General features: G+C 31.0%; 5 protein-coding genes and 2 pseudogenes across 13 annotated transcripts; 3 read left to right on the forward strand and 4 right to left on the reverse strand.

Annotated features, from left to right (window-relative positions):
* The first annotated feature begins 14,590 nt into the window (after positions 1 to 14,590).
* On the forward strand, positions 14,591 to 16,240 carry LOC114390112 (annotated as a pseudogene).
* Positions 16,241 to 30,409: 14,169 nt separating this feature from the next.
* LOC114389156 (BEL1-like homeodomain protein 4) lies at positions 30,410 to 38,879 on the forward strand. Of its 2 annotated transcripts, none has more exons than XM_028349772.1 (5): positions 30,410 to 30,879; positions 31,148 to 32,585; positions 33,644 to 34,029; positions 35,447 to 35,507; positions 37,891 to 38,879. In XM_028349772.1, exons 2-5 carry the CDS (start codon positions 31,242 to 31,244, stop codon positions 38,431 to 38,433), a joined length of 2,334 nt encoding a protein of 777 aa, XP_028205573.1. In that variant the 5' UTR covers positions 30,410 to 30,879; positions 31,148 to 31,241; the 3' UTR covers positions 38,434 to 38,879. The 2 variants fall into 2 exon arrangements, with proteins under 2 accessions (XP_028205573.1, XP_028205574.1); XM_028349773.1 differs by lacking the exon at positions 30,410 to 30,879 and adding an exon at positions 30,911 to 31,011.
* An 18,364-nt stretch (positions 38,880 to 57,243) lies between these two features.
* Positions 57,244 to 62,691, reverse strand: LOC114390641 (BTB/POZ domain-containing protein At3g50780-like). Of its 2 annotated transcripts, none has more exons than XM_028351453.1 (4): positions 62,676 to 62,691; positions 62,203 to 62,380; positions 60,907 to 61,918; positions 57,244 to 58,475 (listed from the first exon to the last, which is right to left on the reverse strand). In XM_028351453.1, the coding sequence occupies exons 3-4, from the start codon at positions 61,567 to 61,569 to the stop codon at positions 57,507 to 57,509; spliced, it is 1,632 nt and encodes a 543-aa protein (XP_028207254.1). In that variant the 5' UTR covers positions 61,570 to 61,918; positions 62,203 to 62,380; positions 62,676 to 62,691; the 3' UTR covers positions 57,244 to 57,506. The 2 variants fall into 2 exon arrangements, with proteins under 2 accessions (XP_028207254.1, XP_028207253.1); XM_028351452.1 differs by lacking the exon at positions 62,676 to 62,691 and adding an exon at positions 62,530 to 62,668.
* An 11,700-nt stretch (positions 62,692 to 74,391) lies between these two features.
* Positions 74,392 to 90,241, reverse strand: LOC114389329 (histone-lysine N-methyltransferase SUVR5-like). Of its 7 annotated transcripts, none has more exons than XM_028349972.1 (13): positions 90,061 to 90,241; positions 87,758 to 87,858; positions 84,183 to 84,707; positions 83,388 to 83,690; positions 83,178 to 83,288; positions 81,632 to 81,742; positions 77,095 to 79,890; positions 76,633 to 76,797; positions 76,285 to 76,401; positions 76,106 to 76,209; positions 75,886 to 76,023; positions 75,562 to 75,649; positions 74,392 to 74,932 (listed from the first exon to the last, which is right to left on the reverse strand). In XM_028349972.1, exons 3-13 carry the CDS (start codon positions 84,633 to 84,635, stop codon positions 74,825 to 74,827), a joined length of 4,494 nt encoding a protein of 1,497 aa, XP_028205773.1. In that variant the 5' UTR covers positions 84,636 to 84,707; positions 87,758 to 87,858; positions 90,061 to 90,241; the 3' UTR covers positions 74,392 to 74,824. The 7 variants fall into 7 exon arrangements, 6 of the variants coding, with proteins under 6 accessions (XP_028205773.1, XP_028205774.1, XP_028205775.1 ...); XM_028349973.1 differs by having other exon boundaries at positions 87,758 to 87,924; XM_028349974.1 differs by lacking the exon at positions 90,061 to 90,241 and adding an exon at positions 87,925 to 90,040.
* Positions 90,242 to 104,612: 14,371 nt separating this feature from the next.
* On the forward strand, positions 104,613 to 110,105 carry LOC114389063. The gene is made up of 12 exons (XM_028349656.1): positions 104,613 to 105,270; positions 105,371 to 105,416; positions 105,775 to 105,847; positions 106,253 to 106,336; positions 106,515 to 106,631; positions 106,993 to 107,460; positions 107,734 to 108,143; positions 108,261 to 108,360; positions 108,455 to 108,514; positions 108,623 to 108,709; positions 108,881 to 109,009; positions 109,461 to 110,105. Exons 1-12 carry the CDS (start codon positions 105,261 to 105,263, stop codon positions 109,761 to 109,763), a joined length of 1,887 nt encoding a protein of 628 aa, XP_028205457.1. The 5' UTR covers positions 104,613 to 105,260; the 3' UTR covers positions 109,764 to 110,105.
* A 1,418-nt stretch (positions 110,106 to 111,523) lies between these two features.
* Positions 111,524 to 112,466, reverse strand: LOC114389680 (STS14 protein-like). Its single transcript, XM_028350414.1, has one exon. The coding sequence runs from the start codon at positions 112,369 to 112,371 to the stop codon at positions 111,841 to 111,843; it is 531 nt and encodes a 176-aa protein (XP_028206215.1). The 5' UTR covers positions 112,372 to 112,466; the 3' UTR covers positions 111,524 to 111,840.
* Positions 112,467 to 126,278: 13,812 nt separating this feature from the next.
* LOC114390816 lies at positions 126,279 to 126,731 on the reverse strand (annotated as a pseudogene).
* Positions 126,732 to 144,179: the final 17,448 nt, after the last annotated feature.

Here is a 144,179-nt window from a genome sequence, read left to right on the forward strand (position 1 = left end):
CCAAGCCCATGCAGACAAGAATGAAAGTCAAAATCAACTCTGTTCAGACAAGAAAGAAGGTTAAGAAGGTCAAGAAGACAAAGTCTTTTGTCAAATAAGGAAAAAGAAAGTGATGGGTGAGAACTTTTTTATCCAACAATTCTCTAAGCATGTGATTCCATTTAGTAGTTACTACTACGGAACATCAGTCATCCTATGGTCCAAAATTCTTTTGCACGGTGCAGGACCTAGTTGGCTTGTGCATGCTATAAGCCATATGCTTCAAACTTCAAAGTGCGTTACTATATCTGATTTTCCACAAATCAGGGAAAATTGTGATTTTCACACCCATGTTTGCTAAATATTCCCCTTATCTACTCTTTATAATTTTAATTTCCAATTGTACCCTTTTAGTTGTTAGAACATAGTTTCAAAAATACTTACTAAAAAACATATACCAGTATTGGAAGGTAAATTCGGAAACTATTTTTAACAAAATACACATAGTTTCAAAAGTTACTTTCTAGAATTGATATATGACGTTCTGGAAACTAATTTCTGATAGTTATAAACAAAATCAAATACAAAATATCAAATGTACCATCCTCCATGAGTCATAATAATCGCTAATTGCTAGATGCATACTTATTTTGACATTAGATATTGAGAGACTGATAACCCTATCTGAAATTCCTAATGGACAAAATATAAGGAGATACATGATAGTGGGTCACAACTTTGATTTGTGACTATTATTACTCTTATTTTCATTGGGTAAAAAATGATAAGTATGATGTATGTTGTATAATAGATTAAGTCAATCATGAACGTGCCTTGAAATGCAGTGCTAGAGGAAAATGCACAGTGTTATGAATAACATTGATGAAAACTGTGGTATCACATAAATAAGTTTAAAGAATAATGAAGATGATTTAAAATTAAGATTTAAATAATAATAAAGATAGGTGAAAAATAGGATTTAAAAAGTAAAAATTCTAGGATGTAAAAATAGGGTTTAAAAGGTTATGATTGTTAAAATCAGTTTTGGAAATTACGATGTTATATGGAAAGTAGTTTTGAGAACTGTATGTATTTTGTTAAAACATAGTTTTAAAAAATAATTTCTTAAATTTATATATTTTTCTAGAAATCATTTTTTTGGAACTATGTTTTAACAAGTAAAGGGGTATAAAATGACAAAAAATATAAACAGAATAGAGAGAGTGTACTTAGCAGACATTGCATGTAAATAACAAGTCTCAAGATAGCAAGTAGTGGATTTCCACTGGGATGGGTTACATTACAAATTCGAATACCATTGTTATTGGCACCTTTTTTTTTCCTATAGGGACACCCTAGCTTTATTTGTAAGAAAAAACTTCATTGATCACAAAACATAATGGAAATGTGTTTGCATTTTGTATTTTGAACTTGCATTTCCAATACAAAACATAAACACATTTCTTGCATTATAAAGTAATAAACATGAAAAAACATTTTGTATTTCTGTTTTTGTATAAGTTACCTTTTATAAACTAATCAAATTAATAATTTATTTATTTTTAATTGAAATTATATCAATTATGATGCAATTAACCTTTAAGTGTGATATAAATTAATTTTAAATTAAAATTGAATAAATTATAAATTTTTTTATCATTTAATCAAATTAATTATGATGCAAATTCGAATCATAACTAATTAAAAAGGGTGATTTATGTTGTTATTAATTCAAATTTATTTAAAAATAATTTTTTGATCACAATTACAATATTAATTCATAACGAGTAATCAAATTGAATTCTAAAACATAACTTGTGATATAAATTTTCCTTTTCAACTTAAATTGAATTAATGACAACTCAATTTATAATACTATAAAAAAATAATACAAATAAATAATACAATATAAGGTAAAAAAAATAACACAAATACAATAATAGTACACATTATAATATTATAGAATAAAATTTATAATGTCACAAAAGAGTATCATAAAGACTTAGGTGAAAAAAAATCACAAAAATATAAAATATAATTTTTGAAATAAAATTTCAAATTTAAAATATCAATCAATCATTTTTCTTCTAAAAATTTCATTACAAAATATATTATTCTACTTATTTTGGATAAGCTTGACATTAATGCAACTACCCAACAACTTTGCTAATAACTTGGCTTTACAATGTAATCTAATTAGTCACCTTTAGCGGGGCCTTTCCTCCCACCACTTATACATAGTACTCAAATTCAGAACCTTATTTAAGTTGATCAAATCTAATTTCACTAAAACCAATGAGCAGTTATAATTTTAAAATTATTAATTATATAAAATATTAAAATTTAGTCCAAATCCTAAACGGAAACATTTGCTACACATGCAAAACAAAAACACATTTTTGTTTTGTATGCATGTCAAATGCAAAATGGAATGGTACATGAAACAAAAAACAAAATGAGGCTTACCTCCAATGATGGGTCTCCAACGAGTCACTATATGTGGTCGTGCTTGGCGTTCATGGTAGCAAATGAGAGGAAGAGAAGAAAGGTAGAGGACGAGAAAGAAATGTTGGTGGGGCTATTGAATCCACATCCCTAGTTGTTTTAATTATGACAAACCATTCATAATGCAAATTGAAAGGATGATGGGTTTAAGTGATGTTTAACATTCTGCTTAAGTGTTTCAATGTTTTATTCCTTTAAGAAGCAAATATGCTTAGAAAGGTTTAGAACAACCAAAGTTGAGAACTCAAAATAATTCTTCAAGCTCATCAAAATGATGAAGTTTGCTTCCTATTGAGTAATTAGTTCTTGGCAAGATACTGAACAACAAAGCCTTACATAGAAGATTCATCAAAGGCTACATGAAGAGCATCCTGAATCAAAATTAAGATATGGCAGAGTCTACATCAGAATGGTGAAGATTTGACTTTAAATTTCTAAACATCAAAATGACTTAGAAAGCATCACTTGGACAACATTAGAATCACTTTCCATATGTTGCCACATTCACTGAAGGCACATAAAAAATTGAGAGCTATCTGCATAAGAAGATGCAAGTTTGTTGAAAGTTGAAATTGATCATAAGAAACATTGATGTGAAGCATAAGAATGAAAGACTGAGGTATACCACTCAGTCTAACCTTGAACAGAATACTAACACACCAACAACTAAATTTATACTAAGTTCTTCTAAAGTAATCAACTTCATAATGCTTGAAGCTATGAAGAAGTGTTAAGAGTGATGAAGCTGCACCACATCACAATGGGATGTTAATCTAAACTTCATTGAAAGAATTGATTAAGTATGGATTCATTCTCAACAAACATCAAAATTACTATTTTGATGATTCTTTAGAATGCCCATCAAAAAGGTCCCTCCGAATAGGAACCTCAGAATGGTACTGCATGCTGTCACTTCATGATAGTTCTAAAGTGCACCTACTTTCTTTAGAAGCTTGTTAGTTGTGTGGAGCCAACCTCGATGATCTTCTTGGAAGCTATTTGAAGGATTTTCAAAAGGTATGAAGAACAAGTTGAAGCATTTCCAAAACAATACAACAAGAGCAAATCTCTGAGTGAGAAATCTACATTTTAGCTTTAAACCTCTCTGTGAGAGTGACCCACTTTTGTATTGAACTTGAAAAATCTATAATAATCTTAGATAGAAGAAGTGTGACATTAAAATCCTGAGTGGAATCCCTCATTGTGAGGTGTGATAAGTGTTATGCATACGTTATTTGTATATTGAAATCACATAACAATTATCTCATTTTCTTCTCTTTTATTGCTTCTTTTGTGTTAAAACAATAGGAACTTCTATCAATTCTTCTCATTATTAGAGTGCCAAAATAATCAATTGTCTATAAATTACGTACAATCAAATAAATTGGCTATGATAATTGATTTTTTTTTATAATGAATTGTATCACTTTTTCACTTTTTTCGATCATATATATAAGACATGTTAAACGTTGTATACAAGGATAAAATAATATTCTTATTTCTAATTTTTCTCTTTTATCCAAACCAAACAACTTCATAATAATATTTCTTTTCCATTTTTTTCAAACCAAATGACCAAAAATTCTATCCTATTTTTTATTCATTCATCTCTTCTCCATTTCTTTCTTTCCTATTTCTATATACTTTATTTATTTCCTCGTTGTCAAATACTGTTAATATTATAATTTTTTCACTAAAAAATAATTTCACTGTAGATTATGTAACATTTATTTAAAAAGCAATGGCTAGCAAATCCATTTTTAAAGGTGGACATGCTAATTTCAACCAGACTAACTAAGTTAATCTTAATTAAGTTCTAGTATTGAATATTGTGCAACTCAATTTGGGAAAAAGGTTTACCATAAATGAAAAAGGTTTACCATAAAAAGTCGAAACTAGGGCATCCATCTTGGGCCAAACTATAAGAAACATGCATCCTTCATGTGTGCCAGAATTTCTGTCTTGAATGCTTTCTCTTCATTCTGTTGTCATCCATGAATAATACAAATTTGTTTACCTTCATTAAAGACACTTTTACATCCATCAAGACACAATAATTCTATTTCCTAATTTATACAACCAAAATCAAGAAAGCTAATAATATACAATGAGTAGACAAATTTGCTAATTGCAGGAAACAACATAATAATAGAATCCCTTATTGACATCTCCCCTCAAATTGATGCGGTTGATCAAGAACCATCAATTTGTTGCTGAGAAACTGATGTTGAGGAAGAGGTATAACCTTGGTGAGGATATCTGCAAGCTAAAATTGCGATGTGACATGAGGAAGAGATATAACATGAGTGTCCAATGCTTCTTGAATAGAATGACAATCAACCTCAATATGCTTCGTGCGCTCATGAAAAATCGGATTAGTAACTATCTGAATGGCACTAGTATTGTCATCATAAAGAGGTGTGGTTGTAATTTGAGGGAAGCCTATCTCAACTAAGAGTCCACAAAGTCAAATGATTTCAGAACAAGCGCTCGATACCCTGATTCAATTAGGACTTCGATACACGTGATTGCTTTTTACTCTTCCAAGAGATTAGCGCAGGACCAAGAAACATGCGCCTACCTATGACAGATCTTCGTGTATAATGGAAAACGCCCCAATCTGTATCGTTGTAGCCAACTAAACTAAGAGGATTCCAAGTAGGAAAAAAATAAACCATGAGTTGAAGTTTCTTTTAAGTAATGAATGATGCAACGAACAAGTGGCTGAGACAAGACCAGTCAAAGAAGTTAAGTCGTTTGTAACTTATGCTAGTGAAGAAAGATACCTCTAGAATTAGTATAAACTTCAAGGCCCAATAAATGCTTAAGGAAACCAAGATCTTTCATATTAAAGGAGGCTTGGAGTTGCTGCTTAAGACGTTGAATGGTGGCATGATCAGAACCAGTAATTATCATATCATCGACATAAATAAGAAGAACAATACCAATATCTATGCGGTGAATGAATAAGGAGGAGTCATATTAGCTCTGAGTAAAAGAAAAACCAAGGAGAGTAGAGCGAAACTTTTCAAACCATGCTTGAGGAGCTAGTCGCAAGCCGTAGAGAGAATGATTGAGCTTGCACACACCAACATATGAGGAAAATAGGCCTGGAGGAGGAGTCATGTAAATATCCTCTACCAAATCACCATGAAGAAAGGCGTTCTTCACATCCATTTGAATCAGTGACCATCCCTAAGAGACAGTAATGGAAAGAATGGTTTGAATAGGCGTCATCTTTGCAACAAGTGCAAACGTCTCATCATAATCCAACCTATATTTTTGTTTGTTACCCAATACAACCAATCGAGCCTTGAAATGATTAACAGTGCCATCAAAATTCAGTTTCATTGAATATACCCATATGCAACCAATGGGCTTAACACCAGCAGGTTGAGGAACAATGTCCCATGTGAAATTTTCTTAGAGGGCAACGAGTTCTTCGTCCATTGCCTTGACCCATTGAGCATCTTTAACAACCTGTGAATAACATTTAGGAACAAATGTTCCAGATAGAGTAGCTATAAGAGAAATAGGCCTAAATTCATACCTATTTGGGGTACGAGACACCTGAGATGAGTGTCATAGTGGAGTAGGTGCAGGTGGCGGATCAGTAGTCGGAAGGGGCAAATAAGGTTGACATGTAACAAAAACATGACCTAGTTTGAAATGTTCAATAGAATGAGAAATATAAGAAAAATTAGGGAGCTTAACAAAATCATTAGATGAAGACTTAAAACATGGGAAATTTTTTTATGGTAAAAGATAATCACATTCCTAGATACACGAAAGTGACAAGAGGTGGCATCATAACACAAGAACCCTTTGTGAGTGGTACTATAAGCTAAGAACGCACACACGACTGATTGGGACCCAAGCTTATGACGTTTAGGAGATACAAGATGGACAAAACAAACAAAACCAAAGGGGGTGAAGATCAATATAATCCGGACTAACTTGAAAGAGGCGAAAGAAAGGAGAATCAAACCCGAAAACTTGGGAAGGAAGATGGTTTATAAAAATGACAGTTGTTGGTAGAGCCTCAACCCAAAATTTGGATGGGACAGAGGCTACAAGAAGTAGTGAATGTGTGATGTCAAGCAAATTTTGATTTTTTCATTCTCCAATGCCAATTTGCTGAGGTGTATAAGGACAAGAATGTTGAGAAAGGATGCCTTTTTGTTGTAGGTATTCTTAAAAGGCATGAGACATGTACTCCTTACGAGAGTTAGTGTGCAAAATCTTAATGCTTGTCTGAAACTAGTTCTCAATATAAGCCAAAAAAATTCTTAAACATAGGAAAAACTTCATCTTTAGAATGAAGGAAGCAAATCCAAGTAAAACAATTATAGTCACCAATAAACGTCACAAAGTATTTATACGTAGAATGCAACAAGACAAGAGACACACCCCACACATCAATGTGAGTAATTGTAAAACATTTGTTAGCACGAGTAGCATTATAGGGAAATGGGAGATTTTAGCTTTTGGCAAGTTTGCACACTCAACACTTAAAGGATGAATTAGAAACAACAGTTTTATAGCCCAACAAACCATTCTTTATTAAATGAGAAAAAACAATTGAATTTGGATGTCTATTATGCCAATCCTCAAATGAGAACGGGATAACAATACAAGTAAATGAGGAAAAAGTAGGAGATAGCAATACAAGAAAATGAGGAAAAAGTAGGAGAAGTAAACTAGAGTGGAAACAATCTCTGCCTACTTTAGATCCCTTCGCATTCACTTTCCCCAACACTTGATCTTACACAAAACAACCCGTCCGAGAGAAATTAACATTACAATTATTATCCACCAACTGCCCTACCGAAATTAAGTTAGAAGCAAGTTTTGGTGACACCAATACATCTCACAAGATAGAATTAATGTCACGAACAACAAAAATAGACGTAGTGTTACCATGGACAATATGAATGTTTTGGGTGCCATCATAAGCATGTGCATTGTATAAATGATCAAGGGATCCAGTCATATGATTAGAAGCACCAGAATCAACAAGCCATGTTGTAGAAGTACCAGTAGGCTTACCTTGAATACCTAAGGTAGAAAGAGCGGATAGAACAATTTGCTGCACCTTCTCCAGAGTCAAAATATGAGAACCAACAAGTCTAGTGGGCTGACTAGTAGAACCAGCAGAACCAACAGTAGCATGAAAGGCATGCATTAAGCATTGTGCAGGTCCTGAGGGGCACTTGGTGATGATGTGGCCACGTTGCTTGCAATAATTGCAATATTTCTTACTACAATTACGAGCAATATGACCAAATTGTTTACACAAATAACATTGAACTTGCCTCAAATCACGACTTTTGTTAGTACCTTGAGCCGAATATGCAGAAGAAAACGCATTAGAAGCACCACTTGAGTGAGTAAACACTGCTCCTGGCGAAGAAGTTCCCCAACACAAACATCCAAAGAAGGGACTGGGCTACGGTTCAGTAATGTAGGACAGGAAACTTCAAATTCTAGCCGAAGCTTCATAAGAAATTGATCGTGTTTGCTGACCTCGTAGATCTTGTGGATAGCAGGTAGCGATTCCTTAGGTACATTAGCGTGTAAAATGGCTGAATGTTCTGCCCACAAATTCAGAAAACCAGAGTAATAATCCTGAATGGACATAAGTCCTTGTTCATAATTTGCAATATCTAGCTCGAGTTGAGAACGCTTAGCCGCATTGTTCTGGTTGTAAATACGCTTCAAGTAAGCCCACATGTCTTTAGCTGTCAAAAAAGAGCGCAAATTATTGACCATTTGAGGCTCAATAGAGACAAGAATCCACGAAATAATCTACGCATCCTTGGTTTCCCATGCAACCAATGCAGCTTCGGCCTTCGGGGCTGCAGATAGAAGACCCATCAAGATGATCCAACAATCTTTTCCCTTTCACAAACATCATAAACTAAAACGACCAGGAAGGGTAATTTTTTCCGGTAAAGTGTACACAGAAGCTTTCCGTAGCCATGATACTGAAACTGAGAAAAAAAGTGACCCACGAACCAGAAACAACAACCACGAAACCCACTAGCACAAACCAGAACAAGAGACCCCCAAACACAGGAACCAAAAGCAATGAAAAGACCAAGCCAAGAGCGACCTTGGAGGGTGTCGCTAAAGAAATCATAGGTCCGATCGACAACCTGCTCATACCATGTCAGAATTTTTGTCTTGAATGCTCTCTCTTCATTCTGTTGTTCATCCATAAATAATACAAATTCGTTTACCGTCATTGAAGACACATTTACAGCCATTAAGACAATAATTCTATTTCCTAATTTATAAAACCTAAATCAGGAAAGCTAATAATATACAATGAATAAACAAATTTGCTGATTACAGGAAACAACATAATAACCGAATCCCTTATTGACAATGTGTAGTTAAGGAAATGCTACATGAATACCATTTTGTTATCAGAAATTTTTGCAGGAGGAAGAGTTGTCATTGTTATTTAGTTAAGGATATACAAGTGATTCCCATTACTTTGAATCATCCAACAACTATATACCCTTAAAATTTTCACAAATTTTAGCAAATTAAAGCGTATCAAGTATTTTCATTTTTTTCCTGGCAGTGCATGAGTAGTTAAAGGTGCAAAGCATGAGTTTTAAAGAAGAGTTTTCTAACAACACGCGGAGTAGTAACAAGCTGCAGCGACATTTTGGCCCGTCCTCATTTCTCAAGTCACAACACATTACTCCATCCCAAACATAAACACCAAAGCATAGGATTTTTTTATATATATTATTAGTATGAAGTATTCATAGGGAGAAATAAAGTGAATTATTATTTTTTGTTGGAAGACTTGACTAATCATTTATAATAAGGTTTTTTTTTTATCACATTTTTCTTTTGCATTTAAAAAAAACATTCTTGAGATTCTTTAACTAGAGTCTGAGAGTACTTTAACTTAATTGATTGAATAAAGTGTCTGAATTATTGAGATTCTTTAACTAGAGTCCCAGAGGAATCTAACTCAATTGATTGAATAAAGTGTCCGAATTATTGAGATTCTTTAACTAAAGTCTCAGGGAAATCTAACTCAATTGATTGAATAAAGTGTCTGAATTATTGAGATTCTTTAACTAGAGTCCCAGAGGAATCTAACTCAATTGATTGAATAAAGTGTCTGAATTATTGAGATTCTTTAACTAAAGTCTCAAAGGAATTTAACTCAATTGATTGAATAAAGTGTCTGAATTATTATAAACTGCTGACATTGTGTTTGATTTCTAAGGATAAAAAAATTCAAATCCCTAGGAACAACCACATTTTCATGCAATAATATGTGTTTAATTCACTTTTTCATTTCAAAATTCAAATATTGATAGGAGATCCACCTTGCTAAGATGCCCTATACAATCACACAGAGACACACAAATATATTTCAAACTTTTCACACAATTACACTCTCTAGAAACTCGTCTCATTCTCATGCATATCCATGACCATGCTCTTCTTGCACAACACAGGCTGTCACCTCCTTTCTCACGACAAATGGCGAACACCACTGATCCCCTTTGGACCACAAATCCCACGTGGCTGTGGCCACCCTTGCCGGCCGACCTGGACCCCTTTACTCGACCGAGTTGAGGACCACCTTTGAGGCACAACACTACCCCTTTCATGTCGTAGTCTAGCACTCCCATTTTGTTCTCACGAGTGCTATGCTTTCAATTATTTCATGTCGTTTTCCTAATGGGCCCTTGCCCAAAAGGCTTCCCCCCAAGCTCAACACTCACCACACCCATAATTTTAAATGCTTTTCTCCCTTTCACTTTCCCTTTTTCTTTATTAATTCATTTAATTTTCTCGCTTTTGCTAACCAACTTAACATCCCCACATCGACACATTAGAGGTTTATCATAATGTACAAGATAAGCAAATTAAAAGGGTAAAAAAAAATAGGGGAGAAAAAGTGGTAAGTGGAATTGAATTGAAGAATGGTATGAAATGAAATTAATAAAATTATACAATATCTAAGGGTGGAGCCATACGATGAGAGCATATTGGACCCTTGGTGCAATCATCTAAGAGAAAGTGACCTCTAGAGAAGGACATGCATGTTTGCTTCTCTTGTCCCAAGGACAACAACCCGTCAGATCGATTATGATACAGGGCATGGTATCTATATGGTGGCTCTAACCGCCTAATTTTATATATATATATATATATATATATATATATATATATATATATATATATATATATATATATATATATATATATGGTATAATATTAGAGACTAGAGTGCCCTACATCGCTGTAAGAGAAATTATATACATAGTCAAAAGCTTCAAAATGAACTTTTGGCATTTTTTGCTCGACTTATCTTTCTCACACAAAGATTGCTACATGTACAGCATCGTATATTTGTAATTATTAATACCTACCTAGCACGGAGGGATTCGGAGTATTCTTTTTCTAAGACAAAGCTTGATTGATTAGTTAGTAATTAATTAATTAATTATATAAACAAAAAGCCCTTAATTTTTCCAAGTCGGTTGGTTTGTCTCAACATGGACACAAAATCAAATGACGATACATGTGAATAGGAACGAGCAAAAGAGACGTCCTTGATCGGTTGTTGTTCTCGTATACGCTATTGCATGGTTTTTAGTCAAACTATATTTTATATTTTCAATTATATGTGTTAATGTGAAATTAAATATATAGTTAGTTACCTAATTGTATAAAATTAATACGAATATAATTTCATAATTGGCTACAAAAATCAACTATGATCTCTTAAGCCAGTAGCTATGGAGAAGCATCTCTAGTATTGGTTTCTCCAATTACAACTTGTTTCTTTCCATCTAAAATGAACACAAGTTTTGAACGACTCTGTTTGGGACATGAATAATACCTATATTATATATAAATTGACAACGTGTTAACATTATTTTATGCTTTTCTCATAATATACGTCACACACCTAAATAGGGTTCAACATTTTGCACAAATGAGGAGTGAGAACCAAGCATATATATTTTAATTTAAGAAGAAACTGGGGTTTGGTAGTGCGAGAGAGCCACGGATCTTAATTTTAAAGCAAAAAGGCCAGGTCTTGGTTGCTTAGCACCATAGAGTATCAAGAGATACCTCATTTGAGGAAAAATTGTCGGTTAGGCCTTAACATCAGTAGGTGTGTATATTTTCGCCTATTATTTAAAGACTAATTGTATCCTACCAAGTAGATGGTTATCTTATTTTCAAATGTAAACAAACACACACATAAATATCAATCTTAATTATTGCAGTTATTTATATACCTATGACTTCACTTTTTATGAAGTGCTAGCACCTATTTTGACTAATCTCCATAAACTTTAATTGATATAAATTTGTTTTTAGTACCTATAAATATGATTTTATAATGTTTTTGGCACTTTAAATTTTTTTCATAGATATTTAATAGTAGCACTAATACATTTAAATTTTTTTAAAAATAATTCTCATTAATTGTTAATTATAACATGATTTTTATGTCATTTAATTTTATACATATTACAATATTATTAGAGCGATAAAATTATTTTAAAAAATTACAAATATCAAATCAACAAAAAGTAGTTTTTGAAGAACCAAAAAAATATAATATTAACTCTTCTTTATAAAGTATAAAATTGCATTTTTACCCAAATTTAATTAGTTTCTAGCTTGCTTAATTAGGAAAAACAAAGTTGTTCTAACTAGCTAGCTTAGTGAGCGTATTCAAATTGCAAAAAAATATCCAATCCTAACACCCTAATTAACATGGTTTGTTTGAGAAAATTTTCAAATTAAACAAGAGTAAAAGCATAAAAGGAAAAAAGAAAAGAAAAAGGCGAAGGGAAAATAGATCATAACCTATTTCTAGGTCGTTGGAAGAACCTCTTTTGCACTCGGTTCTAATTATTAGCCAGCAAAAATAAGAGGGGAGCGGGTGGAGTAAAAACAGTCACAATATCATGTTCCCCAAACATTCTATTTTGGAACTAGGGCAGAATTGGATGTACTGAAAGCAAAGTCTACCTACAACCAGAGAAAAAAAAACTGTGTGATATTTAATAGAGCGAGTTAATATCTATTGGTCTCTCCCAAGTCTCATCATACTATATTATATAGTACAGAAAGAAGAATAAATAAAAGCACTATATATGGGGCACCTCTTTAACGAACTATGATTATATCCACGGTATAAATTTAAGTAAACCACCATTTGTCGTAAGTTTGGCTATCTATCCGTGGGTCTTAATTTCCTTATCTCATGAGCCAGTGCCGAAGAAATTGTAATTAATTCTAGGACCACATCCATCAACAAAATTGAATTAGACTGTCTTTTGTCTTGGACTTTATGCATATTCAATCACCGTAACAATGGAACCCTAGCTTCCAAATGTACATATATACTTATCTGATAGTGGACAATACTAGTTTAATTAATTTGTTTCTTCTTAATTATACTCGCTAATCGAATGATTAGCTTCAAGACCCAAAATGAATGAAAAAGGGGATCCTAGACAAGAGAAAAAGAGTACGTATATATATGGGCAGGCCAGGTGCAAAAGTTGGCATTAGTAGTACAAATGATTAGGTCAAAACTCGAAAAACTAGTAAACAAAAGCAGCGAGTGAAGTGAGGTTGTGGTCACGCCTCCAAACAAACAGGCTCGTGTAAATGTAAGTGTGCTCTAAAGTAAGAAGAAAAAGCATCTAGAAAAGGAAAGGAGGGAAGAGAGTGAGGGACCATATATATATACATCCATTTTTCAAATATTATAGCGTGAGTGGCATTTTGTTTATCATTCATTTTTATTATTAATTTATATATATGTCAGATATTAGATTAGATATATAAAGGGACTAGAGATATAGAGAGAAAGGGCTATGATTTGTGAGGCTGTGAAGTGTGAAGTAATAGATGATCGCGGTGACTAGTGATGAGTTTCCTTTTGTCGTGCTCTACCTTTTGCTTTGCATAATTAATTTCCTTTTCCATCTCCATTAGGGGAAAAAAAAAAAGAGACAGTTACAATTTGGCGTTGACGCTTCCTCGTACATCAGTTTGTTTTAATTTGTACTTTTCTCATCACTCTTTTTCTCTTTTGATTTTATTTTCCTTTCCTAATTATTACTCTCCTCCTACCTTTCTCTTTTTCTTATCTTCTCTCAGCCTTTTTCACTTTTAATTCTTTTGCGTTTACTTTCCATTTCAAGCAACATAAACGGACAAAAAAATAGACAGAAATTAACTATAATTTGTAGTCTCGGATTTTGATTTGTTGCTTTTACATGTAGTTATGTATAAAATAAAATATCTTAGTTTAAGCTTATTATATATATATATATATATATATATATATATGTGTGTGTGTGTGTGTTTTCTCTCTTATACATTCAAGTTTTCTTATTTTTAATAAAAGTTAAATTAAATAAGAAAATACCCCATCCAATACAGGACATTAGATATTTCTTAGATAGTTGCATAGCCATTGATGGATTTTCATCCTAACAAATATAATAATTAGATTTAAAAAATACCGCATACAATGCAGGACATCAGATATTTCTTAGATAGTTGCATAACCATTGATGGATTTTCATCCTAACAAATATAATAATTAGATTTAAAAAATACCCCATACAATACAGGACATTAATTAGATATTTCTTAGATAGTTGCTGAACCATTTATGGATTATCCTAACAAATATAACAATTAAATTGATATAGAAGTTATAAGCAATCGTTTAATTCCCCAAAACATTGTTATATTTGCTTGTTTCCTTCAGTTAACTATTGCACAAATTTACCTCATTGTTACACTTACATTGCCAATTTGAGGTAAGCTAAACCTCTCCCTTTCGATCTATTATTTGTTTCTCATCATGAGAGTCCCTTGGCCAAAGCTTGATGCAACAAACAAACTTCCAAGTCCCAAATAATAACTAACCACTTCAACCTCTATAACAACCTAGTCATGCCACTACTTCTCCATTAAAACTTGACATATCTCCTTCCTTTCTTGCAATCATTTTCTTCTCAATAACTCAATTAGTTATATTACAAATTAGAATTAATGAAAGAAAAAAGCATTGCAAATCATGACTTATTGAGTCATTAATTCCATCTTTTGGTGCTTTGTTGTAGTTGTCGTAAGCATTACCATTTTCACTCCAAAAGTTAGTTATGTCTGCAAATAATCCAAGATGGAAAGCTTGGTAATGAATGAGATTGATTGATGATGAAGATTTAATCTTGAATGGAGGAAACATCATTCACAGCTTGCCATATGCTCGATGGGCTATTCAGGAAAGATGACAAACAACATTGGTATGGACCTCATCCATTACAAAGTATTGATCCTAGTGATAACTCAATAAAGCCCAAATTTGACCCCTTAAGTTATGGATTTTCTAGGATTCAAGGCAAAGTTTGGATCACCTTCCAAAGAGATATGCACATTGTGCTTGAGAAATCCCTTCTCATTAGCAGTTTCACCACCATCGATGGTCGAGAAATCCCTTCTCATTAGCATGCTTGATGATATTTAAGGTAATCACTAGCTCCGATTAATTTATATGTTCCACAAGAATTATTTCTTAGGAAAAAATAAAATTTTATTTACAATTAATTAAAAATAATTGAAATTATATTTTTTTCTTAAAAGAAATTTTGTCTTAGAAAAATTAACTTACCAAATTTTTTTCTCTATTTTTGTTTGTAATGCATATACTGCATGCTTGTTTGTTATTAGGCAACCGATGTAATCATCCATGGACTTAGGGTTCATCATTGTCAATCTCAAGCTCCTTGAATGGTAATGGATCCTAACAGAAAGGTGATGCCTTTGGGTCAAGTTTTTGGAGATGCAATAAGATTGATTATGGCTTCAAAGGTTTGGATTGATCACAATACCCTTTATGATTGTCAAGATGGTCTTCTTGACGTCACATGAGGTTCCACTAATGTGATTGTCTCCAACAACTTGTTTAGGGGACAAAATAAGGTTATGTTTCTAGGGCATGATGATGGGTATGCAAGAGATAAGGACATTAAGGTTACTGTTGTGCATAACTATTTTGGACCTAATTGTCACCAATGCATGCCAAGATAATTAATTTCTCAACTAACGCTAAATTGCATAATTAAGTCATTAAAAATACACATGTCAAAGGTTTTAATTATCTCATTAATCAAAACATTGCAAAATTCGTCATGGGTATGCACATATTGCGAACAATCTTTACATGGGATGGGTGCAACATGCCATTGGTGGAAGCATGAAACCTAGCCTTAAAAGCGAATTGAACCTCTTCATAGCACCAATGTAAGGGGGTAGGGAGGTAATTTGTTCAAACAATTAAACTAGCTCATTAATAAAGTTTTAACTATTTTTTTAATCTTATCTTTAACATTAATAATTGGATAGAATATTAACAAAAAAAATATATTATGTATTTTAGTAAACCCAATTTTATTGACACTAAAAGTTAAGGTTGTTACTTAAATTAGGTGCATGCAATATACTAATTATATAACTTCTACATGTAACATGGAGAAATACTAGTATTGGAATTGGAGACACATGAGAATTTCATTCAATGGAAGCCCCCTTCATGGAAAAACAAAGCAGACAAGTACCAAAGTCAAATTATAGCCCTGAATAAAGTTTTAAAGTTGTTGATGCCGAATTTGTGAGATCATTGATAATCTTATCTGGAGTGTTATGATGCAGTAAAAACTATATATGTTAATTGTGTAAAGGCTAAAGGGAAGTTGAATTGTGATTTTAGAAATTTTGTAAAGTCTTTTTGTAATCAAACAAATATTTTGCCTAAAAGAAAAAATTTGTAAAAAAAATAACAAATTTTTGAAAACACAATCATACAATGAAAAACGACTTTGCCAAGCAAAAGATATTTTCAAATGTCTAAAAGAAAATTTAAACCCTAGGTAAGTTAAAGCAAAAAGAAAGCAAATAAAGATCAAATGTAATGATTGAGACTACGTCTAGTTCTTAATAAATCATCAAGTTCCATTACCTTCTCAAGTTACAAGTATTATGTCATGATCACTTCTGACTCTACAAAACAAGCTCTATCCTAAGTTTGATCAACACCTAATATTTTTTTTCCTACATTTGTATTTTTAACTCCTTTCTTTGAAATATTTATTTTTGATAACTAGGTGTTTAATATAATGTTTCGATTAAGAGTTGTAAATTCTTCAAGTGTTAGCAACAATGAAATAAAAGTCAAATATTAAAGAAAAAATTGTTATTATCTTAAGAAATATTCATTCACAAGGTCAATTATTAATTTGTTATTGAGTATTTAACAAAAATGTTTGGACAATTTCGTATACTCACATATTTCATTTGATGTTAATTAACCTATTAACAGAAGGAAGGTAAAAGTAATATAAAAAAAGGGAGGGGTACTGGATATAATTTTTTTTTTAAAAAAAAAAACAGGAAATGCAAGTGTAACAAAGATGTTAGGGCTATTTTATCTGCTCACATATTTTAATTGACTTTAGTTAACGACCTTAACAGAAGGAAATAAAAGTAATATAAAAAAATATTAAATGCAATTTGAGAAAAATACAAGAGATACAAATATAATTTACTCTAAAAACTAATAAAATTCATAAGACTAAAACTAACAAAAAAAAGTTTGATTTATATGGTAGACTAAAACTAAAATTCACCGTATTTTACTCTACTAATAAACATATTAAACCTTAACAAAAAATAGTTGTGATTCCTGATCTGAGAAACAAGTTCGTTGGTCCTACGGTCACCATCTATCTCTGCAATTTACTATTATAAAACAGCGACAGACAAATTTTATCCAAAAATAGTGACACTGCATGGAAAGAACAATTCGTATAAAATGACAGAGAGATTCACAATCCAATCTTGCTATGAGGTTTATTAAGGGAATAAAAAAGGTAAGACAAATTGAAGAGAATGAATATGTAACAATAATAATTAAAAAAAAATGTGGGCATGTCGTATTTGGCCTTATCTAGTGATCACGCTTGATTAATTGATCTTGGTTAATTTGTATTGCCTAAAATAACATATGCACTACTATTTACAATCACGCTTATGGCCTTAACTTGTAGGACAAAATTAATCTTGGTGGCCCAAAAAGGCGGCAGAATATGTGTGTACTGTTACTAAAGAATAATCAGCCATCGTTATGTTGCTTTATGCATAATTTAGTCAACCACGTGACTCATAAACTATAGAAAAGAAAATTATTAATATTACATTCTAAAATAAAACTTTTTGGACAAGTTTAAGTGTAATTTTTTTTTATTGAAAAATAATAATTTATTAGTTTTATTAGAAGTATCAATTAATTAGATTTAAATTTGCGATGTCTTCTTCTTTCTTCTCCCTTCAATATCTTTCATTAATCTTTACATCAACCTTATTTCTTATAGTGTAAACTATTATTGTCATTCGTACAATATATCACCAAACAGCTACCATCAATATCGCAAACAACTACAACATATACACACCAACTTTTATAGATTAGTGGCACGACACTAGTAAGCTCTTAAGTCCTAACCAAGTCACTATCACTGTTAATTAAATCCATGCACAATGTCAATGTGTATCTTGCTTCTCAATATTGATTATTCTTCTGTCCCTACCCACATTTTCTCTGCTTCCAAAACCAACAAGAAAGCCAACTTCACATGGTAGGAAATCGCAGGTGGTGTTGATTTCTAGTCTCGAGTGGATAGTGCACTAAGAAAAGGCTAAGCTAAGCTGTAAATTAACTTAACACGGGGTGGAAAAGTATGTAGCATCATTATTTGTTATGACATGCCATAAAATTAAGGTAAAATGTGTATGTATAGGCAGTGATATATGATAGACTCTGCATCTACTCTATGGTGTTACATTCTAGAAAGATACTTCAGTTGCTACGATCATTAATTAGTTGCAACTAGAATATCCTCCAAGCACATGCATAAATATGATTGAATGCTGAGTGTTTGATCGTCAGGTTCAGGTTCAGGTTCATCAGGTTCCGTGGACCTGTCTAAGGCGTTTCTATGCCTAATAGCTAAGTCTTGCCACTAAATTAGTGACATGATTCTATCGTGCGATGACGGTACAACTCCCTACACGTGCAAGGTGACTTACTATGATAAACGAAAGGATGATGGTACTTACATAATTAAGGAAAGAAATATGAAGAGAAAAAAGAAAAATAAATGACTAGTGCGACAAAAAAGAATAAAGAGAAAAATGATTTATAAAATATTAAAAAAAATTATTCTAAGAGTATCACTATTTAAAAGAAAGGTTTAATTATTTTGCAGTTGAATTCAATTCTAGTATTCTTTCATAAGAAGCACCCATCCACTATCTGCACTTTTAATTAAGTGTTTGCGGTTCATTTTTTATAACAATAATTAGATAGGAGAATTCAATTGAAAAAAGAATAAAATTTCAGGACCAAATTAAAAAGAAATCCAAAGACCTAACTGAGACCTTCATAAAAATATGAGAACTCACAAATCAATTTAACCTAAATACAACAAGAAGAAAAAAAAAAATTTACCTTTTCCTGTATTACTTGATAATTATAAGAACAAATAACCATTTGACAATTGAAGATTTTTTTTATTAAATTGATCCTATATCGTTGGATATCTCACATTTGACAAGTGATATACTGAATAGTGCTTTCTCTAACCTCAAATACAAAAGAAAAAAAAAATTTAAGAATTGTGAACAAAAATATAAACAAATTTAATTACTTTCACATTATTTAATGATACCATTTTCAAAATATCATTTATTTAATTGAGATTCTATTTTCAATTACATTTTTTACTCCTTATATCAAATTCCAATAAAAAGAATTTAGAAAGAAAAAATATAATTAATATAAATAAATGATATTAATTAATAATTAGCACATAAATGAGTTAAGTTTGCTTGAGTCAGAAATGAATATATATATATATATATATATATATATATATATATATATATATATATATATATATATATATAAACTAAAGATAATTCTCATCTTATGATTTGAGTCAGGGATTGATATTCGCATTTGCACACCTCTTTTTGTTTTTCATAATTTATATTATTCTTAAACTATTATCACCCCCCCCCCCCCCTTTCTTAGATCTCCCCCTCACCCTGAATCCCTTAACTCTACCTCCTTATCTTCTTCAAACATATTTAAACCTACTTTCATCTTATCACTTTTTCTTCTATAATCATTGTTCTTCCATTGTCTTCTCCATGTGAGTTTTTGCACTTCTATTTCTTCTTATCTATACCTCTATTTTGTGTCCTTTTTTTGTATGGGTGGGGTGCGGGTGAGAGAGAGGGATCGAGGAGTGGGGAGCAAAGGGGTGTAAGAGTAAGAGTAGTTCTAGCATAATCATACATTTCAAAAATAAAAAAATGGGTTGTGATGAGTAAATAAGGGTGATGCAAAGAACAACCTGGTTTAGTTCTTATGGTAAGCACAAACTCAAATTTTAAGATATTATCAAAGTTTATCTCAGTTGTTGTCATTGAATTTATAGTATTACTCATTATCATAACACCTACAAATAGTTAGTCCTTCATATTTCCAGCCCTTTAGATGTCTAATACTTGATGTGAGGGGTGTATATTAAAATTCTCACATTAACTTGTAATATGACCAAAATAACATATAAGTGAAAGACAATCTTCACCTGATGAATTAACTTTTAGGTTGAGTTAAACTCAAACAAAAATTCCAATATGTATACCAAATAAGTTCTTATTTGTTTTAATTAGTCCTAATTAGAGAGAGAGGAGAGAGAGAGAGAGAAATTAAGTATCAAAATGTTATACTGATTTATTTTACTGTTTTGGTTGTTGCTGAAACTAAGGTATCATGGATACCGAAATGTATGAGACTAACCATCAAGATATAAAGATCATCAAAGTGAGTTTAACTTCTTTCAATAAAATCATCTCCATACGCATGGCTAGATAATTGAAACTATGTTAACATCTTTAAAGAACCTAGTCATATATCAACTCTGTTGGATCTTATTGTATTTATTTTACTATATTAATTACATGACTCTACTCTACAACTAAAAATAATTTTGTTAACTAACCATAAAGGCAATGATTTTATGGAAAATTATGATACTGATATATTTATACTATTAAATGTAATAATTTTAAAAAAATTATTTCATATTACTAGTGTTCTAAGGAAATTTACTATACAGTAAAAAAAGAGTTGTCATAAAAATCGTTTATAGTAGCCAAAAATCATTGACAAGGAATTAATAAAAATTGTTTGTAGTAGCCAAAAATCATTGACAAGGAATTAATTTTTTTATGGTTAACCGACACTTATAAATTTTCAATAGGAATAAGTATATGAAGTCATCGGTAGGTTGAAGTATATCAAGGCAACCAAGTAAACCACTAGCATCGGTCTAGTGGCGAGGGATTTAGAGTAATATACATTAGGTCCAAATTCAAATCTCATGGACCGTTATACACAAAAAAAAAAAAATCATGACAACCAAGTAATTGTATTTAATAATAGCAAGTAGTCCTGCATTGATATTCATCAACTGTCGAAAAATAAATAAAAAATTACAATGGAATTTATTAAATGTCTAATTGTTGGTAATAGTAAAAAATTTCTAACAAATTTTATTGATAGCCAACTCATATTGGTAATTTTTAATTTTAATTATATATTTTTATTAATTTACGTTATATTTTTTTTATATTAAAACAAATAAAATAAATATATTTTAATAAATAAAAACCATAAGTAACAATAAAAATTAATGGAGATCAATATATATATATATATATATATATATATATATGAAAATTAAATGTCATTATTAAAATATAAAAATTTATAATAGACAATCAAATCATCTTCATTATTCTCATCAAAGCGATCACAGTCGTAATTGTGAGTGTGAAGATTGATGATGGTAATGATGGTATTGGTTTGTTCTTACTATTTCCTATACTTTTGTTATTATATTTTTTATAACATCTACAACAGCTGTAACCTCTTTTACTTAGTAATTTAAGTTGTGCCCTAATTTTAACAATATTTGAACTTTGAAGGTTGATATAAACAAGCCCTAGAGCTACAGGTAGCATGAGACTCTTGTGATAAACGAGAGACTTCAAGATGATAATTATTTTTTTATGGATAAATATTTTTAGTTATTCGTTTGTTAATTATTGTTAACAGAGAATTCAAATTCACAATTTTTCTCTCCCTTTCTTCTTCACCAACAAACTGACCTTTTATATCTTTTCAAGATGATAATTTACCCTAATGTTATCAACTAGTACCACAAATACATGTTATATGCCTATAAATAATACATACTTCTCAAGCATGTATTATTTATTTATTTATTTTATCGTCAGAAATGCAAATCATACCAAAATTATATGTATGTGTATAAGAAATTTTCACTTGACATAATGAAATTGTAACTAAAAGTACCATTTTATTTTTAAATGGGTCGATCTGGTGAAAGAGAGATTGGTTGAGTGTTAAATAAAAAGTGTCAAATACCTCTTAATTCCACCAAAAACTAATTTTCATATAATGATTATTAACATAACCAAACAAAACTAAATATAATGGTACGCCTAATACATGCTTTAAATGAATTATCCTCATTTTCCTGTATGCAGTTCCCTTTTCTTGTCAGCCTTAATTATCTTGGGCTCGCAATTTTCATATCCTTGGAAAGTATAATCAATTACTTAATACTAATAAAATAAATTTCGGGGCAAAGAAGAAAATAGGAAATAAACAAGCGGCAAAATTAGGTACTACGTGTAACAACTATAACCAGCGAATTTGTCAAGAAAATAAGTTTATAATATATATGAATACAAAGAGGATTTCTGGGAAGGCAAATTAGTTAATGTGATGCACGTCATTCAGTATTAATGAAAAATTTGGGGTTGGAAAGATGTACCTCACTGGCTATTCGACACATCATATATAAATATAAGCAGCTATTTTATCACATTCACTACTATATAGTTATTGTTTTACTAAAATGATTCTAAGATGATTTTTGTCTTAGAATATAATGCTATAATATTTTTATAATTAAGAGAATAAAAATAATTTTTATGATTGATATTTTAAGACAGTTATATGAAATCATCTTAAAACATGTCTTGATGACAATGTCATAATTAGATGGATTAAAAATAAAGATGATTTTACATATAGAATCGTGTTGTTTTTGTCTTGATATTTTTCCCCCTCCCGTGCGCCCTCGTACACCCTAGCTTCAAGCTATTGAACCACTGTTTTCCTGCCTCCCTCGTGGTCTCACTCAGTCTCCTGCCTCCCTCGTGGCACGGCTCCGTGCGTTGTCTGCATAATCGTGGTGTGCATATCGTTATAGAGGTAATCTATTATATTTTCATCTTCATCCAATTAAGGCTTTTGTTGTTGGTGGTGACTTTAGCTGGGTTTGCTTCCTGAAACAGTCTCATTTGTAGATTGATACATGTATTATATGTTATATTAAGTTTGTAAAAAACCCTTTTAATGCAACAATCTTGCATAATCCTTTGAAAAACCCTGCTTACTATGATTTGGTACTGAAATTCGTGAAGAAATGCAGCGTCTATTTGAACTGCAACAAGCATTAATTGAAGTTTGTAGATAAACTTTTTGGTCCTCTTATTTTTAAGCCCCTTTTTACCTTTTTTTATAGTTATATTGATGTGTGCTTGATGCTTGCTCATTGGAAAGGTATGTTTCTATTTTTATTTATTTTTTTCTATCATTCACAGCAATCCCATCAGCCCCTCTGTCTAAAACATTCCACATTTTAATTCTTACACTATAGCGAGCTATAGTTTTTAAGAAATTAATGAATTTCGATGGGAATGTGTTATTTTCGTTGGAGGCAAGCACACGTACATATATAAACCCACGCGATCATGCTGGTGCAGTGAAATTGAAAGATAGCGCTTTAAGAATGTTGATGAAATTGAGCAAAGAGCAGCTTTTGGTCCCAAATCTAAGTAGATGAATATTTTAAATAAGTAGGACAAGAAAATGGTACCAGCGCTGTACCCATTGCATTATAAATTAATTTATGCTGTCAATTAATTGATTGATGCGGGTTTATCTATACAAATAATTAAAAAAAATTAAAAAAATAATAAAACAAAGCAAAACAACTTAGGTGGATGATGTTATGCCTTCAATATACTTTAGGAGTATGCGTGTGTTTGAGATGCATAAAAAGGTATGGAGATGGTGAGATTTGGTTGTTGCTTGAAACAAAATCACATAGTGCTGCCAAAAGGGCAAAGGGTACAGCCGATGCAATGTGGCCTTTTAGACTTTAAAAAGTTTTAACCCCCAAAGACAAAGGGGTGGCTCCTGTTCCTTCAAACTTTCCCAAAGCAGTGCGGCACTTGCAGCTAGAACGTGAACTTTAAAAATAATGGCTACTTATAAAAAAAAATAATCAAAAACCCAATTAAAAAGAAAAAGAAGTAAGGACAAAAATTAAAAACAAGTGTTTAATTGGGGCATAAACTAAAGACACGTGCGTAGCCGATTTTGGCACGTGAGTAGAGGATATATAGTACTAGGGGATAATATATAATTAGGTTTAAAGCAATGATGAAATGGGACCCTTTTGTACGTGTGAGGGGAGAGGGTGGGATTCGCGTGACGTCACCAGAAAAGAGGACAGTTGAGAGCAACGGAGAAGAAGGTTGGGATGTCAATTTGTTCATCAGATTTGCAGTTGAAAAAGAAAAACAAAGTGTTTTGTTTCCCTCTCTCAATTGAGTGTTTGAGTAATGAGTAGTAATTTGGAGTCTTAAGGCTTGAGAGCTAGGTGTAGCTAGCTTGTTGCATTTCAAACAAGACAATTCCTTCTTATTCCCATTTCCGTATTCAATAATCCTACTTGCAATCCAAGGAACCACACAAATGTAACTTATTTAATGCTATTTATTTATTGTTGAACCCTTTTAGCCTTGAAATCATTTTTCTAATTATAAAACTAGGTTTGCTTGTAGCTAACCATAGTTAACACTAGAGGGTCCAGAATTGAATATTCTTATATATTTATACTATCCATGGTATAAAAAAGGCGAGCTCGCTGTGGATTCTTGTGGATTTCTACACTTACATTCAAGGTTGCTTGTAAACGTCAATGACTTTAATTAATTGATATGAACACAAACACACACATATGTAAATACATACTAAGATAGATATTCAAATTATGCAGTTCCTCTTTCTTATAGTAACTTAAATATTATTTATTGTTTGTCTCATATGAATTTCCTACCAAATATGTTTACATAAACTAATAAGTCATTGGTTCGATTGATATTAAATTCGATACACTTAAATAAAGATTTGAATTTAAATTTTGTAGATAAAAAAAATATAATTAATAAAAAATATCTCATCAAAAGTGATCGGTGTCAGATTTTCCGATAAAGATTAATTATCAATAATGATTGACTCTTCATTCTAATAACATGATGATAAACAAAAATGTTTACACAAACTTAACAAAGTATTGGATAAGAGCTTGTTTTCATGAGAAACATCAATCATCTTGATCATACAAACATGAATGGTCAATTATTCATAATTAAGTAAAATTAATCAGTCTTGATTAAGGTCATATCAAAGTATGTTAAAACTTAAAGCAGATTCAACTTTTTTAATTAATAAAATTAATAATTTGAAAAAATGACAATTTTGTTATTAAAACTGAAAATAGAAAATGAATATAGAATCACTTTCTCAAAGTAAACAAACCCTAAAATTTGCTTTACTTTTAATGAACTAATTTTATTTTGGATAGTGGAGAGAAAGGAAAATATTATATTGAGGACGTAGCCTCCTCCCATAAATTGGAAACAATTCATAAGAGAATGAAGGGAAATCCTTTTGGAAAAATCTCATATTTAGTTATTTATAATAGAATAATACTGTTTAATTATGACATAAATGTTTTTTCTAAAGACATGTAACAATATTTTCTGGGTGAAAGGGTTTTGCTTTTATCCTTTTCATGTTAGGACTCCTCATCTTTACCATTGATTTATTACTGTATAATTAAATTTAATTATTTTCCTTTTGACATTCTTACAAATGCTTGCGTTTGAGTACCACATAAATAATTTATTTTCATAAGAAAATAAGTTTAGTGTAAGTCGTTTGATTGAAACTTTACTAACGAGAAAAATACTTCTTTCATAGTATCATTATAAATTGTTTCACAAACCAAAAAATTTAATATAAAAATGGAAGAAAATAATAATTTTATAAAACTAATTAACTTTATTAAATAGATGAAAGAGATTAATATTAACATTAGATTTAAAAATTAAAGTAACATTTATTGAAGATATTGATAAAAAAAATAATTAATATTATATTAAAAATAAAATACAACACTTTTTTAAAAATATTTTTTTCTTAAAAAAAAATACTTATTTTAGGACAATTTTTTATTATTATATTATTTATTTACAGATTTATTCTTGTTTTTAATATTCCAACGTGAATTCATGTCTTGTTTTTCTTTTTATTAGTGTACTTAAAATAAGTACACTAACACTTTAATTATCTGAGTGTACTTTCTTAAGTCCATGCTTATATGCTTGATTAAACTCCTTTATGTCTTTTTAAGACTATAACTTCAACTTTTTTTAAAGAAAGATGTTCAGTACGAACGGTGTTATACCAGTTATGGGAAAACGGGAAAATGGAGATATCTGATTGGCAACCAATGGGCGAAATTGTATGATAGCTTATACTAATTTTAGGATCAATGGCAACATCAATCAATTGATTACACCATATTCCACATAGGGAAATAGCACATGCATATGACAACCGAACTACTTACTATCAAGGGAAAATTGAATTAATTGATAGAGTACTAAGTTATTTCCTTTGGCACCTATATGGAAACATGTGTTTCAATAAAATATCAAATAATTACGCATCATTGAAAAGATATTTTCAACCAGTTACTCGTTAATTAATATTTTGCTTGTCATCCAATTAATTAATTTAGTAGGGAGGGAAATAGGGGTATTTAACTTATAAAAGTAATAAAATAAATTATATAAATACAAAGTTCTGACTAGCTCTTGTTTGGTTCTTTTATAAGTAAAAGAAAATATTGTTAATACAATATAAGAAATACCGAATCCATATACAAATAGATGCTAAATCCCAAAACTTCTTACATGACAACTTTAATCACTACAAAGGGTATATATATATATATATATATAAGCTAGATCTGAAAAGGATAATCAAGAACCCACTATTTTTGGGAAAAAAAACACAGACATCTTATCTTAATAAAATCTCTAATTTGAAGCAAATCAAATCTCTCATTCTTGTAAACTTTTTTAAGCCTTCTTTCTTTCACTAATAACGCCCGATAATGGAGGAAATAAGCTCCACCATCCGAAGGAAGAGCAATATCAAAACTCCATCATCCATTTATACATTCACCCAAACCTGTAAAGAGCACGTAAAAGTGAAGAAAAGATTGGTATAGAAATAGAAGATACAACAGGGTCATTACAAAACACACAAACCAGCTGATCTTGAATGGATAACACATTTCTTTTTACTAGATCAGCCAAAAATAGTTTAATTTTTGGGTTGAAATTCATTAATAGGCGAGCCAAAATTAGTTTATTATCGAGTTGAAAAGCATGAAAAGATTTGAATACTACGTTTTGTGTTTGCAAAGTGAAACTTTTAACTTTTTACACACTCCAATACATGCTTAGCAAATAAAAGAACAGCTGAGACTAGCTAATTTGGGAAAATACATGTCTATTGGGGCATATGATGCCTACGAATATGAAATATTGCTAGCAATGAAAATTTATAGGCCTTTATTTGTTGATTGGTACAATTTATTAGTATTTATGATTTTGTAGAAAATTAAACCATACCACAGATGTTGATATAGAAATATATAATCAAATAATTAATTTTGCTTAAAAAAATATAATTAATTGATTGCATATGTTACCTTTCCTCATCCTACAAAAATATTTTGGAACAAACTACCCTTCTACATTAGTGGAGATATAGCCTTCCACCTTAATTTAGGGGTCGCCACGTATTATTCGATCCGATTAATTTTATTCAGTTTCGGACCAGTTTTTGCTTAGCTAGTCACGATTCGAACCAATTGTATTGTATATAATCGGATTGTATCGGATCATTAAATTTATTTTTTTACTATTATTCTAATATATTTTTTGGTTGATCAGTATGAAATATTTATATCTAAAAATAGTGATTAATCTTTATTGAAAATTATGAACATACATAAGGTGATATTTTCCTTTCAACATAGTTAATTCCACACAATACTAAAATTTAAACCTTGAATTGCTTAATTAAGAAATATATAATGTTATCACATATGCGATACTGATAATTAGTAGTCTAATGTATCAAATATGTTTCATTCCAAGTTAAAAATTAAACAATATTTTATATTATAATTGTAGTAATAATTGATCAATAACTTTAAAGTGAAAAAAAAAATAGAATTAGGTTGGACTGAAAGACCCAAACTCTAAAGGTTAAAAAAATATAAAATTAAAATATACAAATAATCAGAAAAATATAATAAAATTGAATTTTCAAAAACAAAATTCAAAATCTGATTTAAAGTCATCAAATTTATAATTTTCAATTTGATTTAAACCATTAAAATCAATTTTTTAATTTGAATCGATTGGAATTCACTTTATTATCAAATTGATTGGGATATGTGGTCATTCCTACATTTATTACTGCAAACTTTTTTAGGAAAAGTATTCATAGACATCCAATTTGTCATTATATAATATACCCTTAGTGAAAGAGATAAAAGAAAAATTATGGGTGTTGATAAAATAATTAAAAAGTGTGAATATTTGTGTATTATTACTCACTTTTTTATGGTATATACTAATGCAAACTTTTTTATGTATAGGCCCAAAATGTAAACATGCGCAATTGTAAATATACTATATTTTAATTCAGTTCAAATGTTTATTTTATGTAACTATAATTTATAATAAATAAATACTTTGAATATATAATATGCCTAAATATGAAATTATTCTTTATAAATTTCTGCTTTTTTAATTTTGGTTTTTATATTTTTTTATTTATTTTTAGTTCTTTGTAAGTTTTTATTTTTCACATTTTAGTCCCTAAAATACAAATCTACAGAGACTTAAAATGAAATAATTAAATCTTAAAAAAAATAAAATTAAAAGAGAGAAAACTTAAAGGGACAAAAAAAATAAGCAAAAACAAATTAAAGGAATCAAAATTGAAAAAAAATAATAGAAACTTACACCAACTAAATTTATATTTAAATCTAATTATATTATAATTAAAATTTATAATAAATAATATTTTTAAATACATGAGTTATATTTTAGATTGATAGAAAAATCTATATTGTAATAGAAGATTGTTTTTTTAAACTATCAATTAACAACTTCTTTTAAAAATATTAGAATTTAGTTTAAAAATAAAAATGGAAAGGATAGTTAAAGAAATAAGAAGTTAAAAAAATATAAATACATTCTCGTTAAAAACAAATCTTTAAAACGTTTTTTTTAAAATATAATTACTCTGATTTATACCTACAAAATATATATCCCATTAAAACTAAGATTGTGCCTTTCTTCATCCAATCAACAACTAGCATATATCATTCATTTTCCGTAGTGATGAAAGACGATTAGAAGTTAAAATTAACACTTAACACCATATTCTAAGATTTCAATTAAATGCAAGTAAGAGAAGGCGAAACATAAAAAACATCTGTAAAAATCAAAGGCTTCATCAAAAGGGAAAATAATGAACATGGCTCTCATTGACAGCGCCAAACCTTAAAGCGGTTATGGGTGCTTTTCAGAAACTATGTCTCTCACACAATTAAACCTAACTTGTCCGTTTTGCCCATCCAATGGCACGTGCCATCCATCCACTTTCTTTAGCCTTCCCTATTTATCAATATCTCTCTCCCACCCCTTCTCTTCCTTATGTTACATGACTTAGGGCCATTAAATTAATGAATTAGTAGCATGTGAAATACCCTCAATGCCCTTACATGTTATGGGCTCATTAGCCCCATCCACAATCATTATCTAGGGCATTATGGCCATTCAACTGCATCCAAAAGATGGGGGTAGTTTGGATCATTGAGATGACTTTGTACTGACCTTATCTTTATTTTATTCCGTAGTTTGCGTTGGTTTCCAAAGGACGTATTCAAATGAATAAAATCCAACACTTGGTGATGGCATTATAGACATTTCACACTACCAAAACCACTTGTAAAATAAAATCTTCAGAAAATATTTTAGTTAAGAAGTAAAATTTTCCAATATTCTCTATCTCCGTCTCTATATACTCTCCCAGTCCCAGCTAGTAGTATTTTTCCTCTGCAACCTGAGTTTTTATATGAAGGAAAATAATACTGTATCAAAATAAGACAATAAGAGTTTTTTATGTATAATTTTAGAATATATTTTTGAGATGTGTGTATATAGAAAAATAAAATAGAATAAGTGAAAGATGGAGATAATTATATATATAAGATAAAATACCGTTAAATATCAGAACTTAGCAGTTTAAATCCGTTGGCTGTGATCTTGTAATTCCAACAACTGTGTTCCTTTCGCTCCTTCAATATCTATTTAGTAGTTATGCTCAACATTCGGTCATTCTCGTAATTTCACACATGAATATTTTTCTTTAGCTTGCTATTTACTACCACATATATGTTAATATTTTGTGATTTTGTGACATCAAATGAAAGAAAGAAAATATAAAAAGACATTATTGGTGGGGGAAAAATACTAAAGGAGGAGGTGAAAGTTCGAAGAAGTGGAAGAACAGCGACCGCTTCTCTTTCCTCTCTCTATCTCTCTCTTCTCTCTCACACAACAACACTGCGTTTATTTCAGACAGATATCTGAGCCTCCATTTTCAATTTTTACATATTGTGTGCAACTTCCATCTTTCATTTTCCACAAGGTGATTGCAAAAACACTCTCTAGCTGCAAAGAGCAACAACAAAGAGAAAGTAAAGGAGCGAAAGAGAAAGAAAGAGACCACAGACGACAGAGCGACAACACAGAGAGAGAAGGAGAGAGAGAGTGTGTGTGTTTTTCTGTGTGTATGTATATGTATGAGAGTGTGCCTCAGATATAAAGAGAGAGAGAAGAATTGAAGAAGCTTTCAATACCACAGAATGGAAAACGATGTCTGAGAGCTTCACATCCTTTCATACCCTTCAGCTCTAAGAGGTACACATAACACACACACACATATGTGTATATATATATATATATATATATATACATACATACATCTAATATGTACATGAGATGATGAACAAAGGTGAAAATGATGATGATAAAATGAAAATTACCATTTAGGTGAGAAGAACTTTAGAGGGGCCTATAATACTAACCCTTTTTTCTTCTCTTTCTATTTTATCTTCATGGCTCCTATATAATTAATTGACTTCATTTACATGATGTGGTTGCTGTTTGTTCTTGTTCTTGTTCTCAGATTCGCTTATTCTGGCGCGATCCTTGATCAATTCGATTAGTCACAAGCTGAGGGAGAGGATGGTGAATATTTTGTTGATGATGATGATCTTAACATGGGAATAGCAACACCTTCTTCATCGCTTCCTTCTATTCTCTCTCACTCGAAGACACACCAACAACAAATACATCATTCGAATTCTATGTCCCAAGATTACCACCACCACCACCACCAAGGAATCTTCAGCTTCCCTAATGGGTTCGAAAGATCGGCGGCTACTACGATGACTCACCAAGACCCTCACCACCACCACCACCATCACCACCAGCAACAGCAGATTCGGAGGGACAAAGTGAGGGTGCAAGGCTTCGAGCCGCCACCGCAACAAACTTTGCTACCTATAGAGGAAGACGAATCGGGGAGCCTCCCGGTGTACGAAACCGCCGGAATGTTATCGGAGATGTTCAATTTCCCTCCCGGCGCCGCTGAATTATTGGAACAGCAACAGCAGCAGCAACAACAACAACCAATGGCGATGACGACGACATTTCGGGCATCGCCGTCGGCCAGGGCAGTGGGCAGTGGTGGCAGTGAGTGGTACGGAAACAGACAAGGGATGCTAAGCGGGTTGGGACCGTTGGGAGATTCCAAGAATCATCATCATCATCATGGCAGTGTGAATAGCCGTGACAGTAGCAGCAGCAGCATAGTTCAGAATCAGCATCATCATCATCACAACCACCAGCATCATCAGATGTCGAGCATTAATGCAGACTCTGCAGCTGCCATGCAGCTTTTTCTCATGAACCCTCAAACCACCAGATCCCCTTCTCCCCCTCCACCTCCACCTCCTCCTCCTTCTTCTACTCTCCACATGCTGCTTCCTACTTTCCCTCCAGGCTCAGGAGGGTCTTTCAGTCAATTCACGTGGCTTCCCGACACCACTCAAGAAGGAGGAGGACCGAGCACAGAAGGCCCTGGTCATGGCCAGGGCCTTTCCCTGTCCTTGTCCTCCTCCTTAGAAGCCGCAAAGGCTGAGGAACTAAGGATGGGGAACAGTGGGTTTTTGTATTACAATCAAGCAAGTGGAGGACCCTCTTCTTATAAGAGTACTCTTGGGGGTCATCACCACCAAGCATTGTTGGCACAGACCCACCAGGGACATGTTGGGTTTGGGGCAGCATCATCGTCTACATCATCCTTAGGTGTTGTGAATGCGTTGAGGAATTCAAAATATGCCAAAGCTGCTCAGGAATTGCTTGAAGAGTTTTGCAGTGTTGGGAGAGGCCAGTTCAAGAAGAACAAGTTCAATAGGCAACTCTCAAACCCTAGTTCCAATCTTCGAGGTAGCGGCGGCGGTGCTTCTTCGTCTTCCTCAAAGGATGTTCCTCCTTTGTCAGCAGCTGATAGAATTGAGCATCAAAGGAGGAAGGTCAAACTCCTAACCATGCTTGACGAGGCATGTAATCTTTCTCTTTCTCTCTCTATACTCTTCTTACCCTCTCTCATTCTTCTAGAGTCAAGGTCTTCCAATTTAATTATTTTTCTTAGTCCAATAATAAAACACAGTTCTCCAGCTAGTATCTAAAATTCAACAAAACAAAAAGCCGGTCGGTATAGTAGGGTTCCACTCCAATCCTTAGGATCAGTTTGGTGAGGATTTGATTATTGTTATTTTAATCGTGGCACAATTTTTTAATCTCCGGATTCGATTGGTGGGAAGATCTTAGATTCTTTTCAGTTTTTAGTTTTTTAAAACAAAAGAAAAAAAATACTATATAGTTTGGTGAAAGTGCGAAACCAGGACACTACCATTATAGGAGAAAACGTCCATCAAGAAGCGACGTTTCTTCTGATTATTAAGACTCACCAAACAGATGGAAGGCAATCACCAATCATATATATTATAGCATAGCAAGTTGTTACGAATGCCATTGCCCCCCAGATTCATATACCCATCATTGTAACATTGCAGTGAAAGCCTGTATTCATATCTCATATATAAAGAGAACAGTCTTTTCTCTTTTTCTTTATTTTTTTCAATTGAATTTTTCCATAACTGTACATTTTTCTACATGTAAAGAAACACACATTCTTCATTTGCGTTCACCGTACTGTGCACAACAACAAGTAGTCCTCCCTAACATTTTTTTTTATTTGCATATTCTACAGCACACACGTGTGTTTTTTTTTTTTCTTTTGTTTCTCCATTTGCATGAGTGAATTAACTCCCATGTATCGTATTCTTAATTTAACCATACCCAGTTTCTTTCCTTAATTTAATGCTGGTTAGTTCTCCCCAGCTTTTCACAAACCAAACCATGAATTCGAGTAATTATAGTGATACTAACATGCATGTACTGTTACAGGTGGTTCTTTCAACAATTAATAGCCTTAACATGATTCATTCATTAATTACTCGCTCGTCCCATTATAAATTATCGTATAACAAAAAGATTTATTTTAAAATAATTATCATTTTAGTTTTTTTAATGTAATATTTATATTTTTTTTCAGGTGGATCGGAGATACAGCCACTACTGCGAGCAAATGCACATGGTGGTGAACGCATTCGACATGGTGATGGGGTTTGGCGCCGCGGTGCCATACACGGCGCTGGCACAGAAAGCAATGTCTCGTCACTTTAGGTGCCTAAAGGATGCGATAACAGCACAATTGAAGCATAGTTGTGAGGTATTGGGAGAGAAAGATGGTGCAGGGAATTCGGGGTTGACAAAAGGAGAGACCCCAAGGCTGAAGATGCTGGAACAAAGCTTGAGGCAGCAAAGAGCGTTTCATCAAATGGGGATGATGGAACAGGAGGCTTGGAGGCCCCAGAGAGGGTTGCCAGAACGATCTGTCAACATTTTGAGAGCCTGGCTTTTCGAGCATTTCCTTCATCCGTACGTTCTTTCCTTTTCTCTCTCTCTCTCTCTCTCTCTCTCTCTCTCTCATCATTACTTGTGCATATAAAAAAACAAGCCATTCCTAGAATTGACATGAGTATCTTCATGTTTTGTTGGCTTGTCTTTTTAACTCATGGTGTGAATCTTGGAGGAGGAAGATGTGGTTTAAAACATCTCTTGGATAATATGAGTGAATGTGAATCCTCTCACGGTGTTAAACATGTAGATTTAGGGTAAGATAAAAACCTGCATTGTGTGTATAAAAAGAAGGGTTTTATTAGAAGAAATAAGGCTCATTTCTGTGAGTCTTGCTAACTAATGTGTTATACTGATTATTATGTAATCAAAAAGAAAAAATATTTATTATAAAAACATAAATAACATAATTTTACGTAATTATACTTCAAGTTTCTTAACTTAATATAATGGTTAATATTTGTTATTTATGTAATTCAAAAGATTTATTTTATGAGTGGGAGTTGGAAAATATCTCAAGAGGGAAAATTACTATATGGGTAGTAGGGTGATGTGGTATAATTTAACTTTGGATAATTAGGGGGAAAATGTGGTATGTTAGACTTATGAGAGTGGGAAAAGACAGTTAATGATTGCGAGACTGTGGAAGGAGAGGGACAGCGAGACACAATGACATTATTTGATTTTAAAAAAAATGTGGGAAAAGCATAACAACACACAATACGATAGATACCGCGATATCCATAACTGGAAAAAGTAGCAGGGCTTCCGTTAATTAACAAAGAGGGAAAAAAGAGTCGCAGAAGGAAAGACCGAAAGAGGGAATCTAAAAGCCATTATGCATAGGATCGCTTACAACAGTCATTAATACTGCAGAGAGTCTTGGGATGCATGTAAGCTCGACAGCCAAAAGCTGTAAAAATAGATAGATACATATATGCATGTATGTAGCCATCTGCTGTTTTAACTGCAAATTCATTTTCTTGGTAGGATCTCTTTCTCTCTCAATCTTCTATATAAACAACATGTATAAATTTTGAGTCTATTTTCTCTTATGTAACAAGTATATTTGTACAACTGCAACAATATAACCATGTCGTTGATACTTTTTTTCTTCCAATTTTTATTCTTTTATCAGATTATATAATCTATTGTATCTATATTTATCTTTTTTTTTTTAAAAAAAAGGAAAAATTCTATCAGGGTGTATAATAATAAAGAGGGATAAAGAAATTAGAGAGTAGTGGTCAGTGTGTACAGCAGCGATGATCTACTTTACTTCTGCAATGGCAGCTAGGACGTAGATCTTTCTTTGTTTCTCTTAGATTCTCACGCCCACGAAGGGACAGAAAGAAAGGTTTCATACTCAGAAAGCTGGGTGTCTCTTTATACAGTTTAAGGCAAGGACTCTGATGTCATTTTCTGGTCTCTTTCTCAGGTACCCAAGCGATGCAGATAAGCATCTGTTGGCACGACAGACTGGGCTATCGAGAAATCAGGTTCGTCCCCTCCACTCTTAGCTTTCCACAATTTAGAAAGAGAAGAAAGAGACAATTTTTTTTGTGTTGTGTTGTTGCATTTCAGCATTTGCATACTACTACCACAGTAATAATAATAATAATAATAATAATAATAATAATAATAATAATAAATTAATTAATTACTAGTACATGCAAGGACCACATATACATATGTAAGAAAAAATGCAAGAGAAGGGACCAGCAGTAAGTTCAGATGTAACTTACATGGTTTTGGGTTTCTTTTCTCTCTTCCCTTTAGAGAAAGACAAGCACCAGTGGATTGAAATGTTTTTATCCTATATATTAAAAGAGAAAACTTATATGATTTCATAAGAAATTCAAGGTTTGGTATGGTTATTTTTAATGACCAATATTTTATGAAATTTTACTCAAAAAATATAACTGTATAATATTTTTTTAAAATTTATTTAGGATTCTTTTCCTTGGTGGCATAAATTCTAAAATTAATTAAGATGTTCCTTGGTGACATAAATTCTGAAATTGAAACAGCAGGCATAAGTACAGAGACAATGAGACATGAAAGTTTTGCTGTTTTTCTCAATTCAAAAAAATCAAGTATATGGTGTTTTAGAATCTCGCCTCCTCACCCTGCCACTTATTTTCTCTCTCATATCAATTGGCTTCACTTCTCCCAACTACACAATGGGGGACCATAAATAAGGATAATAAATCATCTTTCTGGAGATATCATAATCTGGTCGTGGTAAATTCCTTACAAGTTTAATTATGCCTTCTATGCTCAGATAATTAATGCCATCTTACCTATTCATGCACCTTTGTATGCCAAATCACTATGTTAGTTTACTTTTCTTCACTTACATAATCACATTCACACCTTCATAAGATAAGGCCTATTCTTGATTTTGGCACGTTCTATCTGAATCATTAATGTCTTTTAATTTGTACACACAACAGTCAGAAATGAGAAATAACAAAACTGTGCCTCGAGGCCCTCCACAATGATATATATTTACAAATATGGTATCCATAATTTTCATTAAACAGTACTTTCTCGTGCATAGTATTTTCTTAACTAGATTTTGTACATCTTCGATTCTGCATTAACAGTGTACCTTGTATTTTCCCTGAACAACCAAAATCCAAAAGCTACTGCTACATTTTAGCTTACATCTAATTAGAGGGGAAAGGAAAAGGAAAATATAACGTTGTAACTTCCTACCTATTATTACATGCATGCCTATACCCTATAAGAGTCAGTGAAATGAGGAAGTAGTACACATTCTGGAGTCTGTTATTTTTTGTGAAAATAGCTTTGTCTGTTAAAGTCTATGCTATATATAATTGCATTATCATTCAAATATGTCATTTCTCTGTCCTATGTGTCATACCAAAGAGAAGATATTTCCTGGCCTAATCACAATTTATCATGGAGTGACAAACAGCCATGAGTCAGAAAGCAATCTTTTCTGTTTTCTTTTTCCTAGAACCGATAATATTGTTGAATGATTAATAAAATGGATATTATATATTTAACTTTTATTTTTCATGCTCTAACTTTTATTATTTCTCTCCCTTTCTCCTTTCTCTATATTTCTTTCTTCTCCCAAAACTTGCTTAATTTTGGAAAACAAAGACTCCAGTGTATATATATATACATTTGTCGAAATGATCAAGGTCAATATCATATGCATATTTCGGGTTGAGCATACTATATAATACCGTACCCTTATCCAAATCAATACCAAGTGTGACAAGCATTTCGGGTAATTAATGTTTGCCTATATATGTGTGCTGTAACTTTCCTTTCAATTTTTCTATATTGTTTTGTTATTTATACACTAAAATTTCTACATTATCTTTGTATATTGATAGATAATAATTTCATTATCAATTAAAAAAAGTAAATAAATCAGTTACCAAAAATAATCTGTTATCATTTTATCGGTTTTTGTTAAATATATAAAAATAATGAAAAAAATAGTATAAATACTTCTCTTTCCATCTAGATCACAACATCACAATTTGGCTGATAAAAATTATTTTTTAGACACTCAAAATGTTATGTAACACCTAGTAAAAAAGATAAAAGAGAGAGGAATATAGGTGTAACTTGTATAGGAAGAGAGATAAAAAAAAAATAATACTAACTAACTATAAATGTTGTCGAACTAGGTGTTTAGAAAAACAAGGTGTTAAAAGATCATTGCTATTTGGCTAAGGAATGTGAGATGACAATACACATATACATAATATTATTCGATCACATCTATAAAATGTTATAGCACAGTTATTAACACAACATGACACAGTAAATTACAAGTAGCTGCTAGTGTGAGTGAACATTGAAGCTATGGATAGATTAAACGTGTTACATTTGCAGGTATCAAACTGGTTCATTAATGCGAGGGTTCGTTTGTGGAAACCCATGGTGGAAGACATGTACCAACAAGAACTCAAAGAGGCCGAAGGGGCAGAAGAAGAGAGGGAGGGGAACCAAAGCAGTAGCAACAACAGTGGCCACCAATTGGCACAAACTCCAACACCCTCAACCACCGCATCGACGGCAACAGCGCCACCACCACCAACAACGACACCACCAACCGGAAAAAGATCCGATTCTGAAAGCGACCCTTCACTTGCACCAATAAATAACACCACCAGCACTGCTGCCATGACCGTCACCGCCTCTGAGGTGACGCAACTGTCGGAGCTGCCCCGAACAATGGTGGCCGATGAATCTTGTAGGCATGGTAGCCTTGTTGCAACGGAGTTTGGGACCGCTTCTGCTGCTTCTGAAATTGGTTCCACTCTGATCAGGTTTGGGACCACCGCCGGTGACGTGTCACTCACGCTAGGGCTTCGCCACGCCGGGAACATGCCGGAGAAAACTCCGTTCTCCGTTAGGGACTTTGGAGGCATTTAAAACTTAATCAATTCCCCCTATATTACTTCACATGATCATAAAAGATAAGAATGATACGTATAGGAGGTTGCTTTATTATTACTATTATTATAATTATAATAATATGATTATTATGATATGATATATCAAAAGAAACCATTTTTCCACCCTTGTAACTTCTCTTTGATGTTAGTTCCTTCTCTCAGATTAAGTTGCATTTTATGGAAGGAAAGGAAGAAGGGAATACGAAATGAGAAAGGTAGGCTTATATGTGATTATCAGCTGGCGATAGGTAGGCTCTGTGGTGATCTGTGCAACTGTATAGTAGGTTGTTTTCTACGTTTTTTTATTTATTTATCACGTGTATGTACTTAAGGTTTCATATCTTAATTTGATAGGACTTTATCTAATTAATAGAATAACATGTGCTCACTCTCATCCCGTATATGCACTTGATGTTTTGTAACTTATAATTTGACAAGACTTGTTCAAATTAATTTTTTAGGGGTATATTTCAATTAGTAGTGTGTTTTTATTTAAAAAGTGATACTAATGATAATTTTTTCTGATATATATATATATATATATATATATATATATATATATATATATATATATATATATATATTATACACTTCAGTGTGCATAGCCAAAAAATTTAGAAAGTAAATATATATCAAATGACCACGGGAAAAAAATAATAAACCTGATTGCAGGAGAAATTTTTAGAAGAAAAAAAAATTGCATAAGAAAAAAGTGTACGTAAATTACCTTTGCTTGAGAGAATATAATTTAAATGAAATTAAATGTGAGATAAGGCAAAGCCTTCACAAGTTAGGTGACTATTATGATATACAAGTAATAACTAATCTCAACCATTAAATAAAATAAAAATTTTAGATTAATTTAACAGACAAAAAATAAATTTCTCAATGATCCAAATTATTATATACTAAAATATTCCAAATATCATGTCACTCTTCTCAAAATTGTCATTAAGTCATAATCATTATCATCTCCTGCCATGCATAATGATTATTATCACCATAGTCACCATACATAATTATCATCAATATCTTTATTTTTATCAATGTCATTGTTATTACCATCATGAGTCTGCATTCATATATAACAATGATGATGATATTAATAATAATAACAACAATTATGACAATACTTTAAATTAAGAAGAGTGAGGTGATATTGAGACCTTTCATAGATTTGATGATCAATTGGGGTTTAATTAATTCATAATCTTTTATTATTTCACAATTGATATGAGTCATTTTTTTCTAATAGGGATCAAAAACAAAATTTAGAAATTTATCTCCGATCAACAAAAAAATATTTAAGCCTAAAATAAAATTCAAAATTTATAAGAATCCCATTTATTTTGACTTGATATATTTACGGAAGGTTAACGCTACAGTCTCTAACATCTGGTAATTTTCATAGAATTTTTTAAAAACAGTTTGTTACCACTACTAGAAAATCATCAATTTTCTGCAGAATTTTTTGCAAGAAAAAAAAATCCGCAGGAGTTTTGTGCAGATTTTTATGCGAGAAATAATTTGCAGTTAATTCTTGCGCCTTATGCATAAACAAATCCACACAGCAGTTTCTTGCGGATTTTTATGCGAATTCCTGCAGATTTTAATTTCTATCACTAAACAAAGTCCTTGCACGTCATAATTTTTGTTTTCTTATATTTTTCTCTATACAGTTGCTACATTCAATTCGGTGATTTTGTTCTTTCTCAATCTGAAAACTTGATTTCTGAGACAGTTATGTTTCTACGAATTTGAATCCGCAGGAAAATACAGGAAACTTGTTTCTTGCTGATTATTTTGCAAAATTTACAGAAATTTTCCATGTAATGAACACTTTTCTAGTAGTATACACTTATCCTCTAAAAATTAAAGTACCATTTTACCCTTAGTCAAAACAAACAATATCTTGAATTCAACGAGCCTAACAAATTAACAAAACAATGAATTTAAGTAGAAATTAACACTAAAAGGAGGGATTAGGTCACACATCAATTTTTCATGCCCTGTAGTCCCTTAGCCTTAACTTGGGACTGTTTCATTGCTCCAAAAATGTAACATTGAATAAGAATTAATATAAAGAAAAGCTTGTAAATATTGTTTTCCCTTAATCCATCAAGATATCTTTTGAAAGATAAAATAACGAAGGTCCAAGAGAGCTCAAATACACAATATACCCCAGATGTGGTTAATCTATCACTACAATAGACTTAATTAAGCAGAACATTGACATTATTGAAGGCAAGTTTAGGTCACATATGAGGTTGTTTGGTCCTCTTGCCCGTTAGTCTCAACTAAGAATTTATGCTCTATGCCACCAAAGGTATCATATTAAATAGAATTTGAGTCAAGGGCAGTAAACATTTTCTTATCTTATCCAACCAAGATACTTTTTAAAGGACAAAATGGTAAAGGTCAAATAAGAGTTGAAACAGACAATACTTCAAACGTGACAAGTCTAATAATGCAATGAACTTAAGCAAAAAAATTGTCATTATTATTGCTTAAATAAATTATATTGCAAATAAAATGTATTATTCAAAATCTCATTTGAAAAAAATAATTTAATTAGAAACAAAATATTTCTTTTACGAAACCCCATCTTTTGACCTTTTTAATCTTTGTTTTGATCATTTCCGTAATACTACAGCACTTCGAAAATTGGATAATTGGCGTGTGAGAAAAAATTCATTACACCATGCCAAATATGTGCTAGTTTGCAATTAGAATTGCACAACTTGTATATATTGTTAATACAATATGGGCAAGTACAACTCGCATAATTTTTCAACTAAATATTGTATCTAGAATATTTTTAACATTTTTGTATGGTTTAATTGACTTATTTTTTTAATCCATCAATATTAGTTATTAATTTTTTGTTAAAATATTAATAAGAGACAGAAGATGAACTCACAAACCTCTTTGCCTTCTTCCTTTAAGACTTTAACTTCTTTCTTTATCACCAAATCAACTGCACAAATCCAATGGTTTCACGAAGTTGATGGTTGATAATTTGATCAGAGTTCAAATTTCATATTGATAGTAATTTTTGGAGGATAAAAATATAAGAATATTTCTATATTTTCATACAATATTTTTAATATTTTTCTTTTTCGTTAAATGGAAAATAATAAATATATTTTTATGTTTATAGATATTGAATATATATTTTATTTTTGTACTTATTTTATAAAATATTAAGAGAATTATTAAGATTTTATAGAAAAATATAGTACTTATACAATAAAAAATGATAAGGTTGAAAGGCTCAATTCTTGTCGTATTTTTACTCCCTCGTAATATTTGTTGTTTTAGATATTTTTATAAAGACCAAGAAAAAATAATACTATTTATCATTAATAATGATAATAATAATTATTATTACTATTTTGTATATAAAAGAGCTGTAAAATATTATTATATTTATATAGACTCAATTATACCCTAATTATTTAATACTATTTTATTACTTATGATAAATTAGTATTTGTTAAATATAGTTATAGGTAGAAATTAAAATCATTGGCAGATGGAGCACCTGGTAACTGGTAAGAGTAGATATGATTAAAATCTACACAACCTAAGAATTGCATTGGGTGCTTATGCATATAAAGAATAACCAAATCTGCAGTGAATTAAACCATGCTACATCTCTTGATTAGGACGGTTCATATATTGGACAATTTTTCTATACCTGCAACAGCACTTACAACTTGTCATGCAGTTCCGTTTCCATTGAAGATATAATAATTCTTTAAAGTTAAGAGAAGATATAATTTTTTAAAAAGCTATTTTAAGATACTAATAGAAAGGTCAGAGGTTCTGTAATGTCACTGTCTTTAATATTTAGTTTCAGAAAATATCCCTCAACATGACCCTGAGGTATTTAATTTAATGGATTACCGGAATACTTGACTTGGCAGACATACCTCTATAAAGGTTTCTGATATATGGACCATCCCGGTTCTATTTATTAGGAAGGCTTTGACAGGGCATAGTTACGTAGGTGAGGACAACAGTATCAATAATACATATTATTTTAAAAGAAGATAGTTGCAAATTTGAAACAGTCGTGATCATCATGGACTAATGCATATGCAATAAGCTGCTGTGAGCCTCTTAAATCGAATGGTCTTATCTGTGAGCTAGCGAATATTGCTCGATGTCATAGGCTATCTACCTTAGTTTAATTTTTATTCTTTTCTCTTTATAGTTATATTAAATTTCAACGGTAATTTTGATTCTCATAGTGACATGAGACGTTGATGTGTTGGAAGAAACTGATGCATGTGTCAATTAAACAATAACTGAGCTATAGTATTATTAATATTTATGATCAAGAGGTGAAATATATATGTATGGTAGGGTCTTGGATTGATTAACATTTAACACCAAGATAGAGAAAAGGTAGGGTCCTTTTGCAGAAGCACACAGCATTGTAGATTGATATGAACATTAAAACACTGCGAGATGAAGGAGATTGGACCTCCATTCCGTAAGGCCACACCCAAATCGATTGTGAAGAAGGGATTCCCCACTCCAGAATGGTTTATTTGTCTTATTTGGCCGTGCTAACATATGCTAACCTTGCACATTTAATAGGGGAATGAAGAGGACAAAAATTTGATATGAACTTCCAAAACCCCACTCTTCTGAGCACCAATGAGCATGTCGCACGGACGATATGACAGCAAATTCGACTGGGCCCCACATTTGGCGTATGCCAGAAACAAGACTAGGTACTCATCACAAACCTAGAATAGTGGATCCCGATGAAAATTCTTAATTAAAAATGGGATTAGATGGAACAAAACTTCAAAGAAATTTCATCTCATAAAATACTCAATTCTAAATAAAAAATTATTAAAGAAAAAAATAATTAAAGTATAAAATGGTTTTATACTATTATAAATTATATTGTAAAACCATTTTATAGTGTTAACTCAAATAACTATTCTTAACTTCAAAAGTATATCACGGTTGTTTTACGGTGGATTATGTAGTAAGAATTGGTCAATTTAAGGAAATATAAGATTGGTGGTATAGTTAAAAAGAAAAAGGAAAAAAATTATAAATTTAATCTCTTTTGTTAAAAAAAACTAACAAATGAACATAGTTGTTGATAAAAAAAAAAAAAGGAATTGTTCAATCTCCCATTAACAAGCAAAGCCACAACTTACATTCCATTTGATAAATTCATGAATTTTATTATTTTAAAGCATGTTCTAATATTAAACATTTAGTCAAAACTAATTTAAACATATATATCATAATCATATTTAAATTTAATGTCATCAAATTCTGAAATAAAGTCAGTGTTAGACTGAGTCCCGTCTATATTACTAAATGTGTAGATTATCTAACATAAAATACTTTTATTAATTATTCTTCTTCTATATATATATATATAGCGAGATACTATTATATATCATTATTATTGTGAATTAAATCAATTGAGTTTTGGGACAGGACCAACCTATCTCGAATGGAAAAATTAGGTAAAAGAATAAATGGGGAACGTGGCTTAGATACGTCACCTTTTGGATAGCCCACGTGGTGGTACCAATCCTCTTCCATACAAAGGTTGAGAATTCTGATAAGGGGGTACGGTCTGCTCCATTGCTAGCTAGCTGCATATATAATCTTGTAATCATTGTACTGAGTTAATAAACACTGCTTTTCCTTTGCTACCACATCTCATCTTGAGTACTAGCTTTCTTTATTTCTTCCCTCCATGATAACTCATGTGGTCCATCTCAATTGGGATAAATACAATCTAACATATATATGCATACTAGGTTGCTAACTACTACTCACCCACATACATCCCAAAAGATCTTGTTCATTATTGTTATGATTTTGTTTTGGAATTTTAATTATTTTCATGAGGAGGTTGATGGTCTTGTGAAAAAATAATACATGCATGCAAATTCTTTTCATTTTTATGTGTAAGTTGAATAAGGAGGGATAATTCAATGTTTCTCTTGATTAAATAGGTTCACTCGGTAGAAACTACAAAGCAACCTACAATACAAACTTTAAATTCAAATGAAAAACTTTACTACAAACTTTGTTTTTCGGTAAAAGTAAAGGTTAATCAGAAAAACCAAAGGTTTAGATGAATGAGCATGATTCAATTTTTGAAAAACCAAAGGCCGAGGCCGGATAAGGTTTGGTTAGAAGGGCCTACAAAGAGCACATTCATCTAGAGTCAGGCCAGGACCACTGAACATTTATTCAAGTCCTCGGCTGAAGAAAGAAAGGCCTTTAGTTGCATTATATATTATAGTATTATGATTTTACACTATAACTATTATTCTTAAGTAGTAGTAATAGTTAATAAATTTAGAAAGTAATTATAAACTGTAATGTTTAACAATGTTGATACACTATCTTGATTTTTAATCAAAGGTTTATTTTTATGAATTTCTTAGCCATTTTGTATATAGAAAATGGTTAACAAAAACCGAATATGTTATTTCAGTTTCATATAGAGGTGTCCCTATTGTAAAACCTGGCTTTTAGTATTAATTTTTCTCTTTCTAGTTTGGTGGTGCTGTCTGTACAAATATGCATGCAGAAGGAATCTAGGTTTAACCCGTACAAATAAACATTGAAAAGGCAAAGACAAAGTTTTGACGGGGTTAAGTGGGAACATGCCCAAAGGGAGAAATTAAGCTAGCAGAAATGGTGGTAGATATTCGTAAGGAAAAAAAAGTGTGCTATAGTTCCTTTCTTATGCAACTGATGTTATATATTCCTTAGTATCTAATGCACATTAGTTGATGTTTTTGAATTTTTCCCTTCTCAGCTCAGGTTCCTTCTGAAACTGTCGGGGGGTTTTGTACTACAAAGATAAAATTAGAAGTTTCAATTTCAATTGCAACATTAAAAAAAAATATAGTGCAAGAAATGAAGAAATTATATAATGTGTTAGGCTAGAGAGGGCCATGGTGTGTTAAATTTTCTTGACGCGTGAAAAACCCGCAAATGGATTCCCTTACAAATTTGTTCCTATACCAAAATTAATGTCTACCTAAAAGCTTTTAAGGTGGGGTACACTACATAGCTTTTGGAATTCCCATGAGATAGTGCAAATTTCACATAAGAGAGTAAAACTAAAAGCAGTTTTCATGTCTGCTAGCTGCATGTGTGATGTGGACTTGAAATCAATGAAAATGACTGAAGGAATGTCTCACGCTTTTTTGTGTACACTTTTGGGGGTTTAGGGACAGATACAGCTCCGAGTAGGACACATGAAATTAAAACCAAGCACCTATATATATCTCTGAAAATTTTATATAATATGTGATTAGCTAGCTAGCTAGCTAGGGACACATAATAAAATTACCACAGCACCAGGGTTTGCATGGGACAATGTTAATGTTGTACCTCAGATTCAGATCCTTAACCTAGCAAAAGCTGAGGCATATACATCTCAATTAGCTAGGAGCATCTTTGCCAGAAATTCTATCTCCATTTTTTTTCACTATGGACTGCAGGTAGCAAGTAGATACCATATCGCACGGTGGACAATGTCACATTCACATGAGGAGGACACAAATCATAATCACAGATACGGTGGTGATGTTCTAACCCATGCATGCTTTGATATGTAGCCATGTGTGTGTGTGTGGTAATGAAATTTCCCGGACGACAATGTTTGATTCTCATTCCCCAACCTCTTATATATATTGAACTAACCATAATACCCAAGCCACCTTAAAAAGTATTTATATATGGTGTTCAAAATTTCATTTGTATGTGAAGACATGTCACAGGTATATTTGTGAGATCAAAATTTACAACTTTGAGAATAAATTTTATATATATATATATATATATATATATATATATAAACCTTTTGAAAAAGGAGTAGTAAAAAAAGGCAAACAAAATAAAAACAAAAAGTGAAAATAAAAAATATTTTCTTAAACTAAACGACCTTTAAAACTACTTTGAAATCTTAACTCAACTCCCCCATTAGGTCAGGATAATCTTGTGCCTTGGAATTTGTTTTTACAATCATACATATTATTCATGCGTCATTTTCTTCATATCATTTTTATCACTTTTTTTCTTTAAAAAAAAAGAAAACAATACGGCTTGGTTTTCCCAACTTTTTTTTTCTTATAAGTTAAAACTAAAAATAAAAGCTTAAAATACTTGTTTTTAGATTAAAAGATCCTTAAATACTAAAAGTTGTTTGATTAAAAAAATGAAAAGTTTTAGTTTTATTTTTTCATTTGAATTGGAGATAAATAATAACAATTCACACACTCAACTCAACTAATTGAGTTAGACTTTTTTAATGTTTTATTTTTATTTGAAATTGGTTATCTTGTGTAATAAAAAATATATATTTAAAATAAAATAATATTATAAAAATATTACTTATTTTTGTTTGTATTAAATTATTTTAATGATAATAAAATAAGAACCACTATTAGATCCAAGATTGAAAATGAAACAACCATTAGATCTGAAAACAAACTCGACACATGTTGTTCAGATTCGATACCAAGGACATCAGGAACAAATGTTTCTTCTTCAATGACAACGACGACAGTCCTTTAGGCAGCGACAATGGAGGGTTTTACGATGGTGACAGCGAGGATGGTGCCAGAGAGAGGAGTGGTTGGAGACTGTAAAGGGAGAAGGGCTATCGAGAAAGAAGGAAAAAAAATAATATATGATCTAATGTGGACACTTTCATGGTATGTCAACCACTAACTTTAATTGAACGGTGGAGATGACTTTCGCATCGTGAGAAAAATCTTGTACTTTTGCACTCAGTAGAATTTGTCATGAAAGTAGCCATTGGCTAGCATGCGTCATCCCCTTAGGGTATGCATGGTGGGACAAAGTAGTTTTGGAAGGGTTACAATGTGGGAAATATATATGGTCTGTTAGATATGGAGTATTTAAAATTAGTGGCTAAAACAAGTGATCGACTATCATGGGGATATTACACTAGAATAAAGTTGGTAAAAAAAAGAAATTAAATAAATAACCTAGATTTTCAATTTACTTTCTTGTTTTTTTTCTCTCTTTCCTAGAATACCCTTCTTCCTCATTCGTCCCCTCTTCCCCCTCCTTTCATCAATCCATCTTCATTCTTCTACACACCCAAACCAAAAATCACCATCCATAAACAAAAATTGAAAATTTTAAACCCCAACTATGAATCCCAGATCAACAAGATCATGCAATAGATTTGATAACTCTAGTGAAGAATGACATCATGAAAAAGGTTGTGCAGGTGTTTGAGGATCGTCGAGAGAAGAACGACATCGTGAGCATTGTTGACCACAACACTAGATTTTTTGCTAATGGCACCGAAACTAATGCGAGGGCACTGCGATTGTGCATTTCGAGTCATGAAAATATAGTAACTTAGATTCATTTTTAGATCTAGATGTGTTACCTCTTTTATGTAAAATTTCTCCGGTTATGAAACTTATATATAGTTTCCAAGAACTTGTCTTGAGAGAAACAAAAGACTGCATTCGAAAGTGATCGATATATGAAACAAAATTTGAAAAGTTGAATGCGTCATCGAAAGAATTTATTTCGATGGAGATTGGCATTTTCGATAGAGATTGCACATGTGGAGTTTAAAAGTGCTCAAAAGCAAGACCATTTTGAAATTTGAAAGATTAGTTGAAGCAATTATAAAAGAATTTATATCAAGACATCAAATAACATTAGATTTGTGTATTTAGGAATATTGTTGTACACATATCAAAATCATAGAATTCGAAAATTAGAATTAAAAGTCTATAAATAAGACCTCTGACTACCAATTTTTTGTGGATTGAATCATATCACTTAACTCCTCAAGTACTGACAACCGTCTCATATCGAAATTGACTACTGGTTCAGAAGGTCATCGTGTATGTATTCATTCCCAACTTTTATAAATTCATGTCTCTTTACTTTATTGTATCTCTCTTAAACCTTTACTTTTTCCAATCTTCCTTTCTTCTTGAAACCTTTACTTTTTCAATTTCTATTTCCGATTACTATAGAAATTACAATCAAAGTATAATACTTATCGAAATTAACCTTTTTAATTGAAAACAATATTATAAAGTTACTTACAAATCATCTTATAGGTCATTATATGATATTACTATAATTAAAAATGGATATCTTTACCAAAATTACTATTATTATATGTATTAAGCATTAGACAATTCTCTGATAAGTTGAAAACTATGAACTTGTTTGTTTGATTAAAAAGAACTTACAATCGAGAATGGATTACATGTATCACTTTAAACATTTATTTGTTAATAGAATCATTTGGTAAAAATCACTCAGTTTGTTATAAAAATATATTCCTTTCGAGGAATAAGTATAATTTTCACGATTAAGCACAAGTAGCTACTGCGTCCGCTAAAAACAAAGAAGCGGCTATTGCGGCTGTTGAAATGAAGGAAAAGATGGATAATGAATCCATCGAAGTAAAGAAGAAAAGATGGATACTGATGTCATCAAAGAAAAAAAAAGGAAGTATTGGACTATAGAAAACGTTAGAATTAAAAAAGATGGAATCTCAAAATCCTATGGAAGAAGTTAACCCGGGGAATGAAGAAAATTGAAAGCCTACATATGTTAGTAAATTGTTAGATGTTAGGCTTCGAGAAAACATAATTTCTTTGTTACATGAGTTCAAGGATTGTTTTGCATGAAATTATGAAGATATGCCTAGACTCAATAGATAATTGGTGGAGCACAAATTGTTTGTCTATGAAGGGAAAAAAACAATGAAGCAGGTACCAAGAAGATTTGCTCCTAATGTAATGGAGGCCGACAAATCAGAGATAGAGAGGTTACTGCAGACCAATTTCATTTGAACTACAAGGTATGTTAACTGGATTTCTAATATAGTTCCTTTAATTAACAAAGAATAGGAAAATATGTGTGTATAGATTTTACATATTTAAATGCAGCAACACCTAAAGATGAATATCTTATGCCACTTGCTAATATGCTAGTTGATTCGACAATATGCAATGGTATTTTAAGTTTATTAGATGATTATTCAGGATATAATCAAATATATATTGCTAAAAATGATGTATCTAAAACTACTTTTCAATGTCCAGGGGCATTAGGGACACATGAATGGATAATAATGTCATTTGGTTTAAAAAATGTTGGTACAACATATCAAAGAACAATGATTATTATTTTTCATGATTTGTTTGGGAAATTTATGCAAGTCTATATAGATGATGTTATTCTGAAATCTGAATTGAAAGAATCATTTAGAACATTTAAGATTATCATTCAAAAGAATTAGAAAACATGGATTGAAAATGAATCCATTGAAATGTTCTTTTGGTGTCTCTAAGGGTGAATTCTTAGGATTTTTTATCCATCAAAACGGAATTGAAGTAGATAAAAATAAGGCAAAAACCATTTTGGAGACTTTCCCTCCAAAGAATAAGAAATAACTTTAGTCATTATTAGGTAAAGTGAATTTTCCAAAAGATTTATTTCTAATCTATCAGGAAAAACTAAAGTGTTTTCACCTTTACTCAGATTAAAAGATGAAGTTGAATTCCGATGGGAAAAGGAACACCAAGAACCTTTCGATGACATGAAGAGATATCTTGCTAATCCACTAATTCTAGTACCTCGTGTGAAAGAAAGAGACTTAAAATTGTATATTTCAACATTAGATTTGATTATTGCAAGCATGTTAGTGCAAAAAAATGATAATGGCATAGAATGTGCTATCTATTATCTTAGTCGAATTCTTAATGATGTTGAAATTAAATATAGTGCTATAGAAAAATTGTGTTTGTGTTTATATTACTCTTATACTAAACTTAAATATTATACTAAACATTTCACCTTTAATAGAATTATCACTTACCTTTGTACCATAGAAAGTTATTAAAAGCCAAATTGTAATAGATTTTCTGGTTGATCATTCAAAAATAGAAATATTGAAATGTTATATAGGAATTAAACCTTGGGTACTGTATTTTGATGGATCAAAACATGTAAATGGTGTTGGGATTGGTGTCGTTTTAATTTCTCCAAATAATGCACCTGTGAAGATTCTTTTTGAAATCCAACCTTTATGTTCCAATAATGAAGTAGAATATGAGACTTTAATAATGGGTTTAGAAACATTATTGAATCTAGGTGCAAAACACATATTGATTTGAGGAGATTCTAAATTAGTTATCAGTCAGTTAACTAATAAATTAAGTGCATCAAAAGTAATTTATTGAAATACTTTTCATACACATCCAAGCTGTTAACTAGTTTTGACAAAGTTGAATTTGAACATGTGTTTCAAGAGCAAAATAAAGAATCTAATGATTTGGCTCAAAATGCATTTGGTTATAAGTTGAGTAAACAAAATTTCAAAACTTTGATAACTATCAAAGAAAAATTACAGGAAGAAGTAGAAATTTTTAATATACATGTGTTGACAACTCATGACTGGAGAAAGTCTTTAGTCGATTATCTTTAAAATCCTAATTTATCTGTGGGTCGAAAGATAAAGTATAAAGCTATAAATTATGTTATTATTAGAGATGATTTATATAAAAAGGGTATAGATGAAGTCTTGCTAAAATGTTTCGGAGAATCAAAAGCTTATATAGCTTTGACTGAAACTCATGAAGGAATTTGTGGTTCTCACCAAGTTGGTGAAAAAATGAAGTGGATGTTATTTCGACAAGGCAATTATTGGCCAACTATTTTGAAGGATTGCATTAGTTGTGCAAAATCTTGTGAAGAATGCCATAAACATAGTCTCATACAACAAGTTCCAACAAGTGAGTTACATTCAGTAACAAGATCTTAGCCTTTTCGAGGATGAACTTTAGATTTGATAGATCAAATTCATCCACCTTCCTCAAAAAGACGTAGGTATATGTTTGTTGCAGTAGATTATTTTACCAAATAGGTAGAAGCAATTCCTTTGAGAAATTTTCATCAAGGGAACATAATAAACTTCATAGAACAAAATATCATTTTTTAATTTGATATCCCTGAAACACTTACAACAGATCAAGACACCATTTTTACTGGTAGAAAAGTGGTTCAATATGCCAATTTTTGAAATATCAAGTTATTAACTTCTACTCCTTATTATGCACAAGCAAATGGCCAAGCTGAAGCCATAAATAAGATTTTGATAAGCTTTATTAAGAAACACATTGGCCAAAAATCTAGAAACTGACATGAAAGTTTAGATCAAGTTCTTGGACTTATTGAAATTCACCAAAAGGGGCTAATGGTGTTACTCCCTTTAAGTTAGCTTATGGGCATGATAACTACAAAATCTGAGTTAATTTGATAGTCAATTTTGGCTAATAATGATTGTAATTTCTTTATTTTACTATTATTTTTAATGAAATAATGAAGAAATTAACATATTTGCAGTTTTTTATTAGCAGAAGTCAAAGAAGAAAATTTCAAGTGCTTTAGAGGAAAAATTGATGCAAAAATTGAAGAAAAAGTCTTGAAGAAAAGTTGGAAGAATTGGACAGCTCGCTAAGTGCATAATTCAGGCTTAGCATGAAGAAAGCCCACAATGAAACCCAAAGGCGCGCTTAGCGTGAAAGTCCATGCTAAGCGCGAAGTCAGCATGAAAAGTAAGTTACCTGGAGCCTATATAAGGAGGAGGAAACTTAAGGGAAAGACACATTGAGTCTCAAAGCTATCCAAAGCCTGAGCCTATCCCTTAGGGGAAACCTTCCTTCTTTAGCCATTCCTTCCTTTCTTTCTTTTAGTCATCCAGCCCCTTCTTCCATCCATATTAGTCCCTAAAGTGTAAATCTTCTCATAATAATGAGAGGCTAAACCCCCATTGTTGGGAGTCTGACAAGTCAACACCCTTGTAATGTAACTGTTCTTATTATCTATTAAATGCAATTTCCGTTTCTATTGTTTCTTTTCTGTTCTTTATCTTTATTGTATGGTTTGATCATCCATGCATCAGTTTTAGGGGTTATACATTGGGAAAAGGTAATTTCTAAAAAACTGGGAAATAGCATCTAAATAATTCATTGATAGGGATAAAGTGACTTTATTTTACCTCTGTATACATCTACATGCTTCATGCAATTTACTATTCAATCTTTGCAAAGGGATTTGGGAGAGAAAATAGATTAAATTAGGCTCTTCATCGTGAAGGATCAGGGTTGAGTGTTTAGTAGATGTGGATGAAAATTGGAAAAACATTTAATAGAGAAAAACATTAATATTGCCTCAAGGATAGTTAGACACGTTAGGCCCCAACATATTTTAATTCTGAAGTTACCTTTTGCATTAAATTTTGTTTATTTTATTGTTCTTGACTTTTTAATTTCAAATTCTTTCATTCTTCTAATCCATTGCAATTCTTTATCTCTTACTTACAAATTGGGTATTCAACACAAGTACAAACAAAGTTCATGTGAATTTGACACTCAGACTTTTATTTTAAATTTTACTACTTGTGACAAATTGATACACTTGTCAATGAGTTAACATGGCATGAAACAATTTTTCCTATCGAAATAAATATAAATTCAATTCAAATTCAAAGACAGAATGAAATCTTTGTCCAAGACTATTCGTATATGATGTATGACAAGTTGAATGCCTTAGACGAAGAACATTTAATTGTTCTAGAAAACATTATTCGTCAAAAAGAAAAAGTTGCTAAACATTATAATAAAAAGGTCAGGAAGAAATATTTTCAAATTGGAGACTTAATATGGAAATTTATATTACTAATGGATAAGAAATCCAAAGTTCTTGGTAAATGGTCACCTAACTGGGATGGACCATATGTTATCGAAAAGGTTTTTCGTAAAATGCCTATGCGATTTGAAAAGTAGAATCAGACAATTATATTGGTTCGATAAATGGAAAGTACTTAAAAACACAGAGACCAACAATAACTGAAACAAACATTCCCACCACGTATAAAGTTAAAGTGAAATTTGATGTGCAAGATAAGATATTATAGTAACATCCAAATAATTGCTACAAAAATACCATGTTCTCAAAACAAGTAATATTTGAACACATTATTTTTAGGGGCATTTTTTTTACCTCTATTATGTAAAATTTCTCTAAGTTGTGAAACTTATATATAGTTTCGATTAACTTGTCTCGAGAGAAACAAAAGAGGGCATTTTACAATGATCGATATATGAAACAAAATTCGAAAAGTTGAATGTGTCATCAAAAGAATTTATTTCGATAGAGATCATGAAGTTTTCAATGACTTTATTCAAGTACGTGTGGAGTTTAAAAGCACTCAAAAGCAAGTCCATTTAATTTTGAAATATTAGTTGTAGTGGTTCGGTAGATTGAATCGTATCACTCAACTCCTCAAGCACCGACAACGCCTCACAGTGAAATTATTGGTTGCTGATTTAGAAAGTCGTCATGTATGTATTCATTTCCAACTTTTATGAATTCATATTTCTTTATTTTATTGTATTTCTCTAAAATCTTTATTTTTCAATCTTCATTTCTTCTCAAATCTTTATTTTTCTACTTTCTATTTCATGTTACTACAAAAATTACTATCAAAGTATAATAATTATCGAAATTAACTTTTTAATTGAAAATATATTATAAAAGTTACTTATAAATTATCTTATAGATCATTACTATAATTAAAAATAGATATATTTATTGAAATTTCTATTATTATATGTATTAAGTATTAAATAATTCTTTAATAAATTAAATATTATGAACGTACTTACTTATAATTAAGAATGAATTATATGTTTCATCTTTAAACATTCATTTGTTAATAAAAATATTTTCACACAATTAACAATACGTTACATCAACAAATCTAAAAGCCGTGTGAGGGTGTTAGATCCGTCAATGGATGGTAGGGGACGTTGTAGATCCTAAATTAACAAGAACAAGAGGTTTTTAAAAACCTAAGCTTTGTAATTATGTCTGTTTTTTTCTTTGTTACTTTGGTCTTTTCATTTGTTGAATTCTTCCCACTCAAATCGGTACTGTTGTGGATTGGTTGTACCTGTAAATCTGGAGAAGAAAAATGAAAAAGAAAAGGGGAGAAGAGACAAAGAAAGGAGAGGCAGAATGTTGCCGGAGAGAATGAACGTTGTCGCCCGAAATCGTCACTGGCGGCTATGTACGGTGATCAGAATGAGTAAGGTACCAACGAGGAGGAGCATGACAACGAAGAGATAGTCAAGGTCGTTGGAAGAAGTAGAAGGAAGGGAGAGAGAAAGGACGGTGACCACAAACCAAGAAGTGAGGGAATCAGTTTTTACTTTAAAAAAAAAGTTAAATTAATAATTTGATATCTATAATTTTATGATTTTAATTTTTTTTATAATTTACATTTTAATTCTCTTTTAATCTTTATATATTAAATTTTTTTATTTTTTATTATTTTAATTTTAATTTTTTTTGTTCTTATAATTTAAAATTAATTTTTTTAGTCTTTATAATTTATATTTTAATAATTTTTTAATTTTTAATAAAAAATATATAAAAATAATTAATTACAAATTAATTATAAATTATTAACTATTTTTTATTACAAATTATAAATTAGTTATGAATTATTTGTTAATATTTTTTTAGTTAATTATAATTAATAATATTATTCATATTTTAATAGTAATGACTAAAAAAAATTAAAATATAAAATATAAGAACTAAAAAAATTAATTTCAAACAACATAAACTAAGAGAGAATTAAAATATAAACGATAGCAACTAAAAAATCACTTTAAATCTGTAAGGACTAAAAAAAATAAAACTATAAGTAATTAAACTTAAAAAAAAAATCTTCTTTTTTAAAGTAATCTAGTGTACGCAGTTCTAGTGTAACCTCACATCTATCTCAAGATCCTACGGCTAAGAAAAGGAGTTGTTCAAAACTCATGCTATGCACCGTGCATACCATGTAGGGGTATCACACCCAAGAAGCCGTCCTTGAAAGTAACCATCTTTTAAGTTATTATTATTTTTTTTATTTTATTTTTTTATCAATATACCTTTATGGCCATAATATTCATACCATTATTCTATAATGTATTTTCTGGCAAAATGTTTTATTTTTAACATTTTAGAAAGCATTTTTTAAAATATTGTTATGTCTTCTAGAAAGTACTTTCTAAAATATTAAGAATAATATACAGGGAAATTCAAGCAAAATATTAGGACCATTAAAAATCTATGAAAAAGAAATTATACAATAGAAAAACAATTAAAATGGAAAAAACATATAATTAATATTTTTTCTTTAATCTGAACAACTCTAGGAGGTGCTCTGTTGTAACAACTCAAAGTTTGAAGGATGAAAAAACCTTAACCCTAAGCAAGAGATCAAGGGGATGAAAGAAGTAAAAGAGAGGAGGAAATGTGATGAAAGAAAAGGAAATGCATTATTACTTTGGAAAAAGTGAGTGGAAAGAACTGGTCCAAAAAAAAAACTAAACTAAAATAGAAGAAAAGTTAAATTTGGAATCTATCCTTTTTAGTCTCTCAAAGTAAAATTTTTATGTTTTTTAATCCCTCAAATTCACAAAATACTTATTTTAATCCCCCTAACTTATTTATTTATTTTGGACAGGTTAGTTGCATAATTCGTAACGGATTTTTTTCCCCGACTAAAGAGACTAAAAAAGCACTTCAGTAATTTGAGTACAAAAGACTAATTTTAATTAAAGAAACAAAGAATCAAATCCCAAATTTAAAAGACTGAAATAAATTAAACTCAATATCAATTTTTTACATTCAAATTGCGTAACTCAATGTTCGAATTACTGGAATCTGTCTAATTGAGAGAATTGGAATAATATATATAAAATCATAATTCTAACATCAGTAAAATCATTGTAAAAAAAAAAAAGAATACAAACAAACGTAAGTCGATATTGTAATACTACTTGTAGCGTTAGGATCTAGGGAAAAAATAAAGCAAAAACTACTCATTATGTATTTGATAGGACGAGTGGTGTAATACTAAAATAGCCTATAAAAAGAGAAGGCATTTAGTTTGCTTTTTTTTTTTTTGCTTGGAAGACCTTTGTTTCACAAATTATTTATTTGTGTCTTTCTGGGAATGAGGTTGAAAAAATTTATTTCCAAGTTCGTTTTGAGATAATAAAATAATTATTGTTGGATATGTAATAGATTTTTAAAAATACTCGAGCGATTATTCAACAAGCTTTGGAAGGAATTCCTGCCCGACCATATCAAAATTTAGAAATCCGATGCTTTGATGGAGAAAGAGTCAGAATAAAAAATAGTTTCCAACTTTTGAATTGCCAAAACAAAAACTTTATGTAAGAATTGAAGGCCCCAAGTAAAAATTGGAAATTTTTCTAACAATATTCTTGTATTATATTTCTAAGATTAAAGAAAATCTATGAAATAATATTTCTTTAAGAGTTTATAATATTTTATAACTATGCTAATTACTTTCTTTATTTTTAATTATAAGATCATTTTCAGAATTTATTTGTTCTCTTTTTCCCAGACTTTTTTATAATTTTTAAATATATTAATTATTTTTTCTTCTGCGTACCTTTACTTAATTATTTTCTTTTTAAACATTAATAAAAAACAATTAAATGAAAAAATGAAAAAAATGATAATTTTAGAATAATAGTATAAATAATTATCAAATTTAATGTAATTAAATAAATTAACCACTTTTCTTAATGACGTGAATTAATCAAAAGAATATTATAATTAGAAACAAAGGAATATTATACAGTAAAAAATAGGAGAAATTAAAATTTAAAAAAAAAACTAAAAGCTAAACACCAATCCATTTCTTTCTTTGAAGACATAATACAAAAACCAATTACTGAAGTTTATTAATTCAATGAGGTCTTCCTCAAAGAATTAATCCAGAGTAAAAGCCATGCAAATCACATGACACTTCTCAGTACTTGTTAGCTGCTGGAGATTAATCCACATTCTGCAATCAACACATATCTTTACATTTCCTCAAACTCGTTAATATAAAACTAAAACTCCACTACCAATGAAACATATTCATGAACCCTTTATTCACTCACGCTGCTTTGGCAACATTGAACTACTATCTGACACAGCAACATTACCTTGGTTCTCCACATATGGCCTAATGAAGGTTCTCCTCCACCACACCTCAAATGCCCTTTGAAGATTGGGACAGCTATCACCAGTTTTCAAGAAACTCCCCAACCATGAAAGCAAAATGCTTTGTTGATCCTCAAGAGGCAAGGTGAGAATAGTCCTCCCAATTCCTTCCTCCACAAGTTTCCTATCAAATGACCTGCATCCATGCTGCAGCCAGTTGTAGTCATTCATCAGAGGCTGCAGCCATGTCTGTAACAACAACCGGCGCACATCCTTTGATGGCAACAACTCCCCTCTTCCAATGCCAACATACAGTCTCCCCGAAAGGCAGCTAACATAGTAGCGTGACACGGTCGGCAGCTTTGCATGTAGCACAGCCAGTTCCTGTTGGTTTGCCCACATCAGTGCAAACTCATCAGCAGCTTGTTTGTCAATTAAAATCTCAAGCAACCATGATAAGTTATCAGCTTCGAGAGCAATGCACTTTGCTGTAGGATTGTGGTCCTCACTCAGTTTGTCTGGTTCTGCAGCCTGCTTGAATAGAGACAGCAATGAATCCAAGCAGCTTCTGCATGATCTGTAAATCATGTCATTGCATATGTCGGTTGATCGCGCATAGCTTGGAAGACTGTTGTTCTCCCTGAAGAGCTTTAGAACAATGGATTTCATCTCTCGACGGCCACTTTCCTCATTGCTCTTGAGAACAAGGTCGATGATGTGGGAAAGAGTGTCTTTTGGGACATTAGAAATGTCGGATGAAATTCGTTTCAGCACAGGGTTGACTCCAATTCCTTCTGCTTGGAGTTGTAGTACAGTTGAGACCACCTTTTCTTCCTCTTCTTCTCCAACCCAAGGGACTGCCTCCAAGTACTCCAAACATGATTGGATACACGAGCTGAAGCCAAGGAATTCTGCTACCTGAGGGAATATGACATATTTTAAGTTTTGCAATAAAACTTTATATTTCTTTCTTCAACTTTCAACTACCAAGTGATTCTAGGAAGGATTTAAGCATATGCTGATCATAAAGTATCCACTGAACTTCAATTTTTTTAACAAATCCTAGTGTAAAGCAGAATATTATATGCTAAAAGCATTGATCAAGGTGCCCTACTGTTGAGCAAAATGTACACATTTTGTTTAGCATTTCGTGGAAATTCAAACCAAATCAATTCGAAAAATGTAGAAACTCTAGACTAAGGCTTCAGTTAACTTAGACACTGAAAATTACCACTTATAGTTGCATAATCTAATGAAGTTAAAAAGTCATGAATGCATCTAGTCATAGTAATCCACATTCCAATGTGTAGTGGCAGAATATTACCAAAATATATATATATATATATTAACAAATGAGGTAAAATTCCAAGCAGATTCAGCAGGATGACATTAACTTCAGACAGATGCTATCTTCTTTTGTTCTGACCTCAATTCTAGCTCATCTTCAAAAACTAGCTCTCCACTAAGAGCTGTTTAAGTGCATGATAGAGTACTAGTTATCTCATAACTTGTAACAGCCCATTTTTCTACAAGAAACAATTTTTCAAAGAAAGATGTTAACAAAACCAAGTTCTAGGGATTACCTGTGTCTAATGCCCCCCCCCCCCCCCCCCCCAAATTGTTTTGCTCTGTTGGAATTATAAGTAAAATAGAGAGGGAAAATAAGAAAGGGGAGTAAAGAAGAAATAGGTTAGAAAAAAATGTATTGTTTGGATTGATAGAAATGAGGAAAGAAAAGGACAAACAAAATCTACTTGTTTAGATGAGAAGAATCAAGAGTATACAAATTAAAAAATTAATTTGGCCCAACATATTTAAACCTTTTTTACTCCATTATTTTATCTTGACATAAAATTATTTACTATAGTATTTCAATGTTTTAGTTTATAAGAAATTTATTTATGAAACTAAAAAAATACTTAAAAAGAGAGAGCTCTCCCCTCCCCCTTTTCAATTTCAGGGGGTTGGATCCCACAAAAAACTCTCCTTCCCATTTCTCCTCTCAAATAAACAGTGAAATTTTGGTATTTTTATCCTATCTCCCTCTCTATTTCCTTTCTCTTTATTTACACTCAAAACAATGTGTTAGGGAAATATATAACACAAATGGGTTCAAAATAATGTTGAATATATAAACAGGAAAAATAATAATATATTAAAGGAAGGATCCTTTGAAGTTTGAACTTATTTAAGTTATTGGTGTAAGCTATCTAAATAGTAGGGAACTGGAATTCACACAATGAAGAATGGTAAACAGTTAAATCCTCATGCAGTGGTTTGAAATAACAAGGAGAAATATTTTAAATGAAGGGGCATTACGCTGCAAAAGTAGCTACTGTAGTTTTAGGCTAATAGCCACAACCTTTCATAATCATACCTTGTTGATACAGGACCAAAATGTTTTGACCAACATAAATAATATGATGATCTTGTGGCAATAAAAAGTAATTAACTCAGAAATCATAAAAATAAACCGCCCCCATGTGACACTATTGTTATATCATGATCATTACTACAGTTCTCGATCATGGAACCCTTCATTCTGCAATAGAACTGTTGACCTTCTGGGTCAAATATATTTACATACAAGTATGCATTACAAGATAGCTATGTAAATACTTTTGAGGAGCACATAAGTATATACTTGTTAATATCTATCATCAGGGCCAGCCCAAGGGTAAGGCTACTAAAGCTCAAGCTTTAGGCCCTCCAATAAAATATTATTGCTATTAGTTTTTATAAAGCAAAAAAGCTACATATGTTGACAAAAAAGCCCAGCATATAACTCCTCAAAATCTGTTTTGTTTTTGGTCTCAATCAAAGTTTGACCAACCTGTGTAATGGAAGCACCTCCTCTTTTAAGACCAGAGTTGAAAAGAAGTAATGAAGTCAAAACAATCAAGACCTACCAAGAAAAGTAAACCTACAAATAGCCCTATAAAGAAATTATTCTTGAAACAGCTGTAATGCACCAGTTTCCGTTTCACTACGGCAGTTTCCAATTCATAATCAATACTCGTTTACAGCATCACAAATGAACATTAATAGTAGTAGTTTGATTTCTTAACTCGAGTAGTATAATTAATGAGGGGAGTATTAATTCTCTTTATCAGAGACATGAACATTAAGCACTCAAGCCAAAATTGTATTTCAAAAGAACAAATGAACAGATGCTGAGACACCATAAAGATAATCTAAAAATTATGATACCTATTAAAACAAAAGATTGATAGCAAAACAACACATTCAACCCCAGAAACACATTATAGAAAGCGGAGTTGAGTAAGCTTAACAGAAGTCAAGGTTGATTAAAAAAAAACACCAAAGCAAGACAAAGATTGCAAATTACCTTAAGTATTCGAAGAATGCGAGAAACACTTTGCTTCATAAGCCGTTGCTTCATCTCCTTACAGTACATAAGACCAACAGTTTCAACATATATCTCCACATCCTCGCAGTCAGCGATTTGGAGGCACGACATACCCGATTGTTCGGAGAGTTTTTCAGAAAAGAAACCACTCTTCTGGGTCAAAACATCCCTGTGAACACTCAACTTGACACAAAACCCCTGCTTTCCTAACAAAACCACTTTCATATCACAAGTTCCAGGCTCACCAAACTCAATAGCAACCTTCTTTGGCAAAGATTCAATTTTTTGCCTGGGTGCCCTCTCTGCAGCAGCCACAGATGTGGTGGTAGGTGGAGGCCTTTCTGGAGCAGTTGAACATGGTTTTTCATCAGAAAGCACCAATCTTGAAGGGGCAGATGATGCAGTTCTTCTCTCACTCACTGACACAGACACAGGCACGGCCACTGGCTTTTTCTGAACACCGGTTTTTGGTGGGGGTGGTGAAGAGGGTTTGTGTTTATTGAGAGGATTTTGAGTTTTGAGGCTTTTCTGAAACACCACAGGGGAAGGGCAGCACCAAAACCCTTCTGGTGTGACAGCTATAGGAACATTCTTAATCTTGGTTTGGCCTTGCTCAACCCTGGTGAGCCTAATTTCTGCCATGTCTCTACCAAGGGTTTCACACACACACAAAGCTAATGAGGCAGAACAAGGTATGAGAATGAGAGCATTACAAGTAGTGAAAAACTGAAAATGATGCAGTGGAAGAAAAAACCAAACAAGCCCCTCGTTTTCCTATGTAGCAAACAACCAAATTGGTTGTATTGTACTTGCAAGTCAAGTCAAAGGAAAGAAAATCTCTCGGCAAATTTTGTTCCACTCTTTCCGCAAGTTCAGCTCTTCCCTTGAAAATAGTGTTTTTCCCTCATAACTAAGTAAACATCAAAACAAGCCACATAAGCATATCTGCAATCTTTTAACTTGATCTACTTCTTCTTCCCTCAAAGAAATACTGCAGTGACATAGAAATTGCATGGAAAATGAGAAATGCTCTTTGATTTTATTTTTTTCTCAAAAGACTTGCTTGAATCCCAAATCACTATAATTTTACTTCAGAGAGAGAGAGAGAGAGAGAGAGATTAAAGCATTTTTAATTTTAAAAGTATAACCGAAGAGTTCTCAAGCCAAAAGAGAAAAACTAGAGAGAGAGAGAGGAAAAGGCCAAAAGCACACAGAAAAACGGGTTCTTTCTCTTGACACTAGTAACCGCAGCACCGCCAAAAGCATTGAACTTACCAAGACAATTTTTGTCAAATGAGAAACCTCTGAGAATCCATGTCTTTATCTTGAGCTAACTCAAACTGAACCCCCAGAGAGTGAAAATTGACAGAACAGGAGCCAGCCACAGTGCAAAGCATGAAGGGAACCACAGAACATGTAGTTCTAGCCACAGTGTAGCACACAGTTGCAACCTCTTTAATTTGTAAAGTAGAAGGAATTAGAATTAGAATCAGAAAAAAAGAAAGAAAGAAAAGCAAAAAAGGGAAGAAACTAATGGATGATGATGATGATGATGGCTCATGGGGTGTGTTTCCATGCTTTTGATGATGATTGTCTTTGTACCTCAGTGGGTCTCAGAATTTGCATCACTTGGTCTTGTTGGACCCCAGAATAATTTTACACCATTTTGGTGGCATTGTGTAAAAGTGACTGTTTTTGTTTTGGGAAGAAGAGAAAAAAGAAAAAGTAAATGGCTTGCTTTTCCTTACCTCTATGATTTTTAGGTTCAAGAGTGAGTTTGAATCTTGTTATGGATTGATAACAGAAGCATGCCAGCAATTTAAAAAAGTACTTGTAGTATTCAATTAGTATTTGAGGAGGGAAGTGAAGGCATAACACTTTTTTTTCTAATATATTTTTAATTATTGATTAATATTTACGTCTATTATAAATCTTAATCTTTATGAATTTTAAGAAATTATTGTTTTAACAGAAACATTTTTAGAAACTACTCTTACATAAAAAAATTCATTTTTAAAGAATTATTACCATTCTTGTTGAGTCACATTTTATATCTTAATATCATATATATATATATATATATATATATATATATATATATATATATATATATATATATATATATATGAAGTATTTTATTTTATTTTGTAATCTTTTATTCCTTTTAAATATACTTCTTAATTTAACTTCGAATGATTGGTGAAGCAGGACAAAGCAAGTTGTTGCATCTGATGGAAAGAATATGCTTCTTGATTTTTTAAATTAATTTAATTTAACAATTAGTTTATTAGAAACTATAAATTCATTGAATAAGAAATAGACCCACAATTTTTATTAAATTTTAATTAATAACAAAAGAATATCAAAAAATATATATTACACAGATTGCTGCTGACATTTTCCTCTTGGTATTTTGCTAAATCAAAACTGCACACTTCTCCTTATTCTTTTGTTTTTGTTTTTGAGTTTATAATGATGAAAGTTGCAGTTAAATATTATGGTATTTTGGGGGACCGAAAACGATGGTTGGTGTGTGTAGTCCAAACCAAAAGCAGAATATGCTCTGTTGCCTTCTTCGTTCTGCAGAGAATTGGATGGCGGTGCTTGTTCTTTTGTTGACCCTGTTATGTTCGGTTGCACAACTTTTTCTAGTGCAATATTGAGCCAGTCCATTAGGTTCACACCGTGTGGGGCATCTAAATTTGGAAGCTTGGTATGATATCCAATCGCTAGTTAAACGTTTATGGCATATGTATGTGATGCCATTTTAAATTTTAATGGTATAATGAGAAATAGTATCATATGTAAAATCGAGATATGGAATTTTGTATTTTAGATATGTGGTCAAAAGTTTAATTTTTAAATAAGACTATGTTGAGATTATGAGACTTTTATTCTATTTTTTATTGTACATAAGACTATTATAAGTAGTAATTCTCAGATGCTTAGTTGCATGTTTGTATGTCACACACCTAACGAGCACTATTAAATCACTATGCGTTTACTGTCATAAAACCTAACCTAACCCTTTTTCCTTCTTTAATTTCTTGCATGGAAAACGAATCCTCCCAACCTAAAGTTTGGCATGCATTGATTAATTTCCGGTCAAGCAAAATTTAACTGTTCAAAGTATACGAAGAATACTAATTACTGAAAACTGCCAACGAATCTAAACATGATAGATTTAGTAGTACTAGTCTACTGCAGTACTATTAGAGCATGGACGCCAATGACAATCCAACACTTGATTGAATGATTCAGAAGATAATGAGCGTTGAATGTTGATTCACAATTGCCTATTTTGGGCTGAACAACTTGCCATTTGACTTGGTTTTAGTAGCCGCGCCTAACTTTATCCAAAAACAAAGTCACAAATATCAAATATGGAAATTTATCAAGAAACAATGCAGCAGCTTGCCACAAAAGTCAGCAAGAGCATCATCATAGATTTTACCAGTGGGCTATGATAGTCATAAGAACAAACTGTTCAGTCATATTTATAGCAGTTTTATACTCATGCAGCAAGCTTGGTGAATTCTTGTTCATGAAGGCATCCAAGATAAGATATAAATTAAAAAAAAACATGAGCTTGCTATCACCATGTATACTATATCTTAGTATGCAACAAATATGTATATACCAAGAGCAACATTCTTCAAAGCATGTCCAAGTCCAAGTTTGAGGGATTGAAACACAACTAATTTTTCAAGAGGAATCTAATAATTTAATCAAACACATCATAAATACTTTTTCATCAGCTTTGATTTCAATCAATTGAAATTAAGTTACAACGAAGTAATTGAACAAATTTAACATAGCACTAAATTGCACAGATCAAATGTTGGGTTGCTTATGCGTTTCTGAACATTTTCAACATTACTAGGAATGTCAAAACGGAAAAGATTAAGCAAAGCCATAGTAGGTATTAGAAAGAAGCATGCTGGAAATTGTTATGAAATGACATCATCAATTAAATCTAGCCTCACCATCAACATATGACGTAAAGTTTATAATAAGGGATACATTGATAAAGAATCGATATGGAGACATGTCTAACATCAAAAGAATAATTCCAAAAACAAAGTCACGAATATGAAAATTTATCAAGAAATGTTGCAGCAACTTGCCACAAAAGTCAGCAAGAGCATTATCACAAATTTTATCAGGGTTCTGGGCTATGGCAGCCAAAGCAACAAACTACTACTCAGTCATATTTCTAGCAGTTTTATACTCATGAAACACAAGCTTGGTGAATTCTTGTTCATGAAGGCATCCAAGATAATATACAAATTAAAAAAAAATATGAGCTTGCTACCACCATGTATAATATATCTTAGTATGTCACAAAGATATATATACTAAAAACAACATTCTTTAGAGCATGTCCAAGTCCAAGTTTGAGTGATTGAACACACACTATTCTAGAAGTCATATCTCACAAGGAAGATATTTGAATACACATAGTTTTGTCACTTTTTTAGATATTTGAACACACATTTTTCAGCCATATTTCATTCGTGCATTCTTCATAAGTTTCAATGTTTTGAATTAACTCTCCGATCTCTCCTCCTTTTGCTTTTTCCTTTCAAAATCATGCATTGGTATTAGATAGGCAAGTTGTAAAACAATAGTGTTATCAGAAAATTAAAAATTCCTCTTTTTCTATGTTACCCATAAAAAAACCAAAGATTTGTTTGCACTATAGATTATAATGTCCACGTATACAAGCATAAGTAGAGTAGAGACTCAAAAGCTAAAGAAGCAAGCTCACCACATAAACTGGTTTGACTAAATTATGGATCATCCTTCCTCGTCTTCTAAGTGAGCTACATTTTGTGAAAATGTCAGAACCTTCCCTTTAACAGTCTCATTCGTCTCGTCTGGGCTGTTTTCGAAAGAAAATTCATTTTGCACATCATTTATATTGTGTTATTTTTAAATTGGTATAAACAACTATCAACAACCAAAGCATAGAACATAGGCACTTAAAATTAGTTAACCTAACCTTCTTGTCAACTAAAATTAGCTCAAAAATAGATTAAGGCGATCTAGGTATTGTCCACATGTTTATCACTCAAACATCAATCTTCTAGGTTTCCTTTTGGTCATCTATTTTGGTTATGGAGTTCAATCTACGAAACAATGCTACACAAATACACAAACTACAGTTATTGCAAACAGAACCACTACAAATCACACATTATTAACAGAAGCACTGCAAATGAAACAAATTGTGTTAAATCCATACCAGCAGTCATTAAACTTTCAACACCAATTGCAAAAATTTTAAAAATCCAAAACATGATTGTTAAAAACTCATTAAAAATTCATTAGTCTAAATGAGTCCATATATAGATAGAAACACACTTACAAAGTAGGGTGAGGTTGTTAAGGTGACAACTGCAAAAGCTTCCTACATCATAAAATGAAAATGCGGAATAGAACTAAGGTTACTACAAATTGAATTGCGATAATATTAAAAAATCAAAAACTCAAAAATAAGGCTCTTTATAATACATAAAACGACATTAATCTATCTATAAAACAGACCATGACCCTTACCAATTTACGTGAACTTGTTGAATAAACACAGTTAAACAACCTTTATACAATGGAGAATGAAAATGCAGATCTCATTTAGGTTGCTGAACATCCAATTGGAATCGAGATATGAGGTTGAAAGAAAACTAATGGGAAGCTAGGCACAATTGATACCTAGTTGGGATTTTTGGTATGAAGTGCAGAATCAACATAGTTGGCTCAAGTCACCTTGTAGGTCTGGAAGCTAGTGAGAAGAAAACTATGATTTTTGAAATTGAAATTTGAAATAAGTCGTGAAATGAAGGAACGAAGAAGATGAGGAAGCTCAACGCGGGTAGATGCAGTTGAGGCTCGACAACGTGACATCCCAGGCCTGCAAGCTAGCATCGTCGTAGCCTAGCCTATTGATTTCAAAATGAATTTTGAACAAAAAGCACGAAAGTGTGGAACGAAGATGCAGAGGAATGAAGTCAAGGCAAGGTGCAAGTGATAGAAATAAAATAATTCCAAAAACAGAGGAGACGACGCGTGGCTCAGCTGATTGTTCTTTTATTACTAAAGATAGACAAGCGACGAACAAGAACAAATAAAGTTATAACATACAATACATGTGATCTTGAATCCGATGTTCCAAACTATTGTAAGGGTCACTATTAAACTTTGGGTCTTCCTAACATTGAAAACAATTAGTGTGAAAATAATAGAAGATTAATAAAAATATCATATACAGTATAATTTTTTATCTTCTAATAAAAATATAATAAATATTAATTAGTATTTTTAAGAAATTGGTTAAATTATAAGAAAAAATATTTTTACTAAGATACATAAAATTATAATGTTTATAATTTTTTATGCTTTCCTATGATTTTCACAATAAATATTTTTTAAAAATTTTTATTTAATGTTCCAAGGATACTGATTAGCAAGAGCTTAAAATATTTCTAAATTTTTAACTAATATCCTAAAAATATTAGTTAACATTTATCATTTAACTTTCTGATAAAATTTAAGAATATTAATTTGAAGTGTTTTGTTTGTTACCATTAATTGGATTCTTCTAGGGGAAAAGAGATGCTTTGTCATCACTCTCTTTCTCTCAATTTTTTGTTTTATCCTAAGATATAGTCCTACAATTTGATAAAACAAATAATGGAGAATAATTACTTTTGTCTCCTAACATGAAAAATTAATTTATTCAAATTTGTTTAATACTTGCTGAAGATGATTTACATCTTTAAGTCACTAAGTCTAAATGTTTACAGTAGTAATTATTTTTATATTTTTTCATTAACAGTTTTTAATAGTTATCAATAATCATATTTAAAACATTCATTTTATGTACTATTAATCCCATAATTTATTGAGTAGTGCAATTTATTCTCATAAAAATTTGATTTAGTACAAGAAAACTCTTAATTAAAGATGTTATCATATTAGATTCATCCCATAAATTTCTCAATTTAAATAAAACAAATTATAATTAGTGTGATTTTTGGGTTTAGCTTTTTGCAATTCAAACCAACCCGAAGATTCAATAAATTATTTCTTAACTTTTAATAATTTTTAAATTTTAGTACTTATTTTTTCTTTATTTATTTATTTTGATATCCATTAATCTTATTTGTTTGTTATAAAGTGTTTTAATTTAATTCACCTAATTTTTTTTAATTTAATCATGTTTATTGTATAACTTTTTCTTATCATGTTTTAAGTAATAAAATTAATGAGATATGTAAAGTGATAACTAAATATTAATTAAAATAAATAATTAGTCATTAAAAAATAAAAATTAAGTTTACCCTTGATCAATGTAAATTAGAAAATATAAAATAAACATTTAGCGGAGATAAAAACTTAAATTAAAATTGAAAAAAAAAAACTCATTTTTTAATCATAATCTGGTTACCTAAATCAAACCAACATGATATTACTTTTTTGACAAAAAAACCTACATGATATTGATCAAGTTAGTTAGGTTTGGATTCAACAAAATAAATTAGAACTGAATTAAAACAAATCAATTAAATATAGGATGAGTTTGTTTAACTTGAAAAAAATTCAAAATAATTATTTTTTATATAAGCAAATTTTTAAGAAAAATATTAGATTTGCTTCTTAAAATAAGAAAAAAACTTTTTTTAGCCGAAACCGTTTATATAAACACACTAAAAAAAAATACTTATTTTATTAAAATAAGCACTTATTTTAATAAATAAGTTTAAATAAACTTACCCATAATCAGATTCATATCTAACTTTATCTTAAACTCGAACTAATCGAACCCAAGATCACCGTTATGCTTCATGATCAAATTAACTATAGCATGATATCGCTTCATGTAACACATGTTGGTCACTTAAACTGAAATATTTTTTAAAAATATATTCAAACTGATTTTTATAATAAACTAAGTTGTTACTTTGATATAAATATGTAATACTATACATTTTTTATTTTTATCATCAAGCATATAAAACAACTAATACAAGATTTATCTATTTATTTAATCAATGGTGTCAAGATCAAATCTTATATATACAATTGTACGTGTTAAATACTTAAAAATAAAATTTTACAACCTATAATAATCTTCTCTAATTTAAAGACAATTATGTCCCCCATATATAAAGGATACATGTGACTTAGTTAGCAAAATACACAACCTTTTTTTGCAACACATCTTTAAGTATAACTCTGGTAGATGATTAGATGTTTACACATGCATGAAATGAAATAATTTATATATTTTATTCTTTATTGATTTACTTTTCTTTTAGTAATAATGTTATTGGTGTGAAATATTTATCAATTTTACTAATAATTAATCTTCATTATAAAACTTGACTAATTATTTTTAATGAGATTCTATTTTTAATGATATTTTTTCTCATTTACAAGATTTAAATCCGATATCTTGGTTAAGGGGATTCAAACCCAATTTTACCTTAGATCAACAATTTGTGTTGATCCATTGATACTCTTTTAATTGAGTAAAATTGTACAATATTTTCTCAAAAATAATGTTTAGCTTTGTAAATTTTTAAAATAAACCAAACATCAAACACCTCTAATTATTGAGAAAATAATTATTCCATACACATTTTATCTTGTTGGTTATTCAACATTATCTCAATTTAATTAAGAAATACAAGAATATTGAAACATATAGGTTGATTTCTTTTACACTATTTTTTTACTATATGACTCTAACATAAGCTAACATAAATGCATATTTCATCCATTTTGGGGGAAAATCATATCAAATAAATGAAAGTTTTTTTCTTTTATTATTTAAACTAACAAAAGTGTAATAAAAAAAAGTAGGGTTGAAAATTTGTAGGATGGAGTTGAATTTATTTTAGCTTAACTCAAAACAAAAAAAAAGAAGTAATTCAACTCAAACTTCGACTCTCAAGTTTAATTAATATAAACAATTTTTTTAACTCAAACTCAATTCAATTCAAGCCACCAAACAATTGAGTTCAAATTGTTCCTTAAAATCACATTAATATTATAAAATATTTTGACTTATTTTATACTTAATAATTATTATATTATATACGTTTACTTATTTATTTATTTCATATACAAACAGACCAATATAAATTAATTAGAAAATATTATATGAATTTAATATATATATATATATATATATATATATATATATATTAAAATCAGATAATTATTTTTCTAATTATTTTTGTGTTGTATGTGTATTCTGAAGAATCAAATGAGTCGTAATAAAGTTAAAAAAGAGAGTAAAAGAGTCCTATTGATATTTTCATTGAGGAGAAATTCTTTGCTTACTGGCAGTAGCAGAAGTAGCAGAGCTTTTATAAAATAATTCGATTCAGTTCAATTTTAGGATTGCTCATCTATCATAATAAGTTGGATATGAATGAATGCAATTTGCATCAAAGGTAAACGATTGATTATGCCACAACACCCTCCAAATTACAACGTCACCTTCTCCTAATTAATCAATTATTGATTTGCCACAGAATAGTCCATCTCACATCCAAAGCAACTTTAATTTATTATGGCCCCTTTGATGTAAGATGCCCAACAAAAGGGATTGATTGAAATTTTCCCTGCGAAACATTTCTTTGTGAAGCTGGTGTTTGCTTTTCCCAGTTTCTCTCATCTCAAAGACTCAAACAAATATCAATAGGCTCATATTTTAGACAATGTCATATATCCAATAATTTGTTTAACTTTTGACTCGTTTCCTTTTTAATTTCTTTCAAGCAATTACACATGCCTGTGGGGGTGGCTTTAATTAGTGCAATCATAGAGTTTGTAATGATTAGTTCTATCTAATTTCCAAACATGAAAGAGGACAAGAAAAGAGAAAAGAATGATAGAAACATGTTACTAATTTTTTTCATGAAGAAGGACAAATTACATCCACATGCTAAGGCTCCTGTTATATTTTTTGGGCTACCAATACACTGCATGTCCCACGTGTTACTCCAAAGGGTAACCCAACTATTACTAATAACCATTTTTTCTATAGATTGTAGTGAAGAACACGCACCTAACTAATTATTAATCTCAAAACTTGACTCATTTTGTGTCGTTCAAGACGGGCTCACCTGCTCATTAAGAGTTAACGTGAACCACAAAGAATGTAAATCACAACCCTGTTTAAATTAGTGTGTGTGTGTGTATATATATATATATATATATATATATATATATATATATATATAAGTAAAATAATTATTGTATAGAATTTATTTTAAAAATAATTGGGATAAATAATTGTATAATTGGATTTATTGATTGAAATTAATTTTAAATAATATATTTTCATTTAGGTTGTATAAAAAATCACTTTTTATGCAATAAGTTATCGGAATATGTATGAATTGATCATTTTATAATATTATTAATTTTTAGAGAATAGAAAAATATTTTTGTGATGAATTTGTTAATAATTATGAATAAAAAAGGTTCAGCTTGACCCTTTTAGAAGAAAAGATTATTATTTAACATTAAGATAGAGTTAATATAATCAATTCATAGCCTTATGTCTTTCTATCCAATCATGCACTACGTGAGTGAATAAAACATAGGCACAAAAGTATATTTATTGGACATTAACTAAATTTTTTGTTCATATACTGGTAGTTATCTTTTTTAATTATACAAAATAATGTAAAGGTTTTTTTATATTATATTAGTTAATTATAAATCATAATATTTTTTGTAACTATCAAACTTAAAGATCTTTGGTTTAAACTCCAAGATATTCTCATAAGCTTTAATTATTAAGATCTTTGGTTTAAACTCCAAAATATTCTCATAAACTTTAATTCTTTGAGTTGAGTAAAAGACTAATAATCATCGGTTCAAAACTTAATTACATTAATCATGTATTAATAAAATGTTGATGAAATAATATTGTTATAGGAAAGGGTAAACTAGGTATCAAAATAGCCAACTTATTTTTTTTAAACCCTAAATCCTAAATCTTAAAATGTGCATTTCCTCTTCCCAGCAAACCCAGTCGCCAACAACAGTGGTAAGAGACACGAAAGGTGCCAGCGAGATTACATATATCAGATTCATCGATTCTTTCCTTTTTCATATTTCGATTGTTTTAAATTTTTTTTGTGATCAAAATATTTCAATTATTATTAATTATTTAATATTTATGACATCGAGTTTTGATTGATGGGGAAAAGATCCTTTCTTTAACGCCATAGATTGAAAAATTAATTAAGTTGGATAAAAATTACACGGATAAGATTGAAAGTTATCTACCATGTCTGTCCATCTCAACAAATACTACAATGCGTCGATTAAATTAAAAAATTAAAATTTATATAATTAAAAAATATATAAAAGGTTACACATTAGTAAATATTTAATTTATATGATTAAAATTTATAATAAATATTATTTATATTTATAAATTATATTTTTAATTATTGAAAAATAATTTAAAAAAATTATTTAAATTTAATTTAAAACTAAATATGAAAGAAAATAAAATTTAAAAATAAAAATAAAAATTGATTTGAGATGATTGATATTTTTTTTTGAAATAGTCATTAAATCAAATTTAATGCTCTATAATTGTTAAATTTTAAATTAAAATTAAGAATGTATTTTGAAAAATTAAAATATAAATTAAAAATTAAATTCTCAATATTTTTATAGCAAATTCTCAATAGTTATTTATTATAATTTTGAATTATTATATATTATCATTCAAAAATAATTTTATATACAAATAAATAGTTATTTATTATTATTATTATTATTATTAGGGGTGTTTCTCTACATATTTAAAAAAAATAAAAAATAAAAAGAAAAAATATTTAGAAGTAAAAAAAAAATTAACTAACAAAATGAGAGTACTTAATAGTTATCAAAAGAGAGTAGTAGAAATTTAAAAACCGATAAAAGATAAAATTGTCTAAAATTTGTGGACATCCAAAAGGGATATTTCCTTTATTAATAATTGAGAAGGAATCAATTTATACGGTTTTACACCATTTGTATAACTTAATCTAGAATATGATTTTTTTATTGATTTAACCATTGAGTTATATTTACATATCATTAAGATTGTTTGTGTCAAAATTGAACAATAAGAAGATAATTAAATGATTTATATTTAATATATTTTAAAATATTTATATTATGTCAATTTTAAGCTATATGAATTTTCTAGCAAATGATCTTGATTATGAAATTTTACATGTAATTTATGTAAAAAAAAACTTTTATTCTAACGTTAAATTTTAAGAAAATATTATTCAATTAAAAGTTATAAAAATATGTAATAGTTGTAAAAATTAATTTAATTCCTCCTCTAACAGTATATATTATTATTAATATAATTAAAGTAGTCCAAGCACGTAGTAATATTTTTTTTTGGCATGGTCAGCTAATTTGCTTCTGACGGAGAGGAGACATCACGTATCCATTAACGGTTAATATTTTTTAAAATACAACTTTTTTACATTCAATCTCATCCACGTAATTACATCCAATCCACCTGATCCAAGGGTTCACAATCATGCTGGAAGGGGCTGGAGGCATATGCTGCGGGAGAGGATCCGCACCCGTCATTCTTCCAATTAGGTTTTCCATTTGTTTTTCCCCTTTTTCCTATTTTATTTCATCTTCAATTTGTTTTTCCAAGGAAATGTAGAGATAATCTTTCCAAGTAATTCCATTTTGGATGAAACAGACGCACTTGCCAAATTCTAGACAAATTCTAGCCACTTTTTTTTTTGCAATTGAACTCATTTGTGTGCACAATTTTAAAAAAACAAATTGGTTATGACAATGTTGTTGCTTTGCCTACTAGTGCCAGAGGAGATGAATAGGAATTTGCCAAGGATAACAACAAAAGTGCTTCATCTTCCAAGAACGGGATGAGTGAGATTTGATTTTGGTTTGGGATTCAATCAAACATGAAATGTGGCTTGATTTTGATCTTGAAACAATTTAATGTTGGAATAATTTATATTCCTGGATTTGGTTAATTTCTTGTGCAGGTTTGAATAATGTTTCTTTGATTAAGATATGAATTAGTTGAACGAGATTACTTTTAAAGATTCTTATAATTTGTAACGGTTATAAATTATTACAAATTATTAATCCTTACAAAATATGTTTATTCATGTTATTTCTGATGATTTTTCATCGTCAAAAACACATAATCAATAAAATAATAATAATAAAATCAATCCACGTTATCACTTAAAATACATGAAAATGATTAAAATCTATGACCCAAAAAAAGGTGGAAAACATTGACCAGTCAACAAAAGATTTAGGGACAAAAACTTGAAATCACAAAATGTTTACCGACAAAAAGACATATTTAACCCCTTAAAAATGAGTAATTTAGCTGACAAAACAAAGGGAGGTAAGTTTACATTCCTACAACACTATCAATGATATTGACACAAAGAATGTCTCTTCCTTTCTCTTGAACTTCATTAATTTGATGAGCAGTTAGGAACAAATGGCCATTCCCTAATTATTTCATGAATACATGCACTTGGATGGAGAAAATTAGAGAGTAAAGGAAGAGAAAAGAAAACAAAAGTGCAACTAGCTACAAAAACTTAGAGGGGGAGGGAAATTTTACACAGCAAAAAATCCTAATCATTTTAGCACGATCAAGTTTGGTATAGACAGCTAGCAATTTAATACCTGGCTTCATATAGATGCCTTAACTAGTGTCATCTGTTAAAAGAGATCAAGACTACTGTAACCCTTCAAAATTAGGCAGGCATGATTTCCTCATTGGAATGTTGAAATGTTGAGTGAATCATTTGCTACCCAAATTGAACTATCTGAAGATAACAGCATGGATGTTGAGGTTCTAGTACAGGCGTCCCCGACACTTAGTGGAACCACATAGGCAAGGAGATCCCTCTCCAGGCACAAGCTCATAATGATAATTATATGTCAATTCTTCACCCAAAGCAATCTGATAACAAGAGAAAAAGTGAAATATAATTCATGTAGTACAAGCTAGACAAAATAGCCATGTCCACTATTGGCAATCATGTAGGATTTTGTCACATGAGAGGAATTTTCATTCTTGTCAAGTGAAGTCCATTATCTAATCCATAAATTCATCCTTCAGATAAACGTCCTTAAAGCTGTGAAATATGGATACAGAAACCATATTTCTTATACAACTTTGCTAATGGGCAACAGTCCAATAGAAGTGTGGCCTTCAACGCTTAGGCATGTTTGGGATTTGGGTTTTGGAGGTGAAAGGAGGGGAGGGAAAATGTTTTATTTTAAAATTAAGAGAGTTATATAATGTGTATAAAAATAAATAAAAGATTAACACATTAAGTTTGTGCAAATCTATCATTATATTTCTTTTATTTTAAACAAAATTATCCAATTGGATAATATTTATTAGAAATGAAAAATTGTCCTCTCTTTCCTTTTCCTCTAAAACTGAACTCCCAAACATACCCTTAGGGAACTCCCTCCTCCCATGTCAACCAGATACCATATCAAGAAAAGTGTATGAGCATATTCCCAAGCAACATATATATTGGGTCACTCTCAAGGGAACGTCATATAGAGAAGGGTTCTTACATCTCGATTTGCGTAAAGACCAATATGTGCACGCTCACAATCCATGCTCTCTACAAGAACTTGGTAACTCACAAGATTGGGCGAGCAGCTGCAATAACAACAAATTGCAAGAGAAAACCAACAGGCATTAGGAAGTAAATATCACAATGAAATAAAAAGTTGCTAGTGATAAAATCTTATGCTTCACAAATCATCATTGCTCGAAGGAAAAAAATAGTAAAATCTTTATCATGTTGAAAAGAAAAGAAAATTAACAAATTGCATCATTTTTTGTTGTATCAAATAACAAATATTCCTAGTCTCCTACATTAAATATGTGCTCACCTGTTATTGATAAACCTAGAGACATTTCCAAATCTAGTTGTATCAATGACATAATGGGCCTGTCCTTCAATCAATCTGCTCATATCATTAACATGATCATCAACATCATAGAAATAACTGCAGTGTTCTTTGCCGTATCTGGTATTGACATAGGCCAAGTCAGTAAAAGAGAAGAAACATCAATTAACTAAAAGAAACTGCATTGTGAAGAAATGTAAACCTTTTGCGCCGGTTTTGTGCCTCCTGCGTATCTAAAACCTCTCCAATGTACTCACACACAAATGTTCCACGAAGGATAGCCTCACCAGCCCTTAATGCCCATCCCTGTGAATGAAAAAATAAAAGTCAATGTAATAGGCCTCAAAAGTTATTTGGAATTTATCAAAAGAAAAGTAGCACCTTCTTTTCTGTTTTAAAGACTTCCAATTTAACCCGTAATCCATTCTGCAATATTCTGTTTGGACAGGTTTTATAGCATTTGCACATCTGGTTGCATTCATACACAAGGTAACCTTCCTGTAGTTTCGCAGACCAATTCCCAGCATGAGACAAAAAATATAGATTAGTAATATAGAAATCGAAAAGGGAAATATCTTCTGTATATCTTATATACTTAATTCTAAAGTAGGGGATGGGGGGAGACATAACTTTAGGATACCCTAGATATGGTGTTGCCAAATAATGCCTAACATATTTAGAACATATTTTATATATAATGGCAGCAAATAATTAATACAAATATTTTACCTCCAATATTATTCGACCATTCTCATCATATGGGAACCTACTACGCATTGGTTTCCCAAATATGTCTTTTGCATCATCATAGTCATTATCAAAAAGGTAGACGTGATCACATGTTTCAGGACAGCAGGCAGAAAATGAGCAAGCACATCTTAGTTGCAGACTCTGCTAATAAAAAAATAGGTTAAATATTATTGAGAACCAATTAAAAGGATAGTGTACTCAACAAAAATTCTTTCTAGCTTCAGTTTGATAAAAGATATGTATTACATAAACGTCTGACACTTGTGAGTCCTTGAGCACAGAACTTGGTCCATTTTAGGTCCTTAAATGGACATGAGTATCAATCAATAAGGTATCTTATGACAAATAAGTATGTGACATAACATGCATTTAGTATAAAAGAAGTTTTCTCTTATCTGATTTGGATTTGATCAAAGGAAAAGCTGAGTCACAATTAACTACCTCAGAATCAAGACTAAGTGATTGATCAAGGATTGGCTTTGTAACATAAGTAAAGCTCTCCCAAGGCCTAGAGAGATTTATATCTTCCTCATCCGACCCATGTCTAAGAAGAGAGTTTAGAATATCTTGATCTACTACACAAATCACTGGAATTGATTCCTTCCCAAAGCTTATGTCATCACACAAGACAGTAACCTTTTGTAAGGACCCTACTTTTAAATGATGTGAATCAAGGATGTAATGAAACTCATCCACCTCCAACTCGTCACTTGCAGGATCTGATAAAATTACTGATTTTGGCTTTAGGAAACCATTAAAAAGAGATGCTAAGGGAGAGAGATGCCTTTGGTCCTTCAAAACCTTACAACCCCTAGGACAAATGAACCCATCCTGGTGCCAACTCACCTGAATGTTATGATCACTGCAAAGTTTTGCTGCCTTCAAATAGAGCCTTTCAGGCAAAATTCCATATTTCTCCTCCAGTGAGGCTTTAAGACTAACTTTACAGCATGCAGAACGACCAATTGACAAGATATCAAAATTGTTAGGCCGCAGTTTAGTCTTCTGAATCTCAGAAAATAAAATCTTTGCAACTGCCGAGCATTGATATTCTGCCAACTTACCAATATTTTCTGTCTCATTTACATGAGGTTTTATTGTTGTTTCCACCATGTCAAGTGACTTTGTTGCCTGAATCTGTCTCTTTAAATTAGCATTAGCCCTATTCCTGATTCTAGATGATGCTGCTGCCAAACCATTTTTAAATCTAGGACGACCAAGTCTGCCAGATTTTAATCTATGCGTATAATAACAAACACTCCTTTTTGTAGAGCGGCTGGTACCTAGATTGTGGCCCATATGAGCAGCTTGATGATGGCGACCCAGGTCAGGTAGTAAATCAAATTTTAACCCACAAAACCGGCAAACAAACCTCCGCAAACCACCTGGATTCTTGGAATTATTCTCCAAAAAAGCTGAATTTCCCTGCTCAAGTTTTTCCGAAGTGTCCTCACAAGGCAAAGGCTGCTCAGGAGCTTTCAATGGCTTGAATTCAACAGGGTGGACTGATAGAACATGCAGCCATAACTGCTCCATATTTCCAAAATGACTACCACAAGGAATGCATTGGAGAAGCAAGCACTGTTCAACAAACTGCACATGATGTCTCTCCTGAACATGGGTTTCCAATAGCTTCTTGTTTGTAAAAGAATCCAGACAAATGGCACAAGCATAACCTCTGAACAGCCACTGTGCTTCCTTTTTATGGTTGTCCATCCAATGATTACCAAGAGTTTGGTCATCAGGAAATTTTGCACAGCAAATCTTACACTTAATGACATTTTCATTATCAAAGCTGTCATTATCTGTGGAAGGAACGAGAGGTAGTCCATCCAAAAGTGAGGATACATCTATGTCATCATTGAATCCCCAAATCAATTTGATTCTCTCCTTTTCACTATGAACCAACTTTGTAAGGAATTCCCCGACACTAGTATCTTTTGAGGCTTCTGTTAAAGCCTGCTGGAACTGAACTTCCTTAGAAACTGGGCTTCTTTGTGACAAAATGCTTTTGACTAGCCTGTAAAAAAGCTCACATGCTTTATGCAGGTGCACCTTTTGCTTCCATGAGCAGCAGTCCCTTAAAATTTCTGTGAACACTTCTTTTGATATTATCCTACTCTTTCCATTTCTTGCACATTTTAGCCAGCTTGGAAGGTGCTTCTCACAATACAAGATATACCGCTTTGGTGCTTCCAAACAGGGGTCCTTGTCATCATAAGGAGGAGAGCCTATACAGTGAAGTGCCTCCATTGCAATCTGATCATTACCAGAAAGGGCGGGCCTCTCATCTAAGTTGCTTCTCTCAAGGAAGGAATTACCATCAATGGCAGGCACTGGTTCTACTTGCAATGAACTTTCAGCATTTATCAATACCATGCCTTTGCTGATCAAGCCCCCTGAACCAATGTGATTTTCTTTATGTTTTCTCTTCAGCGTATTATGGGTTAAATTTGAGATCTCATTTGTTTCAGCATGGGGACGATGTTTCTTACAGAATGAAGAGCCAGGAAGGGCATGATGCTTACATTTAGTACCAAGAACAGTTGTACCTCCACACATTGGAGTATCAACTGAAACAGGTTTTTCAGCTTTCCCTGAGTTTCCCAAAAATTGAGATGACAAATGCGCACAACAGTATACCTCACCATTATTTGCCAATCTCACACATTGTCTTCCCTTGGCTTCAACATAAGCTATGCATTGTCGATTCTTAGCACCAGGTTCTACAACTTTTTTACCAGCCATCTCATTCATAGGTGTTGATTGTGTTCCATTGCCATGCAAGATCTCAGAATCGGTAGCCTCAACTACAATTTCATTCCATTTATTGGTCAAATTGCTAGGTAAATCAGTTGCCACAGGTACCTCTTTAATATCTTTGAGTGTAGAGGTCTCAGATTCTAATGTATTCAATGTGTCCTGATTCCTATAGAAACCTGGGTCAGTTTTGAGAGTAATTGGCTGATCTGAACCATTTGTTTCCACCAGTGTAGCATGCGTATCTGCACGGCGAACTTCAAGTTTGGGCCTTTTTCTACCAACCTGAAGGCTTACTTGGAACAACCCATCAGAGGTCATGTGCTGCATATCCTTGCTGCTAGAAAAGGAAGGTGATGTGGAAAACCATTTCATCACATCATGCTTCCAGGTTTTCCACTCCGAACCTAATGTTGATTGCACCAGTGAATCCCAAAGAGCATTGACATCATTCCACAAAATAGAATCAAACAATTCCTGAACAAGAGGATAAGAAATAAATCAACCTAAGCAAAGCCTAAGTTTTTGTGATTATTGTTTAAAACAAAGTTATGTATTTATTTCATCAGCTTTTAGAAATTTGACATATGATTCCAGTCTGCGCATCAGAAAGGAAGCACCACATTACCCAAATTCTCTACTATACAAGTTTAAAATGCATTAACAAATATACCAAAAAAAATGCATAAAAAAATGGCATTAGAAGTGTTTAGTGTATACTGATATCCCCAGATGGCAGGAGATAACCTTAGTCAATCAAAAGAGGAAATTGAGTGAAAATCTGATTTTGGTTTTCACAAAAACCAATCAGATAAACTTGTAGAGACTACACATTTTCTTAAAATGATAGGAATTATGTAGGATCATAATGATTGTTCTTAATCTCTTGTACATTTTGGGCACTGGTGAGCATCAGTGTTCATAAACCAATCCAATCAAACCAAAAAAACCAAAATAAAATTTATTGAATTGGATTGGATTTCATATTTGATTTTGATAACCAATCCAATATGATCCAAACTGAACTTATATATACGTTTATATTTTTATTTATAAATTTATGATATCACTCATGTTTACATTTTTATTTCTCATATATTTGTAAAATTTTCACATAACTTATATTTATTTATGAAAAATATATTTAACTAAAGATAGTTTTTTAGTAACTATTTGAGTAAAGGTATTACATACAGTTATCAAGTTGTGTAAATTTATTATTAGTTATTAATAGTATATATTTGAAGAGTAATACTATTATTAGCTATATCATGACTTATAAATGAGATATTTGATATTTTTTATTATGTTTATGAAATATCTTACCATTTATTTCATACCTTTTTCAAAGAAAAATAAAAGTAAGACTAAAACCAAAAGTAGATTCAATCAAAGCCGCTTTAGATTGGATTGGATCATTGGATCGAATTTAAACTTTAAACCAAACCAATTGATGATGACTTAAGTAAACAAAAAGTGCTTTGATCGGATGCTTTTTCTTATTTGTGAACACCCCTACTAGTGAGGACTCTTGGCAGTGTGAGGGTGAGATATGAACGGATAAAAGCAAAAACTTGAAGGGGCCATTTCTTTTGTATCTTCAGCTCTTGGGTTTATTGTATTGAAGATTATAAAGAATTTTTTCCTACTATTTTGTTTGCGATTTTTTTGAGATAAAAACAATGTTGGTCATTCAGCTGATAGCTAAAACATTTAATTGAGTTGCTCTCAGACATAGTATCAAAGCCTCTATGAATAAGTCATCAGAAGTTCAATCCTTACCATCTTCCATTCTCTTAAATGAAGCTGAGTTTTCGGCACAGTGTATTTCACATTTCAACCTTAATGGATGCATGCATAACGAGAGGTGTTAAAGATATATATATATATATATATATATATATATATATAAAAATCAATCTTGAGCCTTCACTTAATAACTTAAGTCTTTATTTTCCTTGAATGCTCTTTCATCAAAATGCACTCAGGAAAAGAAATGGAGTCAAGGCGTACAAAATAATAACAATATGAGACAACCTTTAGCTGTGCTCATGAATTTTAAGCATTTTATTGTCCTATTTTTATGTTTATCATCCATTTATGAGTACTAAATAAAATTTAAAAAAAAAATAGTCATTTGCCATGAAGATCATGCAAACATGAGTAGACAGTCCTTTTTTTCTAGATACATGAATTGGTCAGCAAAATCATAAATTACCTCCTTCAGTAGCTCTACTGATTCAGCACTATTTGCATTCTGGCATCGTTCAGCCCAAGAGTAAGATGAATGTTGTATCCAGTCAGCATCTGTGTAGTGCTTCACTATGCTCTGTAAAGAAAAACGATTACACTACTTAAGTCACCAAAAAAGGTTACCAAGAATCATTAATTGAACCATGATGCTTGTATTTATCTAATGAAAACTGAATATACTAGGATTTATAATTTTAAAACTAATATAGCCCAAATGACATAAATAGCACATATTATGCAAGTAATTCACATTAGGTGTCAGCATTCAACTTTACAGAAGTGCCGGAAATTCAATTCAATCAAATATGATAATGCTTAACTTAACAAATTGCCATACTGGCAATATGTGCTCATCCAAGTGGAGGATGCCAAATCAATAGAATTGATGATATGCTATATTGAAATGATACCAAGGCAGTATCTTTTTTCTTCCCCAGATAAGAAATCAGGCCAACTATATTTAAATAAGATTAAGAATATGCAATTATGCATAGGTGAAAACTAAAATGGCTCTTATTATGCATAGGTGAAAACTAAAATGGCTCTTATTTCACAGTTGTTAGATTTCAACATAAAACCAATTAGCACTAAGTGAAGTTGTCCAACAAATATATAAGCTGCACCCTGAGAATTGAGGCAGTTGATGCAGGACTTCCTAACACCTCCCCTATAGGCTCTGATACCATGTTAGATTTCAACTTAAAACCAATTGGCACTAAGTGAAGTTGCCCAACAGTATTGCACCCAAAGAATTGACGCAGGCGACATGGAATTTCCTAAAAACAGTGACATTGCTATCTTGAAATACATAACATAGCATGCTAGGTAGAAATGAGAGGAGGAAAATGGAATAATATCCCTTGTCAGCAAGTTGAATACCAGAAGTTTATAACACGAATAAAAAAGATTAGTAGTGAGGGTTGAAGAAACAAGCATAGAAACAATATAATTTAAAAGTAGGAGGATATTAGTAACCAGAAAATAAAATGAGGACAGGTAACCTATAAAAACCATGTAGCATAAGAACTTCGGGGCCAATGAACTACAATAGTAAACAACGTATGTGCTAACCTTAAAAGTCACATGCAAGAGAGGAGCAAAAGAATGATCATCAAGGCGTAGTTTGCAATTTTTTCACATTCAAACATTATCAAAATCTAACCTGTGTAGCACCCTGCAAAGCATTGGAACCCTGTCCTTTTTAGCTTGTAGATTTTTTTTCAACACAAGGTTCCAAAGCTGGATTGTTATCAAGTACTTTTACAATTTTATTTGACTTGAAAATATATAATAAAATCAGAACTCAATGTAAATCAATCACACTACTTTGTTATGTTAGTAGAAGCTTCATATTCACAATGAATATTGTTTAGTATATTTCTAGTGTGTATTAACCCAATAGAGAAGCATAGACACAACAAGTTCAGACATTTTAAAATGCAACAATGTTAAAAGATCAAAACAATGTATGCTCTCTACTCCATAAACTATTATCAAAAGTTGTAATTTACATTTTGTAACTCTAGAAGCATTCTGCCAAAATCTGAATAACTGTTACAACGAGAAGTCTCCATAGCAAACTCCTTCCAAACCATCACATCACGAGCAGTTTCTAGCAAGGCCTATATGTATCAAAAACATCAAAAGTAAAAAATACAATAAAAAAAAGTAGAGATTACAAGAATAGGGAGTGAAGAAGAAATAGAACCAGCATCACATACATTAGGATGAAGCTGATCAACAATGCTCAGTACACCAATGGTTAGCTTTTGCATTATAAACCGCCGTGCAACAGTCAAATCTTTTACCATTTTCAATCCGGCTTGATGAGTTTTGTATGCAATAGGCTGGGGAAACTCATAAATAGATCGAACAAGCAGCATATCAGCCCAAGAATAATTCCTTGTGTGAGGAAAAAATATAACAAAATATTTCTTCCGGTCATGAGTTGGTTTTGCTTTTAAAGTTGATAATGGCCAGTCAACCTTTGCACATTTGATACCAGCCTGCCAGCTCCCTCTCCACTAAAAAAGACAAGTAAAAAACAACACCAAATTAGGCCACATTGCATTCTGACTTTCCTCCCCCCCAAGTTGGTCAATGAAATATGTAAGAGGTGTCTGCAATAAAGAAAATATTTTCTAATCATTGTAATCAAGCAATAGGCCTGTTTGCTTAGACTTAAAAAATGTTATTCTTAAAAAAGTGATTTTTTAAGAAGCAAATAGAAGTTGTTTCTTTAAAAAAGTAGAAAACAAAAAGAAAACAGTTTAGACAAACACTTCAAAAAAGAAGAAAACTGCTTATTTTATTAAAGAAGAATTAAAATAAAAGTTGAAACAAACAGGCATAATATTACTGAAGAGATATTAGGGATTTTAAAATAATAAACACAACATTGGCTACATCAGACTGTTGAATAATCAATACTCTAATTGTAGGGAGAATAGCAAACAACTATTAGAAAAGGCTCCCAGCAGATAGTAAATAACCAAATTTTGCACACACACACAAACCTTGACCCACAATGCCACAGGCTCATCTCCCTTCAGCCAAGTTGGTTCAGAAAATGACAGCTCTACTTCCCTACTACCATTTGGTGATTCACTTTCATTTGTATCTGCAATAGAGACTAAGTTTTCAAAGGCTAAGCAAGGCTCATTTATTCCATCATCTTCAACATCACGGAAACTAATGGATTCCTTCTGGCCTTCCACTTGGCAGTCACAACATGAAGCTCCACCACATTGGCAAGCTATATTAATCAAGGGTTCACAAATATTCTGTTGTGTTTGGCCTTGTCTTTCTATCTGAGGCCCTTCCGTTTGTAATGAGTCATTCAGTCGATCATCTTCCAACTTAGCCTGACCACCACTTTCTCCCTGGTTTACAAACATTGTTCCTGAACTTGACTGAGAGCAATCAGATCCCCCAGCATACTGAACACCAGAACAAGGAAGTACTTCCATGATACTATTTTAAAATCGGTAGTATGATATGATATGCTTCCTGTGACTTATGACTCCCATCTAACCACAGTTCTGTCAAGGGTCATTCCACAAAAAAGTATAATAATGTAGTGTTAAGCAAGGTATTGAAAGAAGGAGGCTGAAAATAAAACAGAAAGAAAATATATTGAAACTAAATGGCACAGGTATATCAAAATCAAATTAAAAGAAAAGGGAGCAAAACAATTAATATATCGTAGAACTAAGAAAAACACCATATATGCTCCTTGACTAGGAGCAAACACCACTATGAACTTATGAAAATCCATTTTAGGATTTCAGTGATTTACATAAAATTTGGGGGAACATGAACTTGATTAAACCAGCAATACAAATTACCATATTCAAGATCCCTTCTTAAATTATTGGCTTTATGACTTAACAGCATCAGAGCAAGGAACCATTTGGCAATATATCCCTTTCACTAAAGGTTTAAGAAGTGTGAAGAATGCAAGATCACATATTAAATGAAAAACGAAAATTGTATTGAATATTCAGTTCTCTAATTCTGTATTTCTTAGAATTCGGTCTTATGGCTTAACTCAACCTCACAAAACCGGTTTGTAACATGAGAACTGCCCTAGATTTATAGTTCTATTTAAGTCATATCTCTAGTCGGTTTGGGACTAAACACCACCCTTGAGGCTGCAATTAAGGCAGCACGAAAAAGGTCACAACTAAGGAGGGCCGGGGGTGACCACAGTTAAGGTGACTTTCCAACACTCCCTAACGCCCAAGGCTACCGGCTTGGAGCATGGCAATACAAGGGACCAAACAATCAATCCAAGATAGGCTCTAGTAGCATGTTGAAAGAGAGAAAAATAGATGAAAGAAATGTTGAAACCATGTGTCTTGAAGGTGGAAAACAAAAGAGGTTTGCCTTGAAGAATCTTTGGATGATGTAGAAACTAGTATACAAAAGAATGGAACTATGGCTGATGTATTAGGAATTCTTACCACCTTCAGCATCATCATGAATTTAAAAATAGTTCCCAACAATTGAGACTATAAAGGTAAAGTGAATGGTTTACCACCTACAAGTACATTAGCATAACCAATGTTATTGCTGGTGTTATATGCATGGCAAACAACGATCATGATCTAAATATAAGTTTGCATAATATTCTTTATTACTTTAATCCAAGAAAATTAGTGAAATACTCGTCTAGAGGTAGATTTAGATCAGGCAACAAGAATTAAGGTTCTTGGCCACAGATCTCTTGCTTGTTTAAGGGAGCACGTGTTGCACTAACAAGTGATTCGTCTTCAAATATCTTGTCTTACACTGTTTGTGTTGAGGCTAAGTTAGATGAATCACAATGAGTCTCCCACGGACTAAGGTGGGTCAAGTACAACTTGTCTTGTTTGGAAGGTCCCTGTGACATTAGATCAAGCGTTATTCTCTTTAAACTTTCATTTGAGGCTCTTTTTTTCTCAAATTGAGATTCATGGCTGCTAATTAACCTTTTAAATTCTTCCATTCATTTAGATTCAGTTTCTCCTCCCGTTGTAATTCAACTAGAGTCCTTTTCTTCTTTGACCTTCTAGCACCCCATGTCTAGGTGTTTAGTCTATCAGCAAGTTAAAATAGAACGCCAAAGGCCTTTAGGATTGTTACAACCCTTAGAGATCCTTGAGTGAAAATGGGGGAGTGTTTATGGACTTTGTCATGGGCTTACCTCAGACCCAAGCGGGTATAATGCCATTTGGACTATAGTTGATAGACTCACCAAGTTTGTCCACTTCTTACCCATTAGAGCTAACTTCTCACTAGAGAAGTTGGCCAAGCTTTACCTATAAGAGATAGTTAGGTTACATTGCGTGCTAAAAGGTCAAAGAAGAAAAGAATTTTAGTTGAATTACAATGGGAGGAGAAACTGAATCTAAAGGAAAGGAAATTATAAAGATGAACTGGCAGCAATCAATCTCAATTTGAGAAAGAGCCTCAAACAAAAGTTTAAAGAAAATAAAGCTTGATCTGATGACATGAGGTACCTTCCAAACGAGACAAGTTGTACTTGAACCACCTAAGTCTATGGAGGCTCAATGTGATATACCTAACTTAGCCTCAATGCAAACAGTCTAAGACAAGATTCTTGAGAGCGAATCACCTGTTAGTGCAGCAGCAAGTGCTGCCTCAAACAAGCAAGAGATTAGTAGCCAAGAACCTTCATTCTTGTTTCCTGATCTAAATCTGCTCCCAGAGGAGTATTTCATTGACTTTCTTGAATTAAACCAATAAATTATATAGTGCATACTTATATTTAGATCGTGATCATTGTTTGCCAAACACATAACATGTTAGTAATAACCTAGGTTATGCTAATGTACTTGTAGGTGATAAACCATTCACTTTCCTTTCACAATCACAGACTCACAATTGCTGGGAACTATTTTTTATTTCATACTGATACTAAGGGTAGTGTAGAAATTGTAAGGATTTTATACCGGTAGAAATTCTTCTATGGTCTTAGCACTAGGGACCAAAGCATAACTTTTACACATGTATAGGAATAACACTTAAAATTTTCTTACGTAGGGACTAAAACTTAAAATAAAGACAACTATAGGGATTAAGTAAATTAACGTACAATTTTAACTATTCTCAGTTACAAGACTAAATCAAAGGGATGTATAGTGAACCATGACAGGATATATATTTTGCCATGCATAAGAATGTTAATGGCAATAGTCAAACCTGAAAAAGAAAGATATCAAATTCATAAGATTTTGTAATTATTAAAATAAATGAGTTTAATTTCTATACATTATCAGTGTAAAAAAATACACTATCAACTAATCAGAAACCATCATTGGCATGACATTTTAGGCATTGTAAAAGTCAACAAACTTACTATACATGACAGTTTGTGATTTGATGATAGCGTAAAAATCTTTTACTCAGTCAAGTGCATACACTGTTTACTCAACAAATATTTTCAGAAACACATTGATTTTAATCTATGAAGTAGTCACTTTTTGGAAGGGTCAATAAGCACAAGCAATTTGGAAAAATAAATGAGTTGTGTATATTAGAAATGATCTGGGTAAAGCTCAAGGAAAGAGGAATATCCAAATCTTACAAGGAGTATTAGGCCATATTCCTAGCTGATATGAGATCTTGATGCATTCCCTTCATCCCAAAACTGAACTCTATAGCATGATGTTCTGCAGAACTTGTCATCTGTAGGTAGCTCAATATAAGGACAGAATAGGCTCCGACATCATATCAAAAACAGATTGAACCTACCTTAATCTCAAACGCGAGTTCAGTGTGAGAGGATTGCCCTAGTTGTATAAGGATTAGTTTGGCCATATTCCCAATCCCATGAGAAATCTTAACAGTGTCCATATCAGAACACCTTAAATTTTAATGACAGTATAAACTTAGGTGCATTTCTTGCTTTTTGGATGTAAACACAGCATTTTATATCAAACATTTAATGCTACCCCATGACATGTCAGATCATTTCAAATTTGTGTTTGAGCTACATAACTAGAAAGTTCAATGAAATTATTTCTTCAAATATGAAAACAGTTGTTCATAGACTGCATTAAGATAAAACAGTCAAATCAATTAGTTCATAAAATGAGAATGAACAAGTTCAAACCAATCATGACAAATAAATAAATAACAGAACAACAAGCAAGAAGGCAATACATAATAATATCACACTATTAGTTACACCATTGTATAAAAAAAGTGAAATTATTTAACAATGAATTGAAATGTATTAATTAAGTAATCTGTTTAAAAAGAATCTCCCCCCTTCCCATCAGTTTATAGTCTCAATTAAGTGGGGACTTGCACATGCAGAGAGCAGCAGATTGGACAGACCATTCAGTTCAAATTGGCATACCTAACCACTAGTTAAGTGTGAATGTGTGATCTAGCAGACCAATATATTTTCTTGTTTACTGCCCCAATAAGAGTAAACCATTTAGTGATGCATGGCAATAATAATTGAGGCATCATTAAAAATTTATAATTACTTTTATAGCTTCTGAAAAGACAATAATTCACATCTGACTACATAATTGAATGTCATTACCTTGGAATGTTGATCAACAGATGCATTCCCAAGTATACAACATGATTATAGAGGGGATTTTTAAATAATTACAAATTTACAATCGGGGTCTAGTACCTGGTTTATGGAGAAAAGGATAGGGCAAAATTCAAGCAAAGCAACCCGGGTGATATCTCAAGATCAAATAGTTCCCAAAATAGACTTAGTAGTACTAGAACTATGACCCTTGGGCAAGGCTTAAGAAAATTTTAACAGATGGAAATCACTTATCTTCATGCTAGTCCATCTAATTGAAAAATGACATATCATTAAAAAATTCTCTTCTATTAAATAAAAACATTCTCTCTTAGTTTTTTTTTTTTTTTTTGTTGAGGTGTTATCTTTAATCGCGAAGAAGATACGGGACAAGTGATTTGATTCCAATTTTAGTGTGTGTTTGGATTGGCGTTGGGAGAGGAGAAAACGGACGTTTAAACTATTCTAGGCACAAAAATAAACGTAGAAGAAAGTCTTCCTTTCAACGTCTTCAACTCTTTTACATACACACCGTTAAACTTTGAAGTCTAAAATGCAACATCATTTTTTTAGTGCAAAAGTTGAGTCTAAAACAAATTAAACCAGTGAGAAACATTAAAATTGGTGATTTTCTGTCAACTAACAATGGGCAACTGCATTAAAAAAAACCCAACCCTAACCCCAAAACCACTCCTTATTTAGGAATCAAATGATCCAAGTTCCCACGAGACGTAAAATCCACAACAGCAATAATTTCATCAAAAGCAGCACGAAAAAGCTTCAACCTTAAACCTTTTAGAAAACAACACAGACCCAGCCAAGTTGAAATCTAAACCTTAACATCCACTCACTGTGACCCAGAAACCCTCAATGACAAAAGACCCAATTAAAAATCGAATTAACGATGATAAACCCTAACCAAATTTAGATTATGTAAGATTGACTAAGGATCAGAATTCACTAACTCAGGTACATGTTCATCTGCACATCTGAAAAATTATTAAGCAAAAAAAATAAAGTTGCAGAATCATACAAGTATAAAATTGGGCATCAATTATATCCACGGCACTTAATAAATTCCTAATAAAAGGAAGTTCTTCCCGCTGCCATTATTAGCTCGTTTTATTTTTGGGCACAAAAATTAAAAAAATTATAATATGCATAAAGTACACGACATATATCATAGGGGTGAGATAGGTCATCAATCAGACACCATGGAATTGGAACCGAAATTGACAGCAAATAAATGTGACATGTAATAAAATAGACATTAGCTAAGGCAAATTTCAAAGAATATACTACGAAACTAGGAAAAAGGGGGGCAGTGGTAAATAAAGTACCTTAAAAAAATATGGGGAAGCTTGTGCAGAGCGAGATCAATAATCAGAGACTATAGGTTAGTGATAGTGGGTGGGGTGTGTGGAATTTGATGTTCCTTTTTATTATATGTGAAAAATGTCGTTTTGTGTCTCTATTCTCTATGTAGCTTTGAAATTGAATCGCTGCCTCACTCACTACTGTGGCTAGTGATTATGAATTATATGATAAATATAACAAGTGCGTTCTGTGTTTTGATGGAGAAGGGGGTCAAGTCCCCGTGCCCAAATTGAAGCGCGAAACAAAGGTTCTATTTTTTTATTATTATTTTGTCTGGATAAAATTATATTTTTGGTCCCCAATCCAAGATTGAACATTGACCGTTACAAAAGGTCGAATCATAAAAGATAAAATGTATTATTGTTGTCATTGGTCAAACAAAACATGACACGTGGTCGTCATCATTTAATAAGAACGTAACATGTGACCGTCATCATCCAAACGCGTCATCATCCAAACGTGACATGTGACAGTATATTTGTAATAGTCAATGTTAAATTCTAAATTGGGGATCAAGATTGCATGATGGGATAAAATAGGAGGATAAAATTTGTTAATAATTTCAAAGGGAAATCAAAATCGAATTTAAAGACAAATTGAAGGACCAAAAATATAATTTTACCTTTTATCTTTTTTAGGAGTATTATTATTATTTCATGTACCAAGGTCTAAGAGGGGTTTTGTGGTGTTCAAAAAAAAAAGATTTGACTAAGAGGGGGTTGGATTCCAAGTATGATCCACGTTTTATAACAAGTTCAAGTCCAAATTTGAAAATAACCCAAAATTTACTTCTTCCATTCCATTATATTTTTTGTGTTAGCAAAAACAATTGTTCAAAAATAATTATATTTTAGTTTTTCAATTGTGATTACTTTTTCTACTTATATCTTTTATAATATTAATAATTGATAACAAAATATATAGATAAATTAATGATAATATAAGATTAATTTTGTAAAAATATTACTCTTTTTTATTTATTTATTTTTTTCTTGATTTATATAAAACAATCTAAAATGATAATTATAATAAGATAAAAGAGAATAATATTTTTAGTTCTAGAGTTAATACATGTTAACGGGGAAACGCCCAATCAAACACGCTATAAAGGGATAGGTTTGGATCACACAAAATAAAGGTAGATTTGGATTTCGACAAAAGAATTGAAAGGTGCGATACAAGGTAAAAGAAACGGATGTGATTGAAATGGAAGGAGGAATAGATGGAAACTAGCATTGGAACCCGTCTAATGTACCGTTTTTTTAGTGAGAAAAAAAATAAAAGAATAAAATGTTTTGATTTTTAAAAAAATAAAAGTGAATAATTGTCCCGTCGATCACACGTAAAGATTGTGTGACAGTTTTAATATATATATATATATATATATATATATATATATATATATATATATATATATATATATATATATATATATATATATATATATACATATAGTTTTAAACACAATTGTCAAATAGTTACGGTTTTAATATGCTGATCTAATTTTGTCATATATATGTAAAAAAAGCTTTGTTAAATCTTATTTCATATAAGTAAGTTTTTAATAAATAAATTATTTTTAATGTATAAATTATATTATAATTGAAAAAATATGAAAAATACATATTTGAAATATATAAATTATATTTTAAATTTATGTTGTGATACAAGGTTACTTTTATATTAATAATTTCTTTTAAAATTATATTTTTTTCAATTACAAACGATAGAATCTTCTGATATATAAAAAAATAATTGATTTGAAAATGTCATAAAAAATAAAATTTCAGATTTTTTTTTCATACATATCAAAGTGATGGGAAAAAAAGAATATCATTAAAAATAAATTTTAAGAAATAGATAAAAAAAAAATAAAAGATACGAGATTGATAATCACTCCTAAAGGCACTTTATAATACTGTCCTTTATAAAGAATTGATTATTGTCCAAATATTTTTCATTTTAATGTCATTTAAAATTTGGATATGAATGTTGAGTAAATCAATTATTGTCTTAAATTAATATTGGTTTGATATTTTTTTGTTTACCTTGAAATATTTGCTCCTTCTTATTATGTTACCACTAACTTGGCAACTTACATAAGCATTTGCTAAATTTTGCGTCAAATAATTTACTTTGCCTACAATATTGTCAATAACTCTTACTTTATTAATGTTTACTTATTATTTTCATGTAGATACATGTAGTTAGTAGTATTTAAATTTACATGTCAAATAATTTATTTGATTAATAAGTAAATTTTGTAGTATTTAATTAAGACTTTTCAGATTTTTTAAGAAAGACAATCTGACAATATTCAATTATGATTGTTTTTTAAAAAAGAATTTCGATAATTGTTTATAACTAAAAAAAAGTTATCCTGCTTTGTTCCTAGCTAGTAAGGTTGAAACCTTTATGCAGGTTATTGTTTGGGTATTCAACTTGACCAAATCAATCCAATAGTATTTAGGTTCGAATCGTGTGATTAGGTTTATTATTAAAATAATAAATAAAAATTGAAAAAATAAAAATAAAATAGAAAAATGATGTTAAATTATCATTAATTATCAAATCATTAGTAAGACATGACAACCAAAAGTCCAAAATATAACTAAAATTGCAAGTCACTAATGCAAGTACTTAAATCTTAATAGAAATATATTAAAAAAAACATATCATTGAATCCTGTGAATTAGTTCAATTTGAGTTGTTAAAATCAAAATTGGAGACTCCAACTAAATTGTTCAGATTAAAAACTTTAAAGTTTTCAATCTGATCCAAATTAGTGAGGTGAACCAATCCAAAATTTTGTTTTGAATTCACTGAATTATCATATTAATTCGGACCTGTCCACCCGTAAAATGCAATCCTACCAAAAACTTGACAAAAAAACATAACAAAAATCATATATAAACACTTTCTTCCTTAAATCCATGTTACCAAATAGTATTTTTTAAAAAGAAAAAAAATGACAAACATGACCAACAAATGTAAAAACAAAAAGGAGGAAGATTTCTCACCTTAATTAATCGCTTCTGTTAACTTTTTGAAACCTCATTCCAAAAAACTGCAGAAATATGATTGAAGATGTCGTCAAACCCTAGTTTTAAAACAGACACAAAATGTTTGAAGGGGTTAGAAATAATATTGGATTGGGTTTATAGAGAAATTGAGTGTTTTTAGCTTGGAAACTTGACATTGAAAAGACAGAAATTGAGGGGGGGGGTTCTTTTAAAGAAAAATAATCAAAATGGATAACTAAAATGATAACCAAAATCGTGTTAAAAAAAATGTTTTCTCGCCTTTATCGTTCTTGGTAAGGTTGAAAGCTTTTTTTTTTTTTTTTTAAAGGTAAGGTTGAAAGCTTTCTCACCTTGTATATTATACATTTTAAAACATACTACTCCCTCTGCTATATATTTTCAATAAGACCCAAAATAAAAGTTAGGCTTTGTCATTTTTATAAGAACCAACAGTATCTCTTACATTTTTTTTAGTCACAATATCCTTAATATATTGTGAGTTATTTTCTAAGTGCAATAAATAAATTTAATACATTAATGTTTTAGTCTTTTTAGGAGTCTAACTTTATCTTGCACAAAGAACATTTTATGAACTTATTTTGACTATTCATACGCATAATCAATAAAATTAAAGCAATAAATATATTAATGTATAATCAAAGAGACCAAAAGATCAACACTAATATAAATATTTTAAATAAAAAGTATGTCTCATTAATATTACAGATAATTTTGAAAAAAAATATATAAATTCAAGACAAATTCAATGCTTCTAACTATATCAATTAATTTTTTTATTCTTGGTAACTTATTTAATTTGGCCTTATAACAAAAAGAGCAAACACATCAATACCATTAAATACAAATAGAAAGAGAGAGGTATTAAATTTGTACTAATTTCTTTGTGTTTCATTTTATTTTTAGTCATGTGATTGGGATATAATATCACCTTTTGTTAATAATTAATTTTCGTTCAAAAACCTATTAATAATCTTTGTTAGGATTCTTTTATTTCAATTATATTTTTTCTAACCATAAGACTCAAATTCAAGATTTTACATAAGAAAATTGAGTTTTTAACCCAATGACTTCCTGGTTCTTTATGTTTCATATATACATATTGGTATGAAAAATCATATATTTAATAAATCTAATAAATCTATTTCATTTAATAAATTTCATAGTTAATAATATCATTAATGATAATTAAATATCACATCTAATAAATTTTATAATTAATACTATATGAAAATATTTATTTTAAATATATTAAAACTATTTTTTTCAAAATATAATGAAATAGTGAATATTTTAATTTATATAAGTCTAGGTATTAATTTTTGTAACATTTTTATTTAATAACACTATTAAAATATATATTAATTATATAAAAATTCATACATTTGTTAAAATTAATAAATATAATATTAAAGATATTATTTTAGTTAGTTTTTTATATTCAATAAATACAATAATGAACACTACCAATGTTTATGTAAAAAAAACAAAATACTACCAATGTTAGAAGGAAGGTTTATATAATATATAAGCAATCCATTCTTTTAAAGGTTAATATTAGTTGTTTATTTGTTATTGGAGGAATTTAAACCTACTACTTTTTCCTTCCTCCTTTTTTAATTACTAAGTCAACCTTGTATAAGAAATCCATTTATTTATAAAATAATAAATTTGAGGAAAATAATTAATTATATTTTTAATTGAGGAAACATTGTCTTACAAAATATTAATCCTATTAAAATTTATTACGATTTGTTCTATCTTCTAGTAATAACAATGATGTACTAATACTTGTATGAATTGTATAAATGAAATAAATAAAAATATAATAAATTTAAATTTATAATTATTTAAATGTGAGTACTTATTTTTGTGACTACTATGTTTGCATATTTTGTATGTTTATAATTAATAATTTGTAAGTTTTTTTATTATGAAAATTAAAATTAAAGTGATATTTTAATCATGTGTAAGATTTTAGTTTTAATTGTGTGATATTATTTTGAACTTTTGAATTGGTTAACTCATCGCGGCTAAAATTGAATACTCTTATCAATGCAATAATATTTGTCAATCATCAACATGATTATTATCATTATTTAATTTTATTTTTATTTCTTGTTACATTTTAAAGTTATTAATCTATAATATCTTTAAAAAATAATTTTATCTGGAAATATTATTATATATTTTAAATTTAATATCTTATTGTTTAATTGCTATAAGTATTATTTATCTAAAAGAATTATTATTTATGTGTTATTATTTTTTTATATTATTACATGTTTTACAAAAGTATAACTTTGATATATTATATTATTCAAAGGTTTTTTACAAAATGTTTTAAAGTTTAGAAGCAACATCTATTTTGCACTAAACGGACAAAAATCAGAATCTGCTGAAAACATAATCTATGATCTTCAAAGTAGATTCTGAAGTAGTAATTTAAATTTGAACTTGGAGATTTTCTATTAGATTTCAATTAGATCCTTGAATTTTTTTTTCTTCTTTTAGTTGGGTCCTAAAACTTTTTTTTTCTTCAATTGAATCCTCCGTCTAATATCTGTTATGAAAATTAACCATAAACACCTACCTAATTAGAGATGCACACAATGTACTAATGTTTTTAGAGTATATTATAAATACAATTGAGTTAATTGTGAGAGATTTTTGTAGAATTTCCACCTCTATAGGTCAATTTAATCCAAATATTTTTTTCAAATCTTTCACAATTATTTAACTTTACATACTTGATATTTAAATTTAGTTCAAGAATAAATAAAATCAAACAATTTATGGGTGACCAAACCAGAAAAGCATTAAGCAAATAAATTAAACTCTATTATAGAAATATAAACATGGATTAATAAATTATCATAGCATGTAAATGGGAATTAGTTTAGCTACGTCTAATCCCAACAAAAGGAAAATTTAGCTACTAAAAGCCATTGAACAAGCCAAAAACAAAGCAAAGATAAAATACGAAGAAAACTCCATAAATACTCTATAATCGCCACAACACCACTCACAAATTAGATTTAAAGTGTGAATCCTATGTACTGATATTCCTTTTGTTCTAATTAAAAAGGGTACAACACATTGATTTGCTCTTAGTGCAACTGTGTTCTCGAGCTAGTGGTAAATGTTCAAGTAAATATTTGACTCTCAAGAGTGTCACAAAAAGTGTCATCCACAAATACGACACTAAGCACGAGTCACACAAAGGTGTCTCAAATTTTGCTTTGATAAACTGTTTTTGGAATCGATCATTAGGCCAAGTGCCAAGATGAGGGCTAAGCGCCAACTACAAAAAAGACTTTCACTTGAGCTTCAAAACAGGCATGCTTCAATGCATTAAATCCTAACAAAAACTCATTAAAAGTATTAAAAACCTATTTATAAACTAAGGATAACACGTTGAATCTATTCCAATCTCAAGTCTTATTTATTGCTAAGATTAAAGTATTTGATGATTTTTTTTTTACATTGATTTGAGTCTCACGATTTTATCCTTAAAAAGATATCTTAGTGAATTAAATGAGAAAGATATTTATAAACTACCTTAACCTCAATTTCTAAATCATATATAACTATTTTGGTGTACCAGAGCACAATTTTAATCAATCAATTACACACACCAAAATTAGACCAAACAAACATCTCTAAGTTATAAAAAGAGAGAAAATAAGTACTTAATATATAACAAAAGGAAAAGCATAAAAATAGCACTTATAAACTATATTGACACAAAATTTACTCTTTATACCAGTTCCACACTGACCAATTATAAACATAGATGAAGCTACTAAAAAAACATAGATGAAACTCACCGGTATAAATAGCAGCAAAACTTTATTACAATATTACAAGCTTCTACACATTTAATCAACTAGAAAAAAGAAGACTGTTTTAATAGTAAATGAGGAAACAAGTAACTAGTGTATTAATTATTTTTTTCTCCTATAGTTAACCGATTTATCCTTTCAAGTGATCATCAGTTTACACTAGGGATGAATCCAGAAGTATATTAAAGGAGGGTCAGATTTTGGTTTACCTTTTCAATTATTTAACTATTTAATTTCTAATAAGTAATTATTTAATAAATATTATCTATTAGAATTGTTGATGCTGCTTATTACGATTCTGAGTATGGTCTTTAGTTTATTTAATGGATAAACTTCGTTCTCTTACGTAAATGTAGTGCATTAATTAATGTCTAAGTAAAAAAAAAAAAGTCTATTAAAACTTCACATATTGAAAGCTTCGTGTGTAAACTCTTCACAGTCACAAATACATGAAATTCTTGAGGGAATTGAAGGGGATAGGACCCCTATCTGCCCCATCTAAATCCGTAACCGATTAGTCCAACCCAGTTTTGACAACAACCCATTTTGGATTAGTTTGATTAAACTGTTTTGTTACATTAATTAATTATCCTTTATAGCATTGAGTGGCCCAACAACTTCATCTGCTTAGATTCAGCTCATTTCAGGTTGCAATTTGCAAATGAAGCAAGTAACCATTAATGTTAGCGAATGTCTCATTTTGTACCCTTACCCTCTCCTCACCCACCCTCCCTATCATTAAAAATTTAATTACTAAGTGTTGGGATTGGAAGCTCTAACTAATAACTAATATTTAACGGTTATTTTAATGTATGTCACATTATAGTTGTTCGGTTTGGTTGCCACATGATCACTAACTACTTAAAGGAAAATCTCTTTGATGGGTTTTGTGTTTTGACTAAGTTGTGTCCATAGTATTATTCTATTCTTAATGAGTCTCTAGACAAGCATAACTTGTTGTGTTTTTTCTTGCAAAAAATTGATCTAACTCAAATGGAATCGGAGATGATAATTGCTTTTAATAGCTAACACAAATGGCTTTTCCTCCACATGAATGAACAATCTCCTATTTCTTTTAAGGACCACTTTATTCTATTTGCCTCTTTCCTTTTAAGAGTTACATTTACCAAAAGGGAAAATACACTATGCTTAAAAAGACTTGAAAGTTAAGGAGATTATATTTTCATCTACTTTGTTTATGAATCCTAAACCCAGTTCTTTTCCTTTTGCCACTTTTTTCTTCTAACCATATATTCTAATGTTCATTTATCTCTACAATGCTGATTATATCAAGTAGGACTAGGAGAATGGTTCAACAACATTTTTGTTGTTCCTTAATTTCAGTTTTTAGGTATATGTTGAGAACAGCTTGTGCAATGATTGAGGGTAGGATATAAGGAAGAATGAAGCATCATGCCACTTCCTGGTTTTAGTCAGACGACGTACTACTTCATAGTTCATAATTTTGATGCTGCAGTCAAGAATTGTCAAAAGTAATCATCATTATTATTTTATAGGGAAGGTGCATATGGATACACATGCCATAAATGTAAGAATTGCACTTACTCTTTTAAAAGTTTGACAAAATTAATTCTTACGAATTAGTAATTTTAAACCATTAAATATAATTAAGACGTGTATTTAAATTAATTTAAACCTACTTATTTATATTAGAAGTCGTATTTTTCTTATCATAAAGTTTCAGAACTAATTTTCTAACTTAAAAAATAAATTGGGACATTATTTCATGGGTAACCAAGGCAACCTGAGAATTTGGAGAAAAGACCTGTCATGTAATGAAATGAGGAGCATATAAAGGAGGAAAAAAGGAACATAAAAAGCGTTACGAGCCAACAAATGTTCTGCGAATCTCCTTCACTTCTATAGGCTGTGACTGAAGTTTCATTTTCTTTTTATCCATACTCACAATAGATAATTTTCTGGGGGCTTATATTAATTCACTCTCTTTCTTAGGATTATTTTTTTCTTCATAAAATTCGAATTAGAGTTCTCTCACCACTAAATAACATTCCATTTTGTGGACTAGGAACGTGTTTAAAAATTCGTTGCAAAATTATGTTTGAGGTAAAAATAATTTTATTAACGAATTAGAATTATTATTTTTGAGTTTATTTTATTTTTATCTATTAGATTTACATTGAAACACATACCATAATAGCAAACCAAACTTGCACTAGCTTGGTGACTACTAGACTACCCTTTAAGTTTTTCATGTGATCTAAATATGGCTGAAAATTTATTTTCGTAGTGTTTGATTTTGCATGTAGAACTCCAAACCCTTCAATTTGTTGGTGTATTTGCATTGAAGAGCTTATTTTGAAACAAAACCTTTCAAACATAAATCATTTTGTTCCTAACATAATTTTAATAGAAATTATTTTTATAAAATTCAAATTATCCTTTTTTTATCCGTTGTAACCGATATTAAGAAATTTGTAACAACTTACATATATTATTTAATCAATTGAATTAAACTCAAAAAATTCATATTATCTAAAATCAAGTTAGTTGTTATTTACCATGACACATTATAAGGCAAACAAAGCGTTGGTAGCTAAAAAAAGATTAATACTAGAATTGTTCTAATATGAGAATTAAATAAATTTGTACGGTAATGAAATCATGATGTTGGAGAGCGATGCTTTGGTAGAGCTTTAAAGTATTGCACAGTATTAAATTTTTTAGGTTTCGACCTTCAACCACTAGGTTATGACCCTTGGAGGAGGGTATATGCACCCTTTAAGAAAATGGATTTTGGACCATCTTTGGAGGGAGAAGTGGGGACAGTAGGAGTAGGAAAAGAGAGACTGAGAGAGATGCCTTTTGCTTGTAATATACGATTGGCATTGACTGGCTTGTCAAAATCTCTTTGGAAAGTTTGCCTTTTATGTCACGCAATTGGGATTCTTCTCAAAACCAAAACATGGAAAATAATGCCCAAAACATTTTTTTTTCCTTAAACCATGTTTTTCAATGATAAACATGGAACCCATAATTAATTGCTGAACAGAATCAATTATATGGAGAATAAAAATATTAATCAATTATCAAATTGATAATTCTTTACACAACATATTTGTTATACTAATCATGGACTAAAAATAATGAATGACTAATATAACATAGTATGATTCACAAATAATCATGTTCTTTCATGCACTATGCATGTGGAATAATAACATTTATTTAGGGTATAATTAGTCAATCCTATAGTTTGTATATATAAAAAAATTCATTAAAAAATATCAATCTTTTAAATAAATTTTTGTATATGAAAAAATTAGAGAGGAGTTTTAACATAGTGATAAAACTTTGGTCATGAGTTCGAATTTGAAGATAATCTCTTTGCATATGCATCATACCTTAACACAGCTATAAACCTTTGGATACTTGGGTACTTTAATCTTTTATATGAAAAATTAATTTAACTAGGGACTAAAGTATACTTACCACACACAAAAAAAGAAAAATATTGAATAAATAATGGGGTAACATATACGAGGCAGTGAGGCACACTATTCAGATCAGATTCCCTACTCGTAGCAGATGTATGTTGCTGCACCCGCCAATTTCTGATTTCACAGTTTGGAAACAACTTTGATTTTTGGCACTTCATCATGCTCTTATGATTTGAGCAACATATGTACTACTTTAGTCTGAAAGTCGTTTGAAAAGTCACTTTTAATTAGTTGTACTCATAAAGTGCCATGAAATAGACGGATACCCAGTGAGAATTTTACCAGCAAGGCAACAACAAAAGACTTAAAAGATACTGAATTTTCAAATTTTGCTTTACAGGATGTAAAAATAAAATGAACAAATGAACATAGATACAAAATAATCAACACCACATTTTTAATCACCACTCATAGACAGTGTATGCTGTAAAGCAGTGTAATGAACTAATAAAAAATTATTGTTACCTGAAAGTTTAAAATAATTCTTGTAAAAGTTAACAATTCAAACTTACTATACACACTGTTTTTTTTTAATCTAAAGAAGGCAGTTTTTTTTTCAAAATTACTAAATGGGGGTAGATTTTGAAAAAAAAATACCCATATAGAAATAAGTCATAAATGCAAAATCACGATTTACACAAACGGTAAATAATTCTATGACTTCTGAATTTTTTAATTTTTTTTAAGTTATCCTTGATCGGATATTTATTCAAAATGTACATCCATTTGGTAATTTCAAAAAAATTACTTTCTATAATAAAAAAATATACATGATAATTTATGATTAAATAATAATCTAAAATTACTTAGATTATCAATACATAATCTATTTTCTTTTCTTGTTATAATGTCTTTTCTTTTATCTTATTTCATCATATTTCACATTGTACTCTTTTTACTGTACAAATACAATTTTTCTATATTTTTTAATTGTTCCACCGGCTTGTGTGACTGTGTTGCATGGTATACAAGGCGGTCTCTTAACTCAAGTTGATAGAAAAAACAATTTTGATTTGCTTTACGATGCTATTCAAAATTATGTACATTTGTTTGCCATATGAAAACAAACAAATACTAGCTAATATAATATGACTAGGAACAACGACAAAAATCATAAATTACAAGTACCACTCTTGAGACAGGTATGGAAGCCCTCCAAGCTTCATTTGAATTTACATACATATGAAATACTTCTAATTTGTCTTTTTTATCAATTCATCCAAAATTGTTCATAATCTGTTAAACTAACTATCACTGCAAACGAATCAGCCAAAACACCCTTTCAAATCCTATTTGGGTAGTGTTTGCACTCTAGTTGAAGCCTTCAATCTATTTTATCATTTAAGAATGTCCTCTTAACTTGGTATTCTGTTTATAAACTGATTTTATCAAAATTTCTAAGGAGAATCTCGGCTATATATAGAACTGTGAATTTAGATTCTTAGGGATACTATATCTGTAATCCCCAATTAAAGAATCTAACTAGACAATTTCGACGATTACATGAATCTAGGAAGCATGTCTGTCAGATATTGATTTGAAAACTGATCCTCACACTTCGGAAACCATATATTACACATTATTTTTTCTTGTTATCTCGGTGTTTTGTGACATAGAAAATCGTCCTTGTGGCTTATATGAAATTTCCACAATAAGATAAAATAGAAGCTAGTTTCATTTGTTTATTTATTGGGACCAGAATTTTAGACTCTGCAGTGAAGCTTAAAATATCATATCTGTTCAAAGAAGAACCCTCCATTGAGAAAATAACCTAACATGGCTCTTATAAAATTTGTCTTTGTCTAATTTTTAAAAGGAAAACATAGCTCAGATGTTAGAATGCTTTGTCATTTTCCCTACAGCATAAGTAATTAATTATATATGTCACATATAATCTCCTTTATCAGGAAAAATAGATAATGTTGTTTGAGCAAATTAAATAAACTATTCAACACAGTTAAGCCTTCCAAAGATGTTTACTGTTCTCTGTCTGTAGCATCTCTTGGCTTTTTTGTCTATTGAGCCCTTTATTTTATGCTTTTAATGAATTAGTCACTCTTAATTTCAATCATCGTTCAAAATTATGGTTGCAATTTCTTCACAAATCTTCATATTACAAGAAATTGAAGTCGATGTGGTTGCAATTGTGGTGCAGCACATTTATTGGGAATAAAAAACCCTTTTATAATATGGCCGTAATTACGTGGCAGACCGCAGTTAAAAATCAAAGTTTCTTTTTTTTTTTTTACTTGTTATGACTTGTGATAATTATGTGAAGTGTACATTTTTTTTTTGAGTCAAAATTTGCATTATATAAGGTTGCATGTGAACAAGTTTTACCAACAATTTTCCTCCCTTTGTTATATTCTCTCACCTAGCTTCATCAATTCAGCTTTTCCTGTGCCTCTTCCCCTCCTTTTTCATATCTTTTTCTCTGTCTAAGCAAGTGTGCAGCAAAAAAAGAGAACATACTTACTCAGTAGGTTAATATGACGACAAAAAGGGAGAACTGGCCACCTTACCGCACTCCCATCCTTTTCTTTATGTATTGGTTTTGGTAAAGGTCAAGTAAGAAGCCCCTCTAATATATACTATATTGTATATATTCATTATATATTTGTGGATTCTGTGACAAACATTAGTCTCTTTGATACTGAAAGACAATATGGGGCATCTCTTAATTCCCTCAAAAGACATTTAGACAAAGAGAAACCCCACAAAACCTCTATTTCTTTCAAGCATCCAACGTCTATTATGCTTTAGCTTTCATCACTTTTGAGATAAACCCTTTATTTCTTTCTTTCTTTCTTTTCCTTCTTGCAGTTAAGCCACTAATTTTTGTTACCTAGTCACTTGTTTCCTCATTATTGGTTACAATATGTGAAAACCTAATTGGTCTAGTAGGAGTAGAGCAAACAAAATGCCTTTTTCATGAATGGACATGACAAGTACCACCGAATATGAAGGAATTCAAATCAATTTTCGAGCCTTCACCGATTAATGCAATGTACCTAAACAAATAAATGGTACTAATGTTGGCACAGTCAAAATGTATATCTCTTCCACCAAAAATAAACGACTATCTTATCTTTATTTCCATTTTCATTGCTTTTGTCTTTTTTTTTTTTCAGCAGCATCAAATCAAGTGGCTTAATAATTAAAGATGTGATGCAAAATGAGACAAAGGGTGGACGGACTATCACCAACTCTTACCAACGAGAGCAGAAAATATTGAAAATAAGATAGCCAATTACTATATACACATATATAGGGTCATATACACAGTCAATGAGAGAGAATAATTCTATCTCTAATCCAATTGTCATATATGTTCCAAAAATATGTCTTGATTTTTAGAAGGAGACTTTTGGTAACTCATCTTTAAATACTATTAACAACGGGCAAAGCTTCTGAGTGATAGAGGAGTCAAGTTATCAAAAATATTTTTTTTATTCAGATGAAAATAAAATTTTCTAAATCTAAAAGGAGAAAAATAGAATATATTAAAATATTGATATAAGCATATAAAGGCAAAAAGAAAGTAGGCGAAATTGTTAAATGAGTTGAACGAGGAAAGCTTAACATTCGATCAGCACTTATGCTAATTTAAGTAGAATTATAATAAGTCCGTTTTTGAATTAATTTTGAAAATAAAGCTTATTCCAATAATTGATTATTACACATAATCATTTTTTAAAATTGAGTATGAGAAAATCTACTTGATGTAATTAGTATGATTACTATAAAGTGATTACTAACGTAATTTATTTTATTTGGATAGTATAAAAAGAATAATTTTTATATAGTATGAGAAAATCAAACCGCTTTTTTAGAAAAATAAATTAGAAAGATAATGTATTGGAAAGTATATTTTTATGATATTATTTTAAAAATAATAATATAAAAATATTGTAAAAGTAAAATGCAAATAACATTGTTGTAAGGTATTATCACAATCTTCTCTTTGGAAAGTATATGCATGAGCATGATATCCATTATTAATGAACTTTTACAGTCCATTTATTTTATAAGTACTAAACTAAATATTTGAAAGTAATCTTCAGTTCTCTACTTCTGTGCCGTATTATTTTCATAGTGAAATTGTTGATGGCCATTTACTTTTATAGTTTTTGATATTTCTACCATTTGATGTTATAAACTGCATAAGGCCAAGCGTTCATTGAAGAATGAGACGTCGGCAACTTTATGACCCTTAAAACTACTAAGAAAAATATGTGACATGTAAGAGAGCCTTTTTAGTTTCACAGGGAGCTGAGATTTCTTTTGTTAACATTTTTGGTAAACGTTTTGACATTTCACACCGGTCTATCATTGCAAAAGGCCACCACCCTTTTACAAAAAGGCTATGAACATAGCATAACACAAAAACAATTAGCAGCACCAACCACACCATTGAGGTTGTCCAAAAGAGAAGACTCATTGGTCAAAAGGCTAATTAATCCTTTTTTTTTTGTGGGTTTGGTTTTGTGTGCACTGCCCTCATTATTATGGTTATATTTTATGTCTAAGAAGATTGTATTAGTAGTAGCAGCAGGCACTGCTGCAAATGATCCCTTTTGTGGGTACTATGCTAAAGAAGGAAGCTTTTTCTTCTATGCTGAAATGAAGCTAGTCAAGTCTTGGTTGGAATCTAGTTTATAGACTCTCTTAGGCTATTTTGGTATCTATCTGGGCTATATAGTGTTTTCTGTTCTGCCTTTTTGTCTCACTGCATTGCTCAATCAAGTGCAGTGTTGTTCATTGTTCTCTTCTTCAGTTCTTGGTGGTTGTTTTTGTTATGTTTCAAGGTAGGATGGTGACCCTGTGTTGCTTTGTTTTTCAACATTTTTTGGTGGTGTTGTATATTTGGTTCATTGGAAATGACTTTGGTTTTGGATGGCTTTTTAGGCAGGGGGTTTGAAGGGTTGGTGCCAAGGCACAAGCGTTCTAAGAGGTGCCCCTCTATTTCTTATGCTTGTTTTCTATTGTGCTATCTTGATTCTGGACTTCATGCATGAGGGGTAGCTTTTTTTTCATGGAAAATAAAGCTTCCACATTTATATTAATGTTTTTAGCAATTATTTGTTCATTCATTCTTTTTGGGTCTAGTTTTGCTTACTCTGTGTGCCACCCATTTGAGCACATACTTTGGGGAGAAGGGGGTTCCTGTTTAAAAGTGAAACTGAAGGCTCATGCCTCTTAGAATTTGATGACAATTGGGGGATTTCATGAATGTAACTTGTGCTCCTTAAAGGGCACCACAATGAACTTATCATATGTTAACTGTGTTTTACTGTTTTAATTTTTTGCAGCTTTCCTGATAAGAAAAGAGACGAGGATGATAATCCAGATAATCATCTTGAGGCCTCAGATCGAACAAAGCTGGTATAATCAATCACTGATTTATTTCATCAATATATTGCCTTCACTTTTTCTTTCTGATTTGGGAATTTGAATTGAAAGTGCTATTCTTTTAAATGAATTGTGCGCATTTATGATGCTTTTTTTTTGGGGTGGGGTGGGGGGTTGCAGTCGGTATCACAAACGACAAGGACAGCCAGAAACTTTAAGAAACACATATATTTTCAAATTTATGTAATGGGATGGATGAACAGAGAATTGATTTTATGGAAAGCATATATGTTTGACATAATTAATATTGTAATAATAATGGTCTAATTTAATATAATTGTATCTTTCTCTGTAGTCCACAGGCAAAATAAGTTACTTCTAGACAATTATTTAGAAGAAAGATTTTCACACCTATGTATGGTTTTGATCTGGTTCCAGGAAACAGGGTACCTCACGGAATGCGGTAAACCTAGGAAGAAACAAACCCCTACAAATGATGTTCAACATAGTCTGAAGCAAGAGGTACGACACCAGAAGTGTTCATCACAATTCTTTTATTGCAAATTCTACTGCAGCCGTATTCTGCATTATGGTTTAATCAGTCATTTTCTTTTAATCTTGCTTCAAATTTTTCTAGTGGCTCAACAAGCTTTTACCTGATAGCTATGTCTATTTTTGTGTTTAAATTATCTTGTGGCAGATTCTACAGTTAGAGAAAAGGCTACAAGACCAATTTGAGGTTAGATGCACGTTAGAAAAGGCACTTGGATACAGGCCTACATCTCTTGTTAATTCAAATGAAACGATACTGCCCAAGGTTTGGAACATTTTCAACAAATTTTGAGCCAATGAGTGTACATTTTCTTTTGATGTCATAATTTTCATTTATCAACATGTGTGACACATCAAGAATTAATGGACCGATTTATATGTGCTTTCTTAACTATTAAAAGAACATTGATGTTGCAAACATTCATACAGTTTTGCTTTATGCATGCTAGGCTGATGGTGAATATATTTGTGGTTCAATCCTTCCATTTATGTCTCTGCAATCATAAGATTATTTTGCAGCCCATAAATGATTATACATTGTTTAGGATTAAAGGCCTGGTATGATTTTCTTGTCATGTATAGCTTTCTGTTTGTCTTGACTTCTCTTTTTTCTTTTTTGACTCCAGCCAACGTCCAAATTAATTAAAGAAATTGCAGTGTTAGAGTTAGAAGTTATGTATTTGGAACAATATCTTCTCTCCTTGTATCGTAAAGCATTTGATCAACAATTACCCTCTGTAGCTCCATTCACCAAGGAGGAAAAAGTGAAGTCGCCTCCATCAACACCTAGAGCAAGATTCGTTGAAGTTTCTAAGCCTGAGGTGTTAACCAAAAGAGGAAGCTCTGCAGTACAATCTATTGACCATGAGCTTGATACTATGCAAAAGGAATATAATGGATATGAACCTGAGACACTAGGGAAAGAATACAATGTACATCAACCAGAAGGAAAGCATTTAGACGCAGGTGTATATCGTTGCCACTCCTCATTATCCCAGTGTACAACATTTACAACAAGAGCATCTGCTCCAGCGGCAGAAGTATTAACTGAATCTCTTCGTGCCTGTCATTCCCAACCATTGTCCATGATGGAGGTAAATCATGTTTCATGGAAATTTCCTTTTACCTGTGTTTTGTATTTAGTATGGCTCCTAGCACATTGAGTTGCTGCAATCATACTGATAGAAGTTGTCTTGGTTACTCAAACTTGTGTTTATCCTTTTGGAAGAATACACGACAGTATTCATTTTATTGTGAAGTTCTGTTTTGTACATTTCTCTTTGTAAACATATTAGTGCTAATTCCAGAGAATAATCTTTTTGGATGCCTTCTTTGGATTTTGACTCAGTTAAATCTATGCTATGCAGTATGCCCAAAATGTTGATGCTTCATCAAGAATAATCAGCCTGGCGGAACATCTTGGTACCCGAATATCTGATCATATTCCAGATACACCAAATAGGCTTTCTGAGGATATGGTCAAATGTATATCAGCTATATATTGCAAACTCGCGGATCCATCTATGACAAATCCAGGCCTTTCATCTCCCAGTTCATCCTTGTCTTCAACTAGTGCCTTTTCTATTGGAGATCAAGGAGACATGTGGAGTCCAGGTTTGAGGAATAATTCCTCATTCGATGTACGGTTAGACAATCCTTTCCATGTGGAAGGACTCAAGGAGTTTAGTGGACCATACAGCACCATGGTTGAGGTATCATGGATTTACAGAGAAAATCAGAAATTGGGTGATACTGAGCAGTTACTCAAGAATTTCAGGTGAGTTTATTAATATCTAATTGAGATCTTGAAGCTTCCATGTGAAAATTACATAGTTAAGTTGGATTCTTCAGTCTCTTGGAGTTATAATGGCCATCCACTTCTATGTTGTCTCAGATCACTTATTTCTCAATTAGAAGAAGTAGATCCTGGGAAGTTGAAACATGAGGAGAAGTTAGCTTTCTGGATCAACATACACAATGCTTTGGTGATGCATGTAATTATTATTACTCTCAAAACAAATTTCCCTTTATTAGTTTTCCATTTCTCTTGATTGAGGTTATAATATGCTCTTTTTTGGTTTCTAATAGGCATTTTTGGCTTATGGAATTCCACAAAACAATGTGAAAAGGGTCTTCCTTCTGTTAAAGGTGAAATCTAAGAGTAATAGCTTTAATAGTCTATTAGGATGAAAGTCATGAAACTATAGTTAAGCCTATCTGCTTTTGCTGAGTTGCTCAATGTGATGCCCTATGCAGGCTGCATATAACATTGGGGGTCATACAATCAGTGCAGACACAATACAGAACACTATACTTGGGTGCCGGTTGCCTCGCCCTGGGCAGGTGGTTCATGCAATCCCAACTTTTCCCTATAGAAAATTAAAAAAAGATAAAAGAATGGCCATTCCATTTATAATATCTTTGAAATATCTTTTCAATATGCAAAATATTTATTATGTAAATCCAATCGAGGGACTTATATGGAAGCTTCTTCTTACTTGCATCCTCTTGTAGTGGTTCCGCTTGTTCTTTTCTCCAAGGACAAAATTCAAAGCTGGAGATGGACATCGAGCATACCCGATCGAGCGTCCTGAGCCTCTTCTACTCTTTGCACTCTGTTCAGGAAACCATTCTGACCCTGCGGTACTTATTCTAACTCTTCTCAGACCTCAGGGTGTTTGCATGTGATTTTTCATTAGACTTGTAAGTTGTAACATCTCCATTTTTCAATGCTTAAGATTTTGTGGGCAATTACTTTCCGTGCTGCCAAATTAAATTGAGAAAACATAGCACAGATCATTTCAACATGGAATAATTTCCTTTAGACTTGTCTAGTTATATACACAACATTGTTTGGACTTCAAGGAATTAAATCCCTTATAATGGCGGTTCTCGTGCCTGCATTTGACACTATACTACTATCAAATCTAGTGATAGCTTCTTGTTCAAGGAATGTGCAAAAAACAAAAGCAAGTTCCCAGGGGACAAAACATGTGAATTTATTTAGACACAAACAGATACACATTACATAACCATTTTTTTTCATGCTTAATTAACTCTAGTGAGTTGCTTATCTTTTTATAAACTACGACAGGTACGTGTATATACACCCAAGAGAGTGCTTCAAGAACTAGAAGTTGCAAAGGAAGAGTACATTCGAGCTACCTTTGGGGTACGCAAGGACCAGAAAATACTTTTTCCCAAGCTTGTAGAGTCTTTCGCGAAGGACTCGGGTTTGTGCTCTGCTGGTACCATGGAGATGATTCAACATTCTCTACCTGAATCTCTAAGAAAGAGTGTTAAGAAATGTGACCTTGCAAAACCCAAGAAGAACATAGAATGGATTCCACATAACTTTACTTTTCGATACCTCATTCCTAAGGAGCTGATAAAATAATTGCTTGGTAGCCTTACTACTTCTTACTATGGGAGACAATTTACATCAAGTTTTAAAAACGGTTCACAACTGCAATTGTAGTCGCATTAGTCATATTTGTCTGCAATTTTCCAATCGCAATTGCAACTACGATTGCTCCAGCAATTTAAAACCTTGATCTGCATTGTTTGCTCTATATGTATTCTTTTGTACAAAGTTGACAGGGTAGCAGCAACAGCAAAATCTCATATTGCAATGTGTAGTATTTTGAGTCTGTATTGTGTTACAATTCCATTGTATTAACTGTGATTGATGTACTCTATTCATAGCGTTGAGCTTAGCAGTGTAAATGATTTGATGCTATAATCAGTTGTCATCTTTTTTTTGTCATTTATAACTAGCCTGTTATTATGCGTTGCTGTAACACCTTTGCATACATATATAAGTATATATATAAAACTAGCTATAGAGGACATGAATAATTAAGCAGGTGCATTGAGATCGCTACAATTAATATTATAATAATCACATGACTCGACTGGGGTGTCCAATCATAAATGGACAAAGGTTGCTTGTAGTCATGTGACTAGTTTTTCACCCAACTTTCAATCTCAACTGAAATATCTTATTGTAGAAAAATAATTTCTGATTGTAAACTGTTACCAATTCAACTAAAAAAAATAAATCCTCGCCTCACACTAATTTTGTAGGATTGAGTTAGATTTATAATTCACATTTTAAGATAGTATCATAACTTATTCTAACGATTTATTGTTGGGTCTATAACAGACCGCATCAGACCATTCGTAGATGTCCAATTTTACAAATTTCATTTTCAAAATGTTCGGTCCTTAATGTGAGGGAAGTGTATTGGAGATCTCACATTAACTAATAGTATATATAAATGGAAGACAACTCTCATCTTATATGCCAATTTTATAAGATTGAGTTAGGACTATAACTCTGAATATAATTTCTTATTTCTTAAACCAAAGGGAATGGTATTCGATGTTTCTGGGTCAAGTTTAAAAATTGAGAAATTTCACCATAAAAATGAGGCAGAGAAAACTTATTGACAGAATCAAGTGGACAATGAACACTCGCTCATACAGAGACACACAAAGGCAACATACATACCAAAGCGATTAGATATTTTGGATTCGCTTGAAACAAAAAGTTCCGTGTTCAATGGGGTGACCCACAGAGTGCCCCGCATGTGCACGTGAACCCCAGACATAATTCATCGATGCCATAAAGTTACTGACACCTAGTTGACGAAAACCCCACAATGCCTTAAACACCTCTCCACCAAACTAAAACAAAACTTTTTTATGACATTTTTTGGCAGCTAAGGAAAAATACACAAAGATTATGGATCCTGAGATTAATTTAACTGACTGTGGCCCACCTAATCAGTAGTATTAAAAGGTTACTGGATCAAGATACGAGTGAGAGATACAAAACAAGAATAAAATAACATATTAGTAAACTGGAAACTTGCATGAAAGATCCAAATCATGATCACACCCATCTTAACTAAGAACTATGATTTTAAATTACGATTTGCAATCACAAATGTGATCGGATAGTAAAAGTTTAAAGGTATTTTTGACTCACTACAACCGTAATACATTACAATTGCAATTGCGATCACACATCAGTTGCATTTTTCTGTAACATTAAGCATCGCAAAAAAAAATTAACCACAACTTCGACCGCGTCTGAAATGTAAAAAGAACTAATTAAGCATCAAAAGTAAAGTAATCCAATGCGACGTGCAATGGCAGGAGATTAAACCTTATATGACCCAATTCATAATTAGTCCCAATACATGGTCACATAATAATGATCTCAAGATACATACATAATAGATATCAGTTTCACTCATTAAATTAGCATAATTAACTTCACAAGACATGGTCTTTTGGAATAAAACTTTCAAAAACTCTTCTAGCATGTATCCATATAGTGAAGCTAAACATGATAAGCATGCAGGTCTGTTTGGATACAAGTCATTAATAAGCTTTGAAAAGCTCTCAAAAAGCACTTCTACCTCTACCTCTATCCAAACAAGCTCTAAGCATGAGATGATAAGTATTTAGTATGGGCTTTCTCCAACGTAGTTCCCAGGAGGGTTATAGAAACAAATGGTCAAGCTAGCCTGCTCCTTCACACACGTGGCCTGAGCGCAGCCGAGCTCCACCGACTTCCTCCACACGACCTGCGTGTAGACGCCGCAGCGGTGGTTGGGGGCGCAGGAGTTGTCGGCGTGGTTGTAGAATTGCTTCTGCTTCACCCACTCCTCCACCGCCATGCGCGGCGTCACCGCCGCGCTGCCACGCGCCAAGAGCTGGTTCGCGCCGTACTTGCCCGCGGTCAGGTTCGCGAACTGGCACCCCGTCTTGACCCGCTGGTACCGCGCCAGCTTGCTCGTCACGTTCGCCACCTGCTCGCTCCACCGCAGCGGCTCCACCCCCACCGCCGCCCTGGCCTGGTTGTGCGCCTCCAAGAACTCCCTCGCCGCCGCGGAGAGCGCCGTCGCCGGGGGCGGAGCTGCAGCTGCCTCCGATGACACGTGCAACGTGGCAACTGCTGCCAGCAAAAACAATGCACCATGAACCATTTTCATTTTGGTCTCAATTGTGACTATGAGGTCTACTTGTGTTTGTTGTTTGTTGTTGTGTGTGCAACTCTAATGTTTCTACACTCCACTGACTCTCTCTCTCAAGATATATATATACTACCAGCAATTCTTCCTGGTCCTATGACTTTTATTACTTGTTGATTTTTTTTTGTTTAATCATGTTTTTAGTTTATGAAATTTAAGATAAATATGTTTTTGTCTACTAAATTAAACAAAATAATACTAAAAATCATTTAGTAATATCTGAATTCATGAAAATAATTTTTTTATCAACTTTACTTATTTACTTTTTTCAGTGGAATTTTGAATTATTGAGAATCTATTCTTTTCTCCTGAATGAACATTAAACAAAGTCCCTCAAGTTTTAAAAAGTTTTTGTTTAGTCCTGGTAGTTACATCATGAGGTTAACAGCTCTAGTGGAAAACTGATAACGTGACTTTTAACAATTGTCTATTTTCAAGGGACAAGATAGTATTGTTGTCAACCCTAAGATTAAATTTGGAGGAATAAAATAAACTTTTTAAATTTGGGAAATTAAAATGATTTATTTCAAAATTCACTGATTTAAAACTTAATTAATTTTTTTTTGCAACTATATTTTAAAATTTATTTTTATTTATCCTTTTTTTATTGAATTATATATCATGTATCGCACTTCTTTTTTTCCTTGTCTATAATATAAAGAAAGTTGTGAAAATATGATTAGTTACTCTTTTATACATTATAGAAGGTTGAAAATTTAAGAAAATGTTAACACAATCTTAACACGAAAATAAAGTCGTTGACAAATTAATAAACAAAACAATTTTATTATAAATTATTTAATGTTGCATTGGAAATCATGATATATATATATATATATATATATATATATATATATATATATATATAAATAAAGAGGGAGAAAAAATTAAGTTACTCTTTATTTTCATTATTTATTTTCTTAAAATTTCAATGAATAATTAATCTTAACTATTGTATTTTAATAAAATAAATAGTAAAAATGAAGAATAACTTAAAAGAGTTAATCTTAAAATAATTTGATATCTCCCCTCATATATATATATAGTCAAGTATAATTATTGTGGATAAAAAGATTTTTCTTTCAACTATTTAATCCAATTACATATAACATACTTGAGCCTTTGAGCCCCTACTCGTTATGTTAGAACAACCTACACTTATTGATCTTTTATTAGTATTTTAAGGTCATATGTTAGCATTTATTATTATTATTTGAAGAGTCTTTTAATTATTATTTTATAATATTTCTAAAATATTACTTCTTCTGTCCTATTATAATTATCATCCTAAATTATTTTACACAAATTAAACCAAAAGAAGGTAATAAAAAAATGAAAGATAATAAGCTTTACAAAATTAACCTTGTATAATCATTAATTCATTTATAAATTTGTTGTCCACCATTAAAATTATAAGAGATATAAGTGAAAAAATAATTAATGTTATATTAAAAAACTAAAATAATAATTATTTTTGGATAAGGCTTTTTTTCCTCATATAGAAAAATTAAACGGGATCGAGGGAGTAATAAATAATTTTTTTTATCGCATATCATGTTAGAAATGCATTGGAAAAGGACCATGTTTAGCAATGATTAGGCCTAAGGCAAAATATACATTTAAATTTTAATTTATTATCATTATTTTATTTATTTTTCTATATTCATCAAAATTTAATATTTAAATATTTTTAATATATAAAAAAAAATTAAATCATCCTATTTTTTGACATAGGCAATGCTATATAAGATTTAAATAGTTTTAGTTTTAGTTTATTTGACAATAATTATAATTACAAGAGCTATTAATAATATTTTAGAAACAATGCATATTTTAGAAAAAAAATTATTTTGATTTAATGTAACACTTTAATTAGAGTATATTTTTTTTGGTATACACTTTTGCAATATCTTTATTTTAAAAAATAAATCAAGAGTAAGATACTATTTTTTTCAATTTTTAGAATTCAAATAAAAATTGATCATGATTTAATATTTGAAAATATATTCAAATTCACTTTCAATTAAAGATATACTTTTAAATACAAAATGGTTCATACAAATAAAATTTTAGTTAAATGTATATAATCTCGACATAAACATCAGCATCAAAATATTTTTTTCATATAAATTTAAACTCTATACTAATTTCAATAATTTTTAGGGAGGAAAGAGGTAAGGTCCAAAATAGATATAAAATAAATAATAAAATTACACTTAAATTATTTATAATAATACTGACATCTATATTTAATATTTATGATATTTTTTGAAGCAATAATATTTGTGGTCTTATTAATAAAAATAAAAATAAAAATATAAATATATAATATATCATGCTATAACATAATTTATCATTTAATAATTCAAATTAATAAAAAAATATTTTATTAAAAAATATATAAAATTATTGAGACCCTAAAAGAATTGGAGGCAATGGCCTAGTAACCTATACGACCCTGATTGGAAATTATAGTAAAAGTACTTAATAACATTTTTTAAGAAAAATTCACTTTTCATTTTCTACCTTGGGACACTAATAAATATTTACTTTTTTTGTTCTTCACACATATTCTCTTTGAGAAACAACTCTAGTTAAGGCACTATCACACATGAAATATGAGCTCTTTAAGCATAGCTTCAAACCTTATTTCAATATGAGCACCTCTTCAAGCATAGATTCAAATCATATTTTATTATGTTGTGAGAAACTAACCAACTCTATTATAGCTAACCCCTCATTGATAATTAGTAAATAAGTGTGAATCTCAAGTGATTTTTTGCATTGCTTCTCCGTCAAAATTAAAACTAGTTTATTAATTTTAATAACTTATGTGATAAAAGATCATATTAAATGTTGATATAAACTATACCAAAATAAAGCTTTACTTTTCATTGAATACACCCCATAAACAGCGCATGATTAAGTATTTTTTTTTTTGCATAAACAATGTTTATTGGTGGACTAATAAAATTTTCAAAATGAAACTCTCTTCAACGAAATATTACATTAAACAGAATTTGCGTGTAATTCACTCAATAATAGAAAATATTTAAAATTTCTAAAAAAAATTGAAAATATTTTAAAAAGTATTGTGAGCATTGTTAAAAAATTATAGGTTTGGTTATATTTTCATTCTCATACTTTATTTTATGTGTAATTTTAGTCGTTTTATTAATTTTAGTTGTTTGTATTTTGTTTTTATAGTTTCTCAATTATTCAAATTTAGTCTTTTATCCTAAAATTTCATTCAATAAAAATATAATGGAGGTGTGAGATATCATTGATTAGTATATATTTCTAACGGAAAAATATATAAAATATTTTGATAGAAACAAAAAAAACAAAACACATAAAATGTAATGAATTTTTTTTTATTTAAATATTTTATACTTTTTTCTTTGTAAATTGACAGAAATCAATGATATATCACATTTTCATTGCATTTTTATTTATTTGTTAACATAAGTATTATTCAATATGAATAGGAGGAATGTGCAACACATGAAATACACGAATGATGTACGTACGCGTTTCAATATAATTTTAAAAATAAATATTAAATAAAAATAAAAATAAAAATGCATTTTGATAGAAAACATTGTCGTGCATATATTAGACGAAAACACTTTCATGTTAATCAATAGTACTATTTTTTACTATTAATTACTAGTATTAGACAAATTTTTTGGGGTGCTGAACTTAATTTGAACAATTGAAAAACTATAAGAACTTAATGTAAAAATGAAAATTAGGAAATGAAAATCACCCATAAGATTTCTTATACAAAAAAATCATCCATAAAGTAAAATATGATACAATGTTTTTTATATTGTTGACATTTTTCATCGTAATTATACCTATGGGACCTCCTCTCTCTCTCTTTCTTTCAGAGAAAAAAAAAAGGTCCCATAGGGGACAAGTAGCTGAAGTGAACTTACTTATGATGTTCAAGTCGTTGAAGTACGTGTTGTGTTTGAGTAATTCTGGGTTATGTTGCCATTGCAATTGATGAATTTTATGCGTTCAAGTTAGGTGATGAGGTCCATGGCATTTAATTGGAAGCAGAGAAATGGGGGAAGAGCCATTAAAAAAAAAACAGGGAGAAGAGCCATGTAATTATTAAGAAAATAAGTTAATTTTATTAAATTGTGTTATTTTTAATTTAAAAATAAATATTTTTTAAAATTATTCTTTAATAAAATTTGATATTAATTATAGTTTTCTTATTTTATTAAATAAAGAATATTTTAAAGATGATATTATTAACTAAAATATAAATAATTTCATAATTAAAATTTAATTATATTTTAAAAAATAAGAAATTTTTATTATTTGTATTCGAGAACGAAATAACTACTACTAGTGACTCCTCTAAGGGTGAGTAAAATCAATGTTTCTCTAAGGGTGATTTTTTTTGTTATAGTTATTTAATCTCTTTGTTTTACTCCGTCTTCTGATTTTATTAATATTTTTATTTTCATTATCATCCATTTAAACAACTGACTTTTTTTTTTTACTTTATTTATCTTGTATTTCCTTCCCTTATTTATTTATTTTCTCTATACTTCTATCAACGTTGAAACACTAAAAATTAAGATTCAAGATTGAAGTGCATGCATTGCTATTAAAGTGGGGTGATAGTGATACTAACAAATGAGTGGCTGAAATGTCAGCGCATGGGTTTGCGAGCTAACTCATTGCATGTGTCATGTTTGTGGTGGCCAGGGGAGGAGCTAATAAGCACTTCATAATTCATTCAATACTACTCCCTCCTTTCATATTTTATAAGACATGATTCATTAAATTAAACTTTTTAAAAAAATATTTAATTTAAATGTTAGTATTAAATTTATTTTAAATTATAATAATTTTTAAAATTTATCTTTAGTATTAATCAGAGTCTATTTATCTTTGTATGAGAATAAAGTGATAAGTTAAAGTAGCATATAATTATAAATAAAATAAAATTTTAGTTTTTACAGTTTAGAAGTTATTTTTAAGTTAAATTCTTTTTATAGTTTGTTTTTTTATCTATGAATTTGAAATAAATAAGAAAAAAGAGAGCGAAGCCAAAACTAATAAGTCCTGAATTTAACTTCTTTAAAAGCTCTTCTTCTTTTTTTCTTTCAATATTTTCTTCATTAAAAAATCTATTTTTTAAACACATTATTTTTTATTAAGATTTCATATAATCTATTCTTTAAAAGAGAAAAGAGGTATTCAAAAAAATAAATATTAAATCAAATATTACTTTAGTATGAATATGAATATTTATTTGTGTATGTGCATGCATGTATTTTCTTTTTGCTCCATCTGATGTCCATTTGTGTATGCGTGTTTCAAAAATAATATTTCTTGGGCTCCAATACTTGTTGATTTTCTACCTAGGCAGTTGTTATTTACACCTCCTTTTTGCTAATTGCGCTCCAGTTTCAATTTTATTTTTATAATTTTATCCCTTACCCTTCCCTCCTCCACCCCTCCAGGAACCCATTTCTCCTACCATCTCCAATCCCCATAACTGTTCCTCTCTGCCACGCACCATGGTGCTCTGCTAGAGGCCAACCAAAGAGACCAAAAGTTATGTTTTGTGACATCTATGTAGAACTGAAACGCATTTTTTGTTTTGGATAGATGTAATAGAAATGCATTTCTATTTTACATATGGACCAGAAGCAAAACAAAAATACAATTTCATTTTGCATCAAGACAAAATGCATGCTTCTAGACAGATGCAAAACGAATATGCAATTCCCTTTTGCATTAGGCTTATTTTTTAATTTTTTAATATTATAAATAATTTTAGCTATGTTTTAAAATTGTGATATTGCAATTTTTAATATTATAATCATTAATGCAGTTTTAATAAAAAAAATTAATTTTAATTTTTATATTATATAGTGATAAAAATCATATATGTATATATTGTAAATATTGAAAACACACACCTTAATACAAAACAAAAACATGTTTAACAAAATTGAATTATTCAAATAATATCTGAAATTCAATCCTTGACATAAATAATTTTTGGTTAAGTTTTACTTATCTTTTGGATGAATTTCAGATTAGTAAGAGTTCTTTTTTCCTGTAAGAAGATTAAGACAAAAAAAATAGAAACATGTTTTAGTTTTGCATTGATGATCAACAAAAATGATTATTTTCGTAAAAAATAACTAAACAAAAGCAGGGGTGCATTTAACGAATAAGGATATCTAAATAATAATGAACTTTTACCAAACAAGACCTATCCACTTAATAATAATGGCTAGGGAGTTGCTACGTGCACCCAGCATTATTGCTGGGGCACCCAGCAAACAGTGAAGTGGCGAAACTGCCCTTCAGCAATTATTCTTCCGGAAGAAGGTTCTTCCGGAAGAATAATTTGTGTCTTCCGGAAATACTCATAGACAATTTCCGGAAGAACGTCATCCGGAATGTTTCCGGAAGAAGCTTCTTCCGGAAGAATTCCATTGTCTTCCGGAAGAAGCTTCTTCCGGAAGTTATTTTTTTTTTTAATGCGTATGTAATGACCATTTTGCCCTTGTGTAAATTTCTTTAAATTAACGTCTTCAGGCTGTGTTTTACTGCGCTTTCTTTGTTTCTTCTTCCGTTTGCTTTCTTTCTTCTTCCGTTTGCTTTCTTTCTTCTTCCGTTTGCTGTTGTTTCGGTGGTGGTCCCTTCAGCAGTCTGTTGGTGGTCCCGTGAAGTGAAGTATTTGAAGATTTGGTGGTCCCGTGTTCCGTATTTGAAGTTTTATTAGTGGCTGTTGTTCCTATTTTGTCGGAGGTACGCGTTTATTTCGTTTTCCGGTTAGCTTTTAGAGAAGAAAAACAGTAAAAAATGTATCCGGAAGAAATTTTAGGCACAGAAGGAGGAAGGTCCGGAATGACCACTTCCGGATGAAGGTCTTCCGGAAGTTACGAAGGACAATTCCGGAAGAAGTGTTTCCGGAAACTACTTCCGGAAGACCTTCTTCCGGAATTGGCCTTCGTAACTTCCGGAAGACCTTCATCCGGAAGTGGTGAAGGCCAATTGCGGAAGAAGTTCTTCCGGAAACTACTTCCGGAAGCACTTCTTCCGGAATTGGGCTTCGTAACTTCCGGAAGACCTTCTTCCAGAAGTTAAGAAGCCCAATTCCGGAAGAAGGTCTTCCGGAAGTAGTTTCCGGAAGCACTTCTTCCGGAATTGGCCTTCGTAACTTCCGGAAGACCTTCTTCCGGAATGTTAAATTATTAGTAATTTATTTTAATTTCTGTTTTATAAAATTTTTAATTTCTGTTTTATATATATTTCTGTTAGTTAATAATGAATTATTGGTTTAATTAGGTATAATGATATATATTGTGGATTATAATTTTTTTGTTTTATAATGGTATATATATATACATATATATATATATATATATATATTTCTGTTTTATAATTTTTTTTTATTTCTGGTTTATATATGTTGTGGATTATTGATTTAATTAGGTATAATGGTATAATATTAAATGATTTAGGTAACTTAAATGTATAATGGTACAAAAATGTTTTATTAGTTGTTTATTATAGTGATAAGTTTAGTTTAAGTAAATAATGTAGTTATAAATTTAGAATATAGTGATAATTTTAATATAGTCGTGTATGATGCATATGTCCTATTAATATGTTTGTTATTTAAGGTGTAGTAAATTTTTGGATGTGGTTATATGATAATTTGAATGTACTTGTGTATGATGCATATGTCCTTAAGATGGACGAAGATCAATGGAGGTATGACTTTGCGATGTCACAAGAAGTTCATATGGATTATGATTATGATAATCAAGAAGAATGTGGAGTGAATGAACGACATGTCGATTGTTCAAATGCTTTTAATACATCTCAGGTAATCATAGATAATTTGAGTCATTGGTTGAATTGATGGTTTGTACGAAAATTAATGTGTTAGGGTTGCGTTGTAGGTATTCGCTACTCGAGATGATGTTTTGCAATGGGCTCGAACAGTTGCCCATGAAAATGGATTTGTTGCAGTGATTATGAGATCTGACACAGAGACCGGTAGCAGAGGAAGAAGTTCATTTGTGTTAATTGGGTGTGAAAGGAGTGGTACGTACAAGTGTAGAAATAAAGAATTCGTTAGAAAAGACACCGGGAGTAGGAAATGTGGTTGTCCCTTCAGGCTTCGTGGGAAACCAGTGCGTGGAGGGGAAGGTTGGATAGTGAAGTTGATCTGTGGGATTCATAATCATGAATTGGCGAAGTCCTTAGTTGGACATCCATACGCCGGGCGATTGACTAAGGAAGAAAAGAAAATTATTGCTGATATGACAAAGTCGATGGTGAAACCGAAAAACATCTTGCTAACGTTGAAGGAACACAATGCCGACAGTTACACGACGATAAAGCAAATTTACAATGCAAGAAGTGCATATCGTTCTTCAATAAGAGGAGCTGATACCGAAATGCAGCATCTGATGAAGCTTCTCGAACGTGATCAATACATTCATTGGCATAGATTGAAGGATGAAGTTGTGGTGCGTGATCTGTTTTGGTGTCACCCAGATGCAGTAAAGTTATGCAATGCATGTCATCTGGTGTTTTTTATAGACAGTACCTACAAAACAAACAGGTACAGACTCCCACTACTTGACTTTGTTGGAGTGACACCAACGGCGATGACATTCTCTACTGGGTTTGCATATCTGGAGGCTGAGCGTGTTAATAATATTGTATGGGCTTTGGAACGATTTCGAGGCCTATTTTTAAGACACGATCGCCTCCCTCTTGTTATTGTCACTGACAGAGACCTAGCACTGATGAATGCAGTGAAAACTGTGTTTCCCGAGTCTACTAATTTGTTGTGCAGGTTTCATATCGATAAGAATGTGAAGGCGAAGTGCAAATCTTTAATCGGGGAAAAAAATGCGTGGGACTATGTAATGGATAACTGGGGTACTTTGGTTGATTGTCCGTCCGAATACGAGTTCCATGAGTCACATCAGAAGTTTCAAGTTGCTTGTTCGCCTTGGCCGATGTTCGTTGACTATGTTAACGACACATGGATTATCCCCCACAAGGAAAAATTTATTACAGCATGGACGAATAAGGTCATGCACCTAGGCAACACAACAACAAACAGGTATTAACAACTGATTTTATTTGTTAGTAACGATTAATATTAAATGGTATTTAATTGTTGTATATTTTCATGTTTGTTGTGTATTTTAAATGTAGGGTTGAATCAGCTCATTGGGCTCTCAAAAGAGTACTACAAAATAGCGTTGGAGACCTATGTAGTGTTTGGGATGCCATGAACAACATGATCACGCTGCAACACGTCGAAATTAAAGCATCCTTTGAAACCAGTACGCATGTGGTTGGCCATGTATATAAAAAAACCTTATACAAGAGGCTTCTTGGGATGGTTTCGAGGGATGCTTTAAATCAGATTGCTTCTGAGATTGATCGTCTACGTTATCTCGGCAACAATCTCTCTTCTTGTGGTTGTGTGATGAGAAGCACGCACGGGCTTCCTTGTGCATGTGAGCTTTCTAGGTATACTGCTAGCAGCATCCCATTAGAGTCAGTCCATCTTTTTTGGAGGAGACTTTGCTTTTCAGACCAAGGGTTATGTGAGACGGAAGTCACCATCAAGGAAGAAATAGAGGTCATATCTAAAAGGTTTGATGAACTTGATGTGGCTGGCAAAGTAAATCTGAAGAGTAAACTTCGAGAAATCGCATACCCTGATCATAACTCTATGTGCCCTCCTCCATCAAAGGTGAACACTAAAGGTGCACCGAAGAAACCGATGAAAAGAAGTCAAACATCCACAAAGCGTGATCCGTCTTACTGGGAGTATGTTGATGCTTTTCATTCTGTTCAAAGCAGCAACTCTCCAGTGAAACGAAGTGCATCATGTTCTCAACCGCGTCAGCCAACAAGGATCATCCCGATGTTGGATCAATTTGCATCATTCTTTCAAGGTTTCATTCGTGACGTTGTGGATGTGAAAGCGGACGGTAACTGTGGATATCGGTCCATTGGCGCTTTATTAGGTATGGGGGAAGATTCGTGGCCGTTAGTGCGTAATGAATTGCTTAAAGAACTTGGCAGGTGGTCGCATGAGTACATGAACCTCTTCGGTGACACAGAGAGATTTGAACAATTAAAGTTGTCCCTACTTGTTGATGGATTTTCAAAGGTATGTTTTTAGGTTAATTTTTTTTAATAACAATGTTTAAATTACTTACATGTGTATGTTTGGTTCATTCAGGTTAGTGTGGACAAGTGGATGGATATAACAGACATGGGATATGTGATTGCTTCACGGTATAACGTAATCCTTGTATCGTTGTCCCAACAACAAAGCATGACATTTTTCCCTCTTAGAAGTCAACCACCACCTGACTCTTCTGGCCACCGCATCATATGTGTCGGTCACGTGTTTGGAAATCATTTTGTTCAGGTACATTGAATATAGTTAGTGTAACAATTATGCAATGACTTCGCTTGTTCGTTTGGCACGGTCAGCGCATGATATAATGTTTGTTCATGTACAACAGGTTTATTTGAAAGACCATTGTCCGTTGCCGCCCCCAGCGCTGTTGTGGTCAACCAATTGTTATTCTCAGGCAAAGCAATGGGCAATTCCATATATTAGTAGAATGCAGGAATACACAAGCTTGATGTCATTCAAAACACACTATGTAGACCTAAATGAAGACTAAACATTCATTGTTTATTTATTTGTATTCATTATGCGATATAATTCGTTGTAACCCGTCACTAACCAATTAATATTATCAACTACTCGTTTGGTTAAGCAAGGAAATTGTTGGTCCAACAAAAATCATTTACGCGTACAGCATACATCATTGTCATAATTGACAACACATAATGACATGCATGCGTGTTACAGTTTGAGCGTGACAACACATTGGTTGACTTCAGTACACATTTTGAAACTAGCAGTCGCTCAACAACACATTGGTTGACTTGACTACACATTAGCGACAACACATTGGCTGACTTGACTACACATTTACGCGTGTCTCTTTTTTTGTAAACAAAGTTAAACAAAGGCTCGGTCACAACCATCTATATATATGGCAGACTAGGCTACTAAATCACACATTATCTTGCTTTCAAATAATCTCCCAACTGATACACAAACTATGGCATTTCTAGGAGAAACTAGCAGTCAGACGATTGTCAACTCAAGGTTGGCTTTCATTTATCCAAATGGATCGATTATTCACAATGATACTGGGGTTTACTTCCAAACTTCAACTCCGATGCCCATTCGAGTACCAAATAGGTGTGATTTTGCAAGCCTAAAAACCAGAATACACAATACCCTTCAGCTATCCGACAAACAATTTTTGGATGAAATTCACTACCGGAAGCCATTCACCGATACAGGTAACCAAATTCGCTTTGAGTGTATCAAATTGATAAATGATGACGATGTCAACACAATGTTAATGTGTAATGATCAATTTTCTTGTGTTGGTCCGATTGAGTTATTATGCACCGTTGGAAGAACACCAGATGGAATAATAAACTTACTTGAACGCACTATGCCTCGTATTCATGACGCGATCCTGTATTACAACGGCAAATGGAACATGCCACCGCAGAACAAATTTGTTGGTTGCGCGTTCACAGGAAAAAATCCTAAGAAATTTCAAATTCCTTCAACATGTACCATCGATGAACTGAAGAATTTAATCAAGCAAGTTGCACCTAAAGGGATTCCCCCTCTTGGAATTCACGAATCACAAACGGTAAGACGATTGTTTTTCCGCCAACCAGCTCGGTTTGAGTATTCAGATACGGTTATAAAATATGAAATAAATGAGCTGATCACCAACGAAGAACTGCTGAAGGTGTTAGTACAATCTAACTACTGGAAAAAATATGGACCAATAGAAATTTTAGCTGTCTTTACTAAATATGTTGAAGACGAGGTCAGTGGGACGTCGCTAAACAACTGAATGTCATGTTTAATTTTTTGTTTTTTTGTTGATGTAACCTTTATATGTTTACGGCGTGTTTAATTCCCATAATAAAGTTGAATGCGTTGTTTCAGTGGTCCAAAAATTTAATTGTTAAAAGGGTTCATTTCGTAGTTTTTTGGATTTTGAGACTTTGTTTTGACGTGTTAGTTGACGGAACTGGGGAACGGGACTATTTTTTTTGGATTCTTTGACGTCCAAACATGAGAAATGGCCGCCCTCCATTGTCTCAGGGCACAGGCACACCCACGCAAAAAAATCCCAAACATGGGTACTTGAACATGGAAAAAGGGTTCATTTCCTATTTTTTTGGATTTTGAGGCTTTGTTTTGACGTGTTAGTTGACGGAACTGGGGAACGGGACTATTTTTTTTGGATTCTTTGACGTCCAAACATGAGAAATGGCCGCCCTCCATTGTCTCAGGGCACAGGCACACCCACGCAAAAAAATCCCAAACATGGGTACTTGAACATGGAAAAAGGGTTCATTTCCTATTTTTTTGGATTTTGAGGCTTTGTTTTGACGTGTTAGTTGACGGAACTGGGGAACGGGACTATTTTTTTTGGATTCTTTGACGTCCAAACATGAGAAATGGCCGCCCTCCATTGTCTCAGGGCACAGGCACACCCACGCAAAAAAATCCCAAACATGGGTACTTGAACATGGAAAAAAGATTCATTTATGTAATTCTTACAAACAAAACTCATGATTCTAAAAACTTATGTTTTTTATGTAATTCTTACAAACATGGAAAAAGGGTTCATTTATGTAATTCTTACAAACATGGGTACTTGAACATGGAAAAAGGGTTCACTTATGAATTATTAATCATTTTAAAAACTTTTATTTTTTATGTAATTCTTACAAACAAAACTCATGATTCTAAGTTCCCTTTTTTTAAAAATAAATTTAAAACAATCGTAAACTTCGCTTAAGGGCCACAAACAATCGGAATAACAAACTATATTATAAAATAATAAACTGTGCAAAACACGTCAACTATATTAAACAAAAACTGTAATAATTACAAATATTCATGTCAACTACAACACAACAAAATAAATACAATGATCAATGGTCCGTGCAGCGTCTCTGACGAGCCCTGACCGTCCCATCAGCACTGGGTCCCCCTCTCGCGATCGTCAGGCAGTCCTGCATAATGTCATATAACTCTGTGCCTGCAGTGACTATCCTAAGGTTGAGCACACGCTCCAACCTCTGTGCAATCGCCTCATATCCCTCGTAATCATCCTGTCAAAGTCAGTAAAAACATTTATTATGAAATTCAAAATAAACAACAACTCATAAAACATTAAACGCGCAAATAATCTTACCACATATGGAGGGGGGTCAAATGCCACTGGAACCTGGGGGCTGGGCGGCTGTATGTAGTCCTCAGGGTCTGCAGCTGGTGCATCCCTCTGCTGGTCAGCTGCCTGGGTCGGTGTCATGAAAGGGTGAGATATGCGGAAAAACCACTCAATGTAATCCGCAGATACCTGCCCAGGCACTAAACAAGGCTGACCCGCAGGTAGTAAGTGATCCGCAAACTCCATCCACCTGTCATCTATCTGATCCTGTGACAGTCGTGCACTAACAGGCGGCGGAGGGATGCTCTGGATGTAACCGAACTGGCGTACCACCCTCTCCGGTCGAACTGCGACGATCATAGGACCCCATCTGAGCTGACCCTGGAACGATGAAATCTCCTGAAACGCCCTAACACCCCGATGCTCCGTGTACGGCAACCAGGACACATCTGTGACGGTCAAACCATCACAACGTGCCCTGTAGGGTGCTCCTGTGATGCCCTTCATGTGCGCCTTCGACGTCAACCACCGGGAAGCACGTGGGGACGTCTCCTGGTATGTGTCGTCAGTCACGCACTGATGCACACTAGGGAAGTGCTCATAGATCCAGCACTACACAATAATTGAGGTTAACATAACATAAAAACATGTTTAAATCATAATCGAACCTAACATATTAATAAACACAAAATTTACCTGAAATAGCGTCAAGTACCCCGCAAGCTGTCGGGTGGTGGTCCTACAAGCCTCATCTAACTGGTCGTACATATGAACCAGCGCGGCAACCCCCCAAGCGTAACCACCACTATGAGCGAGGTCCCGGAAAGCGTCAAGGTGGACTACATGCACGTATGTTGCACTCTTATTAGCAAAAAGAGTGCAACCGACAAGGTGCAGCAAATAAGCGCGAGCTGCGACAATCCACCGCCGGGCCTGACATCTGGTCTCATAAATGTCACGAACCCATCCTAATCGTACATATGCTCCACGTGTGAGTGCTGTCTCGGCTCTGGCCTCCTCCGCAGACACTTCCAGCAACTCCGTGAGCAAGAATCTGGCCTCCTCCGTAGAAAGAGCGTGGAAACTGTGCAAGGCGCCAGTGATGGGCAAATGTAGAATGGACGACACATCATCCAATGTGATCGTCAGCTCTCCTACTGGAAGGTGGAAGGTGCTAGTCTCACTGTGCCACCTCTCCACAAATGCGGATATAAGTCCAGGATCGCCAGTAATAACTGAACAATCTATCAGTGGACTTAATCCTGTGGCAGCCACCAGGCCTTCAATCTCAGGCACTGGCCTCCCAATCAGTGTCAGCTTCCTCCCATGTGACACTAACTTCAAATCAGGACGTTCCTGATTTGAAGTACAAATTATACAATTATTAAAAAAAAATTAATCATAAACAAATAAATAAACAATGACAAATAATTAACAAATTAAAATACCTGTCCACTCCACACGGCATGTGCAACATGCTCGGCAAATGATGTGAGCACTGACGGGTCACGTGGACCACCAGGGAATCCCTCTGCAGCATCATCACCATCTGACCCCTCACCACTATCAGCACCCTGTGCGTCCGCACGCATCTCAGGTGCCTCCGTAGGCTGCTCAGGGACATCATCAGTCATGTCAGCGACGTCCTCAGCCATATCACGTCCCTCCGTAGTCATCTGATGAACGCGTAGCCTACGGGCTGAGGCAGTAGGCCTACGCCTCTCGGGAACATCGCCAACATCCTCGTCAGCAGCTCTATCTCTGCCTACAACTCTACCTATGGCACGACCTAAACCTCGTGTTCTGGCCATGATCTGTAAATCATTTCGAACACGTATTTTTTTCGGTCAAAATATACACAATTTTCTTTATAAAAAATCAACTTTATTTATAAACAAATAAGACTAACTTAAATCAAATTATTTTCACACATACACGACCTAATTTTTAAAAAAAAATTAAACAACTTCATTTATATAAAAAAAAACAACTAATGTAAAATAAAATTATTAATAAACATGCACAACTTAATTTTTTTTTAAAAAAATTAAACAACTTCATTTATAAAAAAAAAAAACACAACTAATATAAAAATAATTCATTACTAAACATCCACAACTTAATTTTTTTAAAAAATTAAACAACTAATGTAAAAAAATTATTTAGTAAACATCCACAATTTTTTTAGTAAATAAAATACTTCATTTATAATAAAATAAACTAATTAATTATAAAAAATTAGTATTTTTATAAAACTTCCAAAACACACAACTTTAATTATAAAAATAGACAACTTCATTTTTAAAGAAAAAACACTAATTTAAAAAAAAACAATAAACAAAAACAAACACAACTACTTTTATAAAAAAAATTAATTTACAAATTAATATTTAGTAAAAATACACAATTTAAATTATAAAAAAAATATGACATCAAAAACCCAAACTTCATTTTTCATAAAATCTAAAAAACAAAATAACCAAAATAAATAAAATAATTCATTTAAAAAAAAACAAAACAATTTCTGTTTAAAAAAAATTTAAAAAAAAAAACACAAAAAAAAAACAAAAAAACCACTTCCGGAAGAAGGGGTTCTTCCGGAAAGGTCTTCCGGAACTTTGAAACTTCTTCCGGAAGTGCGCGTCTTCCGGAATTCTTCCGGATGAACCACTTCTTCCGGAAAGTTCCCGGAAGACGTTTTCCGGAAGTCTTCCGGAAGAAGTGTTCTTCCGGAAGACGTTTGGTTACTTCCGGAAGAACACTTCTTCCGGAAACTTTCCGGAAAAGGTTCTTCCGGAACTTCCGAAAGAACCCCTAACGGGTCTTCCGGAAGTCTCCGCCGTCAGCCTCTTTTCCCCATTTTTTCCGGCGTCCTCTCCTCTCGTTTTCTACCGTCCTCTCCTCTCGTTTTCTACCCTAAAGTTACTATCCTAAGGTAACTATCCTAAGGTTCCACTGCTACAAGCTATAACAACAATGTTGTATCAAAGGGGAGTTAGGGAGACTAACCTCGTTCGCGGAGAAGAAGAAGACGACGTTCGCGCTTGCCTTGCCGGAGAAGAAAAAGCAGTTCGCGGAGAAGAAGAAGCAGTTCGCAGAAGGAATGAGCAGCAGCAGAAAAGTTTCTTCCGGAGAGGGGGGGCTTTTTATAATTTTTTATTAAAGGGCAAAATCATCTCCCTAATGGCTATAACTGATTTAATGGGCCACTTCTTGAAGCAAAAAGGAGGTCAACGGGTCACCTTCTACAAAACCAGTCTCCTATAAACAAATCTAAGGATACATCATATATCAATATTGTGATTTCTAATTTAGGGTCTTTAAAAATATGTGTAATATCTTTTATGTAAATATATTTTTTATTATATGGTTTAAATTATTTTAGAAAATATATAAATATTTTGTATGAATTTTAATGTTTATATATTTATTTGATTTTGACTCTTCAATCATTGAATTTTGGGTCTGTGTCGGTCTGCCATTCCATTCTTTTATATATATATATATATATATATATATATATATATATATATATATATATATATATATATATATATAAAGATAAGTTTTAATGATTATTATAATATGTAAAACGTTTTTTATTAAAATATTTTTGACATTGTATAAAAAATTAAAAATATTTCATACTCTACTAAAAATATTAAATTACATTTTTTAAAAATATTTTCGTTTCTTCTAAAATATTCTTAACAACAGTGTTTTGCTAAGCATGGTTTTTTTTAAAAATTAAAATTACTCAAATATTATTAAACTAAATGTTTAATATAAATTTCATCTAAAACCTTGGAATTTTTCCATGGTTCTGTAGTTAAGAAAGGTGTACATTTAATTGACGTATCAACTTTTGAATTGTGAGATAGAAAAGTGAGACACACTATGGGGAAATCACCTGTAACCCCTTACAACATAAGTATATGTTATCGAAAGCAAAATGAGAAAAATGAAAACTATAATAAAAAATATAATATTTATTAATGAAGTATTTAATTAATTACTTTAACAATAATATTTTATATATTTTATTTTTTCAATCATAACTTCATCTCAAAAATTGACAATTAATATTATTACTCTCAATAAACAAATACACATATTACCTTAAACATTAATATTTACATTGAATCATTTATAATAAAATATACATCAATATAAACATTACTTAATAAATTGTTCACTCGCTTAATTTATATTTTTTATATTCCAATAAACTCATGCAATGTACGGGTATTAGCTATATCTAGTTTGATAAGTATTTCATTCTTCAACATTTATGTCATGAGATTTTTGCCAAATCCCATTGATTAGGTGGTCAAAATGATAATATATTATCTTTTTCCGTAATTTTAAGAATATTTATTGCTTTATTTTTGGAATTTTCTATGTTTTTTGTTGTTTCTGTTTTTGCAAAATTAGGAAGATATGATCTTATTTAATTAGAGAAATTAAGAAGATATAATAATTATTTAATTAAGAAAATTAGGAAGATATGATCCTTATTTGTTTCCTTATTTATGTATATTCTATATAAGGGCTAATTCTATGTATTCACAACAGATTGGAATCAAATAAAGAATTGAGATTTTCTAATTCATCAACCTCTCGATATTCTCTTGAAACAACTCGATATTCTTTAGAATCAAAGAGTTGTTGATCATCAGTTTCATCATGTACACTGCATCATATTGATATCAGTAGTTAGTACAACTTGGCATGACGTCACCAAGAAGACGTACTACTAATCGGTGGCCCAATGGGACGAGATTGTACTATTGCGCAAACAAGTGGATAAGCTAACGCAACAAATAGTTGCCCTTTTGGGTGTTGCACCAGCACTCTGTGTTTTCTGATGAGGATGATGGTGATTCTACCTTTGAAAGCAATTCATTTGCTTCTAGTGGGAGCAGATTTGAGGACGAATCATTTCCACCTAGGGAGAATGGTGCAGAGCACGTCCTGAGATTTTTGCCAAATCCATCAATTAGAGGGTCAAAATAACAATCATATATTTTACTATAATTATAGGAATATTTGTTGCTTTATTTTAGGAACTTTCTATATTTTGTTGTTTCTAATTTTAGGAAATTAGGAAGATATGATACTTAGTTGTTGAGAACTTTCACCAGGTATGTTGGTTGATATATAATATGATGCAACTAATACTAATCTAATGTAGCGTACTTGATGAAATTGGTCAACAAATCATTGATTCTAGAGAATATTGAGAGGTTGATGTATAAGGAAGCCTCAATACTTTATTTCATTCCGATCTACTATGAATACATAGATTTTCCCTAGGTGAAAAAGATTCACCCTCAAATCTGCTGCCACAAAAATCAAAGGGATTGCTTTCAAAGCTAGAATCATCATCAGCTCCATCGAAATCATCGCAATCTTGTCCCGTTTGGCCACATCTTCCAGACATGGCATGATTAATAGTACGTCTTCTTTGCGAAATTATGTTAGGTCATACAAACTATTGCACCATATTAAGGCAAATTTATTGTAGGGGATACTTTTAAAAACTAATTATGAAAGAAGGTTTGTTTTTAAATTTTTTACGAGAGGAGTCTGTTTCTTCATGGATGTCGCTAGAAGAACTGGCGATATAGGTGTTTTGCCATTGTAGATGACGAAAAACATGTTGAGTTGGAGAGTGCCGCCAGTGACACAGGCGAGACATGCTGTATTTATCTAGTGACTAAATTTATTGACTAAATGTCTATTTAAATAGTAAATTATATAAATATGATTAATATATAAAAAAAGAAAAAGGATTATAACTCTAGTGAACCTCCTCTAAAAGAAGCAAATTAGAGATTCTCATTATTTTTTATTGTGTATTTATCCTTCAAATTCTTTGTTTCAATTTCGAACATGGTGCACGTGGTAGGCATTTCATTTTCATGTTTGTTAATGCGACATGGCTTCAGTATGATCTTTTAACCTGCATATCAGTGATTAAGAAATCAAAATATATCAATTAAAAAATATAGTTGGGTGGTATTTAAAAAAATTATATTAACTATAGTATGTATCATTTTCATTTTAATTTTTTCAAAAGAAAAATCATTATTAATAATAAATTGACCGTACATCCTTATAATATTTTGTCTTGTGTTTATTTGTAATGACAGTAGTTACCTAGCAAAATTATTTTGTTGATAATTTTAATTATATGTTATTTTATATAAAAGTATTTAATCAATTAATCTAGATATACACACTTACATTATTTTCCTTCCCAGTCACCTTTGTCCCGCCAATCTTATTGGCGGCATGCTTCATGTCCCGCTATTTTCAATGGCGGTATAGGCTTTATGGGTGTGTCTCGCAGGAGGAACTAGCGAGCATGCTTCTCGCCATCTGTAATGGCAGAACACCTATGTCGCCAGGCGACATCCATGAAGGAACAGACCCTCCTCGTAAAAAGTTTAAAAACAAACCCTCTTTCATAATTAGTTTTTAAAAGTACCCCCTACAGGAAATTTGCCCCATGTTACCAAGGAGACATGCTACTCATGTAAACCTGGAGAATGTGATTCGATGGAACGAGATCACACAGTTGCAATTGCATGTGATAATCCGTTTGACATAACAATTGGTTGCTCTTCAACTGCTACCACAATGCCATGTTCGTCTAGTCTTGGACAAAGATCGTCCAATCTTTGACGATGATGATTATGACATTGACAACTACCCTTTTGATGTCCCCACTTAACTAGATCATCATTGGGAAGCGGGATTCAAGGTTGATATGCCTTGCTTTATTTCAGCATTGAACCTATTTACAACACTAATGATGATGTTTATGGATGTTGATGAAGAACACATACAGGGTATTGAACCTATTTTCGACAATGATGATGCGGTTGTTGATGATGAGCTTGTACTGGATCATGTGAGTACTTTGTCGATGCCACATCGTATTGTTCTAAGCTATCATTCTACAAAACATAATTTACATTGGACTGGTATTTTTTATCTTTGCCTCCCCATGCACAGTTGTAGATTCAATGACAAACCTTTTTGACGAGGGAGGGAATGATGTAAAAGTATGGCGCAACCATGGACTAAAAAGAGACCAGGGTGTGAGAGGATGTGAGAGCTCTACTAATGAAATACAATGTCCTAAGAGATACATATAAAGTTCAAAATAAAAAAATCGCTTAAAAATGTTCCTCTTGAAATTAAATAAGATTTAATAGGAAAATTAGGAGCATGTTTCCTTTTTAATAAAGATACCATCATCTTTATCATATGTATAACATTAATTAGGAATATATTATTAATTAGTTATATTAGCATCACCATTTTGTATATAAGACCTATAGGAGTATATAGTCTTTTCTTGTTTCCTTTTATTTAAATTCTAGAAAATTCTATTTGTGCTTATATATAGGGAAACATATGCAGTTAAAGAAAAGATTATGATTAAGTGAAAAATCAAGAATTTTTTCAATTCTCAACTCTCGATTTTCTTACGAATCAATGAGTACTTAAAAACCTCATCTTTTCCATCACTTACACTACATCAGATTGGTGTTAGAACCAAGTTCAACTTGGTGATCATATCATATTGGGATTCAGCGGTTTATATATTATATTTGATTCATTTTAATATTAGGTGATCGAAACATGAAATTGGTAGGATTGTATTCCTCTTCATCATCATGGAGATAATCTCAATCTGATGTGTGATGAGAGACTCCAGTCTGGGATCGCACTTTAATTTGTGGTTCGAGTAAGGTTTGAGGTAAGAAAAATGGAGAGGCCGAAATATGTTGTGATTAAGTTTGTGCATGATTCCAGCTAAAGAGGATCCCTGAGTTTGAAAGCTTTCTGAGTCCCTAGGAGCATAAATAGTGGTCGTAAGTAGTATAAAATGCAGACGTGATAGATATGTTAAATTACAAAAACACTATTGGTTATTAACTAAGACGGGAAGTTCATTCCATAGTGCATCACAAAAGCACTTAAAGTGCTAACTAAAATACTGTATTGAAGATAAATAGACAAGTTAATGCTTCAACTAAGGTGATGGATGAAATATAAATTTAGATACTACTTTTTAATTTCGTCAAATTCAAGAGCTAATGTGACATTAAGAAGCTAAATTCTTCAAAAGTCAGACTAAATTAGGTTACACCTCTTCACATCTAATCATAAATTCCTTAAAATGGTTCCTATACCGGTGAACTATACGCACCTTCACATTATTCTATATACAAAAGAAAATATTTTTGAAAAGAAAAAAAACACAATCTATAATATATAATTTAATCGTCATTAACATTAATATATTTTTAAAAAATAATAAATAAATCTAAACTTAAAATTTATCTACAAAATACTATAAACAAGTAATATAATTTGCATTCATATCTAAAAATTCTCATTTTCACACTAATATATAATAATTGTAAATTATCTTATATCATTTTCTCATATAATTTCAATGCTTGAAATTAGCCATGAGATTAAAATCACAAATTTTTTTAGAAGAAAAAAATGAAATATCTCAATTAAAAAAATAAAAGAACTAAATCACATATTTTTAAAAGTAGAGGAAGAAAATTGCATTTTAGCCAAAATATTTTTATATAATTACACTTTATAATAAATATTTTAAATTGTGCTTTAAAATAAATTGTTTTTGAAATGCGGATAATGGCTACAATAATGGACATTTAGGTATCCAAAATTATAGGAAATAAAATTTAACATTATAATATATTATACAAATGAAATGTTAATCATAATTTAATCTTTTTTTAGTCTTTTACTTTAAATAAAATAAATAATAATATTAATTATACTACACTGTAATAATTAATAACATAAATATTTGGTTCATAATTCCTAAATCAAAATTTCACAAGTTTTTAATTGTTAAAAATTTAATATACTTTATAGCGTTGTCCTCAGTATATTTCTTGTTAATGTTATGTATAGCAAACATATCTTTAATTTAGATTTTATATTTAAAAAATTCATGTCATAAAATCATGGTCTATTAGCTATATATCAGGGGTATAAGTGGGTGGAGGTCGTCCGCAAACTAAAATTTACATAAATCAACCCAAACAATTTGGGTTAAATAACTTTTGTGTTTAAGTCAAACTCAAATTAAATCAATCACATCATTTGAGTTTTGGATCGTGTCACAAATTTAATATCTAAACTAGTTTATCGGTTAATTTTTATTAAATTATTATTATTATATAATATATATTTTAAAATTTTAAAATATCAAATACTATTGATTATTGATTATATAAACTTATCTATCTGAATTGAGTAAGTATCAATGCATCCTTAACTTTCAGGGTCAAAGTGACAAAGATTTTTTTGATTAAAGTTACTTTAAATGAGCTTTTGAAAATATTTTGAATTTATTTACAAAGAGTAGGCTTCGTAATATTCCATTGGTTTTTGTGGAAAAAAAATGTTTGAAACTCATTCTCGCTATTATTATTGAAACTCCTTATCTCAAATATGATATGATTAATTTGCTATTCTCCATGGATAAATAAATAGATAGGAGTTAGTGGAGTGTGATAGTATCACAAAATTTTCTTTTTAATAAAAAATCTAACAAGAAACAGTTGTATCTAATTCATTTAATAAAAACTTTAGTCTATAAAAATATTGCATTTAAAAAAGAACAGATAAACGTTTTGATCCATTGACTCAACTCAACCAAAATTATTTACAAACAAGTTGATTTGAGTTGAGTTTTATTTTTTTTTCTTTAAAAAATTGACCTAAACCAACTCGTTCAAATTTGATTAGATTGAGTCATAAATTTGATCAAATTCAACTCAAATCAACTCGGGTACATCCCTATTATATAATTAGCTATATATCTATAATGTACAACAAAAGTTAATAATTAAGAGTATTATACTTTAATAGTTAACAATTTTTTATACAAAATTAAAAAAAATTATTTATAAAAGATATTCAACTCGTGGATCACATAAATCAGACGCTTTAGTAAATTACAAACAAAACACTTTACATACCATGTAAAATATTTCATTAAAATTTATAAAAATAGGTTAATGATAGACTAACAAAATAGACAAAATATAAATTCAAAAATCGTCATTATTTTATTTCGTTCAATTCAAAACTAAAGCTACAACACTGAAATGATGATAATCCTCAATTTGCATAAACACTTCTTGCCATCTACTATATATTCACAATCAAGGATTCGGTCTTTATGTTTTTCTATGCAATTATTATTTGGTGATTACTAATTAACTAGGGCAACGTGTGCCTAAAGGCACAGGACGCAGACAGTGATTATCAAGTTATGTGAAAGTTAACTAATGAGTTGTGTTATTGTTTCCTGTTTTGCTACCTTCTATTTCAAAATCACACTATATCCGAGTGTGACTTTTGATCAAAATTAAGTAACAACTTGATTAACAAGATCATCGCACCGTCTTGACTCTTGAGTATATATATTTTTTCACTAGATTGTTACGTCTACACCAGTAACGTCAAATTAAATTTATTTTATCTTACTACTCTTTTTTGAGAATAATTGATAGACTTTTTCTTTTTTATGTTGGACTACTCAATGAAAGGTAATACTGTTATTCATCTTAGGTTATGTTTTACCCTTTTTGACCATATGGAGATTCCAAGTGCTATGACAATCGTAATTAATAATTTAAGTTGATCAGGTTCTCTCTCTTTGACTATGGGCTGATCCATTGCGAGGAAAGTTCCACAATTGCTATCTATTCTCAAGAATATATAATTTCTTGCAAATACATATAACGACAGATATCATTAATTATTTAATTTTCTGAGTAACATAGGATAGTTAAGTAGAAATGTTTCAATCCTTACAATAAAAAAATTAGAATTTATTTTACATTTAAAATATACAACAATAATAAATAAAGAAAAATAAATTTATATATCCGGATGTGCTTTTTGAAGTAACATTTTTTTTTAATATTGCGAAGATTCTACCTACGTGACATCAATGTTATCAACTATTCAACGAGTGAAATTCTAAAGAATAAATCATCTTTCTACTTTTCTTATCTAAAACTAGACTTATCATTAACTTTGCTTTCATGTAAATGCTTTTGCTTATCGTATTAAGGAAATATAGATTTAGGTCTTTTTTAAAAAAAGAGATTTTTTATTTAAAATAATTTTATATCTCTTTATCTCTATATTTGAGAATAAAAATTATGTCATATCTATCTTTTTACCTCAAGAAGTTTTCTTGTCTAGGACAAAGATAATTCTCAACTAATCACATAACTAATTATACAATAGTTAATCACATGATCTGATCTTGATATGTAGCAATACAATCTTATTCTTATTTTATAGACAACTTTCACATTTATACAATAATACTCTTTTGTTTATATTAATTATATTCTTCGTGTTAGCAAAGAATGTAATAATATGCCACTAAAATATTTATTTGATTATATTAAATTTTCTAATTTAATTATTAAATAAATAATTTTCTCTTGCAAAAATTGAAACACTCATTTATGTGTAATCTCATAGCTAGGTTTAATACTAAATCGTTAGTAAATTAATCATAATTAATTTACTAATCAAGGTAGACGTCTTGTAACTCTTCTTAATGTTCGAATAATGTGAAATAATATCTTTTACCTCTAAGAACTAATAGAAGAATAATATAATATTTTCTTCCATCATTTACAAATTAATGTTAACTTTAAAGTATAGTATTATTCTTAAACTCTAATAAGTTAATACATTATATTTAATCAACAAATGACTTAAGAAATTTTTTTCTTCTTTCATTCAATGGTCCTGACTAATGTCTTAATTTTATGATAGACTTCAACCTTATTTCCTAAAGTTGATGGATTTATTTTTTATTAATCATTAATTTAACAAGTATTTAATTATATCTAATATTCATTCACCTAGTGTCCTAAGACATTAGGTGTCCAAAATTAAAATTGAACAAATAACTTGTTAATTACTATGATAATCTCATGTCAAAGAAAATTATTATATTTCTTATTGAGAATTTTCTATTGACATATTAAGGTAATATTGACCATTATGAATTCTAGATCGAGTCAGTTCAATAATAACATTCACATGTAGATCATAATCTATATATACAATTTAATAAATGAGATCTATTTATTTTTATTAATAAAAATTACATATATATTGATTTATCTAGATTATTGATATCCTATTTACAATAATCTTACGATAAAAAATAATTTATATTAAAATTATAAAGGACTTGTTTCTCATTATCATAATTTTTTATGATAACAAGTCTCTAATTTTAATCAAAGACTTGTCAAATTAACAATTTAATAAAATAATAAATATGATAATAAAATAAAAAACAAATTTTTACTAAAATCGATAACATGATAAATTTGATTTTGGACATATACATTTATCTCCAACAATATATTTTTTATTATATTTTCATTCATCAATGTGCAGCACTGAATATAATTTATAATTATCGTATTTGTTTGTGTCTTCTCGGATTGGAAAAGTAGTGATAGTACTACATTAACAACATAAAAAATAAAATTATAATTTTTATCTTTCTATAATTTCAAATTTGAAATTTTGGTTTTCATATTTTTAAATTAAGACATTTAATTTTTCTATTTTTTTTTAGAATAAGCAATTTTTTGTCCTTCTGTCTAACACAAGGCGCTAAAATAAAATAAAAGAGGTCTTATATAGGAGTAAAACTCATGACCTTTTATTCATAAATAATGTAATAAACTATTAAGACACTTGCTTTATTTAGTTAACTTTATAAATAATATTTTTTATATATCATTATCTAAGAGTTATTAATTTTTTTCGAGTACTTTCATCACAAAAGATTTTTAGATCCCAATAAACCCAATACCAAATAACCGCTAAAAAGCACAAATCCGAAAACACAATATGTACTCTAGCCACACCTTCATAACTCCAAATACCCAATTTTGTTATAGTCACTTTTGTTATATTCCAACCACCCCATGAATTGGTTATTTCTAAACGAGCCATGAAAGATATAATGAATATATCTTGTCTCCATATTGGGTCAAAAACAGGGTCACGGGGATCCAAACCCAGAACAAGCCACGCCTGTCAGAAATAAATAAATCCCAACAATTTTGGGTAAATGCAAAATTTATAAATTAAAAAATGTTTAATATATAATTTTTTTAAATTTTATTTATATTATTTTATATATTTTTATTTTGAATAATTTACATATTTTTATTTTAATTTTACCAATTTATATTTAAATTTCATAAATTAATATTATTTACATAAATTATTTTGTAAATTGATTTTAATATATATATATTATTTTTATTCAAATTATATTAAGCAATATAATTTCATAATAGTATCTAAATTATAGAGATTATGTAAATTTATTTTAATATGTAAGTTTTTTTTATTCTAATTATATAAATTAATAAATTTTAATATTTATTTTTTAAAAGGAAATTTACAGGTTAATATTTTCTTTTTAGCTATAAAAAATTATTTACTAAATAATTTTTTAATACCAATTATACAAATCTAGAAAATTACATAAATTAATATGTAAATTATTCATATAGATTATTTTATTCAATTTATAAAAATTATGTAAATTTATTTTATATATAAATAATACAATTTTTTTATTTTAATTATAATAAGTAATAAATTTTTTATTTTTTAGATAATTTAAATATTATTTGGATTTACATAATATGTATAAATTAAATAAAATAATTTTTAAATAATCTATCGATTGGTTTATGTAATTTTTAAAATTATAATAAAATAAAAATTATATATAATAATTTATTTATTCATATTAGCAAATTATAATAAAAATAAGTGCATGTAAAATTAAATATTAAATATTTTATTTGAATTTATAAATTTTATATTAAAAAAATTTATAATTATTGACTAATGATATATATAAAATAGTATTTATAAAATTAATTTAACAAAGCAAGTGTTTAAGTTATTTATTCTTTTATTTTTAAATAAAAGGCTTCAGTTTAACTCCTACTAACACTTTTTTATTTTTTAATTTATTTAATCCATTGCAATGTAACAAAAAAAAAGTCCTTAATAGTGTGCGTTTTCTTGTCACTTTTAATAATACTATTGTTAAGTGTTATATTGTTCAAAGTACGGTACTTGAATAAGGAAAACTACTAACTAAAAGGAATAATTAAAAATGATACTAAGTTTAACAAACAAATCGAAAATTACTGCATCATGGAAAATTTTCAAAAAAAAATAAAATGTTTTAGTATTATTCTACTTTACTAGCAAAAAAGAAAACAACAATTTTAAAAACTCTTATATATAATACACATATCTTTTTTTTTTTTTTGAGAAATTCTACTCAAATTGAATAAGATAATTATAGGTGATGATGCTTTTTAATATTTAATGTAACTCATTTAATTAAGACTCAAACTTGAGACCATTAAACTCATATAACATCGTATTAGTTTATCTATGTGATTAATATTATATATAATAAATATTATATTAAGAAAGATGACGGGTGTCACGTTATATCATATATCATATATTCATATACATTTTATTTTAATAAGAGAATCTTTCTTAATTGATTAAATAAGGTGTGTAAGTTGTTGTACACTTATCATAGTATATCATATTAGTTGATATGTGATTAATAGTATATAGAATAAACATTATATTGAGGAAGAAGGATAAAACATAACAATTTTTTAACCAAGAGAATTCATCTTAGTTGGTTAAGTAAGGTGTGTGAGTTGTGATAAACCTTTTGGTATATGTCTTTGATTCTCATGAATAAAAGAATATATATATATATATATATATATATATATATATATATATACATTTATTTTTAAATTATGGATACCATGTTTCCTCTAACAATTATTTATAAACTACTACTAAGGATATTAGATTGGTTAAATACTCATTTTGTTCTTTTATCTTATTTTTTGGCCTAAAATATATTTTTAATTTCTAATAAATATCTGAATTTCATGTTTGTTCCATAATAATTTTTTCATTGTTTTTTCTCCCTCATTAAATAACATTTTTTTGTCCCTGATAAATTAACAAATTTGTGTTTGTTCCTTAATACTATTTTTTTCATTTATTATTATCCCTTTGAAAAAGACTGATAACAAATATTTTTTTTTATCAAGGAACAAACACAAAATTTGCTAATTTATCAACAACTAAAAAAAGTGCAAAAGGACCATAAACAAAATTGTTATTTTATTAAGGACTCAATGCAAAGAATTTTTTTTATCAAAGAACAAACACAAAATTCAAGTATTTATTAGGGATCACAATATAATTTAGTATTTTTTTGTTCAATTTGGTTCTTCATCGGTTAAAAAGTTCATTTTAGTCATTTATCCTCTTAAATTGAATCAAAATTGTCCTTCCATCCATTTAAAATTAATGTCATTAATAATATAAAGATAGTGACGGTTAAAGACTCTCACAAAATGTAAACTTCTTAGTTTTTCCTCTTCTCTTCTCCCTCCACCGTATATCATCGTTTGTGACAATTTCTAGCCATCGTGGATGGTGGCCTGTTCTCCTTTTCTTTCTCATTTCACCCCTTCACCTTCTTCCCCTTCTACTCAATACCTAAACTTGCAACCATGATTTTCATCTCATCTTTGTGAACCCAACGATAGCATCCTACATTTAAACCTCAACATTGATCTTCACCTCACTGAAACGCATAACCAAAAATCACCACCATTGCCATGCTTATGCATGGATCACCACCGCGCAATTAGTTGTGACTATGCTAGCGAAGACGACAACTAGTGAACCCTCTGCTCCCTCCTCTCTTGTGACTATGCTTTTGGCTTGTTGATTTTCTTCTAAAAATTGAGGTTTTAGGGTTTGTGTTAAATGTAGAAGGCATGAATTTGTACTCACCAAGTGATACTTGTTGAGATGTGTGGGAGAAGGGAGACAAGGAAGGAAAAGGAAAAAAGAGAGGAGGGAGCAAAAGGACAAGAAGAGGAGGTGGAAGAGGGAGAACATAAGCTTACATTTTGATGTAGTTTGAAGGATATTACAAAAGGCCAAGTTCCACATTGCTTGGGATAACTTAGGCTCATCTGTTTATATACAATTTTGTGATATGGGCTTTCAAAGTGGCTAGCAAGAAATGGAAGTCTTGCATGCATGAAATTGGCCACATGGGTTTGTCTTAGTGCAAATCCACCAATTCCCCCCCCCCCCCTATGAGCGTGCAAAGTTGTATGCTATTACATTATTGTTTTAGAAAATATCTTTTTAGCTTACCTAAGATATATTGTTTTTAATGAGATAGAAACTAATTTGGCTTTGGTGCAAATATCATGGGATTCTCTTACTGTTTTAAATATGCGATATTATTACCACATTAATTTCAAATCATATTACTATTTTTCATAAATGTGTTTTATAATTGGATTAATTCTTTGATTCCTTTTTCCTTTTTTTAGTGCTCCCTTCTCACCCTATATATGTCGCACTTCAAACCTTGTTTCAAACACACCACAACAACCTTTCCTTCTTTTTCTCTCGTTTTCTTTTTGTGCTTTGGGGTTTGAATTTTTGCCTTTGTCAATTTTTGTATCCTCAGCTTGGCTGAGAGATTTCTGTTGTATTTGGAGGGATTTGCGTGAGATACCAATAAATCTTTTAGGGTAGTATTATCACATGTCTCGGGAAGATATAATTTATGACCTTTTTAGCATTGATTCCAACACATTTTGTGATGATTTTTACTCACCAATATCCTTAAATTATTAATAGTTAGTGGCGGATCTAGGACCTAAAGCTAACGAGGGTAAATTGTCCTTTAATAAAAAATTAAAATATGTTTTTTATCCTTTTAAAATTTTCAAATTCGATTTTAGTCCTTTTTGTATGTTTTTTGTCCTTATAATTTTAAAATGCATCATTTTTTGTCCTTCTCAAAGTGCTATTTGAACCACTTTTTTTTCCTGGATAAAGCATTATCTAATTTGTTTTTATAGGTAAAAGTTATGAATTTTAAAATTAGAGGGAAAAAAACACAGACAAAGAAATTTAGAGAAACTAAAATTGAATTTCGAAAATTTTAGAAGAATGACAAACATAATTTTATCTTCTAAAACAGAATCAAATTGTTAACTAGTGTAAAAGAAACAAAACATAACAAAAAAAAATAGTCAATAAAAGACAACTAAAAAATTGAAAGTAGTGGGATCAAACTATAAAAATAGAGGGAGCAAAAAAAATAAATAGCAACAGTACATGTATCCTTACGATTTTTACAAAGTCGGCCCATATTAACACATTAATTAAAAACAGATAAAATGATCATTTTGAATTAGTTTAAAAAGATAAAAAATAAAAATAAATTTTAAAAAATAAAAAATAAATTGAATAAAAAAATAAAGGATCGTGGATATTTAGTCTATTAGATTCTACTAGTCTTTTGTTACCAATCTGTTTAATGATTATGATAATTTACATCATATATTTTTTATTTAAATTCATAAATTTTTAAATAATTTACAGAAAAATGACTAATTATTAATAAATGATGTTTAAGTTCATCGGAAGTAATTTTTATCAGGTTTTGTAGCATTTTCTACCATTGAATTAGGTAACTTTCTTCGAAACTTCACAACCGAATAAAACAAATTTAATTGACCCGAAATAGATGGGAAGAAATGGAGCGAGTGAGTGACTAGTGAGGACCACAAAAGAAAGAGCGGTACCTTTTAACTAAAAAAATGTTCGTCCTGATTGATAAATTGTCTCTCCCACTTGTTGGTGATCAAGTGGACAACAACTCAACAAGTAATGTCACATACTACTTATAATACGGTGTTGTTTATTAACATGTTAGGTGCAAATGAAATTAGATTTACCAGTTTTGAGTTTGAATCATATGAATAAAAAAATAATTAATTTTTTTTTTACTAAAAATGATCACTATTCCGAATTTTTTTGACAAAAATTAATAACTAAAAAAGTTAATGAGTATTTTGCACTAAGGTAACATGAAAATTAAAAAAATGCCGTACGTGTTTTTTTGTTGTCACTCCAATCCCAAAAATTTTAAAGACAAATTGATTTAGATATTTATAAAGTTAGTTTTAAAATTGACATGAAAGTTATAAATTGTTAAAATAGTTAACTTATTCTTTTTATATAAAAAAAACAGGTTGAAAGAGTCAATTTTATCTACATGATATGAAGAAAATGATACAATTCCTTATAAATACAAAATTAAAATTGAAAGAATAATAATGCATGCGAAATAAATATTAATGTATTTTTTTCCTCTTCATTGATCAATAATATTGTTGGGCAGTGCGATGCAAAAGTTTGACATTTTTGCAGCAAATT

Source organism: Glycine soja, chromosome 16 (genome assembly GCF_004193775.1).
Source record: "Glycine soja cultivar W05 chromosome 16, ASM419377v2, whole genome shotgun sequence".
Lineage (NCBI taxonomy): Eukaryota > Viridiplantae > Streptophyta > Magnoliopsida > Fabales > Fabaceae > Glycine > Glycine soja.

Coding starts and splice junctions, on each gene's coding strand:
- LOC114389156 (XM_028349772.1), top strand. CDS start 31,242: ATGGGAATAGCAACACCTTCTTCATCGCTTCCTTCTATTCTCTCTCAC. Junction 32,586..33,643: donor TCCTAACCATGCTTGACGAG/GCATGTAATCTT, acceptor ATTTTTTTTCAG/GTGGATCGGAGATACAGCCA. Junction 35,508..37,890: donor CTGGGCTATCGAGAAATCAG/GTTCGTCCCCTC, acceptor TTACATTTGCAG/GTATCAAACTGGTTCATTAA.
- LOC114390641 (XM_028351453.1), bottom strand. CDS start 61,569: ATGGCAGAAATTAGGCTCACCAGGGTTGAGCAAGGCCAAACCAAGATT. Junction 58,476..60,906: donor GCATTCTTCGAATACTTAAG/GTAATTTGCAAT, acceptor ATATTCCCTCAG/GTAGCAGAATTCCTTGGCTT.
- LOC114389329 (XM_028349976.1), bottom strand. CDS start 84,635: ATGGAAGTACTTCCTTGTTCTGGTGTTCAGTATGCTGGGGGATCTGAT. Junction 76,210..76,284: donor TCTTTAAAACAGAAAAGAAG/GTGCTACTTTTC, acceptor TTTCATTCACAG/GGATGGGCATTAAGGGCTGG. Junction 76,024..76,105: donor GCACAAAACCGGCGCAAAAG/GTTTACATTTCT, acceptor TGTCAATACCAG/ATACGGCAAAGAACACTGCA.
- LOC114389063 (XM_028349656.1), top strand. Junction 105,848..106,252: donor CCTCAGATCGAACAAAGCTG/GTATAATCAATC, acceptor ATCTGGTTCCAG/GAAACAGGGTACCTCACGGA. Junction 108,361..108,454: donor ACAATGCTTTGGTGATGCAT/GTAATTATTATT, acceptor GGTTTCTAATAG/GCATTTTTGGCTTATGGAAT.
- LOC114389680 (XM_028350414.1), bottom strand. CDS start 112,371: ATGAAAATGGTTCATGGTGCATTGTTTTTGCTGGCAGCAGTTGCCACG.